The 144,179-nt window shown below is 36.8% G+C and overlaps 8 protein-coding genes and 1 pseudogene across 11 annotated transcripts in view; 3 read left to right on the top strand and 6 right to left on the bottom strand.

Annotated features, from left to right (window-relative positions):
- The window catches only part of rai14 (retinoic acid induced 14), a 67,777-nt gene extending 66,623 nt beyond the window's left edge, over positions 1-1,154 (top strand). For both annotated transcript variants that reach the window (XM_061966478.2, XM_061966476.1), the window contains exons 21-22: positions 315-380; positions 497-1,154. In XM_061966478.2, the coding sequence (XP_061822462.1) occupies positions 315-380; positions 497-586 (156 nt within the window). In that variant the 3' untranslated portion in view covers positions 587-1,154. The remainder of the gene's footprint in view (positions 1-314; positions 381-496) is intronic.
- An 8,769-nt stretch (positions 1,155-9,923) lies between these two features.
- On the top strand, positions 9,924-10,444 carry LOC133610310 (histone H2A-like). Its single transcript, XM_061966479.1, has one exon. The coding sequence runs from the start codon at positions 9,951-9,953 to the stop codon at positions 10,332-10,334; it is 384 nt and encodes a 127-aa protein (XP_061822463.1). The 5' UTR covers positions 9,924-9,950; the 3' UTR covers positions 10,335-10,444.
- Positions 10,445-11,232: 788 nt separating this feature from the next.
- On the top strand, positions 11,233-11,608 carry LOC133610311 (histone H4). The gene has a single exon (XM_061966480.1). The coding sequence runs from the start codon at positions 11,234-11,236 to the stop codon at positions 11,543-11,545; it is 312 nt and encodes a 103-aa protein (XP_061822464.1). The 5' UTR covers position 11,233; the 3' UTR covers positions 11,546-11,608.
- Positions 11,609-23,601: 11,993 nt separating this feature from the next.
- LOC133610014 (histone H2B 1/2-like) lies at positions 23,602-24,316 on the bottom strand. Its single transcript, XM_061966074.2, has one exon. The coding sequence runs from the start codon at positions 24,306-24,308 to the stop codon at positions 23,934-23,936; it is 375 nt and encodes a 124-aa protein (XP_061822058.1). The 5' UTR covers positions 24,309-24,316; the 3' UTR covers positions 23,602-23,933.
- A 3,517-nt stretch (positions 24,317-27,833) lies between these two features.
- On the bottom strand, positions 27,834-28,809 carry LOC133610015 (histone H4). The gene has a single exon (XM_061966075.2). It carries the CDS (start codon positions 28,789-28,791, stop codon positions 28,480-28,482), a length of 312 nt encoding a protein of 103 aa, XP_061822059.1. The 5' UTR covers positions 28,792-28,809; the 3' UTR covers positions 27,834-28,479.
- A 2,779-nt stretch (positions 28,810-31,588) lies between these two features.
- On the bottom strand, positions 31,589-32,096 carry LOC133610016 (histone H2A-like). Its single transcript, XM_061966076.1, has one exon. The coding sequence runs from the start codon at positions 32,066-32,068 to the stop codon at positions 31,685-31,687; it is 384 nt and encodes a 127-aa protein (XP_061822060.1). The 5' UTR covers positions 32,069-32,096; the 3' UTR covers positions 31,589-31,684.
- Positions 32,097-37,556: 5,460 nt separating this feature from the next.
- LOC133610312 (histone H3-like) lies at positions 37,557-38,016 on the bottom strand. Its single transcript, XM_061966481.1, has one exon. The coding sequence runs from the start codon at positions 38,011-38,013 to the stop codon at positions 37,603-37,605; it is 411 nt and encodes a 136-aa protein (XP_061822465.1). The 5' UTR covers positions 38,014-38,016; the 3' UTR covers positions 37,557-37,602.
- Positions 38,017-44,127: 6,111 nt separating this feature from the next.
- Positions 44,128-100,052, bottom strand: LOC133610313 (transmembrane protein 132D-like). 3 transcript variants are annotated; one of them, XM_061966482.2, is made up of 11 exons: positions 100,037-100,052; positions 87,228-87,296; positions 84,966-85,854; positions 75,498-75,644; positions 69,706-69,877; positions 58,241-58,384; positions 53,888-54,096; positions 50,658-50,802; positions 50,458-50,571; positions 50,167-50,358; positions 44,128-45,506 (listed from the first exon to the last, which is right to left on the bottom strand). In XM_061966482.2, the coding sequence occupies exons 2-11, from the start codon at positions 87,289-87,291 to the stop codon at positions 44,283-44,285; spliced, it is 3,300 nt and encodes a 1,099-aa protein (XP_061822466.1). In that variant the 5' UTR covers positions 87,292-87,296; positions 100,037-100,052; the 3' UTR covers positions 44,128-44,282. The 3 variants fall into 3 exon arrangements, with proteins under 3 accessions (XP_061822466.1, XP_061822467.1, XP_061822468.1); XM_061966483.2 differs by lacking the exon at positions 100,037-100,052 and adding an exon at positions 97,223-97,342; XM_061966484.2 differs by lacking the exon at positions 100,037-100,052 and having other exon boundaries at positions 84,966-85,788; positions 87,228-87,457.
- A 9,424-nt stretch (positions 100,053-109,476) lies between these two features.
- Positions 109,477-144,179, bottom strand: part of LOC133610168 (RIMS-binding protein 2-like) — a 115,455-nt pseudogene continuing 80,752 nt past the window's right edge.

Raw genomic sequence — 144,179 nt, 5'->3', positions numbered from 1 at the left:
TGTGTTAAGGACAGGTGTTGTGTTAAAGACATGTGTTAAGGACATCTGTTGTGTTAAGGACAGGTGTTGTGTTAAAGACATGTGTTAAGGACATATGTTGTGTTAAAGACAGGTGTTGTGTTAAAGACAGGTGTTGTGTTAAAGACATGTGTTAAGGACAGGTGTTGTGTTAAAGACAGGTGTTGTGTTAAAGACATGTGTTAAGGACAGGTGTTGTGTTAAAGACATGTGTTAAGGACAGGTGTTGTGTTAAGGACAGGTGTTGTGTTACGGACAGGTGTTGTGTTAAAGACAGGTGTTGTGTGTTTGTGCAGGAGTCCAAGAAGCAGCACCATGACATCGTGTCGGTCTACAGGATGCACCTTCTGTACGCCGTGCAGGTACTAAAGTCGCAAGTTGTCTTCTTCTACTTCTCGCAAGGTGTAGTTTGTCTGCAGACTGTGAGGGTGGTGTGTGTGTTTGTGTTCAGGGTCATGTGGTGTGTGTTTGTGTTCAGGGTCAGATGGACGAGGACGTGCAGGAAGCCTTGAAGCAGATCCTCATCATGTGCAAGAAGATGCCAAAGCAGAGCAAAGATGCTTGTTGATGCCGCACACACAACAACACAACAGTTGCAACGTTTTCGTTGTGTACTTGGAAGTCTTGGACCGTGGAGAGAGGACTTCCTCCTGGATTCTTTGCAACGCAGCGGAACTTGCAATCATCCTAAATGAACAATTGTGGTCATGTTGTTGTTACATCAAATCTTCTTGATGATTTCTTCTGGTGCCATCTTGGACATATTTGCATACAACATGTTGTTGTCCCAGTTACTGTAACACAACATATTGTGCACAACTTGTCATTGTCCCAGTTACTGTAACACAACATATTGTGCTCAACATGTCTTTGTCCCAGTTACTGTAACACAACATAGTGTGCTCAACATGTCTTTGTCCCAGTTACTGTAACACAACATATTGTGCTCAACATGTCTTTGTCCCAGTTACTGTAACACAACATATTGTGCTCAACATGTCGTTGTCCCAGTTACTGTAACACAACATATTGTGCTCAACATGTCTTTGTCCCAGTTACTGTAACACAACGAGGAGTTTTTATGTTGGAATGTTCTTGTCCTGCCTTGTAAAAAATGCACTATGTTGACCCCTGAACTTGTTGTTTGGACTATTATTCCTATTTAGGACAATAACTTAACTTGTCGTTTGGACTATTATTCCTATTTAGGACAATAACTTAACTTGTTTGGACTATTATTCCTATAGAGGACAATAACTTAACTTGTTGTTTGGACTATTATTCCTATTTAGGACAATAACTTAACTTGTTGTTTGGACTATTATTCCTATTTAGGACAATAACTTGTTTGGACTTTTATTCCTATTTAAGACAATACTTTTACTTGTTTGGACTATTATTCCTATTTAGGACAATAACTTAACTTGTTGTTTGGACTATTATTCCTATTTAGGACAATAACTTAACTTGTTTGGACTAGTATTCCTATTTAGGACAATAACTTAACTTGTTGTTTGGACTATTATTCCTATTTAGGACAATAACTTAACTTGTTTGGACTATTATTCCTATAGAGGACAATAACTTAACTTGTTGTTTGGACTATTATTCCTATTTAGGACAATAACTTAACTTGTTGTTTGGACTATTATTCCTATTTAGGACAATAACTTGTTGTTTGGACTATTATTCCTATTTAGGACAATAACTTGTTTGGACTTTTATTCCTATTTAAGACAATACTTTTACTTGTTTGGACTATTATTCCTATTTAGGACAATAACTTAACTTGTTGTTTGGACTATTATTCCTATTTAGGACAATAACTTAACTTGTTTGGACTAGTATTCCTATTTAGGACAATAACTTAACTTGTTGTTTGGACTATTATTCCTATTTAGGACAATAACTTAACTTGTTTGGACTATTATTCCTATTTAGGACAATAACTTAACTTGTTGTTTGGACTATTATTCCTATTTAGGACAATAACTTAACTTATTGTTTGGACTATTATTCCTATTTAGGACAATAACTTGTTGTTTGGACTATTATTCCTATTTAGGACAATAACTTGTTGTTTGGACTTTTATTCCTATTTAAGACAATACTTTTACTTGTTTGGACTATTATTCCTATTTAGGACAATAACTTAACTTGTTGTTTGGACTTATTCCTATTTAGGACAATAACTTAACTTGTTTGGACTATTATTCCTATTTAGGACAATAACTTGTCGTTTGGACTATTATTCCTATTTAGGACAATAACTTAACTTGTTTGGACTATTATTCCTATTTAGGACAATAACTTAACTTGTTTGGACTATTATTCCTATTTAGGACAATAACTTAACTTGTTTGGACTATTATTCCTATTTAGGACAATAACTTAACTTGTTGTTTGGACTATTATTCCTATTTAGGACAATAACTTGTTGTTTGGACTATTATTCCTATTTAGGACAATAACTTGTTGTTTGGACTTTTATTCCTATTTAAGACAATACTTTTACTTGTTTGGACTATTATTCCTATTTAGGACAATAACTTAACCTGTTGTTTGGACTATTATTCCTATTTAGGACAATAACTTAACTTGTTTGGACTAGTATTCCTATTTAGGACAATAACTTAACTAGTTGTTTGGACTATTATTCCTATTTAGGACAATAACTTAACTTGTTTGGACTATTATTCCTATTTAGGACAATAACTTAACTTGTTTGGACTAGTATTCCTATTTAGGACAATAACTTAACTTGTTGTTTGGACTATTATTCCTATTTAGGACAATAACTTAACTTGTTTGGACTATTATTCCTATTTAGGACAATAACTTAACTTGTTTTTTGGACTATTATTCCTATTTAGGACAATAACTTAACTTGTTTGGGCTATTATTCCTATATAGGACAATAACTTAACCTGTTGTTTGGACTATTATTCTTATTTAGGACAATAACTTAACTTGTTTGGACTATTATTCCTATTTAAGACAATACTTTTACTTCTTTGGACTATTGTTCCTATTTAGGACAATAACTTAACTTGTTTGGACTATTATTCCTATTTAGGACAATAATTTAACTTGTTTGAACTATTATTCCTATTTAGGACAATAACTTAACTTGTTTCGACTATTATTCCTATTTAGGACAATGACTTAACTTGTTGTTTGGACTATTATTCCTATTTAGGACAATAACTTATCTTGTTGTTTGGACTGTTAAATCCTATTTAGGACAATAACTTGTTGTTTGGACTAATATTCCTATTTAAGACAATACTTTTACTTGTTTGGACTATTATTCCTATTTAGGACAATAACTTAACTTGTTTGGACTAGTATTCCTATTTAGGACAATTACTTAACTTGTTTGGACTATTATTCATATTTAGGACAATAACTTAACTTGTTGTTTGAACTATTATTCCTATTTAGGACAATAACTTAACTTGTTTGGACTATTATTCCTATTTAGGACAATGACTTAACTTGTTTGAACTATTATTCCTATTTAGGACCAGAACTTAACTTGTTGTTTGGACTATTATTCCTATTTAGGACAATAACTTAACTTGTTGTTTGGACTATTATTCCTATTTAGGACAATAGTTTAACTTGCTTGGACTATTTTTCTTATTTAGGACAATTACTTGTTTGGACTATTATTCCTATTTAGGACAATAACTTAACTTGTTTGGACTATTATTCCTATTTAGGACAATGACTTAACTTGTTTGGACTAGTATTCCTATTTAGGACAATAACTTAACTTGTTGTTTGGACTATTATTCCTATTTAGGACAATAACTTAACTTATTGTTTGGACTATTATTCCTATTTAGGACAATAACTTGTTGTTTGGACTATTATTCCTATTTAGGACAATAACTTGTTGTTTGGACTTTTATTCCTATTTAAGACAATACTTTTACTTGTTTGGACTATTATTCCTATTTAGGACAATAACTTAACTTGTTGTTTGGACTTATTCCTATTTAGGACAATAACTTAACTTGTTTGGACTATTATTCCTATTTAGGACAATAACTTGTCGTTTGGACTATTATTCCTATTTAGGACAATAACTTAACTTGTTTGGACTATTATTCCTATTTAGGACAATAACTTAACTTGTTTGGACTATTATTCCTATTTAGGACAATAACTTAACTTGTTTGGACTATTATTCCTATTTAGGACAATAACTTAACTTGTTGTTTGGACTATTATTCCTATTTAGGACAATAACTTGTTGTTTGGACTATTATTCCTATTTAGGACAATAACTTGTTGTTTGGACTTTTATTCCTATTTAAGACAATACTTTTACTTGTTTGGACTATTATTCCTATTTAGGACAATAACTTAACCTGTTGTTTGGACTATTATTCCTATTTAGGACAATAACTTAACTTGTTTGGACTAGTATTCCTATTTAGGACAATAACTTAACTAGTTGTTTGGACTATTATTCCTATTTAGGACAATAACTTAACTTGTTTGGACTATTATTCCTATTTAGGACAATAACTTAACTTGTTTGGACTAGTATTCCTATTTAGGACAATAACTTAACTTGTTGTTTGGACTATTATTCCTATTTAGGACAATAACTTAACTTGTTTGGACTATTATTCCTATTTAGGACAATAACTTAACTTGTTTTTTGGACTATTATTCCTATTTAGGACAATAACTTAACTTGTTTGGGCTATTATTCCTATATAGGACAATAACTTAACCTGTTGTTTGGACTATTATTCTTATTTAGGACAATAACTTAACTTGTTTGGACTATTATTCCTATTTAAGACAATACTTTTACTTCTTTGGACTATTGTTCCTATTTAGGACAATAACTTAACTTGTTTGGACTATTATTCCTATTTAGGACAATAATTTAACTTGTTTGAACTATTATTCCTATTTAGGACAATAACTTAACTTGTTTCGACTATTATTCCTATTTAGGACAATGACTTAACTTGTTGTTTGGACTATTATTCCTATTTAGGACAATAACTTATCTTGTTGTTTGGACTGTTAAATCCTATTTAGGACAATAACTTGTTGTTTGGACTAATATTCCTATTTAAGACAATACTTTTACTTGTTTGGACTATTATTCCTATTTAGGACAATAACTTAACTTGTTTGGACTAGTATTCCTATTTAGGACAATTACTTAACTTGTTTGGACTATTATTCATATTTAGGACAATAACTTAACTTGTTGTTTGAACTATTATTCCTATTTAGGACAATAACTTAACTTGTTTGGACTATTATTCCTATTTAGGACAATGACTTAACTTGTTTGAACTATTATTCCTATTTAGGACCAGAACTTAACTTGTTGTTTGGACTATTATTCCTATTTAGGACAATAACTTAACTTGTTGTTTGGACTATTATTCCTATTTAGGACAATAGTTTAACTTGCTTGGACTATTTTTCTTATTTAGGACAATTACTTGTTTGGACTATTATTCCTATTTAGGACAATAACTTAACTTGTTTGGACTATTATTCCTATTTAGGACAATGACTTAACTTGTTTGAACTATTATTCCTATTTAGGACCAGAACTTAACTTGTTGTTTGGACTATTATTCCTATTTAGGACAATAACTTAACTTGTTGTTTGGACTATTATTCCTATTTAGGACAATAGCTTAACTTGTTTGGACTATTTTTCTTATTTAGGACAATTACTTGTTTGGACTATTATTCCTATTCAGGACAATAATTGAACTTGTTTGGACTATTATTCTTATTTAGGACAATAGCTTAACTTGTTCTTTGGACTATTTCTTATTTAGGACAATAACTTGTTGTTTGGACTATTATTCCTATTTAAGACAATACTTTTACTTGTTTGGACTATTATTCTTATTTAGGACAATAACTCAACGTATTTGAACTATTATTCCTATTTAGGACAATAACTTAACTTGTTTGGACTATTATTCCTATTTAAGACAATACTTGTACTTGTTTGGACTATTATTCCTATTTAGGACAATAACTTAACTTGTTGTTTGGACTATTGTTCCTATTTAAGACAATACTTTTACTTGTTTGGACTATTATTCTTATTTAGGACAATAACTCAACTTGTTTGGACTATTATTCCTGTTTAGGACAATGACTTAACTTGCTGTTTGGACTATTATTCCTATTTAGGATAATAACTTAACTTGTTGTTTGTTTGGACTATTATTCCTATTCAGGTCAATAATTTAACTTGTTGTTTGGAATATTAATTCCTATTTAGGACAATAACTTAATTTATTGTTTGGACTATTATTCCTATTTAGGACAATAACTTAACTTATTGTTTGGACTATTATTCCTATTTAGGACAATAACTTAACTTGTTGTTTGAACTATTATTCCTATTTAGGACAATAACTTAACTTGTTGTTTGGACTATTATTCCTATTTAGGACAATGACTTAACTTGTTTGGACTATTATTCTAATTTAGGACAATAACTTAACTTGTTGTTTGGACTATTATTCCTATTTAGGACCAGAACTTAACTTGTTGTTTGGACTAATATTCCTATTTAGGACAATGACTTATCTTGTTTGGACTATTATTCTAATTTAGGACGATAACTTAACTTGTTTGGACTATTATTCCTATTTAGGACAATAACTTAACTTGTTGTTTGAACTATTATTCCTATTTAGGACAATAACTTAACTTGTTGTTTGGACTATTATTCCTATTTAGGACAACGACTTAACTTGTTTGGACTATTATTCGAATTTAGGACGATAACTTGTTGTTTGGACTATTATTCCTTTTTAGGACAATAACTTAAGTTGTTGTTTGGACTATCATTCTTTTTTAGGACAATAACTTAACTTGTTGTTTGGACTATTATTCCTATTTAGGACAATGACTTAACTTGTTTGGACTATTATTCTAATTTAGGACGATAGCTTAACTTGTTTGGACTATTATTCCTATTTAGGACAATAACGGTCTAAACGAGCAGTATGTTGCCAAGAAATAAACTTTTATCATTCAGTTTGCAGCACTTTCAAGTTCCTCATGAGGAGTTCACTGCTCTCTGCATTGGGACTGTGCCAGGAGCCAAAAACCACATGTATCTTTTTGGAGAGTGGACTGTTAGTAACCATGACGTCTTCTGCCTGATTGAACCCCAAACATTTCTCATGTTTTGCTCAGGAAATGTTTTAAGTGAATTACACACAACTTTTATTGCTATTCATGTGTTTTTTTTTCCTTTGCATGTTATCCAGCTCAAATATTTTATATTTCAAGGATAAAACTCATTTGTGTTGTGTCTTACTAAATGTCAGCAGTTTTGTACAGACCAACAATTGCAACTTTGCCCTCATGAATAAACTTTAAAACTGAAAAGACTTGAAAGTGTTCTTCTTCTACTCGTCCTAAGAAGATTCAAGCCTGAATTTGATGAAGAATTTCATCAAGTTATGAAGCCACTTTTAAAATAGCGTTCTCACAATTCATGTCTGGACGAATGTCATGTCAAAAGTTCTCCTACTGTGACTGTTGTGTCAAATATCTCATCATTTCCACTCTTTATCTCATAATCATGACTTTTATTTGCATAATCATTACTTTTTTTATCTCATAATCATGAGTTTTTATCGCACAATCATGACTTTTAATCGCATAATCAAGATTTATTATCTCATAATCATGACTTTTTAATCTCATAATCATGAATTTTTTTTATCTCATAATCATGATTTTTTTTTGCATAATCATGACTTTTTATCTCATAATCATGGCTTTTAATTGCATAATCATGACTTTTTAATCTCATAATCATGATTTATTATCTCATAATCATGATTTTTTAATCTCATAATATAGATTTTTTTTTTATCTCATAATGATGATTTTTTTTAAATCACATAATCATGACTTTTTATCTCATAATCATTACTTTTTCATCTCATAATCATGACTTTGAATCTCATAATTATGACGTTTTATCTCATAATCATTACTTTTGATCTCATAATCATGACTTTTTATCTCATAATTATGACTTTTTATCTCATAATTATGACTTTTGATCTCATAATCATTACTTTTGATCTCATAATCATGACTTTTTTTTATCTCATAATTATGACTTTTTATCTCATAATCATTACTTTTTAACTCGTAACCGTGAATAGTTATCTCATAATCATGGCTTTTTATCGCATAATCATGACTTTTTATCTAATAATCATGACTTTTAATCGCATAATCGTGACTTTTTTAATCTCATAATCATGATTTTTATAGCATAATCATGACTTTTTTAAAATCTCATAATCGTGACTTTTAATCGCATAATCGTGACTTTTTAATCTAATAATCATGATTTTTAATTGCATAGTCATGACTTTTTATCTCATAATCATGACTTTTTTATCTCATAATAATGACTTTTTGATCTCATAATCATGATATATTATGTCATAATCATGACTTTTTATTTGCATAATCATGACTTTTTATCTCATAATCATGACTTTTAATTGCATAATCATGAGTTTTTAATCTCATAATCGTGATTTATTATCTCAAAATCATGATTTTTTAAATCTCATAATCTTGATTTTTTTAAATATTATAATCATGATTTTTTAATCTCATAATCTTGACTTTTTTTTTTATCTTATAATCATGATTTTTTTAATGACATAATCATGACTTTTTATCTCAATCATTACTTTTGATCTCATAGTCATGACTTTTTATCTCATAATTATGACTTTTTTTTTAAATCTCATAATCATTACTTTTTAACTCGTAATCGTGACTTTTAATTGCATAATCATGACTTCTTATCTCATAATCATGACTTTTAATTGCATAATCATGACTTCTTATCTCATAATCATGACTTTTTATCTCATAATAATGACTTTTTAATCTCATAATAATGATTTTTTAATCTCATAATCATGATTTATTATCTCATAATTATGACTTTTAATCGCATAATCATGCTTTTTATCTCATAATCATGATTTTTATTTGCATAATCATGACTTTTTTTTATCTCATAATATTGACTTTTTAATATCCATCATCCATCCCATCCATTTCCTACCGCTTATTCCCTTTGGGGTCGCGGGGGGCGCTGGAGCCTATCTCAGCTCTTAATTTTGTATCTCATAATCATGATTTTTAATTGCAAAATCATGATTTTTATCTCATAATCATGACTTTTTATCTCATAATAATGACTTGTTAATCTCATAATCATGATTTATTGTCTCATAATCATGACTTTTTAATCTCATAATCTTAATTTTTTTTAAATCTCATAATCATTATTTTTTAAAATCTCATAATCATGACTTTTTGATCTCATTATCATGACTTTTTTAAATATCATAATCATGACTTTTAATAGCATAATCGTCGCATTACAAATAAATAAATTCATAATCATGACTTTGTATCTCATATTTATGACTTACAATTTGGGTATTTTTAGTTAGATTATGCAAGTAACAAATATTTGAGAAGTTTGCTATCTTGAGTCATAATGACCGTCAAGACTGAGAAGTTGTTATGCCCCCTAATGACCACAAGATGTCGTCTTTTCCCATGGGACGAATGCCTGTGCTCGTCAAAGCATTGTTTGCAATTATAATCATCGTTTTAAAGCATCATGACGTCATATGCGCGCATATATATTGTAAGATTGTCGATGAAGTACACGGTTTTGATCAAGTAAACGTGATCATTTCACAGCCCGCTGAGAAAATAAGGCTGCTGTTTGCTGATTGGACAAACGCTCCCCCGCCTTAGCTAGCCAATCAGCGAGCAGCACAAGTGTATAAATACGCTGCTCGTCATTGAGCCTCGCTATACTTTACGTCAGAAGTAAAAACCACCTTTCAAAAGTTAAAATGTCTGGACGTGGTAAAACCGGCGGTAAAACTCGTGCTAAGGCCAAGACCAGGTCATCCAGGGCCGGACTCCAGTTCCCGGTGGGCCGTGTCCACAGGCTGCTCCGCAAGGGTAACTACGGCGAGCGTATCGGCGCGGGGGCTCCCGTGTACCTGGCGGCCGTGTTGGAGTACCTGACCGCTGAGATCCTGGAGTTGGCGGGGAACGCAGCCCGCGACAACAAGAAGTCCAGGATCATCCCCCGTCATCTGCAGCTGGCCGTCCGCAACGACGAGGAGCTCAACAAACTCCTGGGAGGTGTCACCATCGCCCAGGGCGGCGTGTTGCCCAACATTCAGGCGGTTCTGCTCCCTAAGAAGACCGAGAAGGCTTCCAAGAAGTAAACTGTTGACAGTCAACAATATCAGAAAAGGCTCTTTTAAGAGCCACACAATTCCTCTTTGAGTCAGTCATCTTCATCAAATCAATTTATACTATACTAATACAGCAATCATTCATTACAATTGTCTTTATGATCTCAATCGTTTTTACACTTTTGTATTTGTTCTCTCTTGTAAATAGTACTCCTGTCACTCAAAATTATTGATGAACGTATACAATTAAATGTAATATTATAGTATGTAGTGAGCCTAAATGAAACTACATTGACTTAATCAAAAATTCAAACATTACCTGCTTCATATGTACAGTAATAGCAGAAAGCAACAAACGTGACCTTTGACCTTATGTATGTCCAGCACCCCCGCGATCCCAACAGGGACAAGCGGTAGAAAATGGATGGAGTTTATAGACAAGTCATGACACCCTTAATAATAGATTTATATAGCGCTTTTTTATTGACTAGATACGTTCACTCCACATTCACACTTAAACTGTTATATAGTTATATAAGACACACATAAAACAATTATGTAGGACATAAAAGGTTAGAATCTCTATTTAATCTCATATTGAGGAAATATTTCACAAGTTTTAAACATTTTTTTTAAAAAGAGAGACGATGCAATTGTCTTTTTGGTGAAAACAGGAAGGGCTACACTGGTGACTGCGGACGTGAGAGAGCACAGGTCCTCTCTCACGTCCGCATTTGTCTCATACAGCACAGTTCAGACTGGCTTTGAAAAGAGAGGACATACAATTGTGTGTTTGGTGAAAACAGGAAGGGCTGCACTTGTGACGTCACATGTCCCCTCTCACGTCCGTAGTTGTCTCATAAAGCACAGTACAAACCAACACAGTCATCATTCTACTTGATAGTTTGTCAAATTTAAACCCACTAGTCATGTCTGGAAGAGGAAAGGGAGGTAAAGGTCTGGGCAAAGGAGGCGCCAAGCGCCACCGCAAAGTCCTCCGTGATAACATCCAGGGAATTACCAAGCCGGCTATCCGCCGTCTGGCTCGCCGCGGCGGAGTAAAGCGTATCTCCGGCCTCATCTACGAGGAGACCCGTGGTGTGCTCAAAGTGTTCCTGGAGAACGTCATCCGTGACGCCGTCACCTACACCGAGCACGCCAAGAGGAAGACGGTCACCGCCATGGATGTTGTCTACGCCCTCAAGAGGCAAGGTCGCACTCTGTACGGCTTCGGAGGATAAATCTCACATTTCACCAAATAAACAAAGGTCCTTTTTAGGACCACACACCTCTTCTATCAGTCACTGATCCTCTGATATCACTATGTATCATCCAAAATGTATCATATGCACTTCCATATCCTTTTGATAGAGGTTTCTTTTATTGTGATTAGTAAACAAATCTAATCAAATGTCCTATATATGTTACTAAATGCCCACTGATATAGATTAAACATTACGTTGGTATCAATATCAATACTGTAAGCAAATATACTTGTGTGATACCACATCTTTTTTCTCCCAATCTGATACAGGTCAAATTCAGACTATCAGTTATATATGTTACCGACCATTTCTGCAACTGACTGATAGTGGTGTGTGTGATATCACCACTGATTCCCCCCCCCCTTTCTGATACCGAGTAAGATGCAGGCTGGTATCGGCAGTAATGTTCCAATACCGATACTTTATGCGAATATAGCTCATGTGTGTGTGGTCAAATGTTCAGGACCACACACCTCTTCTAACAGTCAATGATCCTCTGATATCAATATGTATCATCCAGAATTTATGACATACACTTCTACATCCTATTGATAGAGGTTTCTTTTATTGTGATTAGTGAACAAATCTAATCAAATGTCCTATATATGTTACTAAATGCCCACTGATATAGATTAAACATTACGTTGGTATCAATATCAATACTGTAAGCAAATATACTTGTGTGATACTGCATCTTTTTTTTCTCCCAATCTGATACAGGTCAAATTCAGACTATCAGTTACCGACCATTTCTGCAACTAACTGACTGATAGTGGCGTGTGTGATATCACCACTGATTCCCCCCCCTTTCTGATACAGAGTAAAATGCAGGCTGGTATCGGCAGTAATGTTCCAATACCGATACTTTATGCGAATATAGCTCATGTTTGTGTGGTCAAGTGTTCAGGACCGCACACCTCTTCTAACAGTCAATGATCCTCTGATATCAATATGTATCATCCAGAATTTATGACATACACTTCTACATCCTATTGATAGAGGTTTCTTTTATTGTGATTAGTAAACAAATTTAATCAAATGTCCTATATATGTTACTAAATGCCCACTGCTATAGATCAAACATTACGTTGGTATCAATATCGATACTGTAAGCAAATATACTTGTGTGATACCATATCTTTTTTTCTCCCAATCTGATACAGGTCAAATTCAGACTATCAGTTATATATGTTACCGACCATTTCTGCAACTAACTGACTGATAGTGGTGTGTGTGATATCACCACAGATTTTTTCCCCCCCTTTCTGATACAGAGTAAAATGCAGGCTGGTATCGGCAGTAATGTTCCAATACCGATACTTTATGCGAATATAGCTCATGTTTGTGTGGTCAAATGTTCAGGACCACACACCTCTTCTAACAGTCAATGATCCTCTGATATCAATATGTATCATCCAGAATTTATGACACACATTTCTACATCCTATTGATAGAGGTTTCTTTTATTGTGATTAGTAAACAAATCTAATCAAATGTCCTATATATGTTACTAAATGCCCACTGATATAGATTAAACATTACGTTGGTATCAATATCAATACTGTAAGCAAATATACTTGTGTGATACCACATCTTTTTTTATCCCAATCTGATACAGGTCAAATTCAGACTATCAGTTATATCTGTTACTGACCATTTCTGCAACTAACTGACTGATAGTGGTGTGTGTGATATCACCACTGATTTTTTTCCCCCCTTTCTGACACCGAGTAAAATGCAGGTTGGTATCGGCAGTAATGTTCCAATATCGATACTTTATGCGAATATCGCTCATGTGTGTGTGGTCAAATGTTCAGGACCACACACCTCTTCTAACAGTCAATGATCCTCTGATATCAATATGTATCATCCAGAATTTATGACATACACTGCTACATCCTATTGATAGAGGTTTATTTTATTGTGATTAGTGAACAAATCTAATCAAATGTCCTATATATGTTACTACATGCCCACTGATATAGATTAAACATTACGTTGGTATCAATATCAACACTGTAAGCAAATATACTTGTGTGATACTGCATCTTTTTTTCTCCCAATCTGATACAGGTCAAATTCAGACTATCAGTTATATCTGTTACTGACCATTTCTGCAACTAACTGACTGATAGTGGTGTGTGTGATATCACCACTGATTTCCCCCCCTTTCTGATACCGAGTAAAATGCAGGCTGGTATCGGCAGTAATGTTCCAATACCGATACTTTATGCGAATATAGCTCATGTGTGTGTGGTCAAATGTTCAGGACCACACACCTCTTCTAACAGTCAATGATCCTCTGATATCAATATGTATCATCCAGAATTTATGACATACACTTCTACATCCTATTGATAGAGGTTTCTTTTATTGTGATTAGTGAACAAATCTAATCAAATGTCCTATATATGTTACTAAATGCCCACTGATATAGATTAAACATTACGTTGGTATCAATATCAATACTGTAAGCAAATATACTTGTGTGATACCACATCTTTTTTCTCCCAATCTGATACAGGTCAAATTCAGACTCAGTTATATATGTTACCGACCATTTCTGCAACTGACTGATGGTGGTGTGTGTGATATCACCACTGATTTCCCCCCCCCCTTTCTGATACCGAGTAAGATGCAGGCTGGTATCGGCAGTAATGTTCCAATACCGATACTTTATGGGAATATAGCTCATGTTTGTGTGGTCAAATGTTCAGGACCACACACCTCTTCTAACAGTCAATGATCCTCTGATATCAATATGTATCATCCAGAATTTATGACATACACTTCTACATCCTATTGATAGAGGTTTCTTTTATTGTGATTAGTAAACAAATCTAATCAAATGTCCTATATATGTTACTAAATGCCCACTGATATAGATTAAACATTACGTTGGTATCAATATCAATACTGTAAGCAAATATACTTGTGTGATACCACATTTTTTTCTCCCAATCTGATACAGGTCAAATTCAGACTCAGTTATATCTGTTACCGACCATTTCTGCAACTGACTGACTGATAGAGTGGTGTGTGTGATATCACCACTGATTTGTTTCCCTTTCTGATACCGAGTAAAATGCAGGCTGGTATCGACAGTAATGTTCCAATACCGATACTTTATGCGAATATAGCTCATGTGTGTGTGGTCAAATGTTCAGGACCACACACCTCTTCTAACAGTCAATGATCCTCTGATATCAATATGTATCATCCAGAATTTATGACATACACTTCTACATCCTATTGATAGAGGTTTCTTTTATTGTGATTAGTAAACAAATCTAATTACTAAATGCCCACTGATATAGATTAAACATTACGTTGGTATCAATATCAATACTGAAAGCATACTTGTGCGATACCGCATCTTTTTTTCTCCCAATCTGATACAGGTCAAATTCAGACTAGACTATCAGTTACTGAGCATTTCTGCTACTAACTGACTGATAGTGGTGTGTATGATATCACCACTGATTCTTTTCCCTTTCTGATACCGAGTAAAATGCAGGCTGGTATCGGCAGTAATGTTCCAATACCGATACTTTATGCGAATATAGCTCATGTGTGTGTGGTCAAATGTTCAGGACCACACACCTCTTCTAACAGTCAATGATCCTCTGATATCAATATGTATCATCCAGAATTTATGACATACACTGCTACATCCTATTGATAGAGGTTTCTTTTATTGTGATTAGTAAACAAATCTAATCAAATGTCCTATATATGTTACTAAATGCCCACTGATATAGATTAAACATTACGTTGGTATCAATATCAATACTGTAAGCAAATATACTTGTGTGATACCACATCTTTTTTTCTCCCAATCTGATACAGGTCAAATTCAGACTATCAGTTATATATGTTACCGACCATTTCTGCAACTGACTGATAGTGGTGTGTGTGATATCACCACTGATTTTTTTCCCCCTTTCTGATACCGAGTAAGATGCAGGCTGGTATCGGCAGTAACGTTCCAATACCGATACTTTATGCGAATATAGCTCATGTGTGTGTGGTCAAATGTTCAGGACCACACACCTCTTCTAACAGTCAATGATCCTTTGATATCAATATGTATCGCTCAGATTTTGAGTCATCCACTTCCACATCTCATCTATAGAGGTCACAATTAATTTGATTAGGAAACAAATCTAATGTACAACATGCCCACTCTGATACAGATCAAACATTAGGCTGGTATCAGTAATATCAATACTGTAAGCAAATATTCTTGCCATACCACAACTTTTTTCTCCCAATCTGATACAGGTCAAATTCAGACTGCTATCAGCTATCTCTGTTACTGACAATTTGTGCAACTATAACTGTGTGTGTGATACCACCACTGATTTTTTTTCCTTTCTGATATCGAGTAAAAATCAGGCTGGTATCGGTAGTAGTGTTCCAATACCGACAGTTTATGCGAAAATAGCTAATGTGTGTGAGTGGTCAAATGTTACAAAGTATTTCAAATGTTGCTGCTCTCGGGGAATCGTCCTCAAACGATATCAAATCACAGGGATAAACAAATCATAGCGTTGTTCAATCTCATTTCACCAAACAAACAAACAAAGGTCCTTTTCAGGGCCACACACCTCTTCTAACAGTCAGTGATCTTGTGATATCAATATGTATCGCGCATATTACAAGACATGCACTTCCACATCTCACCGACAGAGGTCACAATTTATTTCTTATTGTAATACGGAAACATAAATCTAATGAATGATCCCGTATGAAACATGTTATTAATCGAAGTCATTAATATATATTATGGCCATTCTGATACAGATTCAAAATCAGACTATTAACGATTTTTAATCCCACAATTACGATTTTTTTAATCCCATAATCAGGATGTTTTAATTGATAGTATCTAATTAATATGAGATATTGTTATGCCTCCTAATGGCCACGAGATGTCGTCATTTCCCATGTGTTGAATGCTTGTGCTCATCCAAGCATTATTTGTGTTTATAATCATCGCTTTAACGCGTCATGACGTCATATGTGTGCAAAGTTGGTATCCTACATCCTACATCATTGCCCTTCCACAACTCACCGACAGAGGGAGCAATTTGTCTTTCATATCGATGTCAAATCCAGGGCACGTCCAATATGATGTAAAAAAATCCATCATTCAATTTGGCTTAATGTGCGATACAACTGACTAATCTACCCATTTTGTTATCGGTGATACTGATACTTTATGCAAATATACCTGTTTCCAACTACTGTTTTTTGTCTGATCCGATACAGGTCAAATTCTGCCTAGTATCAGCTATACCGATGTGATATTAGGGGTGTGCATCTCAACCGTAAATGGCCATCTGATATGAATCTAGATACGATACGATTCACGAACAATACTTTTTCAAATATTATCATTTAATGCAGATGGTGATTTCCCCCCCCCCCCGTATCATTTGCATAATCATGATTTTTATTTGCATAATCATGACGTTTTATCTCGTAATCATGATTTTTATTTGCATAATCATGACTTTTTATCTCATTATCATGACTTTTTATCTCATAATAATGACTTTTTAATATCATAATCATGATTTGTTATCTCATAACCATGATTTTTAAAATCTCATAATCTTGATTTTTTTAAAATCTCATAATAATGATTTTTAATCGAATAATCATGACTTTTCATCTCATAATAATGACTTTTTAATCTCATAATCATGATTTATTGTCTCATAATCATGACTTATTGTCTCATAATCATGACTTTTTTAAATCTCATAATCATGATTTTTTTTTTTAAATCTCATAATCATGATTTTATTGTCTCATAATCATGACTTTTTAATCTCATAATCTTGATTTTTTTTTATCTCATAATCATGATTTTTTAAATCTCATAATCATGAATTTTTATCACATAATCATGACCTTTTATCTCATAAACATGACTTTTAATCGCATAATCGTGACTTTAGAAAAAATCTCATAATCATGATTTTTTAAATCTCATAATCATGAATTTTTATCACATAATCATGACCTTTTATCTCATAAACATGACTTTTAATCGCATAATCGTGACTTTAAAAAAATCTCATAATCATGACTTTTTATCACATAATCATGAATTTTTAATCGAATAATCATGACTTTTTATCTCATAATAATTACTTTTTAATCTCATAATCATGATTTTTTTATCTCAAAATCATGATTTTTTAAAATCTCATAATCATGATTTTATTGTCTCATAATCATGACTTTTTAATCTCATAATCTTGATTTTTTTTTTTAAATCTCATAATCATGAATTTTTGATCTCATTATCATGATTTTTAAAAAATCTCATAATCATGACTTTTTATCACATAATCATGACCTTTTATCTCATAAACATGACTTTTAATCACATAATCATGACTTCCATCCATCCATTTTCTACCGCTTATTCCCTTTGGGGTCGCGGGGGGCGCTGGAGCCTATCTCAGCTACAATCGTGACTTTTTAATCGAATAATCATGACTTTTAATCCCATAATAATTACTTTTTAATCTCGTAATCATGATTTATTGTCTCATAATCATGACTTTTTAATCTCATAATCTTGATTTTTTTTTTAAAATCTCATAATAATGACTTTTTAATCTCATAATCATGATTTATTGTCTCATAATCATGACTTTTTAATTTCATAATCTTGATTTTTTATCTCATAATCATAATTTTTTAAATCTCATAATCATGAATTTTTGCTCTCATTATCATGACTTTTTTAATCTCATAATCATGACTTTTTATCACATAATCATGACCTTTTATCTCATAAACGACTTTTAATCGCATAATCTTGACTTTAAAAAAAAATCTCATAATCATGACTTTTTATCACATAATCATGACTTTTTAATCGAATAATCATGACTTTTTTATCTCATAATAATGACTTTTTAATCTCATAATCATGATTTATTGTCTCATAATCATGACTTTTTAATCTCATAATCTTGATTTTTTTAAATCTCATAATAATGACTTTTTAATCTCATAGTCATGATTTATTGTCTCATAATCATGACTTTTTAATCTCATAATCTTGATTTCTTATCTCATAATCATGCCTTTTTTTAATCTCATAATCATGACTTTTTATCACATAATCATGACCTTTTATCTCATAAACATGACTTTTAATCGCATAATCTTGACTTTAAAAAAAATCTCATAATCATGACTTTTTATCACATAATCATGACTTTTTAATCGAATAATCATGACTTTTTATCTAATAATAATGACTTTTTAATCTCATAATCATGATTTTTTTTATCTCATAACGATGATTTTTAAAAAATCTCATAATCATGATTCATTGTCTCATAATCATGACTTTTTAATATCATAATCTTGATTTTTTTTTGTCTCATAATCATGATTTTTTAAATCTCATAATCATGAATTTTTGATCTCATTATCATGATTTTTTTTAAATCTCATAATCATGACTTTTTATCACATAATCATGACCTTTTATCTCATAAACATGACTTTTAATTGCATAATCATGACTTTTTAAAAATATCATAATCATGACTTTTTATCACATAATCATGACTTTTTAATCGAATAATCATGACTTTTTAATAGAAAAATCATGACTTTTTATCTCATAATAATGACTTTTTAATCTCATAATCATGATTTTTTTATCTCATAATCATGATTTTTTTAAATCTCATAATCATGATTTATTGTCTCATAATCATGACTTTTTAATCTCATAATGTTGATTTTTTTTTCTCATAATCATGATTTTTTAAATCACATAATCATGACTTTTTTATCTCATTATCATGACTTTTTAAAATCTCATAATCATGACTTTTTATCACATAATCATGACCTTTTATCTCATAAACATGACTTTTAATCGCATAATCGTGATTTTAAAAAAAAAATCTCATATTAATGACTTTTTATCACATAATCATGACTTTTTAATCTCATAAACATGACTTTTCATCACACAATCGTGACTTTAAAAAAAAATCTCATAATCATGACTTTTTATCACATAATCATGACTTTTTATCTCATAATCATGACTTTTAATCGCATAATCGTGACTTAAAAAAAAAATCAGATTATTAGTGAATACTTTTTCAAATATTATCATTTAATGCAGATGTATCATGTATCACAACGTCCAAGGGTATATTTTTTAAAGACTCAAACAAAACAGGCATACCCTGTATTAACTATGAACAAAAATGGTAGAACTAATAACTTGCAATCCACAAACCTTAGAAAAAGAAGATGTAAACAAAACACTTTTGGCTAGCAGGTAATGACTGTTTGCTCGGGTAGCAACGATGAAATCAGAATCAGAAAAAAAAAATGAAGTCCAAGCCTGGGCCCCTGGAGAGGGGGGAACAACCTCACAGCCATAGCACACATCAACATGTGTGTAAGAGGGAAACATCAAAGAAAACAAAGGATATTAAAGACATTAAAAGAGCAGAGATGATGCAACCAGCCACTTCTACTTTGACTTCCTTTTTATTGTCATTCAAATTTGAACTTTACAGTACAGAGACACACAGCCACAAAAGTAAAACAACAACAAAAAAAGCCCAAAACGTATACACTGTGGTGGCCTCTGCGGTGTTCCATGCCATCGACTGCTGGGTTGGGGGGGAAATGGCCAGGAGCAGACCCAACAAAGCCACCCTCGGCCCACCTACCAACTCTCGGCCAGTGTCCAGTCCGTATGGAAGAGTGAATATACGTCCAAGGAGACCGAGGCGTCCGATATAAGTAGCGATGTTTTAACACCACGATAGTCCAACTAAATTATTAAAGTCCTCAATTTACCATTGGCCCTGTGATGAGGTGGTAACTTGTCCGGGGGTGTGCCCCGCCTTGTGCCCGAGTGTAGCTGAGATAGGCTCCAGCACCCCCCCCCCCCCCCAAAAGGGACAAACGGTAGAAAATGGATGGATGGATGGATGGAACTTACCATTGAAGGTGTTTCGTTGCTGGAAACAAGTGTTTTTCCACACAGCTTTATGGCGACAAGTCGTCATGTTTACAAAATAAACATGTCAAGAAACATATATATATATATATATATATATATATATATATATATATATATATATATATATATATATATATATATATATATATATATATTATGTCAGCACATAAAGTATCAATATTTTCATTTGAGAATCAATATTAGAGCATAAAGATCTGTGTTGATCTGCACATCACTATCACGCTTGTGATCTACTTCAAAGTATCCAAAGACATGTCTGCTGCTCACTGCTCCCCTCACCTCCCAGGCGGTGGAACAAGGGGATGGGTCAAATGCAGAAGTTCATTTCACCACACCTAGTGTGTGTGTGTGTGTGTGTGTGTGTGTGACTATCAGTGGTACTTTAACTTTAATCTATCGTTCACAATCCTTATGAGACGAGAACACATTTTTTTATGCATTCTAAATCGTAAATAAATGTTAGAAAAAGTCGGCCAACGGAGCTAATGATAGTCGCTCTATTCTACCGATAAAGTGCTCAAATAACATCACGGTTATATACCTTTTTAACCCAGATTCACTTTTCGGGTTTATTATTCAAGAGTGGTAGTTAAAGCGTACACACGTCAGTTAGGGTGGTATAATTTTGTACTCACATTTCTAGCCTAGTTTATACTTGTTTTGTGTATTTCCTATATTGCCACACTTTTTTTTTAGATGGGAAATTTCAATCCAGCACAATCGCATAATGATGATTTAAAAAAAAAAAATCTCAATCACCACTTTTAAAATCTTAAAATCATGATTTATTATCTCATAATCATGTCTTTTTAATCTCATAATCATGCCTTTTCAATCTGATAATCATGAGTTTTTAATCACATATTCATGACTTTTAATCCTATAATCATGCCTTTTGAATCACATAATCGTGCCTTTTTAATCTCATAATTATGCCTTTTGAATCTCATAATCATGACTTTTTTGAATCTCATAATCATGACTTTTTTGAATCTCATAATCATGACTTTTTGAGTCTCATAATCATGACTTTTTGAGTCTCATAATCATGAATTTAAAATCTCATAATCATGAGTTTTTATCACATATTCACAACTTTGTACCTCATAATCATGCCTTTTGAATCTCATAATCATGCCTTTTGAATCTCATAATAATGAGTTTTTATCCCATATTCACGACTTTTTATCTCATAATCATGCCTTTTGAATCTCATAATCATGACTTTTTAATCTCATAATCATGAATTTAAAATCTCATCATGAGTTTTTATCACATTCACGACTTTTTATCTCATAATCATGCCTTTTGAATCACATAATCATGCCTTTTGAATCTCATAGTCATGAGTTTTTATCACATATTCACGACTTTTTTCATAATCATGCCTTTTGAATCTCATAATCATGACTTTTTTAAAATCTCATAGTCATGAATTTAAAATCTCAAAATCATGCCTTTTGAATCACATAATCATGCCTTTTGAATCTATCACATATTCACGACTTTTTATCTCATAATCATGCCTTTTGAATCTCATAATCATGCCTTTTGAATCACATAATCATGCCTTTTGAATCTCATAATCCTGCCTTTTGAATCTCATAATCATGACTTTTTTTGAATCTCATAATCATGAATTTAAAATCTCATAATCATGCCTTTAGAATCACATAATCATGCCTTTTAAATCTCAATCATGCCTTTTGAATGTCATAATCATGACTTTTTTTTAAATCTCAGAATCATGCATTTTGAATCTCATAATCATGCTTTTTTAAATCTCATAATCATGAATTTAAAATCTCATAATCATGCCTTTTGAATCTCATTATCATGCCTTTTGAATCTCATAATCATGCCTTTTGAATCATATAATCATGCCTTTTGAATCTCATAATCATGAGTTTAAAATCTCATAATCATGACTTTTTATCACATATTCACAACTTTTTATATCATAATCATGCCTTTTGATTCACATAATCATGCCTTTTGAATCTCATAATCATGAGTTTTTATCACATATTCACGACTTTTTATCTCATAATCATGCCTTTTGAATCTCATAATCATGACTTTTTAAAAAATCTCATAATCATGCCTTTTGAATCACATAATCATGCCTTTTGAATCTATCACATATTCACAACTTTTTATCTCATAATCATGCCTTTTGAATCTCATAATCATGCCTTTTGAATCTCATAATCATGAATTTAAAATCTCATAATCATGCCTTTAGAATCACATAATCATGCCTTTTAAATCTCATAATCATGCCTTTTGAATCTCATAATCATGCCTTTTGAATCACATAATCATGCCTTTTGAATCTCATAATCATGACTTTTGAATCACATAATCATGACTTTTTTTTTTTAAATCTCATACTCATGCGTTTTGAATCACATGATGCCTTTTGAATCTCATAATCATGACTTGTTTTAATCACATAATCATGACTTTTTTTTAAATCTCATAATCATGCCTTTAGAATCACATAATCATGCCTTTTAAATCTCATAATCATGCCTTTTGAATCACATAATCATGCCTTTTGAATCTCATAATCATGACTTTTTTTTAATGTCATAATCATGCGTTTTGAATCACATAATGATGCCTTTTGAATCTCATAATCATGACTTGTTTTAATCTCATCATGAATTTAAAATCTCATAATCATGCCTTTAGAATCACATAATCATGCCTTTTAAATCTCATAATCATGCCTTTTGAATCTCATAATCATGCCTTTTGAATCACATAATCATGCCTTTTGAATCTCATAATCATGACTTTTGAATCACATAATCATGACTTTCTTTTTTTATCTCATAATCATGCGTTTTTAATGTCATGAGTTTGTATCACATATTCGACTTTTTATCTCATAATCATGCCTTTTTAATCACATCATGACTTTCTCATAGTTATGACTTCATTTCATAATGACTTTATGTCATAATCATAACTTTGCATTTCAAAATTATGATTTTTAAATCCCAATGACTTGTCATACTCATGACTATCTCTCAATGTAAAGCTTTAGAATATTAGTGTAATTAAAATTAGAGTTTAAATTATTCTGATTTACATCAAACATGACTGAAGCCAATCATTCTTTGTAAAGAAACATGTTTTGACAATTATTTTGACTCCTAACAATCTTAGCGAGACGCACTATTGAACAATTTGTAGGTCAGTTTTGAGTACACATCAATTATATAATATTTAGGTAAATGTTTCCTTAGTAGGATTGTGTGGCTCTTAAAAGAGCCGTTGGTTGTTGCAATGACGTCACATGGTCTACTTGGAGCTGGTGTACTTGGTGACCGCCTTGGTGCCCTCAGACACGGCATGCTTGGCCAGCTCACCGGGCAGCAGGAGTCGCACTGCGGTCTGGATCTCCCGGGATGTGATGGTGGATCTCTTGTTGTAATGAGCCAGGCGAGATGCCTCGGAAGCGATGCGCTCGAAGATGTCGTTGACGAAGGAGTTCATGATGCTCATGGCCTTGGACGAGATACCGGTGTCAGGGTGCACCTGTTTGAGAACCTTGTACACGTAGATAGCGTAGCTTTCCTTCCTGGTCTTCCTCCTCTTCCCTTTACCCTTACCAGGAGCCTTGGTAACGGCTTTCTTGGAGCCCTTCTTGGGCGCGGCCTTCTGGGGTTCGGGCATTCTGATGCGGTTACGGATCAGTGTGGCAGCCGCAGTGAGCCATGTGTTCTTATAAGCGCCGTCATGCAAATTTAGCTGCGACAACTCTCTTTTTTGATTGGCTAACACGTGAAACCCGTGTGTCTATAATCGCTTTCATGCAAATTAACTGCGCCAACTCTCTTTTTTGATTGGCTAACACGTGAGACCCGTACGTCTATAATAGCTTTCATGCAAAGTTAGCTGCGCCAGCTCTCTTTTTTGATTGGCTAACACCATCTGTCCCCTTGGAGGCCCTGAAAACGGTCAAGGATAACGTGACGTCCTTGTTTTTTGTGGAGCAAACGGAAATAATGATACAAACCGATAGAAAATGACTTTCTTTCCCACCATAACAGTTACTGTTTTGTATCCATACCGTGTATATTATATTGCATGTATACATTTTCATTGTATTGGTTTGCCTAAACTGTTTGTTGTGTTTTATGTACCAAAAAAATAATATAATTCATGCTCAAAGACGATTAAACACAAATAGTATCAGATATTTATTAATGTGCAGTATCACACTCCCAACCCCGATGGCAGCAATCTAGTGAAGTGCGTGCGGGTCAATACTGCAATATCGATACCGCCGATGCCAGATCTTTCTATGAATGACAGTATATTTATACAAAAGTTCATCACAAGTGCTATTTTTATGCTCTAATACTGATTCTCAAAGGACAATATCGATACTTTGTGTTGACAGGAACAATGTAAAGATTTTGTCCGAATAAAACGTGATTGGTGGAACTACTTTTTCTTCCGCCAAGGTCTAAATATGTGCTGTGCTGACTCATTCTGTCATTTATTTAAGAAAAATACTGGCGGTCAAAAACTGTCCCTAAGTCATACTTGCCAACCCTCCCGGATTTTCCGGGAGACTCCAGAAATTCAGCACCTCTCCCGAAAACCTCCCGGAAGAAATTTTCTCCCGAAAATCTCCCGGAACTCAGCCGGAGCTGGAGGCCACGCCCCCTCCATCTCCATGCGGACCTGAGTCCAGTGTGCGCACACAAGGAGATGAAGCAGAAGAACGAGACCATAGTCGAAGAGCGCAGGGGAGACGCTTCTCCAGGGCCGATGTATGCTCGGGGCAACACCTTTCACCACGGACGACTTTAGGGTGAATGATGAGTCCAGCGATTAGTTGCAAATCTTGCTTTATTGATTGCTTGCACACAGCCAATCCAACACAGAACCAACTAGTCCCTCCCCGCACTCACGCTACGCTCCCTCTCTTCTCTCGCCCACACACTCACTGACGTCACTCACCTCACATGCTGTCACCTATTAAAGGGCCACACACACACATACTCTACTCTCATAACACACAGCACAGTTAGTAGAACAACTGTGTTTTCATTACTGTGTATTTGATAGGTGCCATTGCCCCGGAATTGTATTGCATTGTACTTTCAAGTACAACAATGAGTAGATGAGTGTTATGTGTGTGTATATGTGTAAATAAATGAACACTGAAATTCAAGTATTTATTTTATTTATGTGTATAATAAAATAAATAAATATATATATAGCTAGAATTCACTGAAAGTCAAGTATTTCATACATATATATATACATATATGAATGAAATACTCCAGTTGGTGAATTCTAGCTGTAAATATACTCCTCCCCTCTTAACCACGCCCCCAACCACGCCCCCCACCCCCCACGTCCCTAAATCGGAGGTCTCAAGGTTGGCAAGTATGCCCTAAGTATCATAAAACAGCAATTGGAATGTATCGTTTTAGTGTAAACTACACACAGATTTGAAAATTAATAATATACTACATTCAGAGCAGATTGAACAACGCTATGATTTGATATCGTTTGAGGATGATTCCCCGAGAGCAGCAACATTTGACCACACACATTACCTATATTCGCATAAAGTATCGTTATTGGTAGTGATGGGTCCGGCAACACCGATACATCGGCGCATGCGTCGAGCTCATAGAGCAAAACCCTGTGGACCGCTTTCAGAAAGTCACGTGACCGATCATGAGCTGTTTTGGTCACGTGACCGATACGCGAACTGTGTCGCACTGACGCCTCCTCTGTGCCCTGTGAGCGGGTCTTTTCTACAGCCGGAGAAATAATAACTAAGAAAAATCGTCTAAAATGTAATACGTCGGAAAAACTTTTTTTTTTTTTTAAATAAAAATGTGTAAGAAAAATAAACTTAAAAAAATTCCCAGTCCACAATCATCCACAACACGTTCTCTTAGATTTCCATGTTATGATACATGTTCACATTATTTATTGACTGTATCTAAAAAAGATAAAAATATATTTTTATTTAAATGAAGATATGAAATAATACTAAATGAAATACAATGACTTGGTTTATATTATTGTATATACTAGGGCAGGGGTCACCAACACGGTGCCCGCGGTCACCAGGTAGCCCGTAAGGACCAGATCAGTCGCCCTCTGGCCTGTTCTAAAAATAGCTCAAAGAGCAGCACTTACCAGTGAGCTGCCTCTATTTTTAAAATTGTATTTATTTACTAGCAAGCTGGTCTCGCTTTGCTTGACATTTTTAATTCTAAAAGAGACAAAACTCAAATAGAATTTGAAAATCCAAGAAAATATTTGAAAGACTTGGTCTTCACTTGGAATAAGCGGTAGAAAATGGATGGATGGATGGGTCTTCACTTGTTTAAATAAATTCATTTATTTTCTACTTTGCTTCTTATTACTTTTAGAAATACAATTTTAGAGAAAAAAATACAACCTTAAAAATGATTTTAGGATTTTTAAACAAATATACCTTTTTACCTTTTAAATTTCTTCCTCTTCTTTCCTGACAATTTAAATCAATGTTCAAGTAAATTTTTTTATTTTTTATTGTAAAGAATAATAAATATTTTAGCTTCTGGTTTTTCGACGAAGAATATTTGTGAAATATTTCTTCAAACTTACTATGATTGAAATTCAAAAAAAATATTCCGGCAAATCTAAAAAATCTGTAGAATCAAATTTAAATCTTATTTCAAAGTATTTTGAATTTCTTTTAAAATTTTTGTTCTGGAAAATCTAGAAGAAATACTGATTTGTCTTTGTTAGAATTATAGCTTGGTCCAATTTGTTAAATATTCTAACAAAGTGCAGATTGGATTTTAACCAATTTAAAACATGTCATCAAAATTCTAAAATGTATCTTAATCAGGAAAAATTACTAATGATGTTCCATAAATTATTTTTTTAATTTTTTCAAAAAGATTCAAATGAGCTAGTTTTTATCTTCTTTTTGTCGGTTGAATTTTGAATTTTAAAGAGTCGAAATTGAAGATAAACTATGTTTCAAAATTTTATTGTAATTTTTTTCGTGTTTTCTCCTCTTTTAAACCGTTCAATTAAGTGTTTTTTTTCTCCATCATTTATTCTCTACAAAAAACCTTCCGTAAAAGGAAAAAAAAAAATGTACGACGGAATGACAGACAAAAATACCCATTTTTTTTTATATATAAATTTATTTATTTAGCTATTCTTGTTTAAATCACACTTACGTGTAACTTACAAATGACAATATATTTATTTATTTAAGTGTGTATCAAACTGGTAGCCCTTCGCATTAATCAGTACCCAAGAAGTAGTTTTTGGTTTCAAAAAGGTTGGTGACCCCTGTACTAGGGCATAAAATCAGTGTCAGTTGAGTCGGTCCATTGGTTGCCTGTAGGGATTTTTAATGTCCAGCAGATGTCAGTATTTAGTGACACAGTATCAATACAGTTTTACAATGTGTCGAAACGCTTCAAGACGCCTCATCAACCAATCACTAGTTATTGGAACACTACCGCCGATACCAGCCTGAATTGTACTCGGTATTTGAAAGGGAAAACATATCAGTGGTTATCCCACCCACCACTATCAGTCAGGTATAATTGCACACATTGTCGGTAACAGATATAACTGATAGCAATCTGTATTTGACCTGTATCAAATTGGAATAATAACAGTAATGATATTACTGATACCAAGCTATTGTCTAATCTGCATCAGCGTGGGCATTTGCTGCGATCTAGTATCAAATACATAGCGATACATATTGATATCTAAACTTTAGATTCTAAAGGTTCATTGACTGCTAGAAGAGGTGTGTGGTCCTAAAAAGGACCTTTGTGTGATTGTTGAAATGTGAGATTTATCCTCCGAAGCCGTACAGAGTGCGTCCTTGCCTCTTGAGGGCGTAGACAACATCCATGGCGGTGACAGTCTTCCTCTTAGCGTGCTCGGTGTAGGTGACGGCGTCACGGATGACGTTCTCCAGGAACACTTTGAGCACACCGCGGGTCTCCTCGTAGATGAGGCCGGAGATACGCTTGACTCCACCGCGGCGAGCCAGACGGCGGATGGCGGGCTTGGTGATGCCCTGGATGTTATCGCGGAGGACTTTACGGTGGCGCTTGGCGCCTCCTTTACCCAGACCTTTACCTCCCTTTCCTCTTCCAGACATGACTGCGAACTTTTAAGAATCAAGTTACTAAGGAGAGTGATGACTGTGCTAGTTTGTACTGTCGTTTATAATACAACTGCGGACGTGAGAGAGGACATGTGACGTCACAAGTGCAGCCCTTCCTGTTTTCACCAAACACACAATCGTGTGTCCTCTCTTTTCAAAGCCAGTCTGAACTGTGCTGTATGAGACAAATGCGGACGTGAGAGAGGACCTGTGCTCTCTCACGTCCGCAGTCACCAGTGTAGCCCTTCCTGTTTTCACCAAACACACATCTTCTCTCTTTTAAATAAATTGTATAAAACTTGGGAAATATTTCCTCAATATGAGATTAAATAGAGATGCTAACCTGTTATGTCACACATAATTGTTGTATTATAAGTGTTCACGTGTTTTATTAAACTATATAACACTTTAAGTGTGTCTTTACTTGATGTTTATAAAATCATGTTACAGTTGTTTCCATTTGCTTACACTCAATTTTACTAACTGTGTGTCTTTTTTCAAAAATATTTACACTTTTCCCAAACACAACAATGGATTTTCTTAATTCCTAGATTATTTGCAAAATAAAATAACATACCATTTCATCAAAATAAAGCAAGCATTTGTATGTAAAAATGTAAAAATCTCACTCACACAGTCTCACTCACACAGACTTCAAATGACAAGAGACTATTGGAGTGAGTCACCCAGAACAGTGATAAATACAAAACACATTTGTAAAAAAAAAAAAACTATTTTACTATAAGAAATCACATGTTTGGGGCATTTTGCCCGACCTTTTTAGCATATGTGATGAATGATTACTGTAACTTGACAAAATATATTGGCACATCCATAGCAATTGTCATTGTTTACTTTAAAGTGGGCCTATACGTAAGGACCTAGAGAGAAAGTAAAAAAAAAAATCCTCTAATCTTTTCAAGAACTGCTCAACAATGATGCTGAAAAACTGCAAATCTTTTTTTTTTTTTTTAACCACAGTCAGGTAAAGTAACATATCCCAGTAGTCAACAATGACATGCAGTACACATTTAAATATGAAACAAATAAAAAGGTTTGGAAAAACATCTGGAGGTAAAGATGTGTGTATCACAATACTAGTGTGTGTGCAAAGAGTGAAAATGGGTGTATCACAATCGTTATTTGTGTGCAAGATGTGAAGACGTGTGTATCACAATCCTTATCTTTCTTTCTTTAGTTTATTTCGAACATGAACGCACTTACAGCATAACACATCACACAATTTCATATCATTTCACTTTACATCATGTCCGAAAAGGAGTAGGAAGAAGCAAAGCTTACTTAATGTGAAGTGAATTATATATTTATATAGTGCTTTTCTCTAGTGACTCAAAGCGCTTTACATAGTGAAACCCAATATCTAAGTTACATTTAAACCAGTGTGGGTGGCACTGGGAGCAGGTGGGTAAAGTGTCTTGCCCAAGGACAACGGCAGTGACTAGGATGGCGGAAGCGGGGATCAAACCTGGAACCCTCAAGTTGCTACCAACCGAGCTATACCACCCCCCTAATCCTACCCCTTTCCCACTTAATTTACAGTGAGTTTTGCTTACTGTGTGTAAACTTTAACTGTGGGGAAATGTAAAATCTAGTGTGTAAGCAATTGGAAAAAAACTAATAAATTCATCTCACATTGGGGACGGCGTTCGATCCCCAGCTTCTACCAACCTCGTCACGTTCGTTGTGTCCTTGAGCAAGACACTTCACCCTTGCTCCTGATGGTGGTTAGGGCCTTGCATGGCAACTCCCGCCATCAGTGTGTGAATGAATGTGTGTGTGAATGGGTTAATGTGGAAATAGTGTCAAAAGCGCTTTGAGTACCTTGAAGGTAGAAAAGCGCTATACAAGTATAACGGATTAGATTTTATATCGCGCTTTTCTATTATTAGATACTCAAAACGCTCACAGAAAAGTATAACCCATTTAAAATTAGTGAAAGGTCACATTAGTTAACTCCCACTGCCACTATTTGAAGTATAATAATTCATAATATGTGCTATTACTGTACATATGAAACAGGTTGTGTTTGAATTTATGTGCGGATTAGTCAATAAATCAATCATTTAATGTTTATTTATATAGTCCTAAATCTCAAGTGTCTCAAAGGGCTGCACAAGCCACAACGACATCCTCGGTTCAGATCCCACATCAGGGCAAAAAAAACCTCAACTCAGTGGGATGACAATGAGACACCTTGGAGAGGGCGTAAAGTATTTAACAAAATACTTAAGGGTAACCTTTCAGAGTAAATAGAGCCTCTTTTTATCTCACTAGATACTGCAATATTAATTAAAATACTTTAAAAAATTTTTTTAAATGACAAAAGTATTGTTTATTAGGACACAAACTTGTGATTTGAAAGTCCAAAGTTATCCCACGTAAGAAGATGAGCAGCTGGGTGGTGTCACGTACATCGCAGCTCTCATTCAAAGCCAGCGAAAAACAGTCAAAGTCGGCCGTTCTGTTCTTCAGCTGAAACTCCAAGTTTCCAGCGATGGTGTCAACCTGCCTTGTTACAGTGCGTCGGGACAGTGACAAGTTCTCAAACGCGCCCCTCTTCTCCAGGCATATCAGCCCAACAGAGTTCAATAAGCACTCCTTAATAAACTCCGTCAGAAAACACCTTACTTTTTCTGGTGATTTTGTGAGAAATTACAAATGTTGTTCAGACAGCTGCAAATGGGGGTGTGAAATTTGCGTAATTCCAATTCCCACAACAGTCCTAAATTAAGTGTTTGTCTTACTAGCTATAAATTAATGTTTAATAGATATTATTCACAACATAAGTAAGTCAAGGATTGACTCAAAAAGAGGATTTGTGTGGCTCTTAAAAGAGCCTTTTGGGGTTTTGTTGACAGTCAACAGTTTACTTCTTGGAGGCCTTCTCGGTCTTCTTAGGGAGCAGAACCGCCTGGATGTTAGGCAACACGCCGCCCTGGGCGATGGTGACACCTCCCAGGAGTTTGTTGAGTTCCTCGTCGTTGCGGACGGCCAGCTGCAGATGACGGGGGATGATCCTGGTCTTCTTGTTGTCGCGGGCTGCGTTCCCAGCCAACTCCAGGATCTCAGCGGTCAGGTACTCCAGCACGGCCGCCAGATACACCGGGGCACCGGCGCCGATTCGCTCGCCGTAGTTGCCCTTGCGGAGCAGCCTGTGGACACGGCCCACCGGGAACTGGAGTCCGGCCCGGGAGGACCTGGTCTTGGCCTTAGCGCGGGCCTTGCCGGTTGTTTTTCCACGTCCAGACATAGTTAAGGTCTTAGAAGTATGACTTTGCAAAACGTTAGAGTAAGTGCCTTACACCCCGACAAGCAGCCTATTTATATACAAATGCTGCTCGCTGATTGGCTAACTCAGACGGGGGAACGTTTGTCCAATCAGCAAACAGCAAACAGCAGCCTTCTGTAAAAGGGCTGTGAAATGATAACGTTTCCTCTAATGAAACCTGTGTTCTCGGCTAGCTATCTTACAATTTGCGCACAAACATTCTGCGTATGTCAATGACGTCACGACGCGTCGAAAAGATGATTATAAACACAAATAATGCTGACGAGCACAAGTATTCAACACACGGAAAAAGGCGACATCTCGTGGTCATTAGGGGGCATAACAGTATCTCATAATTAGAAGGCAAACAGTCATAATTGTGAGATAAAATAAAATCACGGTTATGAAGTCAAAATTTTGAGATATGGAGTGGAATTGATGAGATATTTGACAACAGTCACAGTCGTAGATCTTTTGGCATGACATCTGTTCAGACATGAATTGTGAGAACAAATTTACATTGAATTTTATTCAGCAAATGTACCCTGGAAGCAAGAAAAAGCACAGGTTTTTTCATAATTTCAATTTTTTTTTTCATAATTTCGATTTTTTTCCCATAATTGAAATTTTTTCAATCATAATTTCGATTTTTTTTCCCATAATTTAAATTTTTTCAATCATAATTTCTAGATTTTATCTCAAAATTGTGAATTTCTTTTTCATAATTTGAACCTTATTTTTGATCTTATTTAATAATTCACACATTTTTCCCTTCCTATCTCATAATTATGACTTTTTAGCTCATGACATTTTCCCCCCTAATTTTGATTTTTTGTTTTATAGTGTGTGAATGTGAGTGTGAATTTTGTCTATCTGTGTTGGCCCTGTGATGAGGTGGCGATTTGTCCAGGGTGTACCCCGCCTTCCGCCCAAATGCAGCTGTGATAGACTCCTGCACCCCCCGCAACCCTGAAAGGGACAAGCGGTAGAAAATGGATGGATGGATGAATGGAATTTTGACCTTTAATCTCAAAATTGTGACTTTTTTATTTTATAATTGTAACCATGTCTTTGATCTTATGTAATAATTTAGACATCCGTCTCTTTCTGTCTCATGACAAAAACAGACTATCGTTGAATCTCAGTAAAACAAATATAATGCTGTTTGGTAACAGTAGAAGAGAAAGTCAAACACAAATACAAATAGACGGAATATAAATTGAAAGAGTAAATGTTCAAGCGATTAAACAATGTACTAATATGATCCACTTCAAGAAACTCTTCAAACTTAAAGTGTTTACAAAGTACAAAGAAGAAGAAGAACCATGATAAACATTCTGAATTTATTTCATCCATCCATTCATTCATTCTCAAAATAATCTTACTCATCTCATCATATGAAATATAACTTACTTCACCAATTATTTATTTTTTTATTGATTTTTATTGTGATTACTTGTGGAGTATATTGTGAATAAATTGAGAACAGGAAGTGAACAAAAGTTTTAGCAACTGCTATGTAAAAGAAAAGGGGTAGGATTAAATAAGCTCTGCTTCTTCCTACTCCTTTTCGAACATGTTGAAAAGAGAAACTGGAAATTGTGATGCATCATGTTGTATGCTTGCATGTTCCAAATAAACTCAAACTCAACTCATAATTATGACTTTTTAGCTCATGACATTTTGCCCCCTAATTTCGACTTTTTTTAATCTCATAATTACGATTATAAATATTGTTTATCATGCTAGTGGGCTGTGAAATAACGCATGCTTTTTTAAAACCATAAACTTGACCAACAATTTTACCATATACATATATGCACACACAAATTCTGCATATGTCAACGATATTTCATAGGACACTGGAAATGGTACAAATGATTGTGCCATGAGTACAATAAAGCTAAATGTTATTTCGAAATTTCATTTCCTCAATTTAAATTATTAAATCTGCTGCATCTTTTACCTGAGGAAGCTTCGGTCCTTTAATGTGTGCAGCAACCTGTTGGAGATCTTTTATCAGTCTGTTGTGGCCAGTGCCCTGTACTTTGCAGTGGTTTGTTGGGGGAGCAGCACCAGCATAAGGGACCTAAACCGGATTGACAAAACTGATCCGGAAAGCCGGCCAAACTATTGGCACGCGGTTGGAGGCGTTTGTGTCAGCGAGGGACAGGAGGACGCTGGACAAACTGCTCGCCATCATGGACAATCCTGCCCACCCACTCCACCAGGCTCCTACAGCCTCGTTCCCACAGTGTTCCATTCAAGAACTCCTTCATTCCGCACTCCATCCAGCTGTATAATCACTCGCCATACAGCAATAGACTTTTTATCTTATAACCATGTCTTTTGAATCACATAATCATGCCTTTTGAATCTCATAATCATGCCTTTTGAATCACATAATCATGCCTTTTGAATCTCATAATCATGAGTTTTTATCACATATTCACGACTTTTTATCTCATAATCATGCCTTTTGAATCTCATAATCATGACTTTTTTTAAATCTCATAATCATGAATTTAAAATCTCATAATCATGCCTTTTGAATCACATAATCATGCCTTTTGAATCTATCACATATTCACGACTTTTTATCTCATAATCATGCCTTTTGAATCTCATAATCATGCCTTTTGAATCACATAATCATGCCTTTTAAATCTCATAATCATGCCTTTTGAATCTCATAATCATGACTTTTTTTTAAAAATCTCATAATCATGCCTTTTAAATCTCATAATCATGAATTTAAAATCTCATAATCATGCCTTTAGAATCACATAATCATGCCTTTTAAATCTCATAATCATGCCTTTTGAATGTCATAATCATGACTTTTTTAAATCTCATAATCATGCATTTTGAATCTATCACATATTCACGACTTTTTATCTCATAATCATGCCTTTTGAATCTCATAATCATGACTTTTTAAAAAAAAAATCTCATAATCATGCCTTTTAAATCTCATAATCATGAATTTAAAATCTCATAATCATGCCTTTAGAATCACATAATCATGCCTTTTAAATCTCATAATCATGCCTTTTGAATGTCATAATCATGACTTTTTTTAATCTCATAATCATGCATTTTGAATCTATCACATATTCACGACTTTTTATCTCATAATCATGCCTTTTGAATCTCATAATCATGACTTTTTTTAAATCTCATAATCATGAATTTAAAATCTCATAATCATGCCTTTTGAATCACATAATCATGCCTTTTGAATCTATCACGTATTCACGACTTTTTATCTCATAATCATGCCTTTTGAATCTCATAATCATGCCTTTTGAATCACATAATCATGCCTTTTAAATCTCATAATCATGCCTTTTAAATCTCATAATCATGCCTTTTGAATCTCATAATCATGACTTTTTTTTTTAAATCTCATAATCATGCCTTTTAAATCTCCTAATCATGAATTTAAAATCTCATAATCATGCCTTTAGAATCACATAATCATGCCTTTTAAATCTCATAATCATGCCTTTTGAATGTCATAATCATGACTTTTTTTAATCTCATAATCATGCATTTTGAATCTATCACATATTCACGACTTTTTATCTCATAATCATGCCTTTTGAATCTCATAATCATGACTTTTTTAAAAATCTCATAATCATGAATTTAAAATCTCATAATCATGCCTTTTGAATCACATAATCATGCCTTTTGAATCCATCACATATTCACGACTTTTTATCTCATAATCATGCCTTTTGAATCTCATAATCATGCCTTTTGAATCACATAATCATGCCTTTTAAATCTCATAATCATGCCTTTTGAATCTCATAATCATGACTTTTTTTTTTTAAATCTCATAATCATGCCTTTTAAATCTCATAATCATGAATTTTAAATCTCATAATCATGCCTTTAGAATCACATAATCATGCCTTTTAAATCTCATAATCATGCCTTTTGAATCTCATAATCATGACTTTTTTTAATCTCATAATCATGCATTTTGAATCTATCACATATTCACGACTTTTTATCTCATAATCATGCCTTTTGAATCTCATAATCATGACTTTTTTAAAAATCTCATAATCATGAATTTAAAATCTCATAATCATGCCTTTTGAATCACATAATCATGCCTTTTGAATCCATCACATGTTCACGACTTTTTATCTCATAATCATGCCTTTTGAATCACATAATCATGCCTTTTAAATCTCATAATCATGCCTTTTGAATCTCATAATCATGACTTTTTTTTTAAATCTCATAATCATGCCTTTTAAATCTCATAATCATGAATTTAAAATCTCATAATCATGCCTTTAGAATCACATAATCATGCCTTTTAAATCTCATAATCATGCCTTTTGAATGTCATAATCATGACTTTTTTAAATCTCATAATCATGCATTTTGAATCTATCACATATTCACGACTTTTTATCTCATAATCATGCCTTTTGAATCTCATAATCATGAATTTTTTTGCTGCAGCTGTTACATATACTGTAATATTGCACATGGTAATTGGAATTTGTTATATATTGTATATATTATGGGCTTCACGGTGGCAGAGGGGTTAGTGCATCTGCCTCACAATACGAAGGTCCTGAGTAGTCTTGGGTTCAATCCTGGGCTCGGGATCTTTCTGTGTGGAGTTTGCATGTTCTCCGCGTGACTGCGTGGGTTCCCTCCGGGTACTCCGGCTTCCTCCCACCTCCAAAGACATGCACCTCGGAATAGGTTGATTGGCAACACTAAATTGGCCCTAGTGTGTGAATGTGAGTGTGAATGTTGTCTGTCTATCTGTGTTGGCCCTGTGATGAGGTGGCGACTTGTCCAGGGTGTACCCCGCCTTCCGCCCGATTGTAGCTGAGATAGGCTCCAGCGCCCCCCGCGACCCCAAAGGGAATAAGCGGTAGAAAATGGATGGATGGATGTATATATTATATACAAATATATCAGGATATATTGTATATATATATATATATATATATATATATATATATATATGTAAATATTACATACTGTATATAAAATATGTAAATATTACATGTTATATTGCTACTTTATACCTGCATTATCCTCTCCATTCCTTACCCTTTCCATCCTTTGCAACTTTATTGATCAATACACTTTGCTTAAGTCTAAATCAAGTTAAAGTGTATTTCAGGACCACAGTACATCTATTTTATCATTTTGATTTTAAGGCTTTTGTGTTACTGCCGCTTGAATTAATACTCGCTACTGTCATGTTTATTTTGCGTTTTATTACATCACCTGAACTTGAGCACGATGGTGAGAATTATTTATGTCAAACTACGTCCCCTTGTGGACAAGTTTGATGTTTCTGGTTTTAAGAGCCACTTGATGACTTCGATTTGGGGGTTTACTTTTACTTAAAGGTATGATATTTATTCCATTGTGTGTATATTGCACAAAACTATAAATTAAAGTTAACTTGAGATATTAGTTGGAAGTGAGTGGCTCTAAAAAGAGCCGTTATTGTTGGCGGGAGCGATTCAAGCTCTCTCCCCGCGGATGCGACGTGCCAGCTGGATGTCTTTGGGCATGATGGTGACCCTCTTGGCGTGGATGGCGCACAGGTTGGTGTCCTCGAACAAGCCCACCAGGTAGGCCTCGCTGGACTCCTGCAGCGCCATGATGGCGGAGCTTTGGAAGCGCAAGTCGGTCTTAAAGTCCTGGGCGATTTCCCTTACGAGTCGCTGGAACGGAAGCTTTCGGATCAGGAGCTCAGTGGACTTCTGGTAGCGGCGGATCTCGCGAAGAGCCACGGTGCCTGGTCTGTAGCGGTGAGGCTTCTTGACGCCGCCGGTGGCCGGGGCGCTCTTGCGGGCAGCTTTGGTAGCCAACTGCTTCCTGGGAGCTTTGCCGCCGGTGGACTTACGAGCTGTCTGCTTGGTTCTTGCCATGATGTCTGAGTGCTGATTCCATCCATCCATCCATTTTCTACCGCTTTTTCCCTTCGGGGTCGCGGGGGGCGCTGGAGCCTATCTCAGCTACAATCGGGCGGAAGGCGGGGTACACCCTGGACAAGTCGCCACCTCATCACAGGGCCAACACAGATAGACAGACAACATTCACACTCACATTCACACACTAGGGCCAATTTAGTGTTGCCAATCAACCTATCCCCAGGTGCATGTCTTTGGAGGTGGGAGGAAGCCGGAGTACCCGGAGGGAACCCACGCAGTCACGGGGAGAACATGCAAACTCCACACAGAAAGATCCCGAGCCTGGAATTGAACCCAGGACTACTCAGGACCTTCGTATTGCTGATTGAATTCAGATAATTTCTGACGGTTTGCTGTGGCTTATATACTAACACGACAGCGCTGATTGGTCCGTCAGCCAGCTTCCCGCGCAAAAGCTGATTAACTATTGGACGAGACAGTTTGAATCGAGCCAATCACCAACAATATGAAGCTGTGACTCTGTTGCCATCTAGTGGCGTTACTACATACTGCATTCTAAATGTATTCCCAATTATCCACAGATTTATTAATAATACTAATAATAATACAATTTATTTGGTATAGCGCTTTTCAGAGTACTCAAATACGCTTTCCAGGATAAACATTTTAAATATAAAACAGTTCAAAGTAAATATAAAAGCAGTACATTGTAAAATACATAATAGTGTTATGTACTGGCATTGTTATTGTAAGTAAAACTCAAGTTTGTATGTATTATAAAATGTAAAATATTATACATTTATACTAATTCTGCTGCCGTTTTAATTTTGTTTCAATTATGTGACTTGATATTGAGTGAATTAAATAAAAATTTAAATGTAAAATATTGTTTTTTGACACATAACACTTCTTATTTAAGGCTATTTAAAAAAAGAAAAATCGAGCCTAAAATTATTCAGTGTTTGGTTTGGTCGTTGGATTTTATTTTTTTGAATAATAATAATAATAAAAAAAAGATTGGTTTATTTGAATTTTATTTTGAAAAATAAAGTTTAAATAAAAACTTTGTTGTGTTTAAAAGCAATAAGTAAATGCCAAAACTAGTTAGATTTTAATGTTATATTTCATACAAAAAAAAAAAAAGAAATCACTGGTCAGCAGAAACGAAAAATCGGCCCAAAACCAAATCCCGACACCGGAACCGGAAGTTGCTATATTGAGACCAGACCGCAGACTGTCCGGTATGAAAAAATATTGTGGCGCTGTACCCTGCGGTTGTACATCAAAATAACAATTAATAGATCTACGATGTGTCTTTCTGACGGGGAAATGTTCAACACACTGATTTTTGTTCCTACATGCCAGCGGTTTTGTCTTATCCAGCAACTTCCGGTTCCGGTGTCGTAAAACATTTTTTTGTTGTTTTTGCCTACTGGTGATTTTTTTTTTTAAATTTTTGCTGAATTAAATATTAATTGAAAACGTTTATTAGCTCTAGTTAGTGTTTGACACAAAGAAATAAGCTTTTGTTTTTCCATATATTTTTTTTACGTTTCAAAATACATTTTAAATAAACCAAACCGTTTTTCGTTTTGTAATTTTTATTCACGATAAGAAAACGACATGACCAAAACGGTCCGTGTACCTTCCGTTCATTCTATTTAAAATTCTTAAATGCGAATCAAAAAACAAATTTCGGACCTTTTTTCTTTTTTCATTTCTGAAACAGAAGTTGGACAACTATTTAATGACACTTTTTTTAAAACGACAATAGGACTCCTGCTTGCTGAACAAAGATTTTTTACCGTAATGCTAAAAAAAAAAAAGAAGCTAAATGCAAAGGAAAAGCAAAAAATACTGCTTCCGGTTTAATTTGTCATCACACAGATATCCATGCATTTTTGCATTTTGGATTAATTTTTTTTCTCGATTTTTGTGTTTATCTGGAAAAATTAAAATCCATAAAAGGAAAACAGAATAAAATCTAATTTTATGGCAATATTTTAAAGAAAATTACCCTTTTTTTGTTTGTTTTAAAATCTGCCATATATAATAAAAATCGATAAACGGGCCTAATTTTATTTTTTGATTTGCGTTTCAGAATTGGAAATAGACATTTATACACTGACCATTTTTAGGCATGTTTTTTTTATATACCTTCTTGTGTTTCTTTGCGGCTTTCTTCGTTTTTATGCCACGGCGGCAGTTTGTGGCTCACACTGCCTCTCACAGGACAGTCTGGGTACTACGCCAGGTTAATTTGATTGTAAATCTTTTGCGGTTTCTAAAATAATAATCCATCCATTCATCTATCCATTTTCTACCGCTTATTCCTTTTCAGGGTCGCTGGAGCCTATCTCATAATAGTAATCATATTCCAATACATGCCACACATATTGTGTCCATTTATCCTCCAATTGGCCCCAAACTCTAAAATGTGCCAATTTACCAATATGTGTTATTTATTGTTAATGTTATTTGACTTCTTGCCTTGCTTTGTAGGTGTGTAGATCATAGAGATGTCAGCATAGATGTCAATAAAAAAGGAGAACAAATCATGTTTATAAAAAAAAAACAATGCAGCACCTTAGCTTCATATTTTAATTTCCATTTCATCCAAAATCAATTTCTATGAACGATGACATCATCCTTAAATCGCATCCACTGCGGTGATTAAAGAGAATCAAATTCCTGGCAGAGTTAATCCTGATCATTCGCTGCGGCTTTCCTGGCAATGACTCCGCTATCGGAAGGCTTTGAAAAACAGTCACTGAATAAAATGCATCATATAAAAAACAAAAAACACATTTATTGGCAATTCCTGCAAGGAAGAACAGGAAATGTAATACAGAAATATGTGATGCTGCATTAAAAAAAAGGCCTGACGATAGAAAATATGTTTACTGTGCTTTGCTTTCATTCCACAGAGCAGGGCTTTTCAAAATAAAATGTAAAAAAAAAAATATTACCTTTGGCATGCACTCCTAACAAAACCCCCTACAGAATGTGTTCGGGTTATTTCCTGCACTCCGATAGCATAGAGACGAGTGCGAAGCATTTCTAATAAAGTCTGTGCTTTTGTTATTTCCTGCACTCTAGTAGGAGACTCAGTGCATGGAAAGCTGTGGGATGCTCGGTTCAAAAAGAACACTCACGGGACAAACCATCAAAATCTGGCCTACGGTTATTTCCTGCACTCGAGTAGTAGAATACAATAACTAAATAAACGCCACTCCCCAAATGGAGAGTCTTTACGTGGTTATTTCCTGCACTCTGGTAGCAAGCACAATCGGTAAGTAGATATTAGCAACACACAGTGAGTTACCCTGCTAACGAAGATTGCTCACCCAAGACAAAACCACCAGAGTGTTACTTCCTGCACTCTAGCTGAAGACAAACTCAGTGAGCACGTCCTAGTTTGCTCACAAAATAACCACCACATAACACGTGCTTTGGTTATTTCCTGCACTCTAGCAGCAGACGGAAACTCTGAGTAGATTATAGCAACAAAGCTTGCTAATACAAATCTTTTTGAGCATTTCCTGCACTCTAGCCGCAGGCAATCGCAATGAGTAGATTATGGCAACAGGGGTTGCTAATAAACAATTTAGTATTTCATGCACTCTAGCATCAGACAAACACCATGAGTACATGATAGCAACAAGTGTTGCTAATACAAATTGAGTACTTCCTGCACTCCAGTAGAAGGAAAACATGAGTAGATGATAGCAACAAGTGTTGCCATTACAAATTGGGTACTTCCTGCACTCTAGTAGCAGAAAAAATACAAGTAGATTATAACAAGTGGTACTAATACAAATTGAGTACATCCTGCACTTGAGTATCAGAAAAAAACACGAGTAGATTATAACAAGTGTTGCTAATACACATGGAGTATTTCCTGCACTCTAGCAGCAGACAAATACAAATAGATTATAGCAACAAGTGTTGCTCATACAAATTGAGTACTTCCTGCACTCTAGTATCAGAAAACGCAAGTAGATTATAACAAGTGGTACTAATACAAATTGAGTAATTCCTGCACTTGAGTATCAGAAAAACACGAGTAGATTATAACAAGTGTTGCTCATACAAATTGGGTTTTTCCTGCACTCTAGTAGCAGAAAAACATGAGTAGATTATAACAAATGTTGCTAATACACATTGAGTATTTCCTGCACTCTAGCAGCAGACAAACACAAGTAGATTATAGCAAGTGTTGCTATTACAAATTGAGTACTTCCTGCACTCTAGTAGCAAAAAGAACACAAGTAGATTATAGCAGATGTTGCTATTACAAATCGAGTATTTCCTGCACTCTACTAGCAGAAAAAACAAGTAGATTATAACAAGTGTTTCTCATACAAATTGAGTACTTCCTGCACTCTAGTAGCAGAAGAACACAAGTAGATTATAACAAGTGTTGCTATTACAAATAGAGTACTTCCTGCACTCTAGTAGCAGAAGAACACAAGTGGATTATAACAAGTGTTACTAATACACATTGAGTACTTCCTGCACTTTAGTAGCAGAAAAACATGAGTAGATTATAACAAGTGTTGCTAATACACATTGAGTATTTCCTGCACTCTAGCAGCAGACAAACACAAGTAGATTATAGCAAGTGTTGCTATTACAAATTGAGTATTTCCTGCACTCTAGTAGCAAAAAGAACACAAGTAGATTATAACAAGGGTTGCTCATACAAATTGAGTGCTTCCTGCACTCTAGTAGCAGAAAAACACAAGGAGATTGTAACAAGTGTTGCTCATACTTGTGTCTTTCTCTCTCTCTCTGCTTGTTATTTCAGGAGTCTTTCTCTCTCTCTTTGCTTGTTATTTCAGAAGTCTCTCTCTCTCTCTTTGCTTGTTATTTCAGGAGTCTCTCTCTCTCTTTGACAATCTTGTTCTTTCAGACAAAGTGTTGAACTAGCAGAAGTAAAAAAAAATAATTCATTATCGCATCAACAAGATTTGACATTTAGTTGGCAAACATCAACAAACCAATGTTTCATATTCTCTTAAAGTCCATAAGTCCATCAGGAACCTTCTAGAACAACCTAAGAACTGGTTTAGTGTTCCCAGGCCCACCCAGATAGATATTGATATTGATATTATTTATGTACAATTATCAATATTGATATTAATATCATTTATGTACAATCTTTATCGATATTAATATCATTATAGTACAATTATTATTGATATTTATATAATTAATGTACAAAAAGTATTGACATTAGTATCATTTATGTACAATCTTTATTGATATTAATATCATTTATGTACAATTGTTATTGATACTCATATCATTTATGTACAACCTTTATTGATATTATTACATTCATGTACAATTATTATGGATATTAATATCATTAATGTACAATTATTATTGATATCAATATCATTAATGTACAATTATTATTGATATTGATATCATGAATGTACAATGTACAATTATTATCGATAATAATATCATTTGTGTTCAATCTTTATTGATATCAATATCATTTATGTACAATTGTTATTGATATTAATATCACTCATGAACAAATATTATTGATATTAATATCATTCATGTACAAATGTTATTGATATTAATATCACCCATGTACAATTATTATTGATATTAATATAACTCATGTACAATTATTATCAATATTAATAATGTACAATTATTATTGATATTTATATCATTCATGTACAATTATTATTGATATTAATATCAATAATGTACAATAATTATTGATATTAATATAATGAATGTAGTCTTTATTGATATTAATATCATTAATGTACAATTGATACTCATATCATTCATGTACAACCTTTATTGATATTAATATCATTCATGTACAATTATTATTGATATTAATATCACTCATGTACAATTATTATTGATATTAATATCATTCATGTACACATATTATTGATATTAATATCACTCATGTCCAATTATTATTGATATTAATATCGTTAATGTACAAATATTATTGATATTAGTATCATTAATGTACAATGTACAATTATTATTGATAACAATATCATTTATGTACACTCTTTATTGATATTAATATAATTTATGTACAATTGTTATTGATATGAATATCATTCATGTACAATTATTATTGATATTAATATCACTCATGTACAAATATCATTGATATTAATATCATTCATGTACAATTATTATTGATAATAATATCATTTATGTACATTCATTATTGATATTCCTGACATGAGCACCAACCTCGTCCTGGGTCCAGGTCACTGAGGGTCTTGGAGGGGTCTAACAACGGGCCACGGCATGTCGGGTAGCGGCACGTGCGGCCCAGCAGGGGGCGGCGGCTGGAAGTCGTTAGTCTTGAGCGCTGCCAAGTGCTTGATGTCTAGGGTGGTGAAGGTGGTGAACTGCACCTGGTTCCTCTTGCTGGTGGGCGAGCGGAGCGGCTCGCTGCGCGGCGGCCTGGCCAGCAAGGTGGCCGAGCGCTGGGCCACGGGGTCTGCCGCCTTCCTGTGCTGCTGCTGCTGGGAGCCGCTCCTGCCGCGGCCCAGGGTGGCGGTTCTTTCCGGTACGGGCTGCTTGACGGCGGGCGGGGTGCGTGTGAGTGTGGACACCTGAGCAGGTGCGCCAGGAGGAGGCGGCTGCTGGGGGTTGTTGGCCAGCCACACCCAGTCGTGCTTATGGTCCTTGGGCTCCGCGGGGGGCGGCGGCCCCGCCAGGACGGGACTTTTACGGCTGCGCAGACACAACCTGTAGGATGCACAGTTAAGCAGAAAGCCAAAGATGGCGACGCACAACACGCCCGCCAAGCAATAAATTCCTATCTCCAAGTCGGACATGGATCGGAAGGTGCGGACCAGGTCGCTTTCCACCACTTTGGGGAGTTTGGCTTCCGGTTCCTGTGCTGGCTTTGGCTTGTCCAACATGTTTCCAAAGCTGCCGTTCTGTCCGTCTTCTTGGCCGACAAGATGGCGTGTTGGTCGGCTGGCGGTGCTCGCACTGAGCCAGCTCTCCGTGACCGTCGGCTGAGAACCACTTGGAGTCACATCCCACGAAATCCTCCTCTCAGGCTCCGTTCTTGACAACTCCTGCCCCGTGTCCGTCAGCTCACGGCTCAACGTCACCGTCGTCGTCGCCACTACCGCCATTTCCGCCACACCCGTGCCGCTTCTCTCCTGATCCAGACTGATTGCACCGCCGTCACCGCCCTGGAAGTCGATCCTCAGCAGCCCCGCGCCGACCGCCAGCTTGCTCTTCCTCTTGGACTTCTGGCATTCCTCGCAGATCCTCAGCTCCACCTTGACCAGCGCCGCCTTGCCTCGACCCTCGCCCCGTGCCACCACAAACGTGGACAGCGGGGTGCGGCGCACGCTAGCCACGCCCTCGTCCGGCGTAGAGACGGTTAAGGAGTAGACGCCGCGGTCGAAGAGGCTCAGTGGGGTGACGGCGCCGTCGCTGAATTGGACCCGGCAGCTGACCACGGCTTCCTGGGAACGACACAACACACCGTCAGTCAAAGAGCTGCCATCCCAAGACAAATGTCGGCAAGTGTCCACCAAAATATTGTGGAAAAAAGATAGTTTTTTTAAAAAAAACACTAAATTGTGAGGAAAAACAGTTATTTTATAATTATTGTGTACCAATATTTGAAGAAAAAATATTAAAAAATGTTTAGGAAAAAATTATGTGAATTTTACATGATTGAAGTCAAATATATTGTGAAAATTACAATTATATATTTTTGTTTTGAATGATGCAATATTGTGAGAATTTTTTTTTTTACAAGAAAAGTGTTGACATCTTAATACTAAAAAAAATAAGTAATTAACAAAAAAAAATTAAAAAAAATGCCATTTTCCATGATTTTTCTTCAGAAAAAACAACATTGTGAGAATTTTTTTTTTTTATAAGAATTGATCGGAAATATCTTAAGAAAACAATATTCTAAGAAAAAAGCAAAAAAAAAAAAATAAAATAAAAAGGTGTGCCATTTTACATGATTAAAATCAAATATATTGTGAAACAAGTCATATTTAAAAAAAAATTAAATAATTTGCCATATTGTGAGGAAAAAGTTGTCATACGATATTCTTTAGGAATATTCAGAGAATTTTGTTTTTATTTGACAAAATTCTGTAATTTTTCTAATAATAAATTCAAATATATTATATATACATTTGGGGAAAACGTTTGTAATATTGTAGGGAAAATAGTTGTTACTTTGAGAAAGACATTTTAAAATTTTACACGAAAAACTTATGCCATTTTTGATTGAAGTCAAATATATTGTGAAAAAAATATATTTTTAGAAAAACGCAAAATTGTGAGGAAAAACAGTTATTTTATAATTATTGTGTACCAATATTGGAAGAAAAAATATTTAAAACATTTTAGGAAAAAATTATGTCAATTTTACATGATTGAAGTCAAATATATTGTGAAAATTATAATTATATATTTTTGTTTTGAATGATGCAATATTGTGAGATTTTTTTTTACAAGAAAAGTGTTGACATCTTAAAACTAAAAGAAATAAGTAATAAAAAAAAAAAAAAAAGCCATTTTCCATGATTTTTCTTTAGAAAAAACACAACATTGTGAGAATTTTTTTTATAAGAATTGGTCGGAAATATCTTAAGAAAACAATATTCTAAGAAAAAAGTAAAAACAAGTAATAAAATAAAGGTGTGCCATTTTACATGATTAAAATCAAATATATTGTGAAACAAGTCATATTTAAAAAAAATAAAATAATTTGCAATATTGTGAGGAAAAAGTTGTCATACAATATTTTTTAGGAATATTCAGAGAATTTTGTTTTTATTTGACAAAATTCTGTAATTTTTCTAATAATAAATTCTAATTTATTATGAAAAAAAGTTGTATTTTTGGGGAAAAAGTTTGTAATATTGTAGGGAAAATAGTTGTTATTTTGAGAAAGACATTTAAAAATTTTACACGAAAAACTTATGCCATTTTTGATTGAAGTCAAATATATTGTGAAAAAAATATATTTTTAGAAAAACGCAAAATTGTATGAAAAATGTTATTTAACAAGAATTGAAGTATTTAAAAATTATATTTTAAGAATAAAGTTTGGGTTTTTAAAGTATGCATTTTACATGATTGAACAAACACACATTGGTTAGAAATATCTTAATATTCTCAGAAAAAAGTTTAATTATTTTAAAGAAAAAAGTATGCAATTTTACATGATTAAAATCAAATATATTGTGAAAAAAGTCATATATTTTTTAGAATATAAGTTGCAATATTGTGAGAAAAGTTTGTCAAACAGGAATTAAAAAATATTCGGTGAATTTTGTTTTATTTAATTAGTAATATTGTGGGAAAAATGGTTGTCGAGGTATTTTGAGAAAGAATTAAAACATTTTGCAAGAACATTTTTTGCCTTTTTTGATTGAAGTCAAATATATTGCGAAAAAAAATAATATATATTTTTTAATAATACAATATTGTGAGAAAAATGTTGTTTTACAAGAAATGAGTAGGAATATCTTAATTTAAAAAACTTTTTTTTTTTTTAAAGAAAACATGCAATTTTACATGATTATAGTCAAATATATATTTTTTTGTCTTCAGAAAAACAAAACATTGTGAGAAATATCTTAAGATTTAAAAAAAATAAATGTGTTGCATTTTACATGATTAAAATCAAATATATTGTGAAACAAGTCATATTTTTTTAAATAAAATAATTTGCAATATTGTGAGGAAAAGGTTGTCATACATTTTTTTTCAGGAATATTCAGAGAGTTTAGTTTTCATTTAACACAATTCTGTAATTTTTGTAATAATAAAATCCAATATATTATGAAAAAAAGTTTTGTTTTATGGGAAAAAGTTAGTAGTATTGTGGGGAAAATATTTGTAATTGTACAAGAACTTATGTCGAGGTATTTTGAGAAAAAAAGTATGCCATTTTTGTTTTAAGTAAAATATATTGTGGAAAACATTTTTTTTTTTTAGAACAAAGCAAAATTGTGTGATAAAAGTTATTTTACAAGAATTGAAGTATAAAAATAAAGTATGACATTTTACATGTTTAATGTCAAATATATATATACAAATATTAACAAGTATTAGTGATATTGTTATTATAAATATTAACAAGTATTAGCGATATTGTTATTAAAAATATTAACAAGTATTAGCGATATTGTTATTATAAATATGAACAAGTATTAGTGATATTGTTATTATAAATATTAACAAGTATTAGCGATATTGTTATTATAAATATTAACAAGTATTAGTGATATTGTTATTATAAATATTAACAAGTATTAGCGATATTGTTATTATGATTATTAACAAGTATTCGTCATATTGTCATTATAAATATTAACAAGTATTGGCGATATTGTTATTATAAATATGAACACGTATTAGCGATATTGTTATTATAAATATTGACAAGTATTAGCGATATTGTTATTATAAATATTAACAAGTATTAGCGATATTGTTATTATAAATACTAACAAGTATTCGTCATATTGTCATTATAAATATTAACAAGTATTGGCGATATTGTTATTATAAATATGAACACGTATTAGCGATATTGTTATTATAAATATTGACAAGTATTAGCGATATTGTTATTATAAATATTAACAAGTATTAGCGATATTGTTATTATAAATACTAACAAGTATTAGTGATTTTGTTATTATAAATATTAACAAGTATCAGTCATATTGTTATAAATATTAACACGTATTAGTGATATTGTTATTATAAATATTAACAAGTATTAGTGATATTGTTATTATAAATATTAACAAGTATTAGCGATATTGTTATTAAAAATATTAACAAGTATTAGCGATATTGTTATTATAAATATTAACAAGTATTAGTGATATTGTTATTCTAAATATTAACAAGTATTAGCGATATTGTTATTATAAATATTAACAAGTATTAGTGATATTGTTATTCTAAATGTTAACAAGTATTAGCGATATTGTTATTCTAAATATTAACAAGTATTAGCGATATTGTTATTATGATTATTAACAAGTATTCGTCATATTGTCATTATAAATATTAACAAGTATTGGGGATATTGTTATTATAAATATGAACACGTATTAGCGATATTGTTATTATAAATATTAACATGTATTAGCGATATTGTTATTATAAATATTAACAAGTATTAGCGATATTGTTATTATAAATATTAACAAGTATTAGTGATTTTGTTATTATAAATAATAACAAGTATCAGTCATATTGTTATAAATATTAACAAGTATTAGTGATATTGTTATTATAAATATTAACAAGTATTAGTGATATTGTTATTATAAATATTAACAAGTATTGGCGATATTGTTATTAAAAATATTAACAAGTATTAGCGATATTGTTATTATAAATATTAACAAGTATTAATAATATTGTTATTATAAATATTAACAAGTATTAATAATATTGTTATTATAAATATTAACAAGTATTGGGGATATTGTTATTATAAATATGAACACGTATTAGCGATATTGTTATTATAAATATTAACAAATATTAGCGATATTATTATTATAAATATTAACAAGTATCAGTCATATTGTTATAAATATTAACAAGTATTAGTGATATTGTTATTATAAATATTAACAAGTATTAGCGATATTGTTATTATAAATATTAACAAGTATTAGTGATTTTGTTATTATAAATATTAACAAGTATTAGCAATATTATTATAAATGTTAACAAGTATTAGCAATATTATTATTATAAATGTTAACAAGTATTAGCGATATTGTTATTATAAATATTAACAAGTACTAGCGATATTGTTATTATGAATATTAACAAGTATTAGTGATATTGTTATTATAAGTGCTAACACAGACAAACTATTCATAGCGTTGACGTGATCACTTCTTGTTGACGTTATCACTTCCTGTGTGTCTATGTTTCCATCATCCAGTGGTCTACTGCTTCTTCTGTAAGTTTATTCTAGACCATAAATCATGCATCTCACCTAAAAAGTAGATGGCTGAGGATACAATCCAACAAGTTGGGACACTTTGACAGTCATTTAGGACCTGCCACTGGTGAGAACGACACCAAAATACGCTTGTACGTGCAGTACGTTGTGCTCACCTGTCTGACCCGCGTGAGGGTGTCTCGGGTGGTAGCCACGGCAACGATGGCCTTGCTGCCCGCCGGACTTGGCTGCAGGGACAGCGAGAGTCCCGACACAAAGTCCACCTTCAAGTCTGTGACGCTCACCTTGTCGGCCAGCACCGTCACGTTCCTCTCGGCCAACACCGACCCCGTCAGTGGGGACAGCACCTGCACACGAGAACATCTTCTTCATCTAAATCTTTTTATTAATATCATGATTTATATGTAAATAAAAATATCATGTTGACACAGTGATTTTAGCGTCACCTGCACGGCCGTCGTGCCCACAGCCCTCCCTTGCAGCAACACTCCGTCCTGGAGTCTCACCAATTGTGGGTTGAGCACTTTTAAAAAAGGGCGCACAAGATTGGTCACATCCACCTGTCAATCAAAAGAAGCTTTATTCACATCCACCTGTCAAAGGAAGTTGTATGTATTGGAAGAAGGTGGGCGTGGTCAACGTTTACCCGCCAATCAGGACCCAGGAAGTACTCAAGAGGCTGGGAGTCGGCTACAAAGTGCGTGAGCACCCTGAGTGGGGAGTGTTGGTACTGCAGCATGCACCCTCGGCCCTTCCTCATCTCCTCCTCTTCTTCGCTATTCCAACTTGGCCTGACACACACACACACACAAAATATGGCCGACCGGTGAGTCAACGGGCATCATGAGGCAGGAGCCACGCAGCTAAGGACGCCAAAATAACATCCATGAACATATGGAGAAGCTGCTGATGGTGTGTTTGACGTGTTTCAGTTTGTTCTGACTCAACTAACTGGACGATGTAACTTTACTTTTGTTACACGATCTTAAATATTGCTTGCTGTCAACTCAGACTCAAAGAAGCCTGTGTGAAAAAACAACAACAACAGCAGTTGCGATTGTTACACGACAACAGTTCCGATTGTTACGAGACAACAGTTCAGATTGTTACACAGCAACAGTTTCAATTGTTACGTGACAATAGTTCCGATTGTTACGTGACAACAGTTCAGATTGTTACGAGACAACAGATCAGATTGTTACACAGCAACAGTTTCAATTGTTACGTGACAATAGTTCCGATTGTTACGCGACAACAGTTCAGATTGTTACACAACAACAGTTCCGATTGCTACGCGACAACAGTTCCGATTGCTACGCGACAACAGTTCAGATTGTTACGCGACATAAGTTCTGACTGTTGCATGACAACAGTTTTGATTGTTAGGCGACAACAGTTCCGAGTGTCACGACGACAACAGTTCCGATTGTTACGCGAAAATAGTTATGATTGTTAAGGGACAACAGTTTCGATTGTTATGCAACAACAGTTCCGATTGTTTCACGACAACAGTTTCAATTGTTACGCGACAACAGTTCTGATTGTTACGACTACGATAGTTCCGATTGTCACAACGGCAACAGGTCAGATTGTTATGCGACAATAGTTCCGATTGTCACGATGACAACAGTTCCGATTATTATACGACAACAGTTTTGATTGTTACGTGACAACAGTTCCGATTGTTACACGACAACAATTCTGATTGTTACGACGACAACAGTTCATATTGTTATGCGACAATAGTTCCGATTGTCACGATGACAACAGTTCTGAGTGTTACACGACAACAGTTCTGACTGTTATGCGACAACAGTTTTGATTGTTACACGACAACAGTTCAGATTGTTACACAACAACAGTTTCAATTGTTACACGACAACAGTTCCAATTGTTACGCGACATAAGTTCTGATTGTTGCACGACTACAGTTTTGATTGTTAGGCGACAACAGTTCCAAATGTTACGCGACATAAGTTCTGATTGTTGCACGACAACAGTTTTGATTGTTAGGCGACAACAGTTCTGATTGTCCCGACGACAACAGCTCCGATTGATACCCGAAAATAGTTCTGATTGTCAAGCGACAACAGTTTTGATTGTTACATGACAACAGTTTTGATTGTTAAACAACAACAGTTCAGATTGCTACGCAACAATAGTTCCGATTGTTACGACGACAACAGTTCAGATTGTTATGCGACAGTAGTTCCGATTGTCACGATGACAACAGTTCTGAGTGTTACACGACAACAGTTCCGATTGTTACGACGACAACAGTTCAGATTGTTATGCGACAATAGATAGGCTCCAGCGCCCCCCGCGACCCCAAAGGGAATAAGCGGTAGAAAATGGATGGATGGATGGAGTTCCAATTGTCACGATGACATCAGTTCTGAGTGTTACACGACAACAGTTCTGACTGTTATGCGACAACAATTTAGATTGTTACACGACAACAGTTTCGACTGTTAACGCAACAGCGAAGCAGCTAAAATAGACACTGTGGAGGCGGCCGTGGTCTGCGGGCCTGCCGCGGAGCGGGGTGTGTAAGGACCGGCCTCGAAGCCAGCGGCAGGTGAGTGGATTACCCAGCTGGGGCTGGTTATCTAATCACCTGTCGCCCTTATTAGCAGCAGCCGGACCAGGCCATGTGGTTGGAGTTGGAGCCAGAGTAAGACACACGCCCAGAGACAGAACAAGGAAGAGCAGAGACACGCCGGACTGGAAAGTCCAAAAGATATTGCTGGAAAGCAATCCCTACCTGTGTGTAGGACAATATAAGCTTGCTCAACCCTGTACACCGGGCTCAAGACATATCTATCGGACTCAGGAGAACCCTGCACAAGCAAAGACGCTCACAGACACCTTAAACGTCCACTTTCCGACTGCACATGATGTCATTAAACAAGTGTAATTGTTTGTACGACATACTTTTCGTACAATATGTTCATTATTGTGTTTTTATTTTTGAAAGCCATGGCATTTCTGCTTTTGGCCCCAATTTATTTCAGGCAAATCGTCCAATTTCCTGACCTGGTTGTGCCTCCTGCTGAGTATTGAGCGTTTTAGGACGTGAACGTAACCAATTGTTGTCATCATGGTTCATATTGAGTGCAAAATAATGGTGCACTGCAAACAGCCCACTAACCTTTATCTCCAGGGCAACTGTACTTCCATGTTGAGCACTCATGCGCACGTTAAAAGTACATCAGCAATAACTGGGAAAAAAACAGTTGCTTTGACCTGGTTCATGCATACTGTACATAACACATCTAAACTATTCAAAGAAAATGCAATTACATTTCTTTATGCCACCATCACCGCTAAGAGTGATGATAACAGTAGAAGCAGAATAGGTGTTTTATGACTATTGTATTTCATGCATGTGATGAGGTAGAAGTATTAATACTAGACTAGGAGAGACTGAATCTGACAAACACAGAATGTTCTTGTGATGGAAAACATATTTGTATCTTTGTACTATGTCATTACAAACAGCAGTATTTCTGTAAAAAAGCACATTCTGACCAGAGAAGGACCTTGTCCACATTATTCACTGTGAAACTATCTCTTCTCCCTCCTCGTCTTCTCATTTGAAAGTATCGGCTTTTTCATTCCAGTTAACAGTGCACCATTGTCTCCACTGAGTTGCGTCAAATGCTCTCTCCCCCCTCCAAACTGAGCCTACTCCCTCCCTCCCACCTTGTATTCAGTGTATAAAAAATAACACAAATCTCTTTTTATTCCTCCACCCCTGACAAACTTTGCTATGAATGTGACCTGTGCCTTTTGAAATGGCCGAGCTTTCAAATAAATCTAAGAAAGACACTTTTGTTGGACTACTTGGTTAGAAAACGTCCAACACATTCTTACTTGCGGTTGCTGGTTGTAATCGGGACTCTCCAGCCCTTAATTTGATGGAGTTCAGGGTCTGCGACATCGATGGTTAGCGGCATTTGGGGCGTCCACACGCTCATCTCTAGCTGCGCGCTCAGAAACGCGTACATGAAGTTGATCGTCACACTGCTTTTCCCTCTCAACTCCTTCCCCGTCACAAAAACGTAGTCGCAGCGCTCAGACACCTGCGTGCAAGTAAAGAAGCAGTGCAAGATTATACATATTGTCAGGCTCTGCAGGTAAACATTATCTCGATGTCAAACAGAAAGTAGCTAAAGTGCAGCTTGGAAGTGCACAGGGAGCAAAAACGTGATTGGCGACGTGGAACAGATCAGGAACAGGGTGACAGCGCTCAAGCCAGAAGAGTGCCATAGGCAAAAATTAAATGAAAATAAAAGTGCAGGAAAAAAACTTACTACAGAAATAAGGAATAAAACCTGACATGCACATATACATATATATATATATATGTATATATATATATATATATATATATATATATATATATATATATATATATATATATATATATATATATATATATATATATATATATATATATATATATGTATATATACATACATACATATGTATATACATATACATATATATATATATATATATATATACATATATATACATACATATATATATACATATATATATATATATATATATATATATATATACACATATATATATATATATATACACATATATATATATGTGTATACATATATGTATGTATATATATACATATATATACATATATACATATATATATATATATATATATATATATATATATATATATATATGTATATATATATAGTATCAACACAGTATTATCAATATATCCTTTACATTCATCACTGGATTATGTGTGCAAAAGTATTGCGAACGCCTTTTAATTGTCAAAAAGTATTACTTTCTTTTTGTTGTATATAGCTTCACTTTACAATGGTCCACTTTTTTTTTGTTTACAATTGCACGACTGTTAAATTAGGGATGTCCTGAAAAAAATGATTTCTTGTATTATATAGTAGTGTGGAATTTTAGAAAAGGTTTGATCAAATGAAATAAGTCAAACAGAGAACAATGGTAGTTATAAAAAAACACTAACCTATTTGTTATTAACCGTTTGAAATGGACATATGCTGTCTTTAAGTTGAAGTGGAGTGGTAATTCTTTTTTTGGCGACTTCTAGTGATCCCAGTAATTCATGAAGTTAGGACCATAACGCAGTAAATCGAATGATGCGGACACGTTTGTTACTGGATACTTTCTAACAGTTTTTGTATGTGTAAGTAATATGTAACTATTATTTGATACTCGTTTATATTGACAAATGTCACCTTTTAATGTTCAATGATTATTACCTAAGTGTAGCTTGCGTGCTATTGTGTGCTTAGCTGTTGTGTAACTGCTAGCTCCTCGTGGCCTATAGCCTAGCATGTTACCTTTTGTAAATTACTTTAGTAAAATAGATTGTGTGTTTATTGGAGAACATTTAGATGTTGACTGTCTGTCCAGCTTTGCACAAGTAAACACTCTGCTTGAATCGTACATGATATCACACTCATGTGAACACTCTGCAGGACTGCTTGTATCTCACATGATATCACACGTAAGTAAACACTCTGCTTGTATTGCATATGATATCACAAACAAGTAAGCACTCAGCAGGACTGCTTGTATCTATCATGATATCACACACAAGTAAACACTGCAGGGCTGCTTGTATCGCACATGATGTCACACACAAGTAAACACTCTCACAGCGGATTCCCAACACCAACCCATTCATATCATTTAGGACAATTGTGCTAGTATCAATACCTTCAAATTTTTTCCCAAATTTCCAGGAAATTCCCATTCCAATGAATGAACATGTTCATAGCTCTACAATGTCCTAAATTCTCAAAATTTGGCGCCATTTTTAAACCCGACTCTGACATTTCAAACATCCACACACACTACTCTTGCGATATATTGAACGCAACACATGTTTTCCCTTTCCCAAAATTCACTGTTTTCCCGGAATTTCCGTCCAATTTTCTCTCCATTGACAATGAATGGGAAATATGTAATCAACTGCATATCCCACATTTCTCATCCAGTTTGAACCGTTCCAACATCCACACACTCCACTCACCCTAGACCAGTGTTTTTCAACCTTTTTTGTGTTGAAAAAATCCGAAGGCACACCACCAGCAGAAATCATTAAAAAACGAAACTCAGTTGACAGTAAAAAGTCGTTCTGGCAATTGTTGGATATGACTTAAAACCATAACCAAGCATGCATCAATATAGCTCTTGTCTCAAAGTAAGTGTACTGTCACCACCCGTCACATCACGCCCTGACTTATTTAGAGTGATTTGCTGTTTTCCTGTGTGTAGTGTTTTAGTTCTTGTCTTGCGCTCCTATTTTGGTGGCTTTTTCTCTTTTTTTTGGTATTTTCCTGTAGCGGTTTCATGTCTCCCTTTGAGCGATATTTCCCGCATCTACTTTGTTTTAGCAATCAAGAATATTTCAGTTGTTTTTATCCTTCTTTTTGGGGACATTGTTGAATGTCATGTCACGTTCGGATGTACTTTGTGGACGCCGTCTTTGCTCCACAGTAAGTCTTTGCTGTCGTCCAGCATTCTGTTTTTGTTTACTTTGTAACCAGTTCAGTTTTAGTCTTGTTCTGCATAGCCATCCCTAAGCTTTAATGCCTTTTCTTAGGGGCACTCACCTTTTGTTTATTTTTGGTTTAAGCATTAGATACCTTTTTACCTTCACGCTGCCTCCTGCTGTTTCCGACATCTACAAAGCAATTAGCTACCTGCTGCCACCTACTGATATGGAAGAGTATTACATGGTTACTCTGCCGAGCTCTAGACAGCACTGACACTCAACAACAACACATCATTTGCAGACTATAATTACTGGTTTGCAAAAAATATTTTTAACCCAAATAGGTGAAACTAGATAATCTCCCACGGCACACCAGACTGTATCTAGTGTGCCGTGGCCATACTTGCCAACCTTGAATTGTCCATCCTTGTTCTATTCTCTGTCACTATTTCAGAACACACACATTATACAAATATACATTATAAAATCAATAAGAAAACGGGAGCTCTAATTTGGGAGTCTAAATTAGGATCAGAAGTTCCTATATAAACATTGCGTACTCACGTCGCCATTTTGTATTGATTACTGCAGCTGTGCACTGGATTCATTCACAAATACAAACTAAAACTCACAAACACTTTAGAGTTAGGCTCCACCATCAGAATGTGTACTTAAACTTATAAAGATCACATGGATATTATTCAGTGAGTTGATTCACCAAAACTAACCTGTTATACAGGAGGAAAAAGCACACAGGACGTTTCAATTGTTCACAGACTGGTCGCTCTCATCAGAATGACAAGACACTTCCGGTCTGCAGGTGATAGCATTCAATTGGGAAGAAACGCCCTACTGCCTCCTACTGACCAATGTGAATACTGATAAATGTGGAATGACATCTCCAAAAACGAATTCAAACCACAAAATAAAATAAATCAACACAAAAATGTGACACATTATGGGTGGGTCACATATGCATGTACAGTAGATGGCAGTATTGTCCTGTTTAAAAGTGTCAAAACATTGCTGTTTACGGCAGATGAACTGCTTTACGGTAGACAAAAACTTGACTGCTGTTGTTATGTGTTGTTACCGCGCTTGGAGGACGTTAATGAAACTGTCTAACAATAAACCCACATAAGAAACCAAGAACTCGCCCTTGATCATTCTACAGTTATAACGTGATTGGGCAGGCATGCTGTTTATATTGTGGGAAAGCAGACGTGAGAACAGGCTGTCAACACATCACTCAGGTCCGCATGGAGCTGGATGGGGCGTGGCCTCCAGCTCCGCCTGAATTTTGGGGAGTCTCCCGGAAAATCCGGGAGGGTTGGCAAGTATGGCCGTGGCACAGTGGTTGAAAAACACTGCCCTAGACATTCAAGCCTTTCAGTTGCACTCACGCGTATCGGCGGTTCGGCGGCTTGCACACATAGGGCACTCATATGCTATTCCTACTGAAATTGCAAATTCTAGTTAAAAATATGTAAATAATTGATCCTAGTGCTTCATGTCAATCCTTGAATACATGTATAATACATGTATGAGGGTAAATACACACGTCTTTGCACTGTGTACACAGTGTGTGGTTTCCGGCTTTAACGTCCATGCCATCACTGACCTTGCTCTAAGAGGGGTTGCTGACCCAAACAGAGCTTAGCAGCGATACAGTAATAACAGTATCATCGTCCTTGATGTTTAGTGTTTACCTTCAGCACGTCTCTGTCGGTGGACCTGCAGCTGACAAAGCTGCTTACATCGCTCACAGAGCCGTTGGCCTCCACGGCCAAAGTTTTCACGGCTACTTTCACCATTTTGCCCGTCAGCACTGCGGTGTTCAACAGCTCGGAGCTCTGGAGAAGGAAAACAAAAAGGCATTTGGTGAAATAGTTGAGGAACATGATATCAACTCGCTACTCGCACATGTTACTGTACGTTCCAAGACTCGAACCATTTCTATTCGTGTTACTCTGCAATGTCAGCAATGTCACTTTATTTATCGACTTTTACTGTACGCAACTGATTTTTTAAACAATCCAGGGCACATTTAAAAAATACTTGGATTAAAAAAAAAAGAAAAGTGTAATAAAAGAGCACACAGTTGCAATGTAACAAGAAAATGTTGCAATATTGACGAATTACACAAAGCTGCCATGCAGTCCTTTTTTTTTTGACAAAAAATAATACAAACTTATAATCGACGGAGAGATCTGAAGTTGATCTCGAGCGGAACGTTTGTTCACCATGTATCAGCATAATGGCCAACATTAAAATACAGTAACATAGTAGGCCTAAATATTCATTAAGTACCACCATAATGACAACATTAAAAATATAGTAGCATAGTAGACCTAAGTATTCATTAAGTACCACTATAATGACAACATTAAAATACAGTAATGTAGTAGGCCTAAGTATTCATTAAGTACCACCATAATGACATTAAAATACCGCTGTGTAGTAGGCCTAAGTATTCATTAAGTACCACCATAATGACAACATTCAAATACAGTAGCATAGTAGGTCTAAGTATTTATTAAATACCACCATAATGACAACATTAAAATACAGTAGTGTAGTAGACCTAGGTATTCATTACGTACCGCCATAATGACAACATTAAAATACAGTAATGTAGTAGGCCTAAGTATTCATTAAGTACCACCATAATGACATTAAAATACCGCTGTGTAGTAGGCCTAAGTATTCATTAAGTACCACCATAATGACAACATTCAAATACAGTAGCATAGTAGGTCTAAGTATTTATTAAATACCACCATAATGACAACATTAAAATACAGTAGTGTAGTAGACCTAGGTATTCATTACGTACCGCCATAATGACAACATTAAAATACAGTAGTGTAGTAGACCTAAGTATTCATTAAGTACCACCATAATGACAACATTAAAATACAGTAGCGTAGTAGGCCTAAGTATTCATTAAGTACAGTAGCATAGTAGGTCTAAGTATTTATTAAGTACCACCATAATGACAACATTAAAATACAGTAGTGTAGTAGACCTAAGTATTCATTAAGTACCACCATAATGACAACATTAAAATACAGTAGCGTAGTAGGCCTAAGTATTCATTAAGTACAGTAGCATAGTAGACCTAAGCATTCATTAAGTACCACTATAATGGCAACATTAAAATACAGTAGCATAGTGGGACTAAGTATTCATTCAGTACCACCATAATGGCAACATTAAAATACAGTAGCATAGTAGGTCTAAGTATTCATTAAGTACCACCATAATGGCAACATTAAAATACAGTAGCATAGTAGGTCTAAGTATTCATTAAGTACCACCATAAAGACAACATTAACATACAGTAGCATAGTAGGTATAAGTATTTATTAAGTACCACCATAAAGACAACATTAAAATACAGTAGCATAGTAGGTCTAAGTATTCATTAAGTACCACCATAAAGACAACATTAAAATACAGCAGCATAGTAGGCTTAAGCATACAATGAAACGCAGCCCAGTCTGCGTTACACACAGTTTGAACAGTAACACTGTATTTAAATATTGAATTAAGTCTGCGTACCGCTAGTGGTATACATTCCACAGTATGAGAATCATTGTTTTGGAGATTTTAAACGTTGAAAGTAAAAAAAATATATATATTGATATGACATATTTTAAACAATTTTATGAATGTGGTCTTTTGGATCCCCGAGACATTTAGTCTGATTTATTTTTTAATCGTTCAAAAAATAATAATAAATTAAAAAACAATGTTGTTTTGAATTATTGACCTATTTAAAACTTCAATTGCTTTACATCAAATATTGTATTTTGAATGTTATTCTTGAAAAATTGCATATTTTGTGTTTTTGCCATAAAAAAACAGTTTTTTTTGTTTTGTTTTTTACAAAAAGGGCCTAAAAGATTTAAGATATATATGACTTCTCTCTCTCGGCACTTGGTGAAGGCGGTCACACTCCCCTCCCCTCTCTGTTTCTGCCCGCTTGCCTCTTTGTCTTGTTTACGCTTTTTGTTTAACTTTTTTTTTTTTTTTTCAGACTGTGGCCATTTTAGAACTGAATGGTAAGTTGGACAACATCACTGAAAGACTTACTGAAATACAGAGATTGATCAACTGAGAGCCAGAATGGACGATTAGATCAGACAAGCCAAGGACATGTCTGCTCGCTTGGAAAACAAAAATCCTTATCTACCATTGGACTCCCTCAAATGGCCTTGACGCTGCTCACAACATATGAAGGATGTTCTGAAAACATCCCTGAAGGACATCACAGAGATCGCCGCTCTCTCTTCTCCAACAACACTTGGGAGTTTAACTTTGCTCGTAACGCCTGCAGAGTGACTCCAAGCCTATAGACACAACTTCACTACACCCTGGACAATGGCCATATGCACACCCACACCCACATGAAGGACAAGGCAGCAGTGTCCCCCTCCCCACATCAGAGCCCAGTCTGAGATTGACTTTTTTTTTTACTCATCCCTCCCCAGCGTCTACCTTTTCCCCACCTTTTACGGGGCGCCGTTAAGTGGCGACCCATCAGCGTTCCTGTCCTGTCAGGTTTGTGGTGAAAATGAAATGTCGTTCGTTGTACTTGTGCAATCACAATAAAGAGCATACCATAACTTTATGTCAAAAAATCGATATGAAGTTGATCTATAAATATTTTAGCTTTTAGAGTAAAACAAATATACAAACCCCGTTTCCATATGAGTTGGGAAATTGTGTTAGATGTAAATATAAACGGAATACAATGTTTTGTAAATCCTTTTCAACCCATTTTCAATTGATTGCACTACAAAGACAAGATATTTGATGTTCAAACTCAAACTTTTTTTTTTTTTTTTTTTTTGCAAATAATAATTAACTTAGAATTTCATGGCTGCAACACGTGCCAAATTAGTTGGGAAAGGGCATGTTCACCACTGTGTTACATGGCCTTTCCTTTTAACAACACTCAGTAAACATTTGGGAACTGAGGAGACACATTCGTTAAGTTTCTCAGGCTGGAATTCTTTCCCATTCTTGCTTGATGTACAGCTTAAGTTGTTCAACAGTCCGGGGGTCTCTGTTGTGGTATTTTAGGCTTCATAATGCGCCACACATTTTCAATGGGAGACAGGTCTAGACTACAGGCAGGCCAGTCTAGTACCCGCACTCTTTTACTATGAAGCCACGTTGATGTAACACGTGGCTTGGCATTGTTTTGCTGTAATAAGCAGGGGCGTCCATGGTGACGTTGCTTGGATGGCAACATATGTTGCTCCAAAACCTGTATGTACCTTTCAGCATTAATGGCGCCTTCACAGATGTGTAAGTTACCCATGTCTTGGGCACTAATACACCCCCATACCATCACAGATGCTGGCTTTTCAACTTTGCGCCTATAACAATCCGGATGGTTCTTTTCCTCTTTGGTCCGGAGGACACGACGTCCACAGTTTCCAAAAACAATTTGAAATGTGGACTCCTCAGACCACAGAACACTTTTCCACTTTGTATCAGTCCATCTTAGATGAGCTCAGGCCCAGCGAAGCCGACGGCGTTTCTGGGTGTTGTTGATACACGGGTTTCGCCTTGCATAGGAGAGTTTAAACTTGCACTTACAGATGTGGCGACCAACTGTAATTACTGACAGTGGGTTTCTGAAGTGTTCCTGAGACCATGTGGTGATATCCTTTACACACTGATGTCGCTTGTTGATGCAGTACAGCCTGAGGGATCGAGGGTCACAAGCTTAGCTGCTTACGTGCAGTGACTTCTCCAGATTCTCTGAACCCTTTGATGATATTACTGACCGTAGATGTTGAAATCCCTAAATTCCTTGCAATAGCTGGTTGAGAAAGGTTTTTCTTAAACTGTTCAACAATTTGCTCACGCACTTGTTGGCAAAGTGTTGACCCTCGCCCCATCCTTGTTTGTGAATGACTGAGCATTTCATGGAATCTACTTTTATATCCAATCATGGCACCCACCTGTTCCCAATTTGCCTGTACACCTGTGGGATTATCCAAATAAGTGTTTGATGAGCATTCCTCAACTTTATCAGTATTTATTGCCACCTTTCCCAACTTCTTTGTCACGTGTTGCTGACATCAAATTCTAAAGTTAATGATTATTTGCAAAAATCAGTTTGAACATGAAATATGTTGTCTTTGTACTGAATATGGGTTGAAAATGATTTGCAAATCATTGTATTCCGTTTATATTTACATCTAACACAATTTCCTAACTCATATGGAAACGGGGTTTGTATGTATTAATGATTGAGACCCTTTTGGGTCCCCGATACCTTTAAGTTAACGCTAAAGTACCACTGATAGTCAGACACACACTAGGTGTGGGGAACTTACCCTCTGCATTTGACCCATCCCCTTGGAGGTGAGGGGAGCAGTGAGCATTAGCTGTGGTGGCGTTCGGGAATCATTTTGGTGATTTAACCCCCGATTCCAACACTTGATATAGTCTTTGGTATGACTCAGCCGGGGTGTGAACTCACGACCTACCGGTTTCAGGGCGGACACTCCAACCACAAGGCTAATGAGTAGGTTAACATAGAGGAGAGTTCTAATTGCCAAAATAGATACTGAATACAATATCAAAATAGCCCTATGGTACTTTCCTTTTTCAGACTGTGGCCCTCAGTGGAAAAGGTTTGGACACCCAGTTGTGAAGCATGTGAAGATAAAGCGTCCAAAAAGGTGTGGATTATAATAAAAAGGTATTATATGATGTTATCCCTCACAGTAACACCTCAACCTGATGACGTGTAATTTCCTGCCCCCTGTTTCACCTTCTCCTCCAACATGCTTATCAGCTGTGCTTCCACACTTGGACTGGCACAAGGACTTAAAGATGCTTTCCACTTAATAAGATCTCTGCTGTTTTAATTTACTTCAGAAGCTGCCTCTAAGAAGCTAAGGCTTTTTTCCCCCCGTCCCGCAAAGACCGAAGCAGCGGGGCAGATGTTTGGCAATCTGAGCTGGCTGAATTGACAGCTGCTGACCGCGATTTGAAAAAAGACACATTTTATTGGAGCCAACCTTAAGCCAGTGGGTCAGCGCAGCATCAGCTGCTCAGTAGGCGGCGCCGTGTTGCTGCAATCGTCTCATTTACTCTGCGTGTAGTACTATTGCAGTAGTATTGTGTACTAGTACCGGTAGTAGGGTTGTCCCGATACCAATATTTTGGTACCAAAATGTATTTCGATACTTTTCGATACTTTAAAAAAAAAAGGGGACCACAAAAAATTTGCATTATTGGCTTTATTTTAACAAAAAGCTTACGGTACATTAAACATATGTTTCAATAGTGAACACATTAGACAACTTGTCTTTTAGTAAGTAAACAAAAAAAAAGCTCCTAATTTGTCTGCTGATGTATGTAGACAAATCATAATATCTGGTGGGAGGAGCGATTGCATTAGTTGTATGTTCGTGTGGCAACAAGTGTATTGTGGACTATGACTATGTGGATTATTTTGCATTATGCCTGTATTTCTATGACGCAAAGAGGTGGTTCTTAGCATGAATAACTGGCGGGAGGAGTGACTGCATGAATCATGACACATACAGAGTGCATGTGCAAGTGTATTGCAGACTATGACTATGTAGATTAGTTTTGTTATGAAATGTGGTGGTTTTTGGCATTATTAACTGGTGGGAGGAGTATATATATAACACATATGAATTGCATGCGTGCTTGTCACGGAGCGAGCAGCGTTGACTTTGTGAAATAGTTCGAGACATTCTATTTATTTCAATTGTGCATTGTGGCATTTCTGCGCATGTTTATCTGGTGGGAGGAGCGATTGCATTAGCTGTATGACAGATACTGTATGCAAAGAGCAAATGTTTGTGTGACAACAAGTCTATTGGAGACTCTGACTATGTGGATTATTTTTATTCTTTCTGTCTATTTCTGTTACCCAATGACGTCTCTTTACATGAATAACTGGTGGGAGGAGCGATTGCATTAGTTGTATGACAGATACCATGCGCAAAGAGCAAATGTTCGTGTGACAACAAGTCTATTGGAGACTCTGACTATGTGGATTATTTTTTTTCTTTCTGTCTATTTCTGTTACCCAATGACGTCTCTTTACATGAATAACTGGTGAGAGGAGCGATTGCATTAGTTGTATGACAGATACCATGCGCAAAGAGCAAATGTTCGTGTGACAACAAGTCTATTGGAGACTCTGACTATGTGGATTATTTTTATTCTTTCTGTCTATTTCTGTTACCCAATGACGTCTCTTTACATGAATAACTGGTGGGAGGAGCGATTGCATTAGTTGTATGACAGATACCATGCGCAAAGAGCAAATGTTCGTGCGACAACAAGTCTATTGGAGACTATGACTACGTGGATTCTTTTGATTCTTTCTGTCTATTTCTGTTACGCAAGGTGACATCTCTTTACATGAATAACTGGTGGGAGGAGCGATTGCATTAGTTGTATGACAGATACCATGCACAAAGAGCAAATGTTCGTGTGACAACAAGTCTATTGGAGACTATGACTACGTGGATTCTTTTGATTCTTTCTGTCTATTTCTGTTACGCAAGGTGGCATCTCTTTACATGAATAACTGGTGGGAGGAGCGATTGCATTAGTTGTATGACAGATACTGTATGCAAAGAGCAAATTTTTGTGTGACAACAAGTCTATTGGAGACTATGACTATGTGGATTCTTTTGATTCTTTCTGTCTATTTCTGTTACGCAAGGTGGCATCTCTTTACATGAATAACTGGTGGGAGGAGCGATTGCATTAGTTGTATGACAGATACTGTATGCAAAGAGCACATTTTTGTGTGACAACAAGTCTAATGGAGACTATGACTATATGGATTCTTTTGATTCTTTCTATTTCTGTTACGCAAGGTGGCATCTCTTTACATGAATAACTGGTGGGAGGAGCGATTGCATTAGTTATATGACAGATACCGTATGCAAAGAGAAAATGTTTGTGTGGCAACAAGTCTGTTGGAGAATATGACTATGTGGATTCTTTTGATTCTTTCTGTCTGTTTCTGTTACGCAATGTGGTGTCTCTTTACATGAATAACTGGTAGGAGGAACGATTGCATGCATCATGACACATCATGTATGCAAAGGGCAAATATTCGTGTGACAAGTGTGCTGCGGACTATGACTGTGTGGATTCTGTCTATCTATTTCTGTTACACAAGGTGGCGTCTCTTTACATGAATAACTGGTGGGAGGAGCGATTGCATTAGTTGTATGACAGATACTGTATGCAAAGAGCAAATGTTTGTGACAGCAAGTCTATTGCGGACTATGTGGATTGTTTTTATTCTTTCTGTCTATTTCTGTTACTCAAGGTGCCGTCTCTTTACATGAATAACTGGTGGGAGGAGCGATTGCATTAGTTGTATGACAGATACTGTATGCAAAGTGCAAATGTTTGTGTGACAACAAGTCTATCACGGACTATGTGGATTTTTTTTTATTCCCTCTGTTTATTTCTGTTACCCAAGGTGGTGTCTCTTAACATGAATAACTGGTGGGAGGAGCGATTGCATTAGCTGTATGTCAGATACTGTATGCAAAGAGCAAATGTTTGTGTGACAACAAGTGTGTTGCGTACTATAACTATGTGGATTATTTTGATTCTGTCTGTATTTCTGTGATGCAAGGTTGTGGTTCTTAGCATGAATAACTGGTGAGAGGAGTGATCACATGAATGATAGAACACATATGAATTGCACGCCTGCCTGTCAGTGAGCGAGCAGCTCTATATAAACGCAACACTTTTGTTTTTGTTCCCATTTTTCCACACAAGTCAAAGAAGTAAAACTTTGACTATATACACAAAAAACCTATTCCTTTTAAATATTGTTGACAAATCTGTCTAAATCTGTGTTAGTGAGCATTTCTTCTTTGCCAAGATAACCCATCACAGGTGTGGCATATCAAGACACTGATTAAACAGCATGATTATTGCACAGGTGTGCCTTAGGCTGCCCACAATAAAAGGCCACTCAGAAATGTGCAGTTTTATCACACAACACAATGCCACAGGTGTTGCAAGTTTTGAGGGAGCGTGCAGTTGGCATGCTGACTGCAGGAATGTCCACCAGAGCTGTTGCCCGTGCTTCATTTCCCTACAATAAGTTGTCTACAAAGGCGTTTCAGAGAATTTGGCAGTACATCCAACCGGTCTCACAACCGCAGACCACGTGTAGTCACACCAGTCCAGGAACTCCACATCCAAGAGGTGCACCTCCATGATCGTCTGAGACCAGCCACACGGACAGCTGCTGCAACAATTAGTTTGCATAAGCAATGAATTTCTGCACAAACTGTGAGAAACCGTCTCAGGGGAGCTCATCTGCATGCTCGTCGTCCTCATCGGGGTCTCCACCTGACTGCAGTTGGTCGTCCTGACCGACTCAGGGTAGATGGCAGACAGCTTGTGTGGCGTCGTGTGGGAGAGCGAATTTGCTGATGTCAACGTTGACGAGACCATCAGCGTGTTTCACTTCCTGCCAATATCCAAGAACTTGGCACAGCCATTGATGAAGAGTGGACCAACATTCCACAGGCCACAATCAACAACCTGAGTGTGGCTTTTCAGAGTGGCCTTTTATTGTGGGCAGCCTAAGGCACACCTGTGCAATCATCACGCTGTTTAATCAGCACCTTGATATGCCCCACCTGTGAGGTGGGATGGATGATCATGGCAAAGAAGAAATGCTCACCAACACAGATTTGGACACATTTGACATAGGTCTTTTGTGTATTTAGTAAAAAAAAACAAAAGTGTTGTGTTCAGTATATTTGTATTGTGCAAGGTGTTGTTGTGGACTATTAGGTGCAATTTGCAGTGTTGGGACTAACTAACTATTTCGACGGTAAATAGTAATCTAGCGCGTTATTTTTTATATTCAGTTACCGTTACTACATGATGCGTTACTGCGTTATTTTAAGTTTTTTTTTATGTAGTATCGGCTAGAAACTGAGAAGATCTGAGTGTGTTTTATTGGAGCGCTGCGGAAGAGGCGACAAGGAGGAGGGGCGCCGCGCGCTGTGTCTGTGTTTACTAACAAGACATGGCAAAGCCCGAAACCGAGTTTCTTAACATGGAGATATTCTCACTACTTTTCTTTTGTCGACCACAAAGAAAAGAACATTTTAGTTAAATGTAAGTTGTGTCTTGGATCAAAGATCCTATCCTAGCAATTCAAATCTGCTGAAACAGCTACAAAAGCAACATGCTTCGACAAAGCTAGTAAAGAGAGACACACTTCACCTCCTAAGCAATAGCGGCTGGATTTTAACGAGGCACTGCGCACTGAAGGTACACACACTCTGTCAATTCTCTTATATACTGTTGCTCTTTCATTCTAGACTTCTAGAGTGTTTGATTATCACATCACTCTAAATGTATAGACTATAAAGTTCACAAACATAAAGAGGGATGCTAGTGGGCCAGGCCAATCTTTCCTTATCTCTAAACTAAAACTGGGGAAATGTGTAGTGTTCTGGGCTTCAGACATGATTTTATTTCAGAATTCCTTGAGAGAAAAAAACGCCTGGTTCGGCTTTGTGTATGTAGTGTGTGTCTTCCTTGGTTTACAGCTATGTTGTTATTATGCTGTTTGTTACTTATGTATGTTATGTTGCAGCTATTTAAAATAGTTTTGTCAATTTGTTCTGGCCTGAAACAAATTGGCCCTTTGAAACATATCTTTGTCTTTGTGTGTCGTATGTAGACCACATTGCTTAGCAGAGTTCAGTGATGCAAATGCATGTTAAGTTGATCAACAGATTGTATTATTCTCCAGTGCAGGGGTGCTCATTACGTCGATCGCGAGCTACCGGTCGATCACCAGCCAGACATTAAAAAAATAGTCCTAAAAATGAGCGATCATAAATCTTCACTATGACGTCACTTTCGTCACTTGATTGACATTCACGGCACCCGAGGGTCTTCTGAGATGACGCTGGCTGCCGCCAGCTCATTAAAATTACCGACTGGCGCCGTACCTGTCGTCAAAACCCCAAAGACCGACTGCACAGTTGCACAGTTGCGCTAACAAAACGAGTCTCAGAAAGCTGGCGTGCACAAGCTAGCAAGCTACGGAGTTTGCCGACAATGTATTTCTTGTAAAGTGTATACAAAGGAGTACGGAAGCTGGACAAATAAGATGCCAAAAACCAACCACTTTCATGTGGTATTGGACAGAAAGGAGGACTTTTTTCTCCTCCATTCGAAAATGCGGACGTTTTTAGCACCACTGTCTGATTCCAATCAATGCAAGTCATCAGAATCAGGTAATACACCAACTTATATTCTTGTCTTCATGAAAGAAAGGAATCTATATGTGTTAAACATGCCTGTATTATCTTTAAACACCTTAACTTGTTAACAATATTAACTATATGTGTTAAACATGCCTGCATTATCTTTAAACACCTTTAACTTGTTAACAATATTAACTATATGTGTTAAACATGCTTGTATTATCTTTAAACACCTTTAACTTATTAATAATATTAACTATATGTATTAAACATGCTTGTATTATCATTAAACACCTTTAACTTGTTAACAATATTAATTATATGTATTAAACATGCTTGCATTATCTTTAAACACCTTTAACTTGTTAACAATATTAACTATATGTATTAAACATACTTGTATTATCAATAAACACCTTTAATTTATTAACAATATTAACTATATGTATTAAACATTCTTGTATTATCATTAAACACCTTTAATTTATTAACAATATTAACTATATGTGTTAAACATGATTGCATTATCATTAAACACCTTTAACTTATTAACAAAAACATATATTTCATAAATAAGTAAATATAAATTATATATATGAATGAGGTAGATCCCCACGACTTGATCAATTGAAAAGTAGCTCGCCTGCAGAAAAAGTGTGAGCACCCCTGCTCCAGTGCAATAACAGTACTGAAATGAAGGCTAAAAGGGCATTAAAGGGGGCCTTAAAAAATATATATATAAGTAACTAAATAGTTACTTTTCACAGTAACACATTACTTTTTGGTGTAAGTAACTGAGTTACTTTTGAAATAAAGTAACTAGTAACTGTATCTAGTTACTGGTTTTCAGTAACTAACTCAACACTGGCAATTTGTACTGTGCTTGCTCTCACCAGGACCACCGGGGCCAGACCCACGTAGTCTCTCTGGCTGGTGTAGAGCCGCATCTGGCCCACGTCCCTGACGTTCCCCGGCTGATCCAGGCGCCAGGAGATGATGTGAGTCTCGGCCTGCTCGGACACGTCTTTGACCAAAAAGTCCACTTGGAGAACCTCCAGAAGACCCCTGTTAGACAGAAAGTTCTGTTGAAATGGAGCCCACATTATCACCCCAAAAAAAATTCAGGGAAATAAGTCCATGGTAGTAAAATTCAAAAATATTGGTAATATTTTTAAAGCGAAAATGTTGTTGGATTTATTTCTTGAATCATTCACGATCCGAATGTGAGACTGGAACACATCCTGTATGTTTCTGTCTTTTTCATGCTATGCAGAAGACTGGAGTCTTCTAGTCTGCCCACAAAGTCCTCTGAAAAAACATCCAGGAATACTCCATTTACACGTCGTGACCTGAATATTAACAAGTACAAGCCATATTTGGTATTAGAAGCGCTAAAGCCGAGGAACTACTTTTAGCGGCGCTGTGATCACAGAGAGCTATCCAGCTCATGCTGCTATATTGACATAATGAGCTGCTGCATGGCCTCTGAGTTGGTGAAAGTTAAATCTACCACCTGCTCAGTGGCCGAGTGGTTACAGTGTCCGCCCTGAGATCGGTAGGTCGTGAATTCAAACCCCGGTCGAGTCATACCAAAGACGATAAAAATGGGACTCATTACCTCCCTGCTTGACACTCAGCATCAAGGGTTGGAATTGGGGGTTAAATCACCGAAAATGAATCCAGGGCGCGGCCCCCGCTGCTGCTCACTGCTCCCCTCAAGGGTGATGGGTCAAATGCAGAGAATAATTTCGCCACACCAAGTGTGTGTGTGACAATCATGGGTACTTTAACTTTTTAAACCCACAAGTTGGTCAACTTTGACATCCAACTTTGACCCGGAGATGATGATGAATTGTTGATGTAAAGGGGACGATACAAACATCCCATCAGTCTTCATCCCAATGAGAGCAGACATTATACAGTAAGTGATAGTTTTATTATTTTTGTGTATCTTCTTTAGCACTTAGCAATACTGCTACGTGATGCTTAAGCTGCATCTGTTTAGCACACAGCTTCTAAAACTTGTAGATTATCCTCCTTATATTCAGGATCAAAAATAGAAGTTTCTGGATCATCATTTGTCCCAAAGTAGTCTTTGTTGTCTCTCATCAAGTCTGCCATGATTAGTAGTCTTGTTGTTGTTGAAGGGAAAGTGAATGTTGTGAAATGAATAGACTTAACATGATCAAAATATGTAAATATTACATGTTATTATGAATGTTACTAGATACTACATATAAACTTACAGTGTGTATATAAAACCTTGACGGAGGTTTAGAGCGTTTTATAGGCGTAATAGAACAACTCTCATTGGCTCCATTGTTAGCTGACTCTTGCTAGAGTTTGTTTACGATTTCTAATGCACAAAAAAAGAAAAACATATGTGTTCTTGTCTTACATAATGTGAATAATAGACAGCATTCTTTAAAAAAGTGCAGTTCTCTTTAATAACCCAGATGTCCCACAATGCATCTGCTGGTGTTGATGGATGAGGTCAAAGGTCAACATCTGTGCCAGTTTGCAAAATGCTTGACATGAAAGCTTCTCTCACACTTTTTTAATGGCACCTCCATAAGACTCATTTCTGACATCTATTTATGTCACTGACTAGAAGTGATGCAGGCAAGTGACTCCACTGAGGAAACACGGAAGGGGTTCATGGCCTTATTTCCTGGAAATCCTTCTGTTGGGGGGGACATTAAAGCCCCCTCACATCGCTACAGAGCAGCGATGGGAATGTGTGGGGGAGGGGCACGGTACATGATGGCACACAACTTGGAATATCTCTCCTTTCTAATCCTCCCTTCTGAACGTGCAAGCGCTTAAGCCCCGGATAACGGAGCCCTGATTATGGACGATTACGGATAAGTGGGTCGGGCCGGACAGCGGGTGGGGGGGCCGGCCAGCGGTGTCGCTGCCTGGACGTGAGGTTGCTGGGCAGAGGTGACGCACCATGAATGAAACATAACACTTCATAACATGTCTGCAGTTTTGGATACAATGCAATGCCAGCACAGCAAATCACAGACTACCTATACACTGCAGGCCGAAGTGGAACAAATTGGAGTTTGTCCAAATCACAGACTATGTTTACACTGCAGGCCAAAGTGGAGCAAATTGGAGTTTTTACAAATCCGATTTGTTTCCACATGACTGTTTAGATCACAAGTAAATGGAATCTTTATGAGATTCCGGTGGCCCTAATGTGTCTCCAATGTGGCCTCAAGGTGGCCCTAATGTGTCCCCAATGCGCCCCCAATGTAGCCCAATGTGTCTCCAATGTGGCCCCAATGCTGCCCCAATTGTGGCCCCAATGTGTGCCTAATGTGTTCCCAATGTGGCCCTAATTAGTCCCGGATGTGGCCCAAGAGAAGCCCTAATGTGACCCCAATGCTGCCCCAATGTGTCCCCAATGTGGCCCCAATCTCGCCCTATTGTGGCCCGGATGTGTCCCCAATGTGGCCCGTAATGTGTCCCCAATTTGGCCCATATGTATCCCCAATGCTGCCCCAATGTGTCCACAATGTGGCTCTAATGTGGTCCCAATGTGGCGAAAGAGAGGACCTAATATGACCCCAATGTGGCTCTAATGTGTCCCCCATGTGGCCCTAATGTGTTCCCAATGCTTCCCCAATGTGGCCCGAATGTGGCCCAATGTCGCCCTAATGTGTCCCGAATGTGGCCCAAGAGGCCCTAATGTGTCCCCATTGAAACCCATTGTAGCCCATTGCTGACCCATTGTGTCCGCAATCTGGCCCTAATGTGTCCCGGATGGGTCCCCAGTGTGTCCCAAGAGAGGCCCTAATGTGTCCCCAATGTGGCTCTAATAAGGCCCAAGAGAGGCCCTAATGTGACCCCAAAGTGGCTCTAATGTGGCTCTAATAAGGTCCAAGAGAGGCCCTAATGTGACCCCAATGTGGCTCTAATGTGGCTCTAATATGGCCCCAATGTGGCCCAAGAGAAGCCTCAACGTGTCCGCAATGCTGCCCCAATGTGTCCCCAAAGTGTCCCTAATGTGGCCCTAATGTGTCCCCAATGTGGCCCTGATGTGTCCCCAATGTTGCCCCAATGTGGCCCCAATGTGTCCCCAATGTGGCCCAATGTCGCCCTAATGTGTACCGGATGTGGCCCCAATGTGACCCAATGTGGCCCTAATGTGTCCCGGATGTGGCCCCAATGTGGCCCAAGAGAGGCCCTGATGTGTCCCCAATCGTGGCTCTAATTTGTCCCCAATGTGGCCCAAGAGAGGCCCTGATGTGTCCCCAATGTGGCTCTAATTCGTCCCCAATGTGTCCCAATGTCGCCCTAATGTGTCCCGGATGTGACCCAAGAGAGGCCCTAATGTGTCCCCAATGTGGCTTTTACGTGTCCCCAATGTGACCCTAATGTTTCCCCATTTTGGCCCTAATGTGTCCCCAATGCTGCCCCAATGTGTCCTCAATGCTGCTCCAATGTGTCCCCAATGCTGCCCCAATGTGTTCCCAATGTGGCCCCGATGTGGCAAAGTAATAAGTCTAGCACATATAGTTATTAGTACATATAGGTATTAGTACATATAGTTATTAGTACATATAGTTATTAGTACATATAGTTATTAGCACATATAGTTATTAGTACATATAGGTATTAGTACATATAGTTATTAGTACATATAGTTATTAGCACATATAGTTATTAGTACATATAGTTATTAGCACATATAGTTATTAGTACATATATGTATTAGTACATATAGTTATTAGTACATATAGGTATTAGCAATTATAGTTATTAGTACATATAGGTATTAGTACATATAGTTATTAGCACCTATAGTTATTAGTACATATAGGTATTAGTACATATAGTTATTAGCACATATAGGTATTAGTACATATAGTTATTAGTACATATAGTTATTAGCACATATAGGTATTTGTACAAGTAGTTATTAGCACATATAGGTATTAGTACATATAGTTATTAGCACATATACTGTAGTTATTAGCACATATAGGTATTAGTACAAATAGTTATTAGCACATATAGGTATTAGTACATATAGTTATTAGCACATATAGTTATTAGCACATATAGGTATTAGTACAAATAGTTATTAGCACATATAGGTATTAGTACATATAGTTATTAGTACATATAGTTATTAGCACATATAGTTATTAGCACATACAGGTATTAGTACATATAGTTATTAGCACATATAGTTATTACCACCAGTGTTGGGTTAGTTACTGAAAACCAGTAACTAGTTACAGTTACTAGTTACTTTATTTCAAAAGTAACTCAGTTACTAACTCAGTTACTTAAACCAAAAAGTAATGCGTTACTGTGAAAAGTAACTATTTAGTTACTTATATATATATATATTTTAATTTTTTTAAGGCCCCATTTAATGCCCTTTTAGCCTTCATTTTAGTACTGTTATTGCACTGGAGAATAATACAATCTGTTGTTCAACTTGACATGCATTTGCATCATTGAACTCTGCTAAGCAATGTGCTCTACATACAACACACAAAGACAAAGATATGTTTTAAAGGGCCAATTTGTTTCAGACCAGAACAAATTGACAAAACTATTTTAAATAGCTGCAACTTAACATACATAAGTAACAAACAGCATAATAACAACATAGCTGTAAAACAAGAAAGGCACACACTACATACATAAAGCCTAACCAGGCGTTTTCTCAAGGAATTCTGAAATAAAATCATGTCTGAAGCCCAGAACACTCTACACATTTCCCCACTTAGTTTAGAGAAAAGGAAATATTAGCCTGGCCCACTAGTATCCCTCTTTAGGTTTGTGAACTTTATAGTCTAAACATTTAGAGTGATGTGATAATCAAACACTCTAAAAGTTTAAAATGAAAGAGTATATAAGAGAATTGACAGAGTGTGTGTACCTTCACGTATGCAGTGCCTCGTTAAAATCCAGCCGCTGTTGGAGGTGGAGGTGAGTGTGTCTCTTTACTAGCTTCGTCGAAGCATGTTGTTTTTGTCGCTGTTTCAGCATATTTGAAACTTACATTCAGCTAAAATGTTCTTTTCTTTGTGGTCGATAAAAGAAACGTACTGAAAATATCTCCATTTTAAGAAACTCGGCTTCGGGGTTCGCCATGACGTCTTGATAGTAGACACAGACACGCCCCCTCCCCCACACACACACTCACACACACACACGTACACACAGACAGTGCGCGGCGCGCCTCTTTTTCGTCGCCTCTTCAGCAGCGACACTCAGATCTTCTCAGTTTCTAGCCGATACTACATAAAAAATAACGCAAAATAACGCAGTAACGCATCATGTAGTAACGGTAACGGAGTTACTGAATATAAAAAATAACGCGTTAGATTACTAGTTACCGCCGATAGTAACGGCGTTACAGTAACGCGTTACAAAGTAACGCGTTAGTCCCAACACTGATTACCACATATAGGTATTAGCACATATAGGTATTAGTACATATAGTTATTAGCAAATATAGTTATTCGTACATATTGTACAGTATTTGAGCCGGGATGCACACATTTGAGCGTGTCTAATTTTGAGAAAATACCAAATAAATGAAAACTGTGTTTTTAAAACGTCTTTGAAGATGTAAAGTGTATTCTGATGGAAAAAGTCCGGTTCAAAGCAGTCGTCAAATGAGTGCGACTGATCCTGTGTTCAAGTACTAACTGACCTCTTCGACGTGACAGCAACCTTCCTTTTGCACACAAACGATACGGTGTTGGGCAAGCCCACACTGCCAGGATGCGCCTTCACGTCCCATGACGCCGAGTCGCTGGCTCGCAGCGCGCTGAACGCCAGTCCGGACTTCATCGTGGTCCTGTGGGGAACACAACAAGCAGGGAAACAAATGGGATGTTTATTGAGTTCCGTATCCAGGCAGTATCTGCTGATATCGTTTATTGTGTTCCGTATCCAAGCAGTATCGGCTGGTATCATTTGTCATTCCTGCAGCCTCACTCAGCACGCAGTCGGCCGACTATAATCAATGATAAGCGAGACTGCAGGGTCAAGGTCGGACTCAAAGTGCACACAGACAGCACCAGAATTGCAACTTCCACATGAAGCGATCAATGTGTGGATCAATAGTCATGTGGACATGATATCCAAACATCCAAGTATGAAATATAAAGCACCCAAATCCACTCTGGTGCTGAAAGTATCATAAGCTTTCCACTTCTAGACTCTGTAGAAGAACGTATGATGCTGGGTTGCCATGGTGATGACACATCTGGTGACATTGTTATTGCAAGATACATTACTGCTGCTTTTTGCCACAATTCCTGCCAATCAAAAACTAGATATGCCTCACTTCAAGTTAATGACAACTAGAATTTTGGGAAAGAGAAAAAATGTTTTGGGTTCGATACTGGGAAGAGTAGTGTGCGTGGGTGGTTGAAAGGTTGGAATCGGGTTTTTTTTGTAGAACTATGAATATGTTTGAATGGGAATTTTATGGAAATTTGAGAATTTTGGGAGAACCTGAAATTTTTTAAAATATTGATACTAGCACAATTGTCCTAGATCAGGGGTGTCAAACTCCTTTTCCTCGAGGGCCACATCGCCATACTTGCCAACCCTCCCGGATTTTCCAGGAGACTCCCGAAATTCAGCGCCTCTCCCGAAAACCTCCCGGGACAAATTTTCTCCCGAAAATCTCCCGAAATTCAGGCGGACTCAGGTCCATGAGGACCTGAGTCCGCTAACCCACAACATAAAGAGCATACCTGCCCAATAACGTTATAACTGTAGAATGATGGAGGGCGAGTTCTTGGTTTCTTATGTGGGTTTATTGTTAGGCAGTTTCATTAACGTCCTCCCAGCGTGGCAACAACACACAACAACAGCAGTCACGTTTTTGTATACCGTAAAGCAGTTCGTCTGCCGTAAACAGCAATGTTGTGACACTCTTAAACAGGACAATACTGGCATCTAGTGCATTTGATGAAAGCACTTTTGTGCGTGCCACACAGAATGCATCATCAGAGGTGTTCAGCATGGTTCGAAAAATAGTGACAGAGAATAGAACAAGGATGGACAATTCAACCCTTAACTCAACAATGAGTAGATGAGTGTTATGTGTGTGTATATGTGTAAATAAATGAACACTGAAATTCAAGTATTTATTTTATATATATATACACATATATATATATATATATATATATATATATATATATATATATATATATGTATATATATATAAATATATATATATAATAAAATACATATATATATACGTATATATATATATATATATATATAGGTAGAATTCACTGAACGTCAAGTATTTCTTTATATATATATATATATATATATATATATATATATATATGTATATATATAGATACATATATATATATATATATATATATATATATATAATCTATGAAATACTTGACTTGGTGAATTCTAGCTGTAAATATACTCCTCCCCTTTTAGCCACGCCCCCAACCACGCCCACGTACCACCCCGACCCCCCCCCCCCCCCCCCGACCCCCCCCCCCCCCCCCCCGAAATCGGAGGTCTCATGGTTGGCAAGTATGCACATCGCAGTTATGGCTGCCCTCAGAGGGCCACTTGTAACAAATAATAATATTCACCTCATAATTAGGGCTGCAACAACTAATCGATTAAATCGATTAAAATCGATTGTAAAAATAGTTGGCGGTTAATTTAGTCATCGATTCGTTGGATCTATGCTATGCGCATGCGCAGAGGCAATTTGTATTTTTTTTAATTTTTTTTTATAAACCTTTATTTATAAACTGCAACATTAACAAACAGCTGAGAAACAATAATCAAAATAAGTATGGTGCCAGTGTGCTGTTTTTTTCCAATAAAATACTGGAAAGGATAGGAATGTAGTTCGTCTCTTTTATCCGATTATTAATCGAAGTAATAATCGACAGATTAATCGATTATCAAATTAGTTGTTAGTTGCAGCCCTACTCATAATATTATTGCACGACAATATATATTTTTTACGTAATCTGTAAAAAAATAAATCTGTAGACTGGCAGCTGAGTCAGCAGAATTGTACCTTGGATTTGATCGGTTTTTTTTGTCTTTACAGGATATTGCTGTAAATGGAAAAAGGCAACCGTGTTTTTCTACGGTAAATTCTGGCGACAGAGCAAATAGTGTTAATCATGAACTCTATGATGGCTGTTTTTGCGGTGTATTACTTTAAATCGAAAAAAAAGGTACCACTGTTTGTTTGTTTTTTATGATAAAATCCTGGCCACTGACCAGCCATTTTTTCTTTTACCGTAAAATCTATAACCATTTTTACAATGTGTAATTTAATGGTGAACTTGATTTATAATAAGTCAATCAGGTATTTATTTTCATGTTTACAAATAAAAGTTTAATATATGACAATATATTTGTTACATTATTAGGAAACATGAAACTAATGGTTCATTATTATCAGAGATAACTACTTTCCAACCTAAATTCATACAAATGTAGCTAATAATACATTTTTAACCTTACCAACATAATTATTACAGATTCATACATTAATCAAGCAGATATTTGAGTATTTATTTTTTATTTTAAGAAAAAACATGTTTAATGTATAATAATATAGTATTTGTTACATTATTAGATATCATTGAATCAAAATATATGCAATTGCATGCAATAAATGTATTTTTTTTTTTTGAAAATGGAAAGTTAAAGTCCCATTGCTAGTCACACACACACTAGGTGTTGAGAATACATTTAGTACGTACTTTATTGATGCATATTATTTCCAGGTGGTGTCGGGCCATATAAAATGATGTGGCGGGCCATATCTGGCACGCGGGCCTTGAGTTTGACACATTTAAGGATATGAATGGGTTGATGTTAGAATTTTTGGAATCGGTTGAAAAATGTATTAACAGTTTGAATCGAGAATGGGTATTTTGGAGTTCCTGGAATTTCAGGAAAACTGGGAATTCGTACGAAAAGAAATAGGAGCATTTGTTGTCCCAACCAAGAGGAATGTTTTGAAGGTCGAAAACCGTTGAAAAATGTGGACTGTGGCAACTTCCCAGGAAGAGGTGAAAATAGGGCTTTGGAAAATTTTTGGAATTTTTTTGAAAATGGTAGTTTGATTGTCCAAGGTGAGTGGAGTGTGTGGATGGTGGAAGGGTTCCAGTCGGGTGAGAAATGTGGGAATTGTGCACGCTCTAATAATAATGGCCCATTCATTTTCCATCCATCCATTTTCTACCGCTTGTCCCCAATGGGAAAGATGTCCCGGAAAACTGGGAATTCTGGGTAATCCAGGAAATTTTTTCAAAATGTTGTTGGGGAGCGAACGATTCCCGGTCAAGCCGAATGTTTTGATACAGGAACGGTTCTGATTGGATGAGAACTGTGGGCTGTGGAGCGTACCAAACTTTTGCGTCGGAATAATAATAAATACATTATGAATGTTTGGACAGTCACACAATAATTATAATTTAAAAAAAAAATAATAATAATAATAGTAATAATAATAATAATAATAAATAGATGAATGTATGGTGTAGAATTTTATTTGTGTCAATGTTTGGACAGTCACACAATAATAATAAAAAAATAAAAAATAATAATAATAAATAGCTGAATTTATGGTGTAGAATCTTATTTGTGTGAATGTTTGGACAGTCATACAATAATAATAATAATAATAATAATAATAATAATAAATAATAATAATAATAATAATAAAAATAAAAATAATAATAAATAGATGAATTTATGGTGTAGAATCTTATTTGTGTGAATGTTTGGACAGTAACACAATAATAATAATAAAAATAATAAATACATGATTTTTGGTGTAGAATTTTATTTGTGTGAATGCTTGGACAGTCGCACAATAATAATAATAATAATGATAATAATGATAATAATGATAACTAGATTATTTTCGGTGAAGAATATTACACGTGCGAATGCTTGGACAGTCAAGCAATAGTAATAATAACAATGATAATAATAAAATAATAATACAAATAATTAGATTATATTTTGGTGTAGAATCTTACATGTGTGAATTAACAACAAAAATAACAATAATAATAATAATAATGAGAAGAAGAAGAAGAAATAGATGTTTTTGTTGTCTGTGCTGTGTTGGCCGAATGCAGCTGAGATAGACTCCAGCGACCCCCCGCGACCCCGAAAGGGACAAGCGGAAGAAAATGGATGGATGGATGGGTGTAGAATCTCATATGTGAATGCTTGGACAGTCAAGCAATAATAATAATAATAATAATAATAATAATGACAATGATAATGATAATGATAATGATTATAATAATGATAATGATAATAATAATAATAATAATGATAATAATAAGAATACCAATAACAATGATGATAATAAATAGATGTTATTTTGGTGTAGAATCTCATATGTGTGAATGCTTGGACACATACAATAATAATAATAATAATAATAATAATAATGATAATAACAATAATAACAACAATAATAATTCAATTCCATTCATATTTACATTATAATAACGATAATAATAAATACGTTATATTTTGGTGTAGAATCTCATATGTGTGAATGTTTGGACAGTCACACATATACACTATATTGCAAACAGGCAAGTAAGCATTAAAAAGCACAAATAGCAATGTAATATTACTCTATAGTAGGGCTTGGGGATAACAAGAGCGTCATCAATATCAATAAAAAATGTGTTCGTTAAAACACATGCACAAACTTAAAAGTTTGGTGGACAAAATGAAACAGAAAAAGAAGTGGCATAAAACACGTCTTAGAAAGTTATACATGTAAACAAACTAAGGTGAGTTCAAGGACCGCCAAAATTAGTAGGACAAAACGGCGCTCGCCAAATACTCGAATCAGTGAAGGATGTTTAATATAAACAGTGTGCTTTATAACAATTAGGGAGGTTTGTGTCATGTTTGTCCTCCTAAAGAAACCATATTAAAACAAAAAAATGTATTGTTTTCCCCTCATCTTTTTCCATTTTTCATTCATTTCTGAAAAAGCTCCAGAGAGCCACCAGGGCGGCGCTAAAGAGCCGCATGCGGCTCTAGAGCCGCGGGTTGCCGACCCCTGCTCTATGAGGTATGGAAGCAAGGTTGGTTGCATGACTCGCTCTCTGGTAACCGAGCAACGCAGGAAGTGATCACGCTAACAGCCAATCAGGCGACAGTATCAACTATCATGTTTGCTTGATTCTTTGCAGGGAGTGAGAAGAGAAAATCCAAATGAAGAAATTGTGGATCCGAGAGTAAAAGTCACCTGGACAGTTTTTGGATGTTTTCAAAGTCAGACCAATGTGGTCTGTGTCTGTACGTGATGCAAGGCAAGAGCGCTAATACCACAACACCTTAGCCGGACTGCTGTAACTTCCTGACATTTAACCACTTTGCACTATTTTCTTATACTTTATGAAGTATTTCTTCCATATTCCTTCATTTTAAGAGATTATTGTTGAGTCTTCAATGTGATTTTAACATTTTGTTGACATTGTTGGAGTGTTTTCCATGATTGTGTTGACATTTCCTTTCTGCCTTGACATCTGAGGGATTATAATCACAGGCAGTTATATTTCAAATAAAAATGTATTATCATCCTGCTCCTTACTTCCTACAGGTGATAAAATAATCAATAATTATCAATATTGACTGGTGTAAACACTGATATCGTGACACAGTTTTCAGCTGTATCGCCCATATACTGCAACACGCACACAGATGTGTCGGCTTAATCCTCACAGTGGGCTGAAATGGTCCCAACCTTTAAGGGTAAATAACCTCTTGATTCATTTTCAATCACAGCTGCAGATTATCCTGCCTGTCCCCCTGCTGGAATGGACTCAATCTCGGGTCCATAGACGCCAAGTAGAGCAGGGACGTCTCCTGGAAGACAAGCTCCTCGGTCAACGTGAGCCTTGGCTCTGATTTACAATAGGAGCAGGACTGTAGTCCTCATGCGAGTACTCACAAGTACTTGGACCCTACGCTCGGATTTGGAGGGTGATTTCAGGTGAATGCAAACCCCGGGGGTGGAGGGGTCAACCTGCTTTCATGTAAGAACCGAGCGTCATCGGGTCAGTTGTGCTCCTACTGAAGATGCATGAGACTGGCACACGTGGATTAATACGTGTACCTTCGCATGGCTCTCCATTTTCCTGCAGATTATGTCCAGTGGGCGCGCAGCATGATATCACTAAATCGACGGATTAGATGATACATTTAGAGACACAGCTCAGTCAGAAGAGTAGTTAGTATTCTAATAAAAAACATTCTACTGCATGGGAAACCTCAGAGTGCCTGAACCCTAATTGTTATTTTGATACACCAGATGGCATAGTGAACGTCACAGTGAACCCCGTAATATCCGACCAAATCATCCTCTCGTACTCGCAAGCATAAACTTAACAAGGGTGTCAAAAAAAATATTCTCAAATTAATTGCCATCCATCCATCCATCCATCTTCTTCGGCTTATACGAGGTTGGGTCGCGGGGGCAGCAGCCTAAGCAGGGAAGCCCAGACTTTCCTCTCCCCAGCCACTTCGTCCAGCTCTTCCCGGGGGATCCCGAGGCGTTCCCAGGCCAGCCGGGAGACATAGACATCCCAACGTGTCCTGGGTCTTCCCCGTGGCCTTTTACCGGTCGGACGTACCCTAAACACCTCCCTAGGGAGGCGTTCGGGTGGCCCGAACCACCTCATCTAGCTCCTCTCCATGTGGAGGATCATTGAATGGGAATTTCCTGGAAATTTGGGATTTTCGGGAAAACCAGACATTTTTGAAAATATTGATACCAGCACAATTGTCCTAAATGATATAAATGAGTTGCAATTTTTGGAATTGGTTGAAAAATGTTGACCTATTTGGGAATCCCTAGAATTTCAGGAAAACCGGGAAAATGTACGGGGAAAAAAATGTTGCTGTCCCAACTAAGAGGAATGTTTTGATGGTGGAATAGTTGAAAAATGTGGACTGTGAAAACTTTCCGGAAAGAGGTAAAAAGAAAGGGCTATGGAAAACCGGGAATTATTGGAATTCCTGGAATTTTCTTAACTTGGAAAATGGTAGTTTGATTGTCCAAGTTGAGTGGAGTGTGTGGATAGTAGAACGGTTCAAATCGGATGAGAAATGTGGGATATGAAGTAGATTGTATAATGCTCATTCATTGTCAATGGGGAGAAATTCCTGGAAATTCTGGGAAAACCGTGAATTTTGGGGAAAGGAAAAACATGTTATGCCTTCAAGATCTCGGAAGAGTAGTGTGTGTGTGTGGATGGTTGAAAGGTCAGAATCGGATAAAATGTAGCGCAAAAGTTTGAGAATTTAGGGCATTGTATAACTATGAATACGTCCATACATTTGATATGGGAATTTCCTGGAAATTTGTGAATTTCGGGAAAACCAGACATTTTTGAAAATAATGATACTAGCACAATTGTCCTAAATGATATAAATGAGTTGCAATTTTTGGAATTGTTTGAAAACTTTTGACCTATTTGGGAATTCCTGGAATTTCGGGAAAACCGGGAATATGTACGAAAAAACACCTAACTTTTGTTGTCCCAACTAAGAGGAATGATTTGATGGTGGGATGGTTGGAATTGGTTGAAAAATGTGGACTGTGAAAACTTTCCAGAAAGAGGTAAAGATAGGGCTATGGAAAACCGTGAATTCTTGGAATTCCTGGAATTTATTTTAACTTGGAAAATGGCAATTTGATTGTCCAAGTTGAGTGGAGTGTGTGGATAGTGGAACGGTTCAAATCGGATGAGAAATGTGGGATATGAAGTAGATTGTATAATGCTCATTCATTGTCAATGGGGAGAAATTCCTAGAAATTCCGGGAAAACCGTGAATTTTTGGGAAAGGAAAAACATGTTATGCCTTCAAGATCTCGGAAGAATAGTGTGTGTGTGTGGATGGTTGAAAGGTCAGAATCGGGTAAAATGTAGCGCAAAAGTTTGAGAATTTAGGGCATTGTATAACTATGAATATGTCCATACATTTGATAAGGGAATTTCTTGGAAATTTGTGAATTTCGGGGAAAACCAGACATTTTTGAAAATATTGATACTAGCACAATTTTCCTAAATGATATAAATGAGTTAGAATTTTTGGAATTGGTTGAAAAATGTTGACCTATTTGTGAATTACTGGAATTTCAGGAAAACCGGGAATATGTACGAAAAAACCCTAACTTTTGTTGTCCCAACTAAGAGGAATGATTTGATTGTGGGATGGTTGGAATTGGTTGAAAAATGTGGACTGTGAAAACTTTCCGGAAAGAGGTAAAAAAAAAAGGGCTATGGAAAACCGGGAATTCTTGGAATTCCTGGAATTTTATTAACTTGGAAAATGGTAGTTTGATTGTCCAAGTTGAGTGGAGTGTGTGGATAGTGGAACAGTTCAAATCGGATGAGAAATGTGGGATATGAAGTACATTGTATAATGCTCGTTCATTGTCAATGGGGAGAAATTCCTGGAAATTCCGGGAACACCGTGAATTTTGGGAAAGGAAAAATATGTTATGCCTTCAAGATCTCGAAAAAGTAGTGTGTGTGAGTGGAAGGTTGAAAGGTCAGGATCGGGTAAAAAAGGGCGCAACATTTTGAGAATTGAAGGCATTGTATAACTATGAATATTTCCATACATTTGAATGGGAATTTCCTGGAAATTTGGGAATTTCGGGAAAACCAGACATTTTTGAAAATATTGCTACTAGCACAATTGTCCTAAATGATATAAATGAGTTGCAATTTTTGGAATTGTTCGAAAAAGGTGGACCTATTTGGGAATTCCTGGAATTTCGGGAAAACCGGGAATATGTACGAAAAAACACCTAACTTTTGTTGTCCCAACTAAGAGGAATGATTTGATGGTGGAATGGTTGGAATTGGTTGAAAAATGTGAACTGGGAAAACTTTCCAGAAAGAGGTAAAAATAGGGCTACGGAAAACCGTGAATTCTTGGAATTCCTAGAAAATTTTTTAACTTGGAAAATGGCAATTTGATTGTCCAAGTTAAGGAGTCAACAAAGACAAAGTGCTCCAAGTGCTGACTCGACTTCTGACGAGTGATCTTGGACAAGCAATGAAAATGTTTATCTGTGAAACTTCACTTTGATGAAATCCTGACATACCTGAGCGTGAACGTCTCCAAGGCGGAGGTGCCGGCCAGGAAGATGTTAAACGTTGCCGTATTGTTGGTCTTCAGGGGCTTGGAGGAGGTCTGGATGACCACAGCACCCCCTAGTCTTAGACGGAAAAAGGCCGGGTGGCCAGGTGGACTTTGGAGCAGGGTCACGCTTCCGATTCTCCTCATGGGGGTCCCCGTCCCATCGTGAACCCCGCCTCTCCCAGCCCGTTGCAGGCTGTCTTGAGGCACGCACTGTCCCGTGCGGTCCCTTCGACTCTGGAAGTAGACCTCCACAAGATTCCCCTGGACCCCTTTTTCAGGGTTGCTTCTTCCGGTCTCTTTGCTGGAGCTGCCGGCTGGATTGGACGGGCTGAACCATGCGGGTTCTGGGTTTAGCTGCGCCACACAGAATCCACCGGGAGACACCAGGCATGACCCGCGGACTTCCCTGGTGCCCCAAAAGGCGTACACCGTCACACAGTGAGCTCTGTCCTTCCCCGTTCTCATCTGGTCTTCATCAGACGTCACCTTGACCTCAGCTTCCGCAGGCATGTGGAAGAGGATCCTAGCAGTTGGTGACGAGGCGCGCACCTGGCGGCCCACAATGACGGGCAGGATCTTGCGCCCGCTGTGGAGCAGGTTTGGTGCGATGGGGGCGTCCACGGTCAGTGGACCAAATAAGGCGTTGACAGTTGGTTGGAGAAGACCGGGACCTGAATCGGTGATGAGGAACGTCTGAATGTGAGCCTTCAGGCTGGAGTTGCCCTGAGAACTGGGAGAGTCCTTCCTCAGAAGCACGTGGTCCACGTTGAGCACCTGGAAAGTGACTGTGGGGTAAACAGGAAGTGGAACTGAGGGCTGTGGATCTTCAGAAACATGTTGGCTTTCAACATCTGGGGGAGGAAGACAGAGAAACAGTATTAGTTAGCCCATGTAGTGGCGCCCCCTATGGGCTGTGGTTTGAAAAGCATAATCCTGTGAAGCAAGTAGCAAATAACATGAGTGGAAAATAATCTCAGAAGCATAATAATAATAATGATGATGATTATTATTATTATTATATTATTAAAGTAATAACAAATAAATCATTGTTTTCCATCCATCCATTTTCTACCGGAGTACACCCTGGACAAGGAAGTTGGGGTAGACCCTGGACAAGTGTCCACCTCATGACAGGGCCAACACAGATAGACAACATTCACACACTCGGGACCATTTAGTGTTGACAATCAACCTATCAGGTGCATGTCTTTGGAAGTGGGAGCGGCCTATCACCAGGTGCATGTCTTTGGAGGCGGGAGGAAGCCGGAGTACGAGGAGAGAACCCACAATGTCACGGGGAGCACAAACAAACTCCACACAGAAAAGACCTTGAACCCAGGGCACATTATATATATATATATAGCGCCGCGCCCGGGAATAATTTTTGGTGATTTAATAACCCCCAATTCCAACCCTTGATGCTGAGTGCCAAGCAGGAAAGAATGCTGGTATGAGCTTTTAAACATAACCCGTTAACTGCTGCCAATCAAATGGTGAATAAGATACTCTTTAGGGTTCATATGTTTGTAAATCTGACTGTGATGAAGTCAGTGCCTCACCAGCCATCAACCTCACCGCACGTCACTGATATATATATATATATATATATATATATATATATATATATATATATATATATATATATATATATATATATATATATATATATATATATATATATATATATATATATATACACAATTAGGAGTATAATCATTTATCTGTATTTGGTATGTTCCTTTTCTTCTTTGGTATCTGCTGAATGGTTTATGTTAGTAAACATTTACCTTTCATACAGTAACACCTCCTCTTTATTGTTGCTTGTCTTTTTGTTCATGTTTTAGGATCCCCTTTACTTCTGTGATTATGCACTTTAGTGAAATTAAGTAAAAAAGTAACACAAATAAAACAATTTTTTGCAAAAACGTTTGCAACGTTCTATTAAAAAAAGATCCCTTTTTATTTAAAAATGAACGTGATTAACGCTGCAATACAACCAGGATGTGCAACAATAATACTCACAAATGATCTCGTAAAAAGTCATATGTAATGTTTGAAGTAGTTTTTTTTAGCCATGTTTTAGGCATGTGCATTTTACAAATATCATCATCATCAGCACGACATGTTGCTATTTTCCCAATGCACAACAAAGACTGTTGCTGTAAAATAGACTTGATGCAAAGTGTCCTATTGATGGTGCAAACAGTAAAACATGAACACTCACCCTGTGTTATCAGCACGGCAGCTGTCGCCACCACACACGCCACACACCACGCAACCTTCAGCATCTTGCCTGCAGATGTGGAAAATGATGTCAAGGAAATGCAGTCTGCAAGTTTGCTCTCATTGTAAAAAAAAGTCTTCAAAAAAGGTTTCCTCGTTGCAGGTGAGGACTTTTCTTCTTGCTGGGACAAGAAGTGTGACTCCACGGGACAGCAGACAGGAAGGACAGCAGCAGACAGGACATCAGCAGACAGAACAGTAGCAGAGAGGACAGCAGCAGACAGGACAGCAGGACAGCAGCAGAGAAGACAGCAGCAGACAGGACAGCAGGACAGCAGCAGAGAAGACAGCAGCAGACAGGACAGCAGACAGGACAGCAGACAGGACAGCAGCAGACAGGACAGCAGCAGCGAGGACGACGGTGGCGGAGTCAGTGAGCGTGTGTGAGATTAGTGATCAGCACGTGGTCCACATGTCCTGTGCAGCGGGAGATGAGAAGCGGAGCAGGTCAGAAGGATGAGGGATGTGACAACTGATGAACATGACTCATTGATGATGTCAAATCATGACTTTTTAATATTTAATAATATCGTAAATCATGACTTGAATTTTTAATAATATTACTTTACTTTTGGATAATATATTCATCATCTTCATTTGATTACATCCTTCTAATATGCTTTTTAGTCAAGTTGTCCTCATTTACAGTACATTCTGCAGGACCACCTGTATACATATTAATATGTGTACTATACATTTAACAGTACAATATACAAAACCACCTGTATGCATATTAATATGTGTACTATACATTTACAGTACATTTTGCAGGACCACCTATATGCATATTAATATGTGTACTATACATTTACAGTACATTCTGCAGGACCACCTGTATGCATATTAATATGTGTACTATACATTTACAGTACATTCTGCAGGACCACCTGTATGCATATTAATATGTGTACTATACATTTGCAGTACATTCTGCAGGACCCCCTGTATGCATATTAATATGTGTACTATACATTTGCAGTACATTCTGCAGTACCAACTGTACTGTATGCATATTAATATGTGTACGATACATTTGCAGTACATTCTGCAGTACCACCTGTACTGTACGCATATTAATATGTGTACCAAAAAGGTCTCCTGGTTTGCTTTGTGTGTATATTGTACACATATTGTATTTAAACGTGTGCTCAAATGTACATAACCAAACTCACATCATCGTTGTTAGCGCGTCATCGTTTATTGTGTTGCCAGATGTCAGCCTTGCAGTCCATGTGACAGTGAAGGGATGATGATGATGATGATGATGATGGGCGTGCATGCAGGTGCACTACAATGTGGCACATTATGAAATGGCCTGTCAAGAGTTGTACGTATCATATTAGCTACACAGGGATTCAAATCTCTAGAAAATGGATGGATGGATAATTCAATCATCATAATTCACTCATCATAAATCATTCATCGTAATTGTCTCATCATAATTCATTCATCATAATTCTCCATTCCATTCGTCAAGGGCAGGGGTCCCCCAAACTTTTTGACTCGGGGGCCGCATTGGATTAAAACAATTTGGCCAGGGGCCAGGCTGTACATATACAGGTAAAAGCCAGTAAATTAGAATATTTTGAAAAACTTGATTTATTTCAGTAATTGCATTCAAAAGGTGTAACTTGTACATTATATTTATTCATTGCACACAGACTGATGCATTCAAATGTTTATTTCATTTAATTTTGATGATTTGAAGTGGCAACAAATGAAAATCCAAAATTCCGTGTGTCACAAAATTAGAATATTACTTAAGGCTAATACAAAAAAGGGATTTTTAGAAATGTTGGCCAACTGAAAAGTATGAAAATGAAAAATATGAGCATGTACAATACTCAATACTTGGTTGGAGCTCCTTTTGCCTCAATTACTGCGTTAATGCGGCGTGGCATGGAGTCGATGAGTTTCTGGCACTGCTCAGGTGTTATGAGAGCCCAGGTTGCTCTGATAGTGGCCTTCAACTCTTCTGCGTTTTTGGGTCTGGCATTCTGCATCTTCCTTTTCACAATACCCCACAGATTTTCTATGGGGCTAAGGTCAGGGGAGTTGGCGGGCCAATTTAGAACAGAAATACCATGGTCCGTAAACCAGGCACGGGTAGATTTTGCGCTGTGTGCAGGCGCCAAGTCCTGTTGGAACTTGAAATCTCCATCTCCATAGAGCAGGTCAGCAGCAGGAAGCATGAAGTGCTCTAAAACTTGCTGGTAGACGGCTGCGTTGACCCTGGATCTCAGGAAACAGAGTGGACCGACACCAGCAGATGACATGGCACCCCAAACCATCACCCAACCATGCAAATTTTGCATTTCCTTTGGAAATCGAGGTCCCAGAGTCTGGAGGAAGACAGGAGAGGCACAGGATCCACGTTGCCTGAAGTCTAGTGTAAAGTTTCCACCATCAGTGATGGTTTGGGGTGCCATGTCATCTGCTGGTGTCGGTCCACTCTGTTTCCTGAGATCCAGGGTCAACGCAGCCGTCTACCAGCAAGTTTTAGAGCACTTCATGCTTCCTGCTGCTGACCTGCTCTATGGAGATGGAGATTTCAAGTTCCAACAGGACTTGGCGCCTGCACACAGCGCAAAATCTACCCGTGCCTGGTTTACGGACCATGGTATTTCTGTTCTAAATTGGCCCGCCAACTCCCCTGACCTTAGCCCCATAGAAAATCTGTGGGGTATTGTGAAAAGGAAGATGCAGAATGCTAGACCCAAAAACGCAGAAGAGTTGAAGGCCACTATCAGAGCAACCTGGGCTCTCATAACACCTGAGCAGTGCCAGAAACTCATCGACTCCATGCCACGCCGCATTAACGCAGTAATTGAGGCAAAAGGAGCTCCAACCAAGTATTGAGTATTGTACATGCTCATATTTTTCATTTTCATACTTTTCAGTTGGCCAACATTTCTAAAAATCCCTTTTTTGTATTAGCCTTAAGTAATATTCTAATTTTGTGACACACGGAATTTTGGATTTTCATTTGTTGCCACTTCAAATCATCAAAATTAAATGAAATAAACATTTGAATGCATCAGTCTGTGTGCAATGAATAAATATAATGTACAAGTTACAACTTTTGAATGCAATTACTGAAATAAATCAAGTTTTTCAAAATATTCTAATTTACTGGCTTTTACCTGTATATATATATATATATATATATATATATATATATATATATATATATATATATATATATATATATATATATATATATATATATATGTATGTATGTATATATATATATATATATGTATGTATATATATATATATATATATATATATATATATATATATATATATATATATATATATATATATATATTCCTCGCGCACTAATTGACTTTGCCGATGATGTCACGTTATTGATAGGAAAATGCATTTTTAGACAAAATTATTTGCCTGAGCGGCTAGGAGACACTGGGCCCCATTCAGCAATAAGTTCCTAACTTTTCCTCTTATCTTCCTTCCTAAGTGATTTCCTAAGAGGCGTCCATTCAAATTCATGACGTGTTCTTAAACGCCCAAATTGTTCCCACCTGCTGTTCTTAAGTTGCTGAATGCCAAATGGTTAGTGCGTGTCTATCATAATTTGCATGTAAACACGCCCTCATTTCCCCAACATGCATATGTAAACACCCTTAATTCCATAATTTGTATAGATAAACGCCCTTAATTCCCCATGTAAAAAAAGGCGAACATCAGACACACGGAGAAAACACAAACAGAAATTCGTATTATCCAGCGGGGGAAATAAATAATGTCAAAACGTAAGTTTAAGAAAGTGGGACTGCTGACGTAGCCCCGAAGCATTCAAATAAATATTCGTCACTTCGGGCAAAACATGGTCGTGAAATATGCGCTCCCTCCCCAGGGCACGATCTGCAGCATCTTGCAGTAGAATGCGGCCCATTGAGAGTAACTAGCGGGACCAAATGGATTAGAAAGGACAGATTTTTTAAATTAATAATTACAAATTAAAAATATCTCCTCTCTGAGCTGCCACCTTAACGTGGTAGAGGAGTTTGCGTGTCCCAATGATCCTAGGAGCTATGTTGTCCGGGGGCTTCTATGCCCCCTGGTAGGGTCTCCCAAGGCAAACTGGTCCTAGGTGAGGGATCAGACAAAGAGCAGCTCGAAGATCTCTATGAATAACACTGACAAGGAACCCAGATTTCCCTCGCCCGGACGCGGGTCACCGGGGCCCCCCCCCTGGAGCCAGGCCCGGAAGTGGGGCACGATGGCGAGCGCCTGGTGGCCGGGCCTGTCCCCATGGGGCCCGGCCGGGCACAGCCCGAAGAGGCAACGTGGGTCCCCCCTCCAATGGGCTCACCACCCATAGCAGGGGTCATAGAGGTCGGGTGCGATGTGAGCTGGGCGGAAGCCGAAGGCAGGGCACTTGGCGGTCCGATCCTCGGCTACAGAAGCTAGCTCTTGGGACGTGGAACGTCACCTCGCTGGGGGGGAAGGAGCCTGAGCTAGTGCGCGAGGTGGAGAAGTTCCGGCTAGATATAGTCGGACTCACTTCGACGCACAGCAAGGGCTCTGGAACCAGTTCTCTCGAGAGGGGCTGGACTCTCTTCCACTCTGGCGTTGCCGGCAGTGAGAGGCGACGGGCTGGGGTGGCAATTCTTGTTTCCCCCCGGCTCAGAGCCTGTACGTTGGAGTTCAACCCGGTGGACGAGAGGGTAGCTTCCCTCCGCCTTCGGGTGGGGGAACGGGTCCTGACTGTGGTTTGCGCTTACGCGCCAAACCGCAGCTCAGAGTACCCACCCTTTTTGGATTCACTCGAGGGAGTACTTGAGAGTGCTCCCCCGGGTGATTCCCTCGTTCTACTGGGGGACTTCAATGCTCATGTTGGCAGCGACAGTGAAACCTGGAGAGGCGTGATTGGGAAGAATGGCTGCCCGGATCTGAACCCGAGCGGTGTTTTGTTATTGGACTTTTGTGCCCGTCACAGATTGTCCATAACGAACACCATGTTCAAACATAAGGGTGTCCATATGTGCACTTGGCACCAGGACACCCTAGGCCGCAGTTCCATGATCGACTTTGTAGTTGTGTCATCGGATTTGCGGCCTCATGTTTTGGACACTCGGGTGAAGAGAGGGGCGGAGCTTTCTACCGATCACCACCTGGTGGTGAGTTGGCTGCGATGGTGGGGGAGGATGCCGGACAGACCTGGCAGGCCCAAACGCATTGTGAGGGTTTGCTGGGAATCAAATCAAATCAAATCAACAGTCTCCTGTCAGAGAGAGTTTCAATTCCCACCTCCGGAAGAACTTTGAACATGTCACGAGGGAGGTGCTGGACATTGAGTCCGAATGGACCATGTTCCGCGCCTCTATTGTTGAGGCGGCTGATTGGAGCTGTGGCCGCAAGGTAGTTGGTGCTTGTTGTGGCGGTAATCCTAGAACCCGTTGGTGGACACCGGCGGTGAGGGATGCCGTCAAGCTGAAGAAGGAGTCCTATCGGGTTCTTTTGGCTCATAGGACTCCTGAGGCAGTGGACAAGTACCGACAGGCCAAGCGGTGTGCGGCTTCAGCGGTCGCAGAGGCAAAAACTCGGACATGGGAGGAGTTCGGTGAGGCCATGGAAAACGACTTCCGGACGGCTTCGAAGCAATTCTGGACCACCATCCGCCGCCTCAGGAAGGGGAAGCAGTGCACTATCAACACCGTGTATGGCGAGGATGGTGTTCTGCTGACCTCGACTGCGGATGTTGTGGATCGGTGGAGGGAATACTTCGAAGACCTCCTCAATCCCACCAACTCGTCTTCCTATGAGGAAGCAGTGCCTGGGGAGTCTGTGGTGGGCTCTCCTATTTCTGGGGCTGAGGTTGCTGAGGTAGTTAAAAAGCTCCTCGGTGGCAAGGCCCCGGGGGTGGATGAGATCCGCCCGGAGTTCCTTAAGGCTCTGGATGCTGTGGGGCTGTCTTGGTTGACAAGACTCTGCAGCATCGCGTGGACATCGGGGGCGGTACCACTGGATTGGCAGACCGGGGTGGTGGTTCCTCTCTTTAAGAAGGGGACCTGGAGGGTGTGTTCTAACTATCGTGGGATCACACTCCTCAGCCTTCCCGGTAAGGTCTATTCAGGTGTACTGGAGAGGAGGCTACGCCGGATAGTCGAACCTCGGATTCAGGAGGAACAGTGTGGTTTTCGTCCTGGTCGTGGAACTGTGGACCAGCTCTATACTCTCGGCAGGGTCCTTGAGAGTGCATGGGAGTTTGCCCAACCAGTCTACATGTGTTTTGTGGACTTGGAGAAGGCATTCGACCGTGTCCCTCGGGAAGTCCTGTGGGGAGTGCTCAGGGAGTATGGGGTATCGGACTGTCTGATTGTGGCAGTCCGCTCCCTGTATGCTCAGTGCCAGAGCTTGGTCCGCATTGCCGGTAGTAAGTCGGACACGTTTCCAGTGAGGGTTGGACTCCGCCAAGGCTGCCCTTTGTCACCGATTCTGTTCATAACTTTTATGGACAGAATTTCTAGGCGCAGTCAAGGCGTTGAGAGGATCTGGTTTGGTGGCTGCAGGATTAGGTCTCTGCTTTTTGCAGATGATGTGGTCCTGATGGCTTCATCTGGCCAGGATCTTCAGCTCTCGCTGGATCGGTTCGCAGCCGAGTGTGAAGCGACTGGGATGAGAATCAGCACCTCCAAGTCCGAGTCCATGGTTCTTGCCCGGAAAAGGGTGGAGTGCCATCTCCGGGTTGGGGAGGAGATCTTGCCCCACGTGGAGGAGTTCAAGTACCTCGGAGTCTTGTTCACGAGTGAGGGAAGAGTGGATCGTGAGATCGACAGGCGGATCGGTGCGGCGTCTTCAGTAATGCGGACGCTGTATCGATCCGTTGTGGTGAAGAAGGAGCTGAGCCGGAAGGCAAAGCTCTCAATTTACCGGTCGATCTACGTTCCCATCCTCACCTATGGTCATGAGCTTTGGGTTATGACCGAAAGGACAGGATCACGGGTACAAGCGGCCGAAATGAGTTTCCTCCGCCAGGTGGCGGGGCTCTCCCTTAGAGATAGGGTGAGAAGCTCTGCCATCCGGGAGGAGCTCAAAGTAAAGCCGCTGCTCCTCCACATCGAGAGGAGCCAGATGAGGTGGTTCGGGCATCTGGTCAGGATGCCACCCGAACGCCTCCCTAGGGAGGTGTTTAGGGCACGTCCGACCGGTAGGAGGCCGCGGGGAAGACCCAGGACACGTTGGGAAGACTATGTCTCCCGGCTGGCCTGGGAACGCCTCGGGGTCCCACAGGAAGAGCTGGACGAAGTGGCTGGGGAGAGGGAAGTCTGGGCTTCCCTGCTTAGGCTGCTGCCCCCGCGACCCGACCTCGGATAAGCGGAAGAAGATGGATGGATGGATGGATGGAATTAAAAATATATATACATACATTTTTTTTTTAACTTGGGACTTCCCGTAGGCCGGATTTTGGATGCTGGCGGGCCATAGTTCGGGGACCGCTGGTCAAGGCTATCAAACGTATACCCTGCTATTCCTAAAGCCTCCACGTGGGGCGCACTGTATTAGTTAGAGCAGAGGTGATGTAATGACAGGAGAAAAAGAGGAACAATATTTACTATATTAATATACCCATAGACATCTTATAAGTAGACGCAGCATCGAGAGCTACTGCCTACTGGCGCTGACGAGACGCGGGGCCGTCATCTTAGAGTGGTGATCCGCTCCACTCAGTGCAATTCATTTGGCAGGAGCAATGAATTGTCAGCGTATTTAATTAATCTTACCTCACTGAATACCACTGATTTTCACGTGTTTTTTGTCATAATTGTAGCTATGATAAAGGACACATGTTTTGGCGTGTTTTATTATTAATTGTTTGCTTAACAGTAATAGAATATTCTTATACGCTATAAGCAGTGTCGGGTTAGTTACTGAAAACCAGTAACTAGTTACAGTTACTAGTTACTTTATTTCAAAAGTAACTCAGTTACTAACTCAGTTACTTACGCCAAAAAGTAATGCGTTACTGTGAAAAGTAACTATTTAGTTACTTCTTGTTTTCTTCTTTTTTTTTTTAAGGCTTCCATTAATCCCCTTTTAGCCTTCATTTCAGTACTGTTATAGCACTGGAGAATAATACAATCTGTTGATCAACTTGACATGCATTTGCATCACTGAACTCAGAAAGCAATGTGGTCTACATACAACACACAAAGAAAAAGGTATGTTTCAAAAGGCCAATTTATTTCAGGCCAGAACAAATTGACAAAACTATTTTAAATAGCTGCAACATAATGGCACTTTAACTTTAACTTTAAGTAGATAGGATCTTTGATCCAAGACACAACTTACATTTAACTAAAATGTTATTTTCTTTGTGCTCGACAAAAGAAAAGTATTGAGAATGTCGCCATGTTAAGAAACTCGACTTCTGGCTTCGTCATGATGTCTTGTTAGTTGTTATGAGAGTAGCGTATGTGTGTGTGTGTGTGGCCCTTTAAGATATGACAGCATGTGAGGTGAGCGAGCGGCAACAGTGAGTGCGTGCAGGTGCTCTAGCTTGGTGGATGGCTGCGTCCAATAAAGTCACAAAGTTGCAACAAACCGCCGGCCTCGTCATTCACCCTCAGCTGTAAAAACCCACTTCCGGGTAAAGTGAAGGTTGTTAGCCCCGAAGTCCATAGGCCCTGCGCCACTCAACTACGATCTGGGAGCCCCCACCCGGCCCCCACCCACACAAAGCACGCCTTTTCTTTTCCTTGTGACACAGAAGGACGACACCGCAGCGCTCCAATAAAACACACTCAGGTCGTCTGTTTATAGCCGATACTACATAAAAAATAACGTGCTTTAGTCCCAACACTGGCTATAAGTGACCAGACGTCCGAGATCAAAACTGGGAATATAATCCCAGAGAAGGGGGAAAAAAATGGTCAGCTATTTTTAAGTTCAAGAAACAATATGATTAGGTTATATATATACATGCGCAAATCCTACATAAAAATTGGGTTGGAAAGCTAGACTAAATTTAGACTTGTATAATACTGTATAGCCACTGTCCCTCTGATTGTCTAATTAGCTAACATATATTACCCCCTCTAATCTCCCCTCTACACAATCTGGACTGTGGCCCTAACTTTTACCCCTGTTGGCTTTTACAATCTTTATCTTCATCATTTATTTCAACTTTATGTTATTCAAGTATGACATTTTTAAATTTAATTAATTTCATTGACAAGCAATTCTATTATGGTCATACTCTTGTTTGCTCGCAGCTCCGATTTCAGTACTATTGAAGATCTTTGCTCCTTCTCAACTCTGTGGTAATATTCTTTTCACAAAATACAACCAATAGTACGTTAATGTTAAATCTTACTTGTGAAAAGTAATCCCCCGATTACTATTTTCAACAGTCCGCTCATTTGAGCAGGATAACGCTGAACACCAGCCCTGGCATCTTTGTTTTCTACCTGTCAACTGTCAGTTTAGGCTGCTCGCCGGCTCCTCATCACCACTTCAAGATGGCGGCCGAATTTCTCGCGTCACAGCAGCCAATGCTGCGTCTTCTTATAAGATGTCTATGAAGATACCCCCGCGATCCCGAAAGGGACAAGCCGTAGAAACTGGATGGATGGATATAGTCTTTACTATATTAATATACTATTATTATTATGTTACCTTTGACTTTCACGGGTGTTTTTGTGTCCGTGAAAACATTTGTCTTAAGACATCTGAAGTTAAACATGAAGATGTAGGTAGCCTACTTCAACAAAAGCAACTTATTTCTTGGTAATTATGTTATGATGGTAATTATGTAGTGGTGTGGTCCACCTGACCTTTAAAGATGGTTTATGAAACAAAATTAGTTTTATATTCCTGCTCAACGTCATTATCATATTTGAGCAAATTAGAAATAACAGCAAACGCACACTCACGATAATGCTAATGCTAATGCTAATTCTAGCTTACCCTGTTGTTGTATTGATTCCACAGTTGGCAGCAGATTCCCAATTGTTTGTCAACCTCAGTTTTCAGCTGAGTAAAAAATAGTCTCCTTGATAAAAGTTTCCTTGATAAAAGTCTGCTTATTACCAACATGTAGTGAAGACAGCAGTGACTCTTTATCTTGTGTGCAAGTCGCATTCTGACTGTTGCATTCAAGGGGCCTGGTTTTTTACAAGACTATTTGAAAATACTTGCTTATTTTGTTTGTGCTCTAACTACCACTGGCTAAACTATTATTTATTAGCCCTGCACATATTAGTTATTTAAGTATTTGTACACATGTTTAGTTCATATTTAATATTTATTGTTTACATTAAACAAAGACAGCACAGTTTACCAAGTCAAGGTTCTTGCGGGTTAAACGTACTTGGACAAACAATTTGATTCTGATTGAGTTGTAAAAGCTTGTGATGGACGAGTAATGTATAAACTAACTTGTAATACTAACTACTAACTAGTGATGATACACTAATAATGCCGATTACTAAATAATGATATATATACTAGTAATGGTAAAATTAACGAGTGATGGTAATTACTAACTAGAAAGTATCAATTAGTACTAGTAAAAAAAAAATAGTGGTGAAAAACTAGTGATAGCAATCAATAACTGGCGATAATAAACTACTAATGGTAACTACTACCTCATGATGAACTCATAGTAATAACTACTAGTTGGTGGTAAAACTTGTGTAACAACTAACTAAGGACGGCCATTTCTAATTAGTGATAATAAAGTAGTGATGGTTAGAACTAGTGATGACAATGTAGTAATAGTAACCACTAACTAGTGATGATAAACTAGTAATGGTAACGAGTAATACTAAGTTGTGATACATTAGTAATATTAACTACTAACTAGATATGATATACTAATAATAACTAGTGATTGTAAAGTAGTGCTTTTACTTAAAGTAGTGATAGTAACTTAATTAGTGATGACAAACTAGTAAAGGTAATTCCTTAACTAGTGGTGATAAACTTGTGATGGTTATTACTAACCAGCAATGATATTCTAGTAAAAAAAAAGTTAAGTTAAAGTACCCACGATTGTCACACACACACTAGTTGTGGCGAAATTATCATTATATTCTATTGGCGATAAATTAATGATGGTAACTTAACTACTGATGACAAACTACTAAAGGTAACTACTAACTGTGATGATTAGCTTGTGTCGTTAATTACCAACTAGTGATGATAATCTAGTAATGGTAATCTCTAACTAGGGGTAATAAAGCAGTAATGGTAACTACAAACCAGTGGTGACAAACCAGTGATAGTGACTACTCACCAGTGATGACAAACTGATGATTAACTACTAACTAGCTTTGATAAACAAGGGACGGTAAATACTAAATTGTGATGATGAACTAGTTATGGTAACTACTAGTAAGTGGTATAAACTAGTAATGTCATTACTAACCAGTAGTGATAAATCATGTATTACTTTACATATTAATATAAAATATGTATTAGTTTACATATCAATATAAAATATGTATTATTTCACATATTAATAAACAATATTTATTACATCACATATTAATATAAAATATTTGTTACTTCACATATTAATATATAATATTTTATATTTCACATATTAATATAACATATGTATTACTTTGCATGTTAATATACAATATTTATTACTTCACATATTAATATAAAATATGCATTACTTCACATATTAATATAACATATTTATTGGTTTAAATATTAATATAAAATATTTATTACTTCACATATTAATATAACATATCTATTAGTTCCCATTATAATGCAAAATATGTATTATTTTACATTTTAATATATATATTACTTCATATATTAATGTAAAATATGTATTACTTCACATATTAATATAATATATGTATAACTTTACATATTAATATAATATATTTATTACTTCACATATTAAAAATAAAATATGTATTACTTCACATATTAATTTGAAATATTTATTACTTCACAAAATAATATATTTTTTACTTCACATATTAATATAAAATATGTATTACTTCACACATTAATATAAAATATGTATTACTTCACATTCACAGGTCTACTATGCTACGGTACTTAATGAATACTTGGGCCTACTACGCTACTGTATTTTAATGTTGATCATTATGGTGGTACTTAATGAATACTTAGGCCTACTACACTACTGTATTTTAATGTTGGTCATTATGGTGGTACTTAATGAATACTTAGGTCTACTACACTACTGTATTTAATGTCATTATGGTGGTACTTAATGAATACTTAGGTATACTACACTACTGTATTTAATGTTGATCATTATGGTGGTACTTAATGAATACTTAGGCCTACTACACTACTGTATTTTAATGTTGGTCATTATGGTGGTACTTAATGAATACTTAGTTCTACTACACCACTGCATTTTAATGTTGGTCATTATGGTGGTATTTGTTTTCTGAGGTTTGAGAACCATTCATCTATCATAACAACATGGGAGTTGTTCTCATACGCTGTGTTTGTGTACGTGTGTAACTGTGTGTGTGTGTTAGTGTGTGTTTGTTTACAATCAGTTCAAGGATATTTGCTTCACCTCTCAGGACTTTGACAAACATCCAAAAAAAGACATGATGACGGATGGTCACAAAGTCGCACACAGAAGAGAAAAACACAAAGTACAACTCAAGTAGAATGTCAATATTGTAAATACTGCCAAGACAACATAAAAACACACAAAGTACACGTCAAGTAGAATGTATATATTGTTATTACTGCAAAACACAACATAAATACCTCCACTCTCCTTGGTGTGTGTCCAAGTCGTTGCCATGGAGATGGAAGTGGGAGACTTTGATGTTAACCACCTGCCTTATGACATGCCAGTAGGGATCTACCGCGCTCCAGTGGCCAAATTGTGTACTGCAGGTCAACAAAGCCAGCTAAGGTTGTTTTCTCTCGGAATTATCACGTTTAATTTGGTTCTCAAAGTGTTTTTGTGTCGTGTCATCAAACCCAGACTTCATCACTGCGGTATTTTCTAGTTGGGCTGACAAAAAGCACACGAGTGCAGTGAAAATACTTATTAGGTTCTGCTGGAGAAACTTTTCAAACCATCTAAAACGAGTCTCCAGAAAGAGAGACCAAAAACTTGTTTGGTATTGAATCCTGACAACAGAATGTTTGTAATACCTCGCACTGAGAGCTCAACTTCAGGAAATACAACTCAAATTTGAAAAATAAATACATCAATAGTTGTTTTTTTTAATTCCAATTACACACTAAAAAATGCTGGGTGATATTGGTAACCCAATTTATGGGTTGCTAGTGTTGAGTTAAATTTTTGAGTTATTTTTATGAAGAGCAACCCATTTTTGGTGTTATAAGGGTATCATCTTAACTCAATTTTGGGGTTTTCAAAATGATGAACCACTTTTGGGTTGTTTTTTAATGAGTGATCCCTTTTTTAGGTTATAAGGGTATTATCTTAACTCAATTTCTTGGTTTTCTAAATTATGAACCATTTTTAGTTTTTTTTTAATGAGTAACCCATTTTTTGGGTCATAAGGGAATTATCTTAACTCTGTTTCTGGGTTTTCAAATGTATGAAAACATTTTGGGTTGTTTTTCAATTAGTAACCCATTTTTGGGTTATAAAGGTATTATCTTAACTCAGTTTCTGGGCTTTCAAAATTATGAAAACATTTTGGGTTGTTTTTCAATGAGTAACACATTTTTTGGGTTATAAGGGTATTATCTTAACACAATATCTGGGTTTTTAAAATGATGAGTCATTGTCAATGAGTAACCCATTTTTTGGGTTATACGGGTATTATCTTAACTCAATATCTGGATTTTCAATATTATTAACCATTTTTGAGTTGTTTTTCAATGAGTAACCCGTTTTTGGGTTATAAGGGTATTATCTTAACTCAATATCTGGGTTTTAAAAATGATGAACCATTTTTAGTTTTTTTTAAATGAGTAACACATTTTTTGGGTTATAAGGGTATTATCATAAGTCTCTTTCTGAGTTTTCTAAATTATGAACCATTTTTGGGTTGTTTTTCAATGAGTAACCCGTTTTTGGGTTATAAGGGTATTATCTTAACTCAATATCTGGGTTTTCAAAATTATGAACCATTTTTAGTTTTTTTTTAATGAGTAACACATTTTTTTGGTTATAAGGGTATTATCTTAAGTCTCTTTCTGAGTTTTCTAAATCATGAACCATTTTTGGGTTGTTTTTCAATGAGTAACCCATTATTTGGGTTATTAGGGCATTATATTAACTCAGTTTCTGGGTTTTCAAAATGATGAACCATTTTTGGGTTGTTTTTCAATGTGTAACACATTTCTTGGGTTATAAGGGTATTATTTTAACTCCATATCTGGGTTTTCAAAATGATGAACCTTTATTGGGTTGTTTTTCAATGAGTAACCCATTTTTGGGTTATAAGGGTATTATCTTAACACAATATCTGGGTTTTTAAAATGATGAGTCATTGTCAATGAGTAACCCATTTTTTGGGTTATAAGGGTATTATCATAACTCAATATCTGGATTTTGGGCAGCACGGTGGAAGAGGGGTTAGTGCATCTGCCTCACAATACGAAGGTCCTGAGTAGTCGTGAGTTCAATCCCGGCCTCGGGATCTTTCTGTGTGGAGTTTGCATGTTCTCCCCGTGACTGCGTGGGTTCCCTCCGGGTACTCCGGCTTCCTCCCACCTCCAAAGACATGCACCTGGGGATAAGTTGATTGGCAACACTAAATTGGCCCTAGTGTGTGAATGTGAGTGTGAGTGTTGTCTGTCTGTCTGTGTTGGCCCTGCGATGAGGTGGCGACTTGTCCAGGGTGTACCCCGCCTTCCGCCCGATTGTAGCTGAGATAGGCTCCAGCGCCCCCCGCGACCCCGAAGGGAATAAGCGGTAGAAAATGGATGGATGGAATATCTGGATTTTCAAAATCATTAACCATTTTTGGGTTGTTTTTCAATGAGTAACCCATTTTTAGTTTATAAGGGTATTATCTTAACTCAATATCTGGGTTTTAAAAATTATGAACCATTTTTTGGTTGTTTTTCAATGAGTAACCCATTTTTTGGGCTAGAAGGGTATTATCTTAACTAAATTTCTGGGTTTTCTAAATTATGAACCATTTTTAGTTTTTTTTTAATGAGTAACCCATTTTTTGGGTTACAAAGGTATTATCTTAACTAAATTTCTGGGTTTTCAAAATTATGAACCATTTTTTGGTTGTTTTTCAATGAGTAACCCATTTTTTGGGCTAGAAGGGTATTATCTTAACTAAATTTCTGAGTTTTCTAAATTATGAACCATTTTTAGTTTTTTTTTAATGAGTAACCCATTTTTTGGGTTATAAGGGTATTATCTTAACTACATTTCTGGGTTTTCAAAATTATGAACCATTTTTGGGTTGTTTTTTCAATGAGTAACCCATTTTTTGGGCTATAAGGGTATTATCTTAACTAAATGTCTGGGTTTTCTAAATTATTGGGTTGTTTTTCAACGAGTAACCCATTTTTTGGGTTATAAGGGTATTATCTTAACTCAGTTTCTGCATTTTTAAAATTATGAAAACATTTTGGGTTGTTTTTAAATGAGTAACCCATTTTTTGGGTTATAAGGGTATTATCTTAACTCAATTTCTGGGTTTTCTAAATTATGAACCATTTCTGGGTTGTTTTTAAACAGATAACCAATTTTTTTGGTTATAAGGGTATTATCTTAACTCAATATCTGGGTTTTTAAAATTATGAGTCATTGTCAATGAGTAACCCATTTTTTGGGTTGTACGGGTATTATCTTAACTCAATATCTGGATTTTCAAAATTATTAACCATTTTTGGGTTGTTTTTCAATGAGAAACCTATTTTTTGGGTTATAAGGGTATTATCTTAACTCAATATCTGGGTTTTAAAAATTATGAACCATTTTTTGGTTGTTTTTCAATGAGTAACCCATTTTTTGGGCTAGAAGGGTATTATCTTAACTACATTTCTGAGTTTTCTAAATTATCAACCATTTTTAAGTTGTTTTTTTTAATGAGTAACCCATTTTTTGGGTTATAAGGGTATTATCTTAACTCAATTTATGGGTTTTCAAAATTATGAACCATTTTTGGGTTGTTTTTTCAATGAGTAACCCATTTTTTGGGCTATAAGGGTATTATCTTAACTAACTGTCTGGGTTTTCTAAATTATTGGGTTGTTTTTCAATGAGTAACCCATTTTTTTGGGTTATAAGGGTATTATCTTAACTCAATTTCTGGGTTTTCTAAATTATTAACCATTTTTGGGTTGTTTTTCAACGAGTAACCCATTTTTGGGGTTATAAGGGCATTATCTTATTTCAATATCTGTTTTTTTTAAATGATGAGTCATTGTCAATGAGTAACCCATTTTTTGGGTTATAAGGGTTTTATCTTAACTCAATATCTGGGTTTTCAAAATTATGAACCATTTTTGGGTTGTTTTTCAACGCGTAACCTATTTTTGGGTAATAGGTATGAACAGAAAATCTTTACTTTGGAGAAAGTGTTCTAAAAAAATGTTATCTCAATATTTGCTAAAATGTTTTTGTTTTATTCTTCAGAAAAACGACATTTGCGATTTGTAAAGAAAGGAAAGTTGTTTCTTGACGATTGTGATGAAAACCGGATGAAGAACGAGAACTTGACAAAGACGAAAGTTGCTATTTCTTTCCATTTGTCTCATTTTTCACTTCAACAACCAGATGACAAACAAGTGGCTCCCCTTCAAAGTAAAGCGTCAAGCAACAAATAAAACATTCAAAACAAAAGTGAAACCCAACATTATGCAATTGAATCAAACATGTCCTTCTTTCTCTGACTAAACATTTGGTCCACAAATATTTCAACCATGACAAAATTTCTTTGATCTTTCAGCGTTGTCATAAAGCGATGACACACAATTGTTGACTTTTTAGTGCGACATTTTGTGTGAAAGGAGACTTTGAAGCAGGAACAAGAAGACATTTTGTCAATCCAACCCCAAATACTTCCTGAGCAGTACTAAGAGTTTAAATGCAGTATTAATATTTTAGAAGCAGTACTAATATTTTTAATGCAGTACTAATATTTTCAATGCAGTACTAACATTTTAAATGCAGTACTAATATTTTCAATGCAGTACTAATATTGTAAATGCAGTCCTAACATTTTTAAAAGCAGTACTAGTATTTTCAATACAGTACTAATATTTTAAATGCAGTATTAACATTTTAAAAGCAGTACTAACATTTTAAATGCAGTACTAACATTTTAAAAGCAGCACTAATATTTCCAATACAGTACTATAATTTTCAATGCAGTACTAATATTTTAAAAGCAGTACTAACATTTTAAATGCAGTACTAATATTTTAAATGCAGTAGTAACATTTCAAATGCAGTCCTAACATTTTTAAAAGCAGTACTAGTATTTTCAATACAGTACTAATATTTTAAATGCAGTATTAACATTTTAAAAGCAGTACTAACATTTTAAATGCAGTACTAACATTTTAAAAGCAGCACTAATATTTCCAATACAGTACTATAATTTTCAATGCAGTACTAATATTTTAAAAGCAGTACTAACATTTTAAATGCAGTACTAATATTTTAAATGCAGTAGTAACATTTTAAAAGCAGTACTAACATTTTCAATGCACTACTAATATTTTCAATGCAGTACTAACATTTTAAATGCAGTACTAATATTTTAAATGCAGTACTCATATTTTCAATGCACTACTAATATTTTCAATGCAGTACTTACATTTTCAATGCAGTACTCATATTTCCAATGCAGTACTAATATTTTAAATGCAGTACTAATATTATCAATACAGTACTATCATTTTAAATGCAGTACTAATATTTACAATGCAGTACTAATATTTTAATTGCAGTACTAATATGTTCAATGCAGTACTAATATTATCAACGCAGTACTAATATTTTCAATGCAGTACTATCATTTCAAATGCAGTACTAATATTTTCATTGCAGTACTAATATTTTAAGAGCAGTACTAACATTTTAAAAGCAGTACTAATATTTTCAATGCAGCACTGATATTTTCAATGCAGTGCTAATATTTTCAATGCAGTACTAATATTTTCAATGCAGTACACTACTAATATTTTAAAAGCAGTACTAACATTTTAAAAGCAGTACTGATATTTTCAATGCAGTACTAACATTGTTAATGCAGTACTAATATTTTAAATGCAGTACTAACATTTTAAATGCAGTACTAATATTTTCAATTGCAGTACTAATATTTTAAATGCAGTACTAACGTTTTAAGAGCAGTACTAATATTTTAAATGCAGTACTAATATTTTCAATGCAGTACTAATATGTTAAATGCAGTACCAAAATTTTAAATGCAGTACTAATATTATCAATGCAGTACTAATATTTTCCATGCAGTACTATCATTTCAAATGCAGTACTAACATTTTAAAAGCAGTACTAATATTTCCAATGCAGTACTAACATTTTAAACGCAGTACTAATATTTTCAATGCAGAACTAATATTTTCAATGCAGTACTAATATTCTAAATTGCAGTACTAATATTTTAAATGCAGTACTAATATTTTCATTGCAGTACTAACATTTAAAAAGCAGTACTAATATTTTCAATGCAGTACTAATATTTTAAATGCAGTACTAATATTTTCATTGCAGTACTAACATTTTAAATGCAGTACTAACATTTAAAAAGCAGTAATAATATTTTAAAAGCAGTACTAATATTTTTAATAAATATTCGATTGATATTGACGTCTTCAGACCATGCCAGCCTCCAGCCAATCACAGGAGACTTTACTCAGCTCTCAGAGTTTTCACTTCTGGATGTGACACAAAAATAAAAATACTTCAAATAAAAGACTACGACTTTTCTTTTGAAAAATACTTTTTATTTTCAACACAAAAGTCTTAGGAATCATTGATTTGTGATATTTGTCGCGTGTGCGTGCGTGTGCGTCAATGTGTGTGTGTGTGTGTGTGTGTGTGTGTGTGTGTGTGTGTGTGTGTGACAGGAAGAAAAGCTCGCTTTGGGAGAATTCATCAGGCCTCCAAATATAAGTTTATATTAGAAGTTGAATAAATATTTTGTGTCTTTGTCATGAAAGCTTTTTTTTTTTTTTTTACACTGAATTTATGGAACTGATTTTTTTTGTGTTTAAATTTTGTGAACCAAACTTTTTTCTTTTTTCCCCCCAAATGATGCTGACAATTTTATTGTAGAAAAATATGTCCGCTAAATTGGTTTGATTGAAAATTCAGTTTGTTAAAATTTTTGTTTTTAAACAACATTTTTATACACTCAATTTTTTTGACACTGAATTTTTTTGACACTGAATTTTTTGCACTCATTTTTTTTCACACTGAATTGTATAGACTACATTTTGTGCACTAAATGTTTTACACTGAATTTTTTCACACTCATTTTTTTTTACACTGAATTGTATCGACTACATTTTGTGCACTAAATGTTTTACACTGAAATTTTTTACACTCATTTTTTAACACTGAATTTTTTGCACTCATTTTTTTTTACACATAATTTTATAGACTACATTTTTTGCACTAAATGTTTTACACTGGATTTAAACAAATAAATGTGACACACATGTTTTATACGAGTAAATAAATGGTCAGCATCATTAGATCTGTTCACACAATTCATACACAAAAAAAAGTATGTTTAAAAAAATAACTTAAACCTCTAAAGGCTTAGTGGCCACATGCGTGTACAGCACCTTTTCGCTTGTATTTCCAAAATTGTGTACACTACTGAATTGGGGTCTTATGGCCGCTTATGTGGACACTTATACTGCCATCTGGTGGTGTCAGAAGAGTATAACATACAATGGAATTTGGAAAAAAAAAAGTGTAAAAAAATAAGAATTAGCATGTCACTAAACATGAAGTACACATGTGTGTACTTATGGACTAAGTACATCATATCAAAATATGATTCTTAGTTTTTATTCTAATTAGGGTCTAATAAGCCCAAATAGCAAAGAGAAATAAAAAAAAAGCATGTAAACAAACCACTTGGGCCTTAAGAGGATAAAACATTTACTGCAAAAAAAAAAAAGAAGAGTGCATTAAAAATAGAGTGTGTAAAAATAGAGTGTATAAAAGTAGAGTGCAGGAATATTTGCTCATTCCTTCAGTCTTCATTTAGCAGGAAGTGAGTCTCGAATTTTAAAGCAGCAAATATTTCTGCTTTGATTTTTATTTTACACTGAATTTTCAAACACTAAATTTGAACTAACTAAATTGTCAAATTTTTTGTACAATGAAATTGTCAGCATCATTAAAGAAGAAGAAAAAAAAAAAGTCTTTACAAAATTCAAACACAAACATTTTAGTGTGTAATTATGGATCAAAGTGGTGAAAGGAGCGAAAAGACAAAGCGGAAGTCAAGATGTTGTTTGGGTTCAAGGCCACTGGGGGGCTCCAAAAGCTCTTTTTGCATGAATGCAAGGTTGTGATTGTTAGCATGAAGCTATGCTACTGTAGCAGTCAAGAATGACAACAAGTGCTACTGCTAGTATAATATGACTGTAGCGGTAGCACTTTTGGTGGCTGATCAAAGCAGGGGTGTCCAAAGTGCGGCTCGTGGCCAATTTTTTAACGGCCGGCAGCACAATTGTTAGCATTCCAATATTAGCATGCTAGCCTTTTTTTGTGTGCTTTCTAATTTTATAGGTATACATCTCAGCACCAAAGGTTTTGTTTAGAGATGTCCGATAATATCGGCCGATAAATGCTTTAAAATGTAATATCGTAAATTATCTGTATCGGTTTCAAAAAGTAAAATGAATGACTTTTTAAAACGGTGATGTACGGAGCGGTACATATCCGGTAAAACACGGACGTAAGAAGAAGTACAGAACAGTTGCGTCTCCCAGAGAGAGAGGTTTACTGGCGACGCTTGATGACCTCATCAAACCGCCGCGAGCGGAGGATAACAACAACAAGAGTGTGTTGTTGCCGGTGCTGTAGCCGTGGCTAACAAGCCAGCTCGCTCAATGACTGACCAATGACATGGTTTGGGATTATTTTAAAGGGGAACATTATCACCATACCTATGTAAGCGTCAATATATACCTTGATGCTGCAGAAAAAAGACCATATATTTTTTTAACCGATTTCCGAACTCTAAATGGGTGAATTTTGGCGAATTAAACGCCTTTCTATCATTCGCTTTCGGAGCGATGACGTCACAACGTGACGTCACATCGGGAAGCAATCTGCCATTTTCTCAAACACCGAGTCAAATCAGCTCTGTTATTTTCCATTTTTTCGACTGTTTTCCGTACCTTGGAGACATCATGCCTCGTCGGTGTGTTGTCGGAGGGTGTAACAACACGAACAGGGACGGATTCAAGTTGCACCAGTGGCCCAAAGATGCGGAAGTGGCAAGAAATTGGACGTTTGTTCCGCACACTTTACCGACGAAAGCTATGCTACGACAGAGATGGCAAGAATGTGTGGATATCCTGCGACACTCAAAGCAGATGCATTTCCAACGATAAAGTCAAAGAAATCTGCCGCCAGACCCCCATTGAATCTGCCGGAGTGTGTGAGCAATTCAGGGACAAAGGACCTCGGTAGCACGGCAAGCAATGGCGGCAGTTTGTTCCCGCAGACGAGCGAGCTAAACCCCCTGGATGTCTTGGCTCACATCGACCCTAGCTTCCCTGGCCTGCTGACATCAACTCCAAAACTGGACAGATCAGCTTTCAGGAAAAGAGCGCGGATGAGGGTATGTCTACAGAATATATTAATTGATGAAAAATGGGCTGTCTGCACTCTCAAAGTGCATGTTGTTGCCAAATGTATTTCATATGCTGTAAACCTAGTTCATAGTTGTTAGTTACCTTTAATGCCAAACAAACACATACCAATCGTTGGTTAGAAGGCGATCGCCGAATTCGTCCTCGCTTTCTCCCGTGTCGCTGGCTGTCGTGTCGTTTTCGTCGTTTTCGCTTGCATACGGTTCAAACCGATATGGCTCAATAGCTTCAGTTTCTTCTTCAATTTCGTTTTCGCTACCTGCCTCCACACTACAACCATCCGTTTCAATACATGCGTAATCTGTTGAATCGCTTAAGCCGCTGAAATCCGAGTCTGAATCCGAGCTAATGTCGCTATAGCTTGCTGTTCTATGCGCCATGTTTGTTTGTGTTCGCATCACTGTGTGACGTCACAGGAAAATGGACGGGTGTATATAACGATGGTTAAAATCAGGCACTTTGAAGCTTTTTTTAGGGATATTGCGTGATGGGTAAAATTTTGAAAAAAACTTCGAAAAATAAAATAAGCCACTGGGAACTGATTTTTAATGGTTTTAACCCTTCTGAAAATGTGATAATGTTCCCCTTTAAAGTGTGTCTGACGGTTAAAAAACTGGCAATTTGCAATGACTGCAAAAAGTTGGTTATGCGAGGAGGAACCAAGACGTCTTCCTTTAATACGAGCAATTTGATCTCCCGCCTCTTCAAGAATCATAAGGAGATACACGGTGAATACAAGCGGACGATGGATGAAAAGCAAACACCGTAAAAAAAGTAGTACCACACAGTTGTCGCTTAAAGACTCCGCCGAGAAAAAACTAAAATACAACAAAAACCACCCCCAGGGCGAAAGCCCACGTTGTGGTCAGGGACAACGCACGCAGTATGGCAAAAACTACGGTGGAGTTTGGTGTGGCTAGTCTGCCCTGCATGGCGCAGACTTTGCAGCTTGCAGTGAACACTTCAAGCACTCACCACTAGCTTGCAGAACATTTTTGTTACTCATATGAATACGTTAGAGCAAGGCAGATTGAGCCCAGTTTATAATTCCCTGTTATACAGTATGCCAGGCAGTCTTGCACTAAAGGAGGACTATGTCATTGTTTACTTTATGACTCTAGTATACTCTGGACTGAAGCTGTGTGCCTTCATTGTTTTCGTAGCTGCTGTTTTGAGGCATGTTTAAAAAAAATAATGCACTTTGTGACTTCAATAATAAATATGGCAGTGCCATGTCGGCACTTTTTTCCATAACTTGAGTTGAAGTTGTTCTCTTATTTTGAAAAAAAACCTTGTTACATTGTTTAATGCATCCAGCGGGGCATCACAACAAAATTAGGCATAATAATGTGTTAGTTCCACGACTGTATATATCGGTATCGGTTGATATCGGAATCGGTAATTAAGAGTTGGACAATATCGGAATATCGGCAAAAAAGCCATTATCGGACATCTCTAGTTTTGTTACTTGACGAATGATACCTGCTAGCATGCTAACGTTGGTATGCTTGTTTCTCTTGTTTCCGGAGGTATACGCCTCAGTCGTATTGTGGCACTGGATGGATGCTAACGTTAGCATCCTAGCATTTGAAACTATTTTTTCAAGTACACACCTCAGAGTATTATATTTTGGACCTTGACAAATGTTACAGTTAGCATTAGCATGCTAACTTTTTTTTTAGCTAAATTAGCAAGGTATACATCTCAGTGTCACATATTTTGGTATTTCACTAATGCTAACTGTAAGCACGCTATTATTAATATACTACTGTTAGCATGCTAGCTTTTTAGCTCATATTCTTTTTTGTTTGCTAACGGTTAGCATTTCAGTTTGGCTTTGGCTCTTCAGCAGTCACACAACATTTCTACCAAAAACTGCATTTTGTAGTTCTTTGAAATACATCTGTAAATAGTTGTCGTTTTGAAGATGACATCTCGTAACTAATTTTCTAACGGCTCGCAGCACAATCGTTAGTATTCTAATAGTAGAATGCTGGCTTTTTTTCTTTTTTTGGTGCAAATTTTGCAGGTATACACCTTAGCACCAAATGTTTTGTTTATTGACGATTGATACCTGCTAGCATGCTAACGTTAGTATGCTTGCTTCTGTTGTTTTTAGCTCATTTTGGAGGTATACGCCTCAGTCATATTTTAAAATATGACTTGATACATGTTAACATTAGCATCCTAGCATTTTGAATGCATTTTTCATGTACACACCTCAGGGTATTATATTTTGGTTTTCGCAAACTAACGTTAGCATGCTAGCTTTTTTTAGCTAATTTAGCAGGTATACACATCACATCATATTTTGGTATTTCACTAAAGCTAACTTTTTGCTCAGCATGCTAGCATTTTTTAGCTCATATCTGGCCAGCGTGCTAACTGTTAGCATTTCACTTCGACTTTGGCTCTTCAGCATTCACACAACATTTCTAACAAAATTGCATTTTCTCGTTCTTTGGAAAATGAAAATAAGTAAATATTGTACTGGTTTCAAAGGTGAAAACTAGCAAAATGGCCGCCACATCCTTTGATTTGTCAGTTATGGCCCTCGGTGGAAAAAGTTTGGGCACCCCTGGATGAAAGTATAAGATATAATACACATGGTGAAGTACATCACAGTAATCTTTACTTTTGGCACAGTAGAGAGTACTGCTATGTTCATGTACTGCATGTAATGCATGTACTGTGTGTACTGCATGTACTGCACGTACTGCACAAACTGCATGTACTGCATGTAGTGCGTGTACTGCATGTAGTGTGTGTACTGCATGTAGTGTGTGTACTGCATGTCCATGTTCTACTTGGCAGGAGAGAGCCGCTTTAGGAGCTTCTTCCCCTTGGAGAGCAGTCCTTTCTTCTTCTTGTTTGCTAAATCGTGAGCGTCGCAGGGGTCCGGGGGGGCGCGCAGGGGGCCCCTGGTGGGGCTGAGAGGCCGCATGGTGCCCGGCAGCAGGGGGCCGACGATGGGGGACGGCGTGCGGACTGGCGTGCGGACTGGCGTGGCAGTGTTGTCGATGGCGTTGTCGATGGCGATCTGAAGAAAAAGAGAGGCGATGGGGAAGGAAGCGACACTTTCTTCTACTTGTTGTGTTATCACATTATTATTATGATTATTATTATTGTTATTATTATTATATTATTATTGTTATTATTATTGTTGTTATTATTATTATTGTTGTTTTTGTTTTTATTATTAGTAGTAGTATTATATTATTATTATTATTATTATCGTTGTTATTATTATTATTAATGTTATTATTATTATCAATATTATTTTATTATTACGATTATATCATTACTATTAGTATTATTTTTATTGTATTAATATTATTATTAGTATTATTGTTGTTGTTATCATTATTTTTATTAAATTATTCTTATTTTTATATTATTCTTATTCTTAATAATATATTATGATTATTACTGTTATATTATTATTATTATTATTTGTATTATTACTATTGTTATTATTATTATCATTATATTATTATCATTATCACTAGTGTAATTATTATTATTATTATTGCTATTATTATCATTATTAATATTACTATTTTATTATATTATTATTATTATATTATTATTATTAGTATAAATATTATTATTGTTATTATTGTCATTATTATTGTTTTTATTAATATTATTATTTACATTATTATTATACTATTATTATTATCAATGCTATCATTGTTATTATTATATTTTTATTATTATTATTATGTTTTTTAATTTTTTATTAATGTTATTATGATTACCAATAATATATTATTATTATTTTATTATTACTATTATATTATTATTGGTAGTATACTTTCTATGTTATTTTTATTATAATTAATTATTATTGTTGTTGTTATTGTTATTATTATTATTATAATTATATTATTATTATTATTATTGTTGTTATCGTTATTTTTATTAAATTAGTCTTATTATTACATTATTATTATTATTAATAACATATTATAATTATTATTATTATATTATTATTTTAATTGTATTATTATTTTAATTATATTATTATTAATATTGTTGTAATTATTTTTATTATTACTATTATTATTATCATTATTGTTATTATTATTATAATTATTGTTATTGTCATTATATTATTATTATATTATTGATAATAATAATTATTATTATTGTTATTATTATCATTATTAATATTATTATAATTGTTGTTATTATTATTTTTAAATTATTTTATTGTGCTGCTTGCTAGCGCAGGTCAAAGGTCAAATGACTGTTCTATTTTGTTTTCTTACACTTCTGAGTGTGCATTCATTTCAGTTTGTTCAAGCTAATGAGGAAGTTGTCTTGTAGTTGTCATCAACACATTTGGAGGTGTGGAAATCGCCATGTAAAATCGCTAATGCTAATCAATAGCATGTGTACAGCATATTAGCATCGAGCTAGCACTTTTTGAAATGTGGCGCCTTGTTTTTGAGTGCTTTCTATAAAGCATGCTTGCTTCGTTAGCATATACAATGACATCACTTACAGGCAGTCTGCTACAAATACTCTCGTTTGCTCGCCCAGGGTCAGATCTACTAAAGGTTTACGTGTACTAAAACACCTGCAACCTTGAAGATGATCCACTAAACTTGTGAGCAGAGGATTTTGTCTCATTAGTGAGCAGAATAAGGAGTGTGTATGTAATTGTGTGTGTATGTAATTGTATTTACTGTACATGTAATTGTATGTATATGTAATTATATTGTATGTACGTAATTGTATGTACTGTGTGTGTAATTGTATGTGTTTGTAATTGTATATGTAGTTGTATATGGATGTAAATGTTTGTATACGTAACTGTGTATGTATGTACTATTATGTAATTGTATGTAAATGTACCTGTGTTGTATATGTATATGTATGTAATTGTTTGTATATGTAATTGTCTGTGTATGTAATTGTATGTACAGTGTATGTCATTTTATGTATATGTAATTGTATTGTATATGTAATTATATTGTATATATGTGGTTGTATATGTATGTAATAGTTTGTATACGTAATTGTATGAACTGTGTGTGATATTGTATGTGTATGTAATTGTATTGCATATGTAGTTGTATATGTGTGTATTTGTATGAACTGTGTATGTAATTATAATGTATATGTAGTTGTATATGTATGTAATTATTTGTATATGTAATTGTGTGTATTTAATTTGTATTGTATGTATCCTTTCCATCCTTTGTAACTGAGTTGTATATGTATGTAACTGCATACGTAATCGTCTGTGTATGTAATTGTATGTAGTGTATATGTAAGTATGTGAGTATGTGTAGTTGTATATGTATATGTAGTTGTATATGTATATTATTGTTTGTATACGTAATTATGTGTGTATGTAATTGTATTGTATATGTATGCAATTGTAATCGTGTGTGTATGTATTTGTATGTATATGTAATGGGGTTGTATATGTAGTTGTATATGTATATAATTGTTTGGATAGGTAATCATGTGTGTATGTAATTGTATTGTATATGTAGTTGTACATGTATGTAATTGTTTGTATACATAATCGTATATGTATGTAATTGTATATACCGTACATGTAATTCTATTGTACAAAACCAAAAACCTGTGAAGTTGGCACATTGTGTAAATGGCAAATAAAAACAGAATACAATGATTTGCAAATCATTTTCAACCTATATTCAATTGAATAGACTGCAAAGACAAGATACTTAACGTTCGAACTGAGAAAACGTGGTTATTTTTGGCAAATATTAGCTCATTTGGAAATTGATGCCTGCAACATGTTTCAAAAAAGCTGGCACAAGTTGCAAAAAAGACTGAGAAAGTTGAGGAATGCTCATCAAACACTTATTTGGAACATCCCACAGGTGAACAGGCTAATTGGGAACAGGTTCGGGACTGCACGTAAGCAGCAAGGCCGAAAACCAACATTGAATGCCCCTGACCTTCGATCCCTGCATCAAAAAGCGACATCAATGTGTAAAGGATATCACCACATGGGCTGGGGAACACTTCAGAAAACCACTGTGAGTAACTACAGTCGGTCCCTACAACTGTAAGTGCAAGTTAAAATTCTACTATGCATTGCCAAATCCATTTATCAACAACACCCAGAAAGGCTTTGCCGGGCCCGAGCTCATCTAAGATGGACTGATGCAAAGTGGAAAAGTGTTCCGTGGTCTGAGGAGTCCACTTTTAAAATTATTTTTGGAAACTGCGGAGCAAAAAGGAAAAGAACCACTCGGACTGTTATAGGCGCAAAGTTGAGAAGCCAGCATCTGTGATGGTATGGGGGTGTATTAGTGCCCAAGGCATGGGTAACTTACACATCTGTGAATGCGCCATTAATGCTGAGAGGTACATACAGGTTTTGGAGCAACATATGTTGCCATCCAAGCAACGGTATCATGGACGCCCCTGCTTATTTCAGCAAGACAATGCCGAGCCACGTGTTACAACAGCGTGGCTTCACAGTAAAAGAGTGCAGGTACTAGACTGGCCTGCCTGTAGTCCAGACCTGTCTCCCATTGAAAATGTGTGGTGCATTATGAAGCCTAAAATACCACAACGGAGACCCCCGGACTGTTGAACAACTTAAGCTGTACATCAAGCAAGAACGGGAAAGAATTCCACCTGAAAAGCTTCAAAAATTGGTCACCTCAGTTCCCAAACAGTGTTGTTAAAAGGAAAGGCCATGTAACACAGTGGTAAAAATACCCCTGTGACAACTTGTTTTGCAATGTGTTGCTGCCATTCAATTCTAAATTATTAGATTATTTGCCAAAAAAAATTTAGCTTCTCAGTTCGAACATTAAATATCTTGTCTTTGAAGTCTATTCAATTGAATATAAGTTGAAAGGGATTTGCAAATCATTGTATTCTGTTTTTATTTACGAATTACACAATGTGCCAACTTCACTGGTTTTGTATGTGTACAGTATATGTAATTGTATTGTATATGTAGTTGTACATGTATGTAATTGTCTGTATACAAAATTGTGTGTATATGTAATTGTATGTACAGTATATGTTAGAGGTGTCCGATAATGGCTTTTTTGCCGATATCCGATATTCCGATATTGTCCAACTCTTAATTACCGATTCCGATGTCAACCGATACCGATATATACAGTCGTGGAATTAACACATTAATTAATTTTGTTGTGATGCCCCGCTGGATGCATTAAACAATATAACAAGGTTTTCCAAAATAAATCAACTCAAGTTCTGGGGAAAAAAATGCCAACATGGCACTGCCATATTTATTATTGAAGTCACAAAGTGCATTATTTTTTTTTTAACATGCCTCAAAACAGCAGCTTTGAATTTTGGACATACTCTCCCTGAGAGAGCATGAGAAGGTTGAGGGGTTGAGGTGGTGGGTGGGGGGGAGGGGGGGGTGTATATTGTAGCGTCCCGGAAGAGTTAGTGCTGCAAGGGGTTCTGGGTATTTGTTCTGTTGTGTTTATGTTGTGTTACAGTGCGGATGTTCTCCCGAAATGTGTTTGTCATTCTTGTTTGGTGTGGGTTCACAGTGTGGCGCATATTTGTAACAGTGTTAAAGTTGTTTATACGGCCACCCTCAGTGTGACCTGTATGGCTGTTGACCAAGTATGTATTCACTTGTGTGTGTGAAAAGCCGTAAGTATTATGTGATTGGGTCGGCAAGCAAAGGCAGTGCCTTTAAGGCACGCCCCCAATATTGTTGTCTGGGTGGAAATCGGGAGAATGGTTTCCCCGGGAGATTTTCGGAAGGGGCACTGAAATTCGGGAGTCTCCCGGGAAAATCGGGGGGGTTGGCAAGTATGACTGGGAGATGCAACTGCTCTGTACTTCTCCCTACGTCCGTGTACCACTCCGTACAGCAGCGTTTTAAAAAGTCATAAATTTTACTTTTTGAAACCGATACCGATAATTTCCGATATTACATTTTAAAGCATTTATCGGCCGATAATATCGGCAGTCCAATATTATCGGACATCTCTAGTATATGTAATTGTATTGTATATGTAGTTGTATATGTATGTAATAGTTTGTATACATAATCATGTATATGTAATTGCATGCACAGTGTATGTAATTGTATATGTATGTAATTGTCTGTATACAAAAATGTGTGTATATGTAATTGTATGTTCAGTATATGTAATTGTATATGTATGTAATTGTCTGTATACAAAATTGTGTGTATATGTAATTGTATGTTCAGTATATGTAATTGTACTGTATATGTACAAACCCCGTTTCCATATGAGTTGGGAAATTGTGTTAGATGTAAATATAAACGGAATACAATGATTTGCAAATCATTTTCAACCCATATTCAGTTGAATATGCTACAAAGACAACATATTTGATGTTCAAAATTATAAACATTTTTTTTTGTTGCAAATAATCATTAACTTTAGAATTTGATGCCAGCAACACGTGACCAAGAAGTTGGGAAAGGTGGCAATAAATACTGATAAAGTTGAGGAATGCTCATCAAACACTTATTTGGAACATCCCACAGGTGAACAGGCAAATTGGGAACAGGTGGGTGCCATGATTGGGTATAAAAGTAGATTCCATGAAATGCTCAGTCATTCACAAACAAGGATGGGGCGAGGGTCACCACTTTGTCAACAAATGCGTGAGCAAATTGTTGAACAGTTTAAGAAAAACCTTTCTCAACCAGCTATTGCAAGGAATTTAGGGATTTCACCATCTACGGTCCGTAATATCATCAAAGGGTTCAGAGAATCTGGAGAAATCACTGCACGTAAGCAGCTAAGCCCGTGACCTTGGATCTCTCAGGCTGTACTGCATCAACAAGCGACGTCAGTGTGTAAAGGATATCACCACATGGGCTCAGGAACGCTTCAGAAACTCACTGTCAGTAACTACAGTTGGTCGCTACATCTGTAAGCGCAAGTTAAAACTCTCCTATGCCAGGCGAAAACCGTTTATCAACAACACCCAGACACGCTGTCGGCTTCGCTGGGCCTGAGCTCATCTAAGGTGGACTGATACAAAGTGGAAAAGTGTTGTGTGGTCTGACGAGTACACATTTCAAATTGTTTTTGGAAACTGTTGACGTCGTGTCCTCCGGACCAAAGAGGAAAAGAACCATCCGGATTGTTATAGGCGCAAAGTTGAAAAGCCAGCATCTGTGATGGTATGGGGGTGTATTAGTGCCCAAGACATGGGTAACTTACACATCTGTGAAGGCACCATTAATGCTGAAAGGTACATACAGGTTTTGGAGCAACATATGTTGCCATCCAAGCAATGTTACCATGGACGCCCCTGCTTATTTCAGCAAGACAACGTGGCTTCAGAGTAAAAGAGTGCAGGTACTAGATTGGCCTGCCTGTAGTCTCCCATTGAAAATGTGTGACGCATTATGAAGCCTAAAATAGCACAACGGAGACCCCCGGACTGTTGAACAACTTAAGCTGTACATCAAGCAAGAATGGGAAAGAATTCCACCTGAGAAGCTTAAAAAATGTGTCTCCTCAGTTCCCAAACGTTTACTGAGTGTTGTTAAAAGGAAAGGCCATGTAACACAGTGGTGAACATGCCCTTTCCCAACTACTTTGGCACGTGTTGCAGCCATGAAATACTAAGTTAATTATTATTTGCAAAAAAAAAATGAACATCAAATATCTTGTCTTTGTAGTGCATTCTATTGAATATGGGTTGAAAAGGATTTGCAAATCATTGTATTCCATTTATATTTACATCTAACACAATTTCCCAACTCATATGGAAACGGGGTTTGTACTTGTACATGTCTGTAATTGTTTACATACGTAATCGTGTGTATGTAATTGTGCGTACTGTATATGCAATTGTGCGTGTACGTAGTTGTGCTGTTCTGTGTCGGATGAGACATGAAGAAAGTAGAAGAGGGAAAAGTCCTGAGTGTATTTGAGAGGCAAAGACGGCACAGAAGGAGGAAGAAACATTGATCAGGGAAGCCATCGGACACGTGGAGGTCAGCACCAACTGAAGATACCATGTCTGCTTTTTCCCTTATCCCTGCTATTCATGTTCATTATTATTCATGAATTTCCATGAAATTGAATTTATTTGTCATAAAATATCTTCAAAAAGTCACATTTACACTCCTTGAATCCAATTTAGCAATGCTGTCTTTTTACTACGCTTTGACGCTTGCAGCATTCAGGCCAAAAGTGGGTTTAAATACGCTTTGAATAGAAAGAAATGCCAAAGTTGAAAGTGCGAGGGAGAAATCTGTAAAAATTAGAGCAGCGGCTTTTGGTATCTGAAGTTGCTGCGGGGCAGATGGTGTGAGATGAACACTTTGTCCCTCCGTTTTGTTTTGTCCTAGTTTGGCCAAGCGGGGTGAGGCGAGAAAAAAAAGGAAGGAAAAATGCAGCGGCGTAAGTCACCATCAGAGGAAAAACACACCGCACCACAATGAAAACATTGACACACACAACAACACAACAAGATCGTGTCAAAGGAAGCTTTTTTTTTTTTTTTTTTAATATCAAAAGTTTTTTTTTTTTTTTTGCTTGCTTTTTATTTGTTGTTTATTGTTCATTGTAACAACACAGTTGGGATGTCTCAGTGGTTAATTTGAAGCTGAAACAAATCGATTGATGTGTGTGTGCAACAAACACAAAAAGAAACAAAGCCTCTTTCCCAGAATCACAACGTTACAAAAATGGATCGGTTTTAGCAAAAAAAGGCATGCTCTTCCAGTCAATGTTAGCAATTAGCACTTACTCATTATTGTTGCCGCACACAATAACACACGAGGGTGTTGAGTGCAAAGAGGTACAAATGGAAGGAATGAGCATGCAAGAACAACCCCCGCCTCCACGCAGCGCCTGCGTCCTCTCGTTTGCCTCGTTTGTCTCGTTTGCCTCGTTTGCCTCGTTTGTCCAATGCAGGCTTTGCTTCTTCCTTTCTCTGAGACTTAGAAAGGTGTCACACTGCACTTTGTTCTACTTCCTTTTCACAGATGGAGCAGCAAGGGAGGTTGTTAGTTGGTCACCACAGCCACAAACAACACGCACACACACACACACACACACACACACACACACACACACGCACATACACACACACAAGCAAGCCAGAGATGGTGTGGAAGTATTGTTGTAGCAAAACTGTTTCTCAATCTGTGCGTCTGATATCTGATTCTTGTGTCCGTGTGCTAATTTGTGTGTCTGTAGCTCAATCTGTGTGTGTGTAATTAGTTCCGTGTGTGCGTGTTTCAATGTGTGGCTGCATTTCTATCCGTGTGTGTGTGTGTGTGTGTGAAAAACGAATCTGTCCGTCCATTTTGCGATCTGTGTGTGTGTAAAAAAAGTGTGTGTCTGTGTATTCAGATTTTTGTGAAGCAGGACGTCTGATTGGCTGTCTTTTTACACGTGACTTTTGCGACACTTCTGTCATGTAAGATTTGTGTGTCCGTATCTCGATTTGTGTGCGTGTGTAAAAAAAGGCTGTGTCTGTGTATTCAGATTTGTGTGAAGCAGGACGTCTGATTGGCTGTCTTTTTACACGTGACTTTTGCGACACTTCTGTCATGTAAGATTTGTGTCCGTATCTCGATTTGTGTGCGTGTGTAAAAAAAGGGTGTGCCTCTGTATTCAGATTTGTGTGAAGCAGGAACTCTGATTGGCTGTCTGTTTACATGTGACTTTTGTATTCCGTGTAAGATTTGTGTGTCCGTATCTCGATTTGTGTGTGTGTGTAAAAAAAGGGTGTGTCTGTGTATTCAGATTTGTGTGAAGAAGGAACCCCTTTTGCGACACTTCTGACGTGTAAGATTGGTGTGTCCGTATTTCAATTTGCTTGTGTGTGTAAAAAACAAATCTGTCCGTTCGTATAACCTACTCAGTGGCCTAGTGGTTAGAGTGTCCGCCTTGAGATCGGTAGGTTGTGAGTTCAAACCCCGGCCGAGTCATACCAAAGACTATAAAAATGGGACCCATTACCTCCCTGCTTGGCACTCAGCATCAAGGGTTGGAATTGGGGGTTAAATCACCAAAAATGATTCCCGGGTGCGGCACCGCTGCTGCCCACTGCTCCCCTCACCTCCCAGGGGGTGAACAAGGGGATGGGTCAAATGCAGAGGACAAATTTCACCACACCTAGTGTGTGTGTGACAATCATTGGTACTTTAACTTTAACTTTATTCGGATTTGTGTGAAGCAAGAACCCCGATTGGCTGTCTTTTTCGACGTGACTTTTTCGACACTTCTGCCGTGTAAGATTGGTGTGTCCGTATCTCGATTTGTGTGTGTGTGTGTGTGTGTAAAAAAAGGGTGTGCCTCTGTATTCAGATTTGTGTGAAGCAGGAACTCTGATTGGCTGTCTTTTTACATGTGACTTTTGCATTCCGTGTAAGATTTGTGTGTCCGTATCTCGATCTGTGTGTGTGTAAAAAAAAAAAAAAGGGTGTCTGTGTATTCAGATTTGTGTGAAGCAAGACCTCTGATTGGCTGTCTTTTTAGACGTGACTTATTCGCCACTTCTGCCGTGCAAGATTTGTGTGTCCGTATCTCGATTTGTGTGTGTGTAATAAAAAAGGGTGTGTCTGTGTATTCAAATTTGTGTGAAGCACGAAGTCTGATTGGATGTCTGTTTACATGTGACTTTTGCACCACTTTTGCCATGTAAGATTTGTGTGTCCATATCTCGGTTTGTGTGTGTGTGTGTAAAAAATGTGTGTCTGTGTATTCAGATTTGTGTGAAGCAGGAACTCTGATTGGCTGTCTGTTTACACGTGACTTTTACGACACTTCTGCCATGTAAGATTTGTGTGTCCGTATCTCGGTTTGTGTGTGTGTGTGTAAAAAAGAGTGTGTCTCTGTATTCAAATTTGTGTGAAGCAGGAACTCTGATTGGCTGTCTGTTTACACGTGACTTTTGCGACACTTCGCCGTGTAAGATTTGTGTGTCCGTATTTCGATTTGCGTGTGTGTGTGTGTAAAAAACAAATCTGTCCGTCCGTATTTTGATTTGTGTGTCTGTAAAAAAACTAATCTGTCCATCTATATTGCGATTTGTGTGCGTGTAAAAAATGTGTGTCTGTGTATTCGGATTTGTGTGAAGCAAGAACACCGATTGGCTGTCTTATTACACGTGACTTTTGCGACACTTCTGCCGTGTAAGATTTGTGTGTCCGTATTTCGATTTGCGTGTGTGTGTAAAAAACAAATCTGTCCGTTCGTATTTTGATTTGTGTGTGAGTAAAAAACTAATCTGTCCGTCCATATTGCGATCTGTGTGCGTGTAAAAAATGTGTGTCTGTGTATTCGGATTTGTGTGAAGCAAGAACCCCGATTGGCTGTCTTTTTACACGTGACTTTTGCGACACTTCTGCCGTGTAAGATTGGTGTGTCCGTATCTCGATTTGTGTGTGTGTGTGTGTGTGTGTAATAAAAGGGTGTGCCTCTGTATTCAGATTTGTGTGAAGCAGGAACTCTGATTGGCTGTCTTTTTACATGTGACTTTTGCATTCCGTGTAGGATTTGTGTGTCCGTATCTCGATCTGTGTGTGTGTAAAAAAAAAAAAAAAAGTGTGTCTGTGTATTCAGATTTGTGTGAAGCAAGACCTCTGATTGGCTGTCTTTTTAGACGTGACTTATTCGCCACTTCTGCCGTGCAAGATTTGTGTGTCCGTATCTCGATTTGTGTGTGTGTAATAAAAAAGGGTGTGTCTGTGTATTCAAATTTGTGTGAAGCAGGAAGTCTGATTGGATGTCTGTTTACAAGTGACTTTTGCGACACTTTTGCCATGTAAGATTTGTGTGTCCATATCTTGGTTTATGTGTGTGTGTGTGTAAAAAAGAGTGTGCCTCTGTATTCAGATTTGTGTGAAGCAAGAACCCCGATTGGCTGTCTTATTACACGTGACTTTTGCGACACTTCTGCCGTGTAAGATTGGTGTGTCCGTATTTCGATTTGCGTGTGTAAGTGTAAAAAACAAATCTGTCTGTCTGTATTTTGATTTGTGTGTGAGTAAAAAACTAATCTGTCCGTCCATATTGCGATCTGTGTGCGTGTAAAAAATGTGTGTCTGTGTATTCAGATTTGTGTGAAGCAGGACCTCTGATTGGCTGTCTTTTTACAGGTGACTTTTGCGACACTTCTGCCGTGTAAGATTGGTGTGTCCGTATTTCGATTTGCGTGTGTGTGTGTGTAAAAAAACAAATCTGTCCGTCCGTAGTTTGATTTGTGTGTGTGTAAAAAACGAATCTGTCCATCCATATTGCGATCTGCGTGCGTGTAAAAAATGTGTGTCTGTGTATTCGGATTTGTGTGAAGCAGGAACCCTGATTGGCTGTCGTATTACACGTGACTTTTGCGACACTTCTGCCGTGTAAGATTTGTGTGTCCATATCACGATTTGTGTGTGTGTAAAAAAAAAGGGTGTGTCTGTGTATTCAGATTCGTGTGAAGCAGGAACTCTGATTGGCTGTCTATTTACACGTGACTTTTGCATGCCGTGTAAGATTTTTGTGTCCGTATCTCGATCTGTGTGTGTGTGTAAAAGAAAAGTATGTGTCTGTGTATTCAGATTTGTGTGACGCAAGAACTCTGATTGGCTGTCGCATTACACGTGACTTTTGCCACACTTCTGCCGTGTAAGATTTGTGTATCCGTATCACGATTTGTAAGTGTGTAAAAAAACAAAAAGGGTGTGTCTGTGTATTCAGATTTGTGTGAAGCAGGACCTCTGATTGGCTGTCTGTTGACACGTGACTTTTGCATGCCGTGTAAGATTTGTGTGTCCGTATCTCGATCTGTGTGTGTGTAGAAAAAAAGTGTGTGTCTGTGTATTCAGATTTGTGTGACGCAGGACCTCTGATTGGCTGTCTTTTTACACGTGACTTTTGCCACACTTCTGCCGTGTAAGATTTGTGTGTCTGTATCTCGATTTGTGTGCGTGTAATAAAAAAGGGTGTGTCTGTGTATTCAAATTTGTGTGAAGCAGGAACTCTGATTGGCTGTCGTGTTACACATGACTTTTGCGACTCTTTTGCCGTGTAAGATTTGTGTGTCCGTATCACGATTTGTGTGTGTGTAAAAAATTAAAAAGGGTGTGTCTCTGTACTCAGATTTGTGTGAAGCGGGAACTCTGATTGGCTGTCTGTTTACATGTGACTTTTGCATGCTGTGTAAGAAATGTGTGGGTCCGTATCACGATTTGTGTGTGTGTAAAAAAAAAAAGTGTGTGTCTGTGTATTCAGATTTGTGTGAAGCAGGACCTCGGATTGGCTGTCTTTTTACACGTGACTTCTGCGACACTTCTGTCGTGTAAGATTTGTGTGTCTGTATCACGATTTGTGTGTGTGTAAAAAATTAAAAAGGTTGTGTCTGTGTATTCAGATTTGTGTGAAGCAGGACCTCGGATTGGCTGTCTTTTTACACGTGACTTCTGCGACACTTCTGTCGTGTAAGATTTGTGTGTCCGTATCACGATTTGTATGTGTGTAAAAAAAACAAAAAGGGTGTGTCTGTGTATTCAGATTTGTGTGAAGCAGGACCTCTGATTGGCTGTCTTTTTACATGTGACTTCTGCGACACTTCTGTCATGTAAGATTTGTGTGTCCGTATCACGATTTGTGTGTGTGTAAAAAATTAAAAAGGTTGTGTCTCTGTACTTAGATTCGTGTGAAGCACCCGCTCATCTTACGTGGCAAAAGTGTTGCAAAAGTCATATGTAAAAAGACCGCCAATCAGAGTTCCTGCTTCACACAAATCTGAATACACAGACACACTTTTTTTTTTACACACACACAGATCAAACTACAAAGAGAACATTTTTTTTATTACACACACAAATTGAAATACACCCACACACAAATTGAAACACACACACAGTGATCTGATTACGGACACACAGATTGAGATACGGACACACAAATTAGCACACGGACATGAGAATCGGAGTACAGACGCAACAGACTGAGATACACATTTGCAAATAGTTTTGCGTCAACAATACTTCCATATATGGACATTGAGAAGGAGAGAGCGCGAGAGAGAGGGAGGAAGAGAGAGAGAGAGAGAGAGAGAGAAAGAGAGAGAGAGGAAGGAATGAGCGTTAGCGCTGAGCGCGGCGATGATGATGGTGGTGATGATGATGATGTACCCGTTTGGGATCCGGGACGGGAGCGACCGAGTTGGCAGCAGGGGGCCGGTTGGCGGGCTCCTCAGGGGGGAAGTGGGAGGGCGTGTCGGTCAGGTACACCTCCACGTCGTCAGGCACTTCTTCCAGGAAGTTGGAGGGGACCAGACCGCGGTGGCCATTGATCTCCCCCTGATGAAACATTGCGATCAGAACCATTGATACTCCCGTCAACACATTGATTGTTTGGCATTGCAAATGTGGACACAAAACAAGAAATGTTCAACACTACGTCTTCTCCATCCAAAGTGTAAACATGGTGTTTGGAGAACAGATCAATCGCTCACATAGTAGAAGCCGTCTTCGTCGATGTCACCAAACACCGCAATGATGTCACCCGTGCAGAAGGTCAGCTCAGCCTATCAGAAGACAGACTTATATATATATATATGTATGTACATATGTATGTATATATGTATGTATATACGTATGTATATATATGTATGTATATATAGTATGTATGTATATATGTATGTATGTATGTATATATAATATGTATGTATATATGTATGAATATATGTATGTATGTACAGTATGTGTATGTATATATGTATGTATATATATATTGATATCATTCCCAGTGATGGGAAACCTCCTTGGGAAAGGTAGTAAGCTAAGTTACTCGCTACGCTCCATTAAATGTAACTAAGCTACTAATTACTCTCCTTTAAATGTAACTAAGCTACTCGTTACGCTCCATTAAATGTAACTAAGCTACTAGCTACTCTCCTTTAAATGTAACTAAGCTACTCGTTATGCTCCATTAAATGTAACTAAGCTACTAGCTACTCTCCATTAAATGTAACTAAGCTACTCGTTACGCTCCATTAAATGTAACTAAGCTACTAGCTACTCTCCATTAAATGTAACTAAGCTACTAGTTACTCTCCAATGAATGTAACTACGTTACTAGTTACTATCCATTAAATTTAAGTAAGCTACTAGTTACTCTCCTTTAAATGTAACTGAGCTGCTAGTTACTCTCCATGAAATGTAACTAAACTACTAGTTACTCTCCAATACTCTCCATTAATAGTGACTGAATTACTAGTTACTCTTTATTAAATGCAACTGATTTACTTGTTACTCTCCATTAAATGTAACTAAGTTACTTGTTACTCTCCATGAAATGTAACTAAGCTACTAATTACTCTCTATTAAATGTAACCAAGCTCCTAGCTACTCTCCATTAAATGTAACTAAGCTACTCGTTACGCTCCATTAAATGTAACTAAGCTACTCGTTACTCTCCATTAAATGTAACTAAGCTACTCGTTACGCTCCATTAAATGTAACTGAGCTACTAGTTACTCTCCATTAAATATAACTAAGCTACTAGTTACTCTCCAATACATGTAACTCAGTTACTAGTTACTCTCCATTAAATTTAAGAAAGCTATTAATTACTCTTCTTTAAATGTAACTGCGCTACTAGTTACTCTCCATGAAATGTAACTAAACTGCTAGTTACTCTTCATTACTCTCAATTAATTGTGACCGAGTTACTAGTTACTCTTTATTAAATGCAACTGATTTACTTGTAACTCTCCATTAAATGTAACTAAGTTACTTGTTACTCTCCATGAAATGTAACTAAGCTACTAGCTACTCTCCATTAAATGTAACTAAGCGACTCATTACGCTCATTAAATGTAACTTAGCTACTAGTTACTCTCCATTAAATATAACTCAGCTACTAGTTACTTGACAATAAATGTAACTAAGTTACTAGTTACTATCATTACATTTAAGTAAGCTACTAGTTACTCTCCTTTAAATGTAACTGAGCTACTAGTTACTCTCCATGAGATGTAACTAAACTATTAGTTACTCTCCATTAATTGTGACTAAGTTACTATTTACTCTCCATTAAATGTAACTGAGTTACTTGTTACTCTCCATTAAATGTAACTGAGTTACTTGTTACTCTCCATTGAATGTAACTAAGTTACTTGTTACTCTCCATTAAATGTAACTAAGCTACTCATTACTCTCCATTGAATGTAACTAAGTTTCTTTCCATTAAATGTAATTAAGCTACATACTTTTTCTTCTGTTTAGTGTGTGGCTCTGATGGATGCTACCTCACTACAAGGGTCTAAAAATATCTCAGCAACAGGAATCTCCACTGGTTGAAAAAGTAGCGAGACTAGCGTCATGCTATAGCGGGAAATGCAGTGAAGCTAGGTGACGTGGCTACATGTAGCGAGCGACTATCCAACACCGATCATTTCTACGGTTGGCAGAAAGGTTGCAAAGGTTGGTCGTACCTCAACATCAACGTTGGGTGAGCTCTCTCGAGGGTCGTAGTCGTACAACGCCACCATCCTCCTGGAGGCTTCACCTCGACGGAGACCTCGCCTGTTTTGCTCTGCAAGTCACATCAGCACAGTTCACCACATTTCTTTGAATATTATTTTCAAGTCCAATTAGTCCCTTGACATGCAGTGTCTCCTTTTCAAGGGGTCCCCACAAATACAGAAAACATCAAACATACAATACAATAAAATACAAATAAACAAAACACAAACTCTGCTGCACTACACAATATAGTACAATACAATACAACACAGTACTAGACAGTACTGTACAATACAATACAGTACTATACAATATAGTACTACATAGTACAGTACTGCAACATCAGAAACAATAACTTGACATGAATTTGAAGGACAGTAAGAATAAGATCATTGGTTTGACTGACATGAATTTGAAGGACTATAAGAATGAGACCATTGGTATGTCTGACATGAATTCGAAGGACAGTAAGAATGAGATCATTGGTATGTCTGACATGAATTCGAAGGACTGTAAGAATGCGATCATTGGTATGTCTGACATGAATTTGAAGGACTATAAGGATGAGACCATTGGTATGTCTGACATGAATTTCAAGGACTGTAAGAATGAGATCATTGGTATGTCTGACATGAATTTAAAGGACTGTAAGAATGAGATAATTTGTATGTCTGACATGAATTTGAAGGACAGTAAGAATGAGATCATTGGTATGTCTGACATGTTTTTGAAGGACTGTAAGAATGAGATCATTGGTATGTCTGAATGAATTTTAAGGACTGTAAGAATGAGATCATTGGTATGTCTGGCATGTTTTTGAAGGACTGTAAGAATGAGATCATTGGTATGTCTGACATGAATTTGAAGGACTATAAGAATGAGATCATTGGTATGTCTGACATGTATTTGAAGGACTGTAAGAATAAGATCATTGGTATGTCTGACATGAATTTGAAGGATAGTAAGAATGAGATCATACATGAATTTGAAGGACTGTAAGAATGAGATCATTGGTATGTCTGACATGAATTTGAAGGACAGTAAGAATGAGATCATACATGAATTTGAAGGACTGTAAGAATGAGATCATTGGTATGTATAACATTAATTTGAAGGACAGTAATAATGAGCTCATTGGTATGTCTGAATGAATTTGAAGAACTGTAAGAATAAGATCATTGGTATGTCTGACATTAATTTGAAGGACTGTAAAAATGAGATCATTGGTATGTCTGACATGTATTTGAAGGACTGCAAAAATGATATCATTGGTATGTCTGACATGTATTTGAAAGACTGTAAAAATGAGATCATTGGTATGTCTGACATGTATTTGAAGGACTGTAAGAATGAGATCATTGGTATGTCTGACATGTATTTGAAGGATTGTAAGAATGAGATCATTGGTATGTCTGACATGTATTTGAAGGACTGTAAGAATGAGATCATTGGTATGTCTGACATGTATTTGAAGGATTGTAAGAATGAGATCATTGGTATGTCTGACATGTATTTGAAGGACTGTAAGAATGAGATCATTGGTATGTCTCACATGTATTTGAAAGACTGCAAGAATGAGATCATTGGTATGTCTGACATGTATTTGAAGGATTGTAAGAATGAGATCATTGGTATGTCTGACATGTATTTGAAGGACTGTAAGAATCAGATCATTGGTATGTCTGACATGTATTTGAAGGACTGTAAAAATGAGATCCTTGGTATGTCTTACAGAAGAACATTTAGCCAAGAGTTGATTGAGGTAGCATGGTACATGTAAGTGAAGTGAAGTGAATTATATTTATATAGCGCTTTTCTCTAGTGACTCAAAGCGCCATAGGTTGATTGGCAACACTAAATGGTCCCTAGTGTGTGAATGTTGTCTATCTGTGTTGGCCCTGTGATGAGGTGGCCACTTGTCCAGGGTGTACCCCGCCTTCCGCCCGAATGCAGCTGAGATAGGCTCCAGCACCCCCCGCAAGACCCCAAAAGGGACAAGCGGTAGAAAATGGATGGGTGGATGCAAATTAAAGTTAAAGTACCAATGATTGTCACACACACACACACTAGGTGTGGCGAAATTATTCTCTGCATTTGACACATCACCCTTCATCACCCCCTGGGAGGTGAGGGGAGCAGTGAGCAGCAGCGGTGGCCGCGCCCGGGAATCATTTTTGGTGATTTAACCCCTTAAGTACGACCCTTGATGCTGAGTGCCAAGCAGGGAGGTAATGGCTCCCATTTTTTTGTAATACGATTGGATATGGTTAAATGGATACAATTAAACATAATTAAGCATATAAAGTCAACTAGTTGTTTCACTCTATTGGTACTTTAACAGTTTTTTTATTTTAATTTCTTATCAAACACTTGGGGAGCCCTCCTTGAAAGCCTATGGACTATGTAGAACACCCACATAACGTTAAATCTGATTAGACATAATATACAACTGTAACCTGCACTCAGAATAAATTGAATTGTATTTAATAGTGTCTGCAAAGAACCTGATGATGAATTCTATTTGATGTCACAGAGGAGTGCGACCCCTCTCATGATCCAGTGGTCGGGGGGCAACATGGTCCCCAGAACCACCGCCGTGATGTAATTGAGGTCTGTGCGCTTGGGTTTCTTGTAAACGGGGCACACATAGTACTTGGGGTCAGGGGGGGCGGTGGAGTTGATGGCAAACATGTGAATGACGGGCAGAGGCGTGAACAGCACTTTGGGCGCCGACTCGGTGAGACACGAGTTCTTCTTGTCCCAGTCGGCGCCAAATACATTTCAAAAACAAACAGGAAGTGAAAGTGACTGAGCCAATGAACAGCCTGGCACATGACACAATGCTGACTTCTGATTGGACATCTCAGGACAAATCTGGATGAAGAATTATTTCAAATGTGGAGAGCTTTGAAGAGAGAAATGAAAACTAGCCAAACATTTCCTTACAAATAACATCGACATGTGCGTTAAAGGTAAGCTCCATCAAAGACCAAGGTGTCACTCAAATGAATAAGTCAACGATATCAACCATATTTTGGGTCAGTACCTAGTCTGTCCACCGGGGTGCTGAGAGGCAGGAAACCCTGTTTGATGAGCTGCTCCATGGTCTCGTCATCCTCTGCACGGATCTCAGACACCATGTTGCACGGAATCAGACCCATCCTGCCTCGCACTTCCCCTCGGTAGAAGCCATCTGTGTCTTTGTCCCCGTATATCTGCATCCGTAAACAATATGTCTGTAAACAATATGTCTACAAACAACATTTGAGTAAACAATGTTTCTGTAAACAATGTGTCTGGAAACAATATGTCTGCAAACAACACATCAATAAACAATATGTCTGTAAACAATATGCCAATAAACAATATGACTGTAAACAACATTTGAGTAAACAATGTTTCTGTAAACAATGTGTCTGAAAACAATATGTCTGTAAACAACACATCAATAAACAATATGCCTGTAAACAATATGCCAATAAACAATATGTTTGTAAACAACACATCAATAAACAAAATGTCTGTAAACAATATGTCTGTAAACAAAATGTCTGTAAACAATATGACTGTAAACAATGTGTCTGTAAACAATACATCAATAAACAATAGGTCTGTAAACAGTATGTGTGTAAACAAAACGTCTGTAAACAGTATATTTGTAAACAATATGCTTGAAAACAATGTCTGTAAACAATATGTCAATAAACAGTATGTCTGTCAACAATATGTCTGAAAACAATATGCTGGAAAACAAAATATGTCAATAAACAATATGTCTGTAAACAATATGCCAATAAACAATATGTTTGTAAACAACACATCAATAAACAAAATGCCTGTAAACAAAATGTCTGTAAACAATATGACTGTAAACATTGTGTCTGTAAACAATACATCAATAAACATTGTGTCTGTAAACAGTATGTGGGTAAACAAAACATCTGTAAACAATATGCTGGAAAACAATGTCTGTAAACAATATGTCAATATACAATATGTCAATAAACAGTATGTCTATCAACAATATGTCTGAAAACAATATGCTGGAAAACAAATTATGTCAATAAACAATATGTCTGTAAACAATATGTCTGTAAATAACACATCAATAAACAATATGTCTGTAAACAATATGTCAATAAACAATATGTTTGTAATCAACACATCAATAAACAAAATGTCTGTAAACAATGTCTGTAAACAAAATGTCTGTAAACAAAATGTCTGTAAACAATATTTCTGTAAACAATATGACTGTAAACAATGTGTCGAAACAATACATCAATAAACAATATGTCTGTAAACAGTATGTGTGTAAACAAAACGTCTGTAAACAATATGTCTGTAAATAATATGCTGGAAAACAATATGTCAATAAACAATATGTCTGTGAACAATATGTCGATAAACAGTATGTCTGTAAAAATGTCAATAAACAACATGTCAATAAACAATATGTCAATACACAATATGTCTGTAAACAATATGTCAGTAAACAATATGTCTGTAAACAATACATTGGTAAATAATACTTCTGTAAACAATATAATCGTTTAAATTACTTAGAATATACTTGTAAACAATATATTGTAAACAATACATCGTAAACAATACATTGGTAAAAAAAAAAGAAAACAAAATATGATTTAGTTTTAATGCGAATAAAGTCCTACTAAGCCAGTCCTTCTCAAATAGTGGGGCGGGCCCCCCAGGGGGCGTGCGTGTGACCTCCGAGAACATGCTTTTTTTGCCGTAGCAGAATATGATGAAGCGTATGTAGCACTTGGCTTCACTGTAACCACGCTGGGAGACGAGGAAAGACCGCTGTGTTGTTTCCTTGAATGTTAATAAACTTGCAATTATATGCAGAGGTGTACTTATAGCAATTGTATAGACAAATGATACTATTTATAGTCACGCTGGGAGACGAGGAAAGACTGCTGTGTTGTTGTTTCCTTTAATGTTAATAAACTTACTATGTAATGCGGAGGTGTACTTATAGCAATTTTATAGACAAATTATACTATTTACAGTCGCAGTGGAAAGTGGAGAAGGGGCGCAAACTATTTACTTCTTGAGCATAATAGAAACAACTCAACTAGTCTGATAAGTTTTGTATTTTGACTAGAAATGTTGGATTGTTGCTGAAGAGTTGAGTACGTTTGATTGACGATCAAAGTCCTCACCCTGATGATTTGTCCCTCTTTGAAAGGCAGCTCCTCGTCGGCCGCGTCAGGGTTGGGGGACATGGACAGAGGGTCGTAGTCAAAGAGCGCCACGAACACCCGGAATGACTCCTCCGGCTCAGACTCGTCCAGGTAGGTGGGCGAGCGGCGCTCCCGGGGACCGTCTTCAAAACACAAAACAAAATCATTCAATATGAACACTGAATTTTTTTTACACTGAATTGTTACACATTGGATTATTTGACACTGATTTTTTATATACTGATTTTTTTACACTGAATTATAAAATACTGAATTTTCATTTACTGAATTTTATACACAAATTTTAATACACTGAATTTTAAAACACACATTTTACTACCAATTTTTTTTCCCCAGTAAAATTGTCAGCATAATTTGATGTAAAAAAATTAATCAGTTCGCAAAATTCAAATGCAAAAAAATCAGTTACTTACTTTCAGAGTCACAAATTATTTTCGTAATAAAGACACAAATTAGCCGCCATATATAACTTTCTTAATATTTACCACAGGAAATTTGTACTTTCATCAGTGGAATCGTCTTTACAAGAACTGTCTGGTTTCATGTAAATCAATATTTATTTTTTATTTTACACATATGCATACCATATTGCTAATGCTAACTACCCACATGTAACAGTGGCTTACTTTAACTTATAACAAAAAAGATAAGAATCATTTAAATTTGGACTGAGTATATTTTGTAAAAGTCAGTGATATTTTGACTATTGTTTTAAAAAGATTATTAGGAAAATATACGAATAAAAAAAAGAAAATATTCGTTTGTGTACATCTGAGGGGAGTTGATTGACAGCTTACTGTGGCCAATTGGCAGTCAGATAACTAGCTAGCCCCGCCTACTTTCGGATATTGGCAGTTTTCCCCAACGTCATTGTGAAACTTTACTGATTTTATCGCAACTAAAGTATTTATCTTCATCGGAAAGGCTCGACAGCAAACAGCAAACGCTACCTCAGAAAATAGTGACGATGAAGCCACTGACTGTTTTGAGAGGGAAAAAGTGCTACATTTGCCTGTTAGCCGTCGTTAGCGGTAGCATTAGCTAACAACGTCATGGAACCTTCTAGAACACGCCGACTTACTGCTTTACCAAACACGGTAACTATTTAGCCTCAAACCTTCCTTTTACACTTTTTAAACAGTGTTTAATCACTATCAATAACTCTAAAAAAATATAAGCATTGTTTTCCAAGTCTTTTTCTCATGTATTTTATAACGTATATTTAGAAATAAAATAGTGGATTTATCCTCAAAGGATGTTTTTTTTTTTCAGAGTTTTGATAGCATAGTTAAAAAATTCCATTTAACTTTAATGGTTATGTTTGTGAAAAGTTATATTTACCTTATTTCTGCTTTATCGCTAAAATTATCGTAGAATGTTTTGTCAAAACAATGTATGAATGACATGAGTTTATTTCGGTCATATAATCAACCATTTTGTGTGATCAATTTAACAGCACAGCACAGTGGCCGTGCCAGCAACCTGAGGGTTCCTGGTTCGATCCCCAGCTTCTACCAACCTCGTCACGTCCGTTGTGTCCTTGAGCAAGACACTTCACCCTTGCTCCTGATGGGTCGTGGTTAGGGCCTTGCATGGCAGCTACCGCCATCAGTGTGTGAATGGGTGAATGTGCAAATAGTGTCAAAGCGCTTTTGAGTACCTTGAAGGTAGAACAGCGCTATACAAGTATAACCCATTTATTTATCATTATACATATTAACAATCGTACACATTTACACACAAAAAGAAAAGAAAAGAAAAAGGAATAGGCTGAACCCAAAGCTTATATTTGCCTATCCTATACATTCACTGAAAATTAGATTACCTGGAACATCAACGTTAAAAAAAATCAATGGGATGAAAGTAATCGTTGCTATATTGTATAATGTTCCATTATTTCACCTTTCAAGGCTTTCTTAAACCTTAACAAAGAACTACATGTCTTCAGCTCATCACTGAGCTTGTTCCACCCTTTAACTCCTAAAACTGAAATACATTTGTATTTTATATTCGTTCTTACTCTACATTTAAAAAAAAAATCAATATCCCCCGTAAATTATAGTTTTCTCCTCTTAATTTAAATAACCTAAGAATACAAGTTTACTCGAAACACAATTTCCATTGTTTTCAAAAACACAATATCTGAAAATTTTAACACATTAGAACTTATGAATAGTGGATTGGTATGTTCATAGTAGCACACTTTGTGTATTATTCTAATGACCCTTTTTTGAAGTTTAATTATTGGGTCTATGTTTGTTTAATAAACATTTCCCCAAACTTCAACACTATATGGTAAATATGGAAAAATAAAAGAATAATATAACATATGCAGACATTTCTTATTCAGCATGTGTTTTACTTTATAAAGAACAGCAATGGATTTGGATATTTTTCCCTTTATATATTCAATCTGCGGTTTCCAACATAATTTATGATCAATTATTATTCCCAAGAACTTAGTTTCGAATACTCTATCAATTTCCACTTGATTTAATTTAAATTTTGCTTCACAATTTGTCCGTGCACCACTAAACACCATAAATGTAGTTTTCTTATAATTTAATGATAACTTAATAATATCAAACAATTTTTTTAGCTGAAGCAACTCAACCTCTATTATCCTCAACACTTCCTTCAAGTCTTTTCCTGAACAATATACATTTGTATCATCTGCAAACAAAATACATTTAAATTAGAGATGTCCGATAATGGCTTTTTTGCCGATATCCGATATTGTCCAACTCTTAATTACCGATTCCGATATCAACCGATACCGATATATAGAGTCGTGGAATTAACACATTATTACGCCTAATTTTGTTGTGATGCCCCGCTGGATGCATTAAACAATGTAACAAGGTTTTCCAAAATAAATCAACTCAAGTTATGGAAAAAAATGCCAACATGGCACTGCCATATTTATTATTGAAGTCACAAAGTGCATTATTTTTTTCAACATGCCTCAAAACAGCAGCTTGGAATTTGGGACATTCTCTCCCTGAGAGAGCATGAGGAGGTTGAGGTGGGCAGGGTTGTGGGGGGCGGGGAGGGAGTAGCGGGGGGTGTATATTGTAGCGTCCCGGAAGAGTTAGTGCTGCAAGGGGTTCTGGGTGTTTGTTCTGTTGTGTTTATGTTGTGTTACGGTGCGGATGTTCTCCCGAAATGTGTTTGTCATTCTTGTTTGGTGTGGGTTCACAGTTTGGCGCATATTTGTAACAGTGTTAAAGTTGTTTATGCGGCCACCCTCAGTGTGACCTGTATGGCTGTTGACCAAGTATGCCTGGCTTTCACTTGTGTGTGTGAAAAGTCGTAGGTATTATGTGATTGGGCCGGCACGCAAAGGCAGTGCCTTTAAGGTTTATTGGCGCTCTGTACTTCTCCCTACGTCCGTGTACCACTCCGTACAGCGGCGTTTTAAAAAGTCATAAATTGTACTGTTTGAAACCGATTCCGATTATTTCCGATATTACATTTTAAAGCATTTATCGGCCGATAATATCGGCAGCCCGATATTATCGGACATCTCTAATACATAGATATATAAATATATATGTATATATATATATATATATATATATATATATAATGTATGTGTATATGTGTATATATACATATATACATATACATACATACATACATTATATATATATATATATATATATATATAAATATATATATATATATATATATATAAAATGTATGTATGTATATATATGTATATATATATGTATGTATGTATATATATGTATATATATATGTATGTATATATATATATATGTATATATATATACGTATATATATGCATATATATGTATATATATATGTATGTATATATATGTATATATATATATATATGCATATATATGTATATATATATGTATGTATATATATATATGTACGTATATATGTACGTATATGTATATATATTTATATGTACATATATGTATATATATATATATATATATGTATATGTATATACTGTATGTATATATATATATTGTATATGTGTATATATATATATATATATATGTATATGTGTGTGTGTGTATATATATATATATATATATATATCTTTATATATATATATATATTTATATGTGTGTGTATAAATTTATTTTTATGAAAAAACATCTTGCAACATGCATTTTCTAGCTCCTGGATCATTCGAATGAATCATGACATTATATTTAAAAAGGTTGGTCTTGCAATTTATTAGGTACTGAACAAATATCATTTAAATAAAGTATAAATAACTTAGGTCCCAATACCGAGCCTTGTGGAACCCCACATGTTTCTCTTCTTGGCTGTGATTTAGTCTTATTAATTTCCACATCTTGAGATATATTACTTAAATAACTACTTAACTACTGTTGTGAAACACCTCTTATGCCATAGTTTTCCAATTTTTGCAGAAGGTATGATCGATTGTGTCAAAAGCTTTACATAAGTCAATAAACACACCAACGGTGTGTTGCTTTTTTCCTATTGCTGTAGCTATGTTTTCTACAAAGTCCATCACTGCTCGGCATGTAGATCGATTACTCCTGAACCCATACCGATGGTCATTCAGTAGCTCATGTTTAATCCTGTGGTTCAAAATCTCGTTGTGTGAACATTGTGAAGAAAGCTAAAGTCTTTACTGACCAATGGCAGGGACGGTGAGAGGCGGTCTCTGAGGCTGCGGGCCGCCATGGTGGATCCTCCTGCCGCCGTCGCGCTGGTGACGGCCTCCCGAGGAGTTAGCGGACTACAACGCAGACAGACGTAAAACATGAAGTCTCCGCACGCCGTCCTAGCAGACCAGCTCACTCTCCGGGCGTGTGTGGACGAATGTGCACTGACGTACTCCAACAAGTGGTACGTAAACAAACCCATGCAGCGCTCGCAGACAGGCACGCAGGAACACACGTACACACTGACGCACACGCAAACGCACACAAACAAGCCCACCAGAACGTGTATTCTTACCAAAAACTACCATTGGAATCATTGACTGCTAGAGATCGACCGATATATATATATATATATATATATACGATAGCAGTATTTAAAACGTGAATCATTAGTGAAGTATCCACTGCTCAAGCACCAGTTACCTTTTTGATGGATCATTTCAGAATACAAATGACTCTTATTGTCAATCATTCTCCCCAAATATGTTTTAATATTTGACATTTATTTGAGTTCTTGTGAGAATTCTTCTCCAGTCTGCTCAGCTGCTTTCACTTCAATGCTCAATATTGCCACGCCCCCTTTCTCTCCTTCTAACACAGTGCTGGTCGCCTGCAGTACGAGGTCTCCTCTCTTACTTTATATTTTTGTCCTGGACATCCAGCTTTTGTTCTTCCTACCTGGAATCTTCCTCCTGTTTTGTTTGTTTTGGCTACTGCAGCAACGGAGTTGCACAACAATTCTCCGTCCGCAACACTCGGAGCGTAGGGCTCATTAAAGGAGCGCCACGTGTTTCATGTTCCGTCATTCAATCAAATAACGCGACAGGGATGGATGGACTTGAAGAAGACCGAAAATATATTTCTGCCCAAAATGCAAACTTTGTGTAAACGTCTTGACAAATATGAGATGATTATATACAGTTGTGCTCATAAGTTTACATACCCTGGGAGAGTATATGATTTCTTGGCCATTCTTCAGAGAATATGAATGATAACACAAAAACCTTTCTTCCACTCATGCTTAATGGTTGTGTGAAGCTATTTATTGCCATCACTCCAAATTACATTGTTCCAGAAGTTTTGAGGCTTGTATCTGTGCGGTTTGGCGTAATGTAAGCAGGATACTTTGTGACATTTGCGCAGAAATGGCTTTCTTCTGGCGACTCGACCATGCAGCCCATTTTTCTTCAAGTGCCTCCTTATTGTGCATCTTGAAACAGCCACACCACAATGTTTCAGAGAGTCCCGTATTTCAGCTGAAGTTATTTGTGGATTTTTCTTTGCATCTCAAACAATTTTCCTGGCAGTTGTGGCTGAAATCTTTGCTGGTCTACCTGAATCCCTCATTTTCCACTTCTTAATCAGCATTTGAACACTGCTGATTGGCATTCCAATTCCTTGGATATCTTTTTTTACCCCTTTCCTGTTTTATGCAGTTCAATTACCCTTTCTCGCAGATCCTTTGACAATTATTTTGCCTTCCCCATGACTCAGAATCCAGAAACATCTGTGCAGCACTGGATGAAAGATGCAATGGTCTGTCAGAAGCCCAGAAACTCACTGACCTTTTATACACACACATTAATTACAAACAAACAGGTCACAGGTGAGGATTGGAACCTAGATTAGCCATTCAAACCTGTTTGTGTCAACTGTTGGGCATGTTATCAGATTAAAGTCACTGGGGTATGTAAACTTTTGATCAGGGTCATTTGGGTACTTTCTTTTGTCATTTTGATTTAAAAAGAGTATACACAGTTGTTTGCCAATAAATAGCTTCACACAACCATTAAGCATGAGTGGAAGAAAGGTTTTTGTGTTATCATTCATATTCTCTGAAGAATGGCCAATAAATCATACATTCTCCCAGGGTATGTAAACTTATGAGCACGACTAAGTAAAGAAGAGCATGCAGCAGCTGACACCTCATACTTTCTGTAACATCCAGGAAGAAATGATGTCAGCCATCTTGAAAAATGTCTCAACTATTATTCTAGGTGAAGGAGCCCACAATTGTTTTTATTTAAATGTTCACAATATTTCAGGAGGAAACCTTACAATGTATACAATCCATAAAGTGTTATAAAAGTGTATAAAATGGAGTAGATGAGTTATTGTGATGTGACATATTTTGACCAATTTTCCCAGGAGATGTTTTATAAAATGTTGATGCTCCTTTTAGACACATCTAATAAAGGTGTTCGATGTTTTTTAATGATAGATTATACACAACATTAGCGCCGCATAAAACAGTATGGGTCTTATTTACTAAAGGTTTGCGTGTGTCAACATTTTGTATGCTCCGAATGTAAAAATATTGCACATATTGTCCATTCAGCAACATCCTTTTATAATATTACAGTTGCTGGAGGACTTAATGCATTTATTGAAATCAATTCAATTGATGCGTTTTGGTGTCCTTTAGTAAATTTTATTTATGATTGTTTATTATAGATAGAATATATATTATTACAATATTTCTTATATGGAAAAAAATATATATAACAGTACCTTCGCCGGTAAAAAAAAAAAAAAAAAAAATGATATCAATATAGATGCAGTGCAAGACTGCTTCTAAATTGCCCATAAAAAGTGGTACATGTCTCCTGCATGTAAACCCCCGCAGTTAGGAATGTGCAGTAAATGATGGCTATGACCCGCATGGTACACGCAAAATACTCATTTCAATAAGGCGATCTGCACCACTTTACAATTGTACACGCAGTCTTAGTAAATCACACTCAACACACCCACTAATAGTATACACTATTTTATAGATTACACACGCTCTTTATTTATTTTAACAACTTAATGTCTTGTCCAGCTATTTACTGACGAATACTATTCATGTTTAAATCCCTTTTACTGCAAATGAATATTGACTCTATACATCGCTTATCGGCGTCCTTGACTACTGATAATCGCTATCGGCCCTGAAAAACCATATCGGTCGATCTCTATTGACTACAGCAGGAGGTGTAAGAGAAATGAAGGCTTTGTTAAGTGCCTCCTCTATAGTGGAATCTGAGCACACACGCTAATGTAACCTGAGCATACACGCTAATGTAACCTGAGCATACACGCTAATGTAACCTGAGCATACACGCTAATGTAACCTGAGCACACACTAATGCAAGGCGGCAGTGAAGTATCTCATGCCTGTGCAGTGGACTCCCAGCAAGAAGTTGTATTTGGATGGGTGTGAGTCTGTCTGACTATTTAGAAGTACGTGCAAAGAAGTGCACCTTGGGAGTGTTGTGCGAGTTGCGTCGGCGTCCCTCGTCCAGCTGCATCTCTGAGTACAGCTCCTCCTCATCCTCTTCCATGATGTCAGACAGGTCAGAGCCGCGGCTGCTCTCGCTGTGATACTCTTCATTGTGACTATAGTGAGGCTTTTGACAGGCACACACAAACACACACACACACACACACACACACAAAGAGCCAGTTGTTTAAGTCCACATACATACACACGTGCACACACACGCACACACACACACACACGACACGTGAACGCACACAGTGACGCCGGCAAGCTTGTCTGTGTGTGCATGCAGCTAACCAGCTTCCTGCTGTTCCAGTCCTACCCAGACTTTCACGTTGTTCTTACCGGCCTGCCCAACTCAGAGCCTCGGAGGAACTCGTCCACCGAAGGACCCCTTCGCCTGCGGCGCGTAAACCCTTCCTCGTCCTCCTCTTCCTCATCCGAGTGGTGCTGGTGGAAGGTCTGACCCCGCTCGCCGTAGCTAGCTGGCCTGCGCTCCCCCTGGAACGTCAGACAAGTGTATTTGCAGCGTTGCCATGACGACGAGTGCAGCAGGGTGTACTGAAAAGTCCAAGTATGTGGAGGCCATTTTGATATCTTTCATGTATGTAAAGACACAACTGTGTGTTATAGGTGACTTAGTATAGTATTTTTAATTATTACTTAGAACATGTCAGATTTTTTTTTTTTCTGACATTTTCACTGCTTACCCTAGTGTGTCCAATATTCTACCGTACAAAAATATTACTGTTCATTTACAAATTGAACAGTGTATATTATTATTGTTGTCAGTTTTCAAATGAATCAATTCATAAGTTAGTATTATTTGTAATTAACTAACTAAACTATTTTTATTTTGAGCCCTTTTAATATTTTTGATCAGTGGTGTCTAAACTTTTTCCACCAAAGGCTACAATACTGAAAAGTCAAAGTATGCGGGGGCCATTTTAATATTGTTTTTTTTTTTTTAATGCTAAAAACAGATATTATGTATATTTAAAGACAACACTTTGTGTGAGCTCTGTGTTACAGGTGACTATATTTATTATTTATTAGTTAGAACATTTCAGCTTTTTCTCTTACATATTTTAACAATAATGATAATATTAATAATATGATTGTGTAACTGCATAACTTAGTGTGTCAAAACTTATGCCTGTATAAAAATATTAATGTTCAGTTCGACACTTTAACACTCTATATTATTGTTGTTGTTATTTTTAAAACTGATTAATTCATAAGTTAGTACTATTTTTATTTTCTAATTAACTAACTAAACTTTGTAAATATTTTATTTATTTATTTTGAGAGCTTCTAATATCTTAGATTAATGGTGTCTAAAATTGTTCCACTAAGGGATTTTTTCCTGTAACGTCAAAGTATGAAGGGGTCCATTTTGATATTTCTGTATATAAAAAAAAATGCTAATACATGATTACAATTAAAATGTGTATATATATATATATATATATATATATATATATATATATGCATATATGTATGTATATGTGCACATATGTGTATATATATATATATATATATATATATATATATATATATATATATATATATATGCACATATATATACATACATACTGTATGTGCATATATACATATGTATATGTATGTATATGTACATATTTAAAGACAACTCTTTGTTTTATAGGTGACTAAATATGATATTGTCAATTATTAGTTTGGAAATGTCAGCTTTTTCTCGTGACATTTCGATTTTTTTGCTCTTTTTCTGGCATTTTTACTGCTGTTGTTTTTTTTCTGACAATATGCTGCGGGCCATCATAACTCATTTTGCGAGCCGCTAAAGGCCCCCGTGCTGCACTTTGGACACCCCTGCATTAGCGCATGGTGATGAGGTGCAGTCAGACCTTGCCGCTCTCCGCCGCCACTCTCTGCGCTGCTTCCCGAGCGATGGCTTTGGCAACGTTGTCCGGGACTAGAGTGCCTCTTGGCTGTGGTAGAATCCTTTGTGGGGAGGGTGAGCGTGGATTGCCATGGGGCGGGGCCTCCAGGGTGTGGCCTTGCATGGCTACAGGCGGCTGGGAGGACGGGGAGCGTACGGGGGCCCAACCGAGTTGGTTGGGTGGGACAGCTGCCCCGTGGTGGGCGACTTGCTCTTTGGCATCCAGGTCTCTGGCACTTACTGGTCTCTGAGGTACCGGGTGGGGGTGAGGGTGCGGCTGCAGAGGCAGGCGGTGCTGCGGCCTCGGACCTTGGTGAAGAGGGTGGAGGGCCTGCGGATGAGGAGGCCGACCCTGGGGAGGGACGCCGGGGTGAGGCAGTCGCGGGTGGGGTTGAGGGTGCGGAGGATGCGGGTGCAGCGGGAGCGGTTGCCCGTGGGCTGGAGGCGGCAACAACGCAGGAAGCTGGGGGGTGGCGTGAGGAAGGTGGGGGGACGTAAGGTGAGGCTGGTGGGGGTGGGGGTGCATTGGCGCCGGCAGCGGAATTGGAGGTAGAGGCACGAGCAGGTTGTTTGGAATGGCGGCGATGTGGGAGTCCTGGGACTCTCCCTGTGCGGACAGAGTCCTCACTATGACCTCCCTGGCCTCCAGGCACTGAATCCTCGTCAGCTCCACGGTCACATAGTCGGCCATGGGGAACATCACCTCTGCGATCTGCTCCAGAAACACAAAAAACATCTGCTTGCTGGAAACAACAAACTTGTCCAAATGTGGTGATGTCACTTTTTCACAATTGAGAAGGTCCAAGTTGAAGTCACTATCCCTTTTCAGTCACCAGAGGGCGGTAGAGACCATAGTGCTGTCTCTGAAGTGCCTGCTTGTGTGAGCGTGAGCGTGAGCGTGAGCGTGTGTGTGTGTGTGTGTGTATGTGTGTGTGTGTGTGTGTGTGTGTGTGTGTGTGTGTGTGTGTGTGTGTGTGTGTGTGTGTGTGTGCGCGCTTGTTTTAGCTCAGAAAGATGGACATAACACAACTGGGCCTTCCTACAGATTTTCCAGGTGGATCAAACTAGTTTTTAGTGAGAACCACGTCGGCCTCAAAGGGCCACATGTAACAGCGAATGCATATGAGTATAAATGTATAAAGCTTCGTCAGACAATTTGCGTAGCAAACTCTTTTTGATGACTATCATTTTGACCAACAGATTGAGACGTGACTTGCTTGTCTCAGGATCAGATCATCTTCAAGTCAACATTTTCAGTTTCTCTTAACATTTAGGAATTACACATGCGCCTATCAAATCAAATCAAATCAACTTTATTTATAGAGCACATTTAAAATTTACCACAGGGGTAGCCAAAGTGCTGTACAATGAACAGGTTAAAAGATAAAACGAGTACCGAGCAAACACAACACAATACAAACAGAACACGATAAAAAATAAATAATTAAAATAGAATTAATAAAAACATAAAAACATAAAAACAGGATCACAGCAGGTGTATTATGGGGCGCCATTGCAGGATGGATATCACTCAGTGTT

The sequence above is a fragment of the Nerophis lumbriciformis genome, linkage group LG11, assembly GCF_033978685.3.
Source record: "Nerophis lumbriciformis linkage group LG11, RoL_Nlum_v2.1, whole genome shotgun sequence".
In the NCBI taxonomy this organism is placed as follows: domain Eukaryota; kingdom Metazoa; phylum Chordata; class Actinopteri; order Syngnathiformes; family Syngnathidae; genus Nerophis; species Nerophis lumbriciformis.
Note: the sequence above shows the minus strand (reverse complement) of the source record. Positions and strands in the feature narration are given on the sequence as shown.

Coding starts and splice junctions, on each gene's coding strand:
- LOC133610310 (XM_061966479.1), top strand. CDS start 9,951: ATGTCTGGACGTGGTAAAACCGGCGGTAAAACTCGTGCTAAGGCCAAG.
- LOC133610016 (XM_061966076.1), bottom strand. CDS start 32,068: ATGTCTGGACGTGGAAAAACAACCGGCAAGGCCCGCGCTAAGGCCAAG.
- LOC133610313 (XM_061966482.2), bottom strand. CDS start 87,291: ATGCTGAAGGTTGCGTGGTGTGTGGCGTGTGTGGTGGCGACAGCTGCC. Junction 75,645..84,965: donor TTGGAGACGTTCACGCTCAG/GTATGTCAGGAT, acceptor TGTTCCCCACAG/GACCACGATGAAGTCCGGAC. Junction 58,385..69,705: donor GTCTGGCCCCGGTGGTCCTG/GTGAGAGCAAGC, acceptor TTCCTTCTCCAG/AGCTCCGAGCTGTTGAACAC.
- LOC133610015 (XM_061966075.2), bottom strand. CDS start 28,791: ATGTCTGGAAGAGGAAAGGGAGGTAAAGGTCTGGGTAAAGGAGGCGCC.
- LOC133610312 (XM_061966481.1), bottom strand. CDS start 38,013: ATGGCAAGAACCAAGCAGACAGCTCGTAAGTCCACCGGCGGCAAAGCT.
- LOC133610014 (XM_061966074.2), bottom strand. CDS start 24,308: ATGCCCGAACCCCAGAAGGCCGCGCCCAAGAAGGGCTCCAAGAAAGCC.
- LOC133610311 (XM_061966480.1), top strand. CDS start 11,234: ATGTCTGGAAGAGGAAAGGGAGGTAAAGGTCTGGGCAAAGGAGGCGCC.